This window comes from Siphateles boraxobius, unplaced genomic scaffold (genome assembly GCF_051911475.1).
Source record: "Siphateles boraxobius isolate OS27281-9 unplaced genomic scaffold, OSU_SipBor_1 6, whole genome shotgun sequence".
NCBI classification, from domain to species: Eukaryota; Metazoa; Chordata; class Actinopteri; order Cypriniformes; family Leuciscidae; genus Siphateles; species Siphateles boraxobius.
Genome location: NW_027509186.1, coordinates 7,616,867 through 7,736,336, shown reverse-complemented (window position 1 = coordinate 7,736,336; position 119,470 = coordinate 7,616,867). Strand labels below are relative to the sequence as shown.

Below are 119,470 nucleotides of genomic sequence, written 5' to 3'. Positions count from 1 at the left end.
TTGCGGGTATGTATTTGCTGCCTTTAAGGCTAAGAGGTGCTACAATCACAGACTTTAAAAAGTGTCAGTTTATTCTCTCTATTGATTAATCTGACGCCGCGCCGTGGCTCATTCAGAGCGATTGCTTTCAATATAAAAACCAAAGAAAATGTAAAAGAACACTTTGAAACCGCATAGCACATTTCAAGGTTTAAATAAAGTGTCAAGACAGTTTATTTATTTAAAACAGGGTTGCATCCAGTTCAGAGTTTATTTCCTTTGCGATGCAAAATAAGAAACACAGAATCTTATTCTTGCGACATTTTAAATTTGTATTGCAAAAGAAATTGCAGCTAAATTAAACAATTAAAACAGTACAAAACGAAAATAGTCCAAAGCAACATAAATTAAGAACATGCGTTTTTCTTTGCCTCTCTTTCGGATTTATTTTTAGCAAGTTTATTTTGTCTCGTCACTGCGCGTGACGGATCTCACTCGAAATTAAACATTTCAGAGTAAAAACACAGCTGATAGTACTGTATATGTCGCTGCGTGTCATCCATACAAATCACGGGAAAAAACTGTAACAAATTATTTAGCCTTTGTTGCTTCAAAGACATGACTTGTTGAATTAATTACAATAAAACGAGGTTAATCGAATTTAAAAGAGCTCTGTATATACTGCTCAATGCATTCGTTTCTTGGTATGAACCGTTTAGTCACCTGTTCATGTTTAGATAATGCCAGATTGTTGACAATCATACACACTGCTCAAACATTCTAAAACTCTACAAAACCAGTTGAAACAACTGGATTGAAAACTCCAACTGAAATATTATGTGAAAAAACTTTAAATACAATAAATAAACTACAATATTTATAATTTAATAAGATATAGGGCCTACGTTTGGACACATCGAGAGATTTATCCTTTTATCATTTTGCCTTTGCATGCTCATCAGGCTGGCTATCTGACACTCTCCATATGAAAGACGGAACATTAACACCTATTGTCCTGCACACACGATAAAGCCAATGAACTGTCCCTCCAAACCCCCAAGCAAACCATACAATCTTCAAACGCATGTTCATTTGTTGTCATGAACAAAATATTCAACTCAATATTAAATTCCACAGGGATCTTTGGATCCTTACAACCAGGGTGCATGCAATTTGTGAATTAAGTTTTATTTTATTTTTTTATTCAAATAAATCTCGAACGACAGTGCTTCGTGGTGCTGCTGTTAAACTAAATAACATTTATAGATTAATTATGAACTTAAATGAAACCATATCGCAACATTTCGACAAATAAATTATTTGATCTGTTTTTACATTTTAATTTACATTTAATTAGAGCGAGATTTTCCCCCTTGCCTTGTCCTTTCCTCATTGGGAAGCGCTCACATGATAGCTAAACATTTTTGAGTAGATCCTCTGTACCTCTCGGTTTCAGATGGATTACATAATCAGATGACATTTGTTAAATATTTAGACATTTAAAGGCTTTAGACATGGCCGATTTCTTATCATGACTGAGCTGAGGCAAACTTGTGCTTTCGGTACATTTTTGTGACTCGCAGTTCTCGGAGACAGAGACGACAGATAAACTTTTGTCGTTAGCCAAATATGAATACAAGTTTACAGTTTTGAAAAATGTAGGCTACTCTACTTTTATCTCTATGACCAAAAAATTACGGAGTAGCCTATTAAGTTATTTTAGCTGTTACGAGAAAAATAAATCCAAATGAACGCACCGCCGCTTGTATGTTTGTCGAACACTAATGCTGCGTTCCAGGCAGGTTTTTGAGCACGTAAATCACGAATTCAAACCACGACTCACGACTTTGTAGCATTCCAGGCCAGTCACGCCAAACTACCTGAGCGCAATATATACTTATTTTTTCAGAGACACATAACATTGTAATACATAATCGTGTGTGTATTATTATCATTATTAAATTATTATTAATTTGACTGAAACGTTATATTGTCCTAAAGTGTATTCTCACCGCGTAGCGCCTGCAGAAACACTGCATCCGTAGGGGCTGCCATTGTTGTTTTGTAAGGCTTCGCGGGCTATGTGACGTCAGAACTCGTAACTGGGAGTACATCGAGTACGAGTTCAAGGGTGGGAAGTCACGGGTTTGCCTGCCGTTCCAGTGCACTTTCACGGGTATAAGGTTAGAAAAACACGGGTTACAGGTTGCCTGGAACGTGGCATAAATCAACATGCCAGAATAAAACCCGACTTTAGAACAATGCATAGCGCCACTCGGCATAGTGTGCCAAAACACTTAATTATAAACTTCAATATTCAATTCAAAATAATCTCAAAACGCTTTGTGACATTTTGAAAAGCTGTTTTTTAACGGTTTTAATTTTAAAATGACTTGGTAGCAGAAGGCCCCATAATGAAGCTCCGCCCCCACTGCACTGAGAGTCTAGCTCCGCCCCTGATGTTTATGTATAAATAGATCATTATAAATATATGTAAAATTCAATTGTTTTTAAAGAATTTGCTGTAGGACTGGAGCTGTAACTCCATTACTCCACCCAATACTTGACCCTAATTTATACAGTTTATGAAGATTTCTAAACTACTTTAAAGTTTTTGTAACTACACACACACACACACACACACACACAAAAAATGCTGAAACAAAATGTGTTAGAGCACTCCATAGTCTCCCCATTATCTTCTGGACAGGATAACCAATAGATTTCCATTACACGAGAGTAGATGGTAAAACTTCATGCTGATTTGTACTCGGCTTTCGCCAAGATAAGCACCAACTAAGACGTAGCTTTACAGAAACCTATGCTTCTCCATCCATTTACGCTTCTTTCCAAATGGTGATGTGAATCTCCTTCTGTCTGGTGTTAATAGCTGCAACCACAGGGCGGTCCCCTCATGACAACCGTCCGTAGCATGGCGGCCTGTACACAGCAAGCCAGACTCTCTCCGTCTCAACCACAGCCAGTTGCTGCTCCTCTCTGCTGCTTCAGATAAGTAATAGATAAAGACAAGATATGTTTTTTGTTGTTGTTATGAGTGAGTTGGTTGGATTTATGGAGTGAAAATGGATTTTATTGCACTGTAAACCTAACCATAATATGTACTAAATAAAATTTAGTTCACTGCACTCAAATATTACCAAAACTTGAATGACTGAAACAGAACTCAAACTGAATGAGCTATAGACCATTTCTAGATCCCAGAATGATAATTGAATAATAATTGTGTAATTAAGTGATTAAAGCTATCAAGATCTCAACAGAGGAGTATCAAACAGCTCCACAAACAGCATTACCAGCTTCACTTATTACTAACCAGTTTGACTTTATTACAGCCATTCGTCTACAGAAGTTCTAATTAGAATTAAAAGACGTTTAGAAGTTGATGATTTGAGTTTCGTTTAAGGTCACCATGAGATCAGTGTTTGCTTAAGTTGGGCTCTTGTCCCTTGACATTTGCACATACGTTTTTCTTTGGCTGCTGAAACTTAGTGTTTATAAAACACATTTGATATGGCACTAAAGTCAAGGAAAAGTATGATTGGGTGTTGATGGTTAAGGATTCATGATGACAATCATCATTTAGTGACTTGGTTCATCTTTCTCTCATTCAGTGTCTAATCTCTAATTAAAAAAGCAAAGTGTTATTAGTTTTATTCAAAACTGTGATTCTACAGAATAGGCCAGCAGTGTTGTGACCATCAGATGATTATGATGGCTTTTACAAACAGTTTGTGCACAAAAAATTATTTGCATTACTAAGACTCAGACATCAAGAATCAGCATATGAATCTCAACAATGTTGACCATTAAAAAAATGATTGATGCTGCAATGCAAGCTGGGTACTGGCATAATACAAAATCCATGGGACCCAGCATGCATTGCGGCATGGATCATTTTTTAATGGTCACCATTGTTGAGATTTATATGCTGATTATTGATGTCTGTGTAAGCATGATAACTTTGAGGTTATTAAAGTCTGATTATCACAACAATGGACCTTACAGTAGAAACACAGTTCTATTATAATGAATAATACATCACCTGTTTAATCAGAGAATCAAGTCATTAAAGATTATTTTCATCATCAAAACACAACCTCATGCTCATATTCTCTTTTTGCACCATAACAGATGTGTTTTATAAACACTCAGTTGCAGCAGCAAGAGGAAAAACTGGTGTTATAAAGTCAAGGGTCAAGAGCCCAACTAAAGCAAACACTGACCACTATCATGGTGTCATTAAATGAAACTCTATAAATTATCATCATTTAAAACTCAGTTAATTCTCAATAACAACTTCTGTAGACACATGACAAAAGTCAAACCGGTAATGCTGTTTGTGGAGTTGTTTAATCCTCATCTGCTGAGATCTTTAGAGATTTAAACATAATTTATCTTCAGTTGATTTCATCTAAGGCTGTGGCTGGAAGTCAGTTGTAGTTCTTGTGTTTCTCTTTCCTTCAGTGATTCTGCTTGTTAACAACAGGTGACCATCACTAATGCTAAATCAGCACTTAATTAATCACTTAATTATACAATTATTATCCAATTATCATGCTGGGAACTAAACATTTTCTATAACTCATTCAGTTTGAGTTCTGTTTCAATCATTGTGTCCACATAACTTTCTGTAATTCTCCAAGTAGGGCTTAGCCTGGCAAGCCAGACCTACATCAAGATGTTAGGTCTGGGAGCTCACAATTGGCATACCTCAAACCGAGGGGCGGGATAAACGGTTGTCTTTCAAAATCCCTCTGCACGCAATAGGACAGCGCTACAACCAACCAGAGCAACGAACGGCTCTGGCTGAGTGAGTCCCATGCGTTTTTCCAGCAGCGGAGCTAGTTGATATATTAAACTTTTGCTGTATCCGGTCGTCAAAACTTTGAACACATCTTCCTTTTTTAAGAATGACTTAAGTGACGTTTTCTTAACTCCAAGTCCCCCAGAGTCGCGGCCAAAGCCGATTCGAAAGACCGCTGTTCGCCAGCAGCATCTTGGTTTTCAAGTAGCAGGGAAATCACCTGGAAATCACGCGGAACCGTCACAACTTTGCCGTCATTATGTTAAGCCCGCCCACCAACTCTATACATGATGTGATTGGCCTGACCAGAGTTTGGTTTTTCCAGCTCGAATGCCAACGGAGAGTTGCTAGACCACACTTTGCTGCAAAATAATTTTGGCTGCCGCTAGAGTGCGTCTAGATTTGTAGGCCAAGTAGGGCTCGCTGCATCCTGCGGTGGACATCCAACCCCGCCCACATCCAAGGGATGTCAGAAGCCACTCCTATGTCCAATAGGTAGGGTAGGTTTTAGGTGGGTTTCAGTATGTACAGTAGGTTCTAGATTAAAAGGGTTTTTTAGGCGTTTGGTTACAGTGATGGGTAGGTTTAGGGATCAGTGTTTGGTGTAGGCAATCAGTACTGTGGGCCGGGTTGGATGTCCACCGCAGGCTGCAGCGAGTGCAATTACCTTTTATTAAGTACATAGTTAGGTTTTACAGTGTACAGGAATACACTGTAAATTTACAGCGGTCAAAGTCGACACTCAGAGGCTGTGTTCCAAATTACCCCCTATACCCTCATTCACTATTCCCTACATTAGTTCACTAATATAGTCCACTTGTGAGAGTGAATGAAAAGAAGTGAGTGAATTCAGACACTGATGAACACCTGGCAAGCAGAATCAGAGGTCTCAGAGGTCCTACACTACCATAAGGACCTCTTTCCCGAAGCCTTCTTCGCCGTGAAGGACGGCCCTCAGGTCACCCTTCTGGCTGGAGGACTTCGGTTGAGAGTGCTTCCTCTGTTGCCAAGCTCCAGCAGGAGGGGTTCTAGAGGCAACGCTCTCTTTTTGCTCTTGCCGATGGGAGGAGCTTTGATTTAGAGTGGCGAGGGAAACCTGTCAACGACTGTAGTGACAGCGTTGGAAAACAGGCCTTAAGGAGATAGCGGAGCGGCCAACAGGAATATTTGCCTCATTTAGATCTTTAAGAAGATCGGCCTGGTACGCCTGCAAAATCGTCATAGAGTGCAGGCACGCTCCAGCCTGATCAGCCACCATATAAGCCCGGCCAACCAGTCAGATGTGTCTCTGCACGGTTTGTTGGGCAGCGCCGGGGCTTAAAGCGAATATGCCGCAACAGGAGAACGATAACTCGCTAAAGCTTCCACAATCTGCGGCATCTTGCCATAACCCGCCTCTCTCGCACCCACCACATTCGAATAAACATATAATGAATGTGGTGAGATATGAAAAGAGTGGGGTTTTTCCCTGGATCTACATATATATTTTTTATAAAGATCTGGGAAAAACAGTAAGCCCCGGCTCTGAGGTTGTGAACGGTGCTGCAGGAATCTCTCGTCTAGTTCATTTTGACGGGGACCATCCTGCTTATTTTGTGGCCAGCTGAGATATATATATATATATATATATATATATATATATATATATATTTTTTTTTTTATTATTTTATTTATTTATTTATTTAGTCTGGCCACAGAACGCATCACAACCAAGGTTATTATAGTTTTGCTTTTTTAAATTAGTTTTTATTTTAATATCGTTTTCAATTTTGCTTTAAATTTCAGTTTAGTTTTAGTTAGTTTCATAAATGGTTTTGTTAGTTTTAGTTTAGTTTTTATTTTGCAAAGACATTTCTATTTAGTTTTTATTTTATTAAGTTTCAGTTTTAGTTTTAGTAATTATAGTTTAGCAGAACAAACAAAACACTTCCAGTGTAGACCAAAGCGATACGCTTAATTTCAGCAAAGTTTAATGTTTGCCCAGATTACAGTTAACTCTTGTAAATTTTGACATCTTAATAATAAAAATAAAATAATGGTTTGAGATAGAACAAAGCACCAAATAAATGGAACTTAAAAGTATACAAGAAAAAACTGTGAAAAAAATCAGACAAACTAATTCATATTAAAGATGAAATCTTGTTAAACATGCCTAGTTTACTTTTTTCAGCTGTAAATGTAGCAGAGTGACCACTGGTACAAAAACCCCAGCTCAATTCATCTGACTTCAGCCAACACAACCTGCTGTAAAGCCAGTGTGATTATATAATGAAGTATCTATGCAGTGTTTGTGTGTGTGTGTGTGTGTGTGCATGTTTTTCTATCCTGGTGGGGACTTAAACCTGAATGCACACAGACTCATGGGGACTCGTGTCACTGTGAGGACCTAAATTGAGGTACACAAGCTTATAAATCATACAAAAAAGTTTTTTTGAAAATGTAAAAATGCAGAAAGTTGTGTGATGGGTAGGTCTAGGGGTTGGGTTAGTGTACTGTAAGGAGACAGAATATACAGTTTGTTTGAGGCTACAGTATAAAAACATTACGTCTATGGAGAGTCCCCACAAAGATAGTGGATCAGTGTGTGTGTGTGTGTGTGTGTGTGTGTGTGTGTGTGTGTGTGTGTGTGTGTGTGTGTGTGTGTGTGTGTGTGTGTGTGTGTGTGTGTGTGTGTGTGTGTGTGTGTCTATGCGCGCACTTGTGTGTGTGTGTGTGTGTGTGTGTGTTTGTATGCGCGCACTTGTGTGTGTGTGTCGTGTTCTGGTATTCCATACATTGCGCGGAAATGTCTCAATGTGGATAATAATATTAAATGCACCTTTCACCCTGTCAACCTTCATGAAAACATGACATCTGAAACATACAGTAGCCTACTTTAGCCTAGTAGTCTAAATTAAAGTTTTTTTTTGTGCTTGACGGACTTGTTTTGCTGTTGCACCCGCGTCTCGCAAATGAAACGGCATTCTAAAAATGCTGCGCTCAAGTTAAAAGAAGTCCAACTTGCGTCTTATTAACTTGTGTTATTTCCCATTCCAATGCAACAGACGCATTCTTTAGAATTAACTAGCTTAGAACTAGCCATGTGTTCTACGTTACGGTCCTTCATTGAGCGCGTCACAGAAGGACAGCGGTTAATCGCCTCAGCAACTTCTTCACGTATGAAGCCAAGCGCCATATCAGGCATTTCCTTAAACAGCCACAGGTCAGATTTTCCGACAAAGTAAAGAGCTTATTAATTACGAAAACGAATATTTATTTTTGCTAATTATTATTTTATTTCAGTTAGTTTTTCAGTAACTGTTGTTAGTTTCGTTTAGTTTTAGTCTTTCATTTATTATGAATTTTTAATTTTATTTCAGTTTACGAAAATGTTTTTTGACCAATAGTTTTAGTCTTAGTTTCAGTTTTCGTTTACGAAAATAACCTTGATCACAACCTCCACGAGCTCTACATAAGCAAAAACATAAACCTGCGAGTGTGGTGAGATATGTAAAGAGTGGGTTTTCTCCCAGGATCTACATATATATATATATATATATATTTTATAAGGATCTGGGAAAAACAGTAAGCCCCGGCTCTGAGGTTGTGAACGGTGCTGCAGGAATCTCCCGTCTAGTTCATTTTGACGGGGATCATCCTGCTAATTTTGTGGCCAGCTGATATATTTTATATATATTTATTTATTTATTTAGTCTGGCCACAGCACGCATCCCAAACTCCACGAGCTCTACATAAGCAGAAACATAAGCCGGCGAGTGTGACTCATGTTGCTCGTTCCCGATGCTGAGCACATCTACTTCCTTATAAACAGACAGCTCGAGCACTGGGCACTCGTCACGGGCAGAAGAAGCCCTATTGCGGGCTTCTGCGTCGTGAATGAGTGTCATAGAATCTGCGGATGATGAGAGAAAAGGTGCCTCAGCAGTCTCGTTCTCATCCGCGAGATCCTTCTGCGATCTCCACGATCTCCAGCCTGGCCATCATCAGGAAATAATATAGCCAAGCGGGAGCGCAGCACTCTAATAGGAAGTGCTTCACAGTGTGTACAGGCAGCCCTCTCGAGAGCTGACAGTGCGTGCTGCGCCCCTAAACAATACACACACACACAGCTGATGCGTGTCCCCATCCGTGGCATATATATAATCTTGGGCAGGGGTGCACACACTTAGTGTATTGTTCACTCGCCATAATATAGAGCTTTGCACAGACAAACAACACCAAATAAGACAGACAGTTTCACAGAGAGCGCTTGCTGAAGAGCGAAAAGCTGATGTGTGTGTGTGTCAGCGTCACTTTTATGCTTCCGGTTATGCCGTCACATGTTACGTCACGACGCAACACCAATCAGGATTAGTTTCATTCTTACTTCAGAGGCGCACGCTAAGGGAGCGTCCCCAAAGTGTCGATTCTCGACGCAGTGTTGAGTTCCCTCGAAAGGGAACTGCTGTGTATTTTGGCCATGATCAATGCATTGTCACTTTAATTCAGCGTAAGCGAGCGCGGCAAAATAGACTGGGCGCGAAACTATCGCGGCACTGCTGCTCCTGCTATGCACTGCCGTGCCACCTCTGTATGCGGTGTGAATACTCTAATCTGTTAACATGGGCGCCGAAAAAAATATGCGCTGCTTACGCTCTGCTAACGCGTGCAGTGTGAAACCGGCATGAGGGAGAGACATACACAGCACATAACAAAAACAACAATATTTAACAAAGTAAAATACATATCAAAAATACTTTTTACATAATACGTCCCCAGGACGTAACATATAGTATAGCCTTCTCTGTCAGCGTTGAGGACTACACATGTGATAAATGCAGGGAGATAGTCAGACTGACGGAGAAGATTTCAGAACTAGAGACACGCATCAAAACTTTAATCGAGGATAGTAAGAATGCAAGGGCTTTAGATACTGCTTTGGATGCGACTAGCTTAGTGAACTCTGTACATTGTTCGGTTCCGGCTGTAGAGCCCGAGCAGCAGGGCAACTGGGTGACTGTGAGATGCTGTAGTCGCGGGACAAAAACCGCTCTACCGTTCCGATTACCACAAAAAATAGATTCTCCCAACTCAGTGAAACACCCACTGTGAAGACACCAGCCACCATAGTCACATGTTTGCCGGGAGCCAGAGCGCCTGATATCAAAGCAAATTGTTTGTTAATGCTAATCGTAACTTCTCTAAGATTATTATTCACGTCGGCACCAATGATGTTCGACTTCTCCAGTCAAAGATCACTAAAATTAATGTTAAAGAGGTGTGTGAACTCGCAAGTACGATGTCAGGCACTGTAATTTGCTCTGGCCCTCTTCCTGTTCGCCGGAGTGATGAGATACTTGGTAGACTGTCCTCACTCAATGGCTGGCTGTCTAAGTTGTGTCCGCAGAATAATATAAGGTCATTAGACAATTGGAAAAGTTTTTGGGGCAGACCTGACTTGTTGAAAATTGATGGTATTCATCCCACCTAGGCTCTTCTCTCTAGTAATATGGATGAATTGGGGCTCAAGTCAGGAAGCAGACAGACTGGCTAAACCGACCATCTGCTAGCTGTCTCACATCACTGATGGCAGATAAATCCCATCACATAGAGACTCTTTTACCTAGATATCATCAGGGTTCTCAAGTTTTATCAAAAGCTTGGAGTGAGATCACATGCGGTTAGGGGAGGAGCCCTAATGGAGCCCCGCCCCCGCCCATCCCCGCCCCCCCAATTTTACCCATTGTTTTGACAGGAAATAAAATATTACTCTGAGCACTCTGCTTTAATACATGTAGCCTTAATGTAACTAGAAAGACTTTTAATACAGTATAATATATAATTTAAAATAAAATGAAGAAATACATCTTCATTCCTTCCCATACCCACTAACATTTCCCTTAGTTTCAGGTAACGTAAGCTAGCCAAACTGAGCCAAAGCTTCTGGCCTGGTTGCAAAGTAGTTGTAGAGTTTTTGACTGCATAAATAATAATGTATACGATGGGCTATATATTAAATGTTCTAGCCTAAAAATGTTAGACAAGCTTTCTTCCAACTTACCTTCTCCATCACGACGTGTGTTCGCATGATGTTGTTGGTTACCTAGTAACGAACGTACGGTGGCCGAGAATGTTCCGTCAACTTCCGTGTGTTCGGCGCATCTATGTTCCCTAGTAACGAACGCAATCTGGCTGAGATACGTGCTGGCGGCAGGAAACTTCACTCTGTGTGCCTGTGCCTCGTATACAACGTTATATATAAAGCTTGCAGGACAACTTGGTTGGCATTGCCTTTTCAGCGTGAGAAATACACGGTGTGGCGTGTGAGCGTGTGAAGTGGTTGAATTGCGTGTGTCTCACGGCCAATGCGTGAGACTTGAGAACCCTGTGTCATCATATAGAGACTGTGTCTGTTCAAAATACAAAAAACTCCCAAACCCATTTAAAGGTAAAAATTTGATGTTCAACAAATAAAAAATAGATATAATACAGATGAACAAATGAAAAAGCTTGGGCTGCTGAATATTCAATCCCTTACTTCAAAGGCACTTACTGTTAATTATATGATTACAGATTATAACCTAGACATGTTGTGCCTGACAGAAACCTGGCTAAAACCAGACAATTACATTACTTTAAATGAGTCCAACCCCCAAGATTACTGTTATAAAAACGAGCCACGTCTGAAAGGAAAAGGGAGTGGTGTTGCTGTAATCTATAGTAATATCTTCAGAATTACTGAGAAGTCTAGTTTCAAATATAATTATTTTAAAGAGTTGGTGCTTAATGTAACACTATCTAGTGTAAGTGATAAATCGCACTTGACATTTGTGCAAACTACTGTATACAGGCCACCAGGACACCATACAGACTTTATCAAAGAATTTGCTGATTTTCTATCAGAGTTAGTACTGGCTGCAGATAAAGTCCTAATTGTTGGTGATTTTAATTTCAAGTGGTCCTTAGGACCTTAATTGGATGCTTCACGTGTGATTGATTAGTGTTGGAGATGAACTGTGCAGGACAGTCGATCAGCAGGATCAGGATTGGACACCCCTGGTCTATAATAATGGAGTTTGCAAATTTGACTCATTGAGAGTTTTTGGTGAACTGACAGCTACCTCTTGATTTTGAGTTTAACTGCGACACATCTGGTTGCCATTTTGGAGTATGGCCCAAAGGCTTTGATTAGGTAATTTAGTTGTTTGATTAGCGATCACACAAGGTAGCATGACCGAGCGTTCTAAGGTGCTGGATTAAGGATCCAGTCTCTTTGGGGGTGTGGGTTTGGATCCCACCGCTGCCAAGTCTGCATTTTAGAAGGCACTTGTAGCTGCTATGCCTAAGCGAAAAGACTGGAGAAGTGACACTGCTTGTTCCCGGTCTCTTCCAAACTCAGCCGCTTCTGCTTTCCTTGGCCGAACTCGGCGGGCTTCAGAGCCTGACGATGAAGGTCCGCACCCAACGATTTCTCAATTTCTGAAATATAATGGCCAGAAAATGGCCCACGAAAGGAGCTTTTTGCTTTCCTTGGCCGAACGCGGCAGGCCAAGCCGGGGTAGCGTCGCCGAGGGGTCTAAGGCGCTGGATTTAGGCTCCAGCCTCTTGGGGGCATGGATTTCGAATCTCACTGCTGCCAGTAGAGATTTTTAAAGAGGGTCAGACACCTAAAGTGTCTTCCGAAAAGGCGCAAAAGCAGCTGAAACCCCTTGTTTATAATAATGGAGTCTGCAAATTTGACTCATTGAGAGTTTTTGGTGAACTGACAGCTACCTCTTGATTTTGAGTTTAACTGAGTTTAACTTGATTTTGAGTTTAACCTGACGATGAAGGTCCGCACCCAACGATTTCTCTATTTCTGAAATATAGAAAGGCCGAGGGGTCTAAGGGGCTGGATTTAGGCTCCAGTCTCTTCGGGGGCGTGTGTTCAAATCTCACTGCTGCCAGCAGAGATTTTAAAGAAGGCCAGACACCTAAAGTGTTCTCCGAAAAGGCCCCAAAGCAGCTGAAAATATGCACCCTCTTGAATCAGGGACAACAATAACTTACAATTTTTATAATGACACTTCAAAAATGAATTTAAATATAATAATAATGTATTGTCTATAACAGGGGTGCCCAATCCTGCTCCTGCCGATCAACTGTCCTGCAAAGTTCATCTCCAAACCTAATCAAACACACCTGCCTTTAATTTCAAGTGATCCTTAGGACCTTAATTGGTTGATTCAGGTGTGTTTGATTAGGGTTGGAGATGAACTCTGCTGGACAGTCTACTCGGCAGGAGCAGGATTGGGCACCCCTGGTCTATAATAATGGAGTTTGCAAATTTGACTCATTGAGAGTTTTTGGTGAACTGACAGCTACCTCTTGATTTTGAGTTTAACTGCGACATATCTGGCTTTTTTTTTTTTAGTTTAACTGCGACACATCTGGCTGCCATTTTGGAGTATGGCCCAAAGGCTTTGATTAGGTAATTCAGTTGTTTGATTAGAGATCACACAAGGTAGCATGGCCGAGCGTTCTAAGGCGCTGGATTAAGGATCCAGTCTCTTCGGGGGTGTGGGTTTGGATCCCACCGCTGCCAAGTCTGCATTTTAGAAGGCACTGGTAGCTGCTATGCCTAAGCAAAAAGACTGGAGAAGTGACACTGCTTGCTCCAGGTCTCTTCCAAACTCAGCTGCTTTTGCTTTCCTTGGCCGAACTCGGTGGGCTTCAGAGACTGACGATGAAGGTCCGCACCCAACGATTTCTCTATTTCTGAAATATAATGGCCAGAAACTGCGACACATCTGGCTGCCATTTTGGAGTATGGCCCAAAGGCTTTGATTAGGTAATTCAGTTGTGTTTGATTAGAGATGGAATTGCAATCTGCAGGGAAGGGGGCCTCCAGGAGTGTAACTGCGTCCCCCCTGTACTTAGTAAGCCTTTCCACCTGTCGAGGAGCTCCTTCAAGGCACGAAGAATTCTTACGGAAGGTATTCTGACAAGGTAACGTTGCCGAGCGGTTTAAGGCATGGGATTAAGGCTTGAGTCTCTTCGGGAGTCTTTTCGGGGTCGTGGGTTCGAATCCCACCGCTGCCAGCAGAGATTTTAAAGAGGGACAGACACCTAAAGTGTGCTCCAAAAAGGCGCAAAAGCAACTGAAAATATGCACCCTCTTGAATCAGGGACAACAATAACTTACAATTATTATAATGACACTTCAAAAATGAATTTAAATGTAATAATAATGTATTGTCTATAACAGTGGTTCTCAAACCTGTCCTAGGGACCCCTCACCACTGTACATTTTGTATGTCTCCCTCATCAGACACACCTAATTCAAGTCTTGCAGTCTGTACTAATGAGCTGATAAGTTGAATCAGGTGTGTTAGGTGAGGGAGACATGCAAAATGTGCATTGGCGAGGGGTCCCTAGGACAGGTTTGAGAACCACTGGTCTATAACAGGGGTGCCCAATCCTGCTCCTGCCGATCGACTGTCCTGCACAGTTCATCTCCAACCCTAATCAAACACACCTGCCGTTAATTTCAAGTGATCTTTAGGACCTTAATTGGTTGATTCAGGTGTGTTTGATTAGGGTTGGAGATAAACTGTGCAGGACAGTTGATCGGCAGGAGCAGGATTGGGCACCCCTGGTCTATAATAATGGAGTTTGCAAATTTGACTCATTGAGAGTTTTTGGTGAACTGACGGCTACCTCTTGATTTTGAGTATAACTGCGACACATCTGGCGGCCATTTTGGAGTATGGCCCAAAAATGTCCAGGATCTCCTTCGAGGCACAAAGAATTTCAACTGATTTAACTATGGAGAAGTGAGACACTAAAAGAAAAAACTGGCGAAAAATGGCCCACGGAAGGTATTCTTACAAGGTAGCGTGGCCGAGCGGTCTAAAATTCCATTCATTCGTTGCAATAGGAGAGGAAGAATTGTCTAAACTCGTTAAATCATCTAAATCAACAACATGTATGTTAGACCCTATACCGACTAAGCTACTGAAAGAAATGCTTCCAGAGGTCATAGATCCTCTTCTTAATATCATTAATTTATCACTAAGATAAATGGGTGCAATTTGCAGTTTTACCTGCGGCAGTAGTGATGAAGATAATTTTACTGACTTGATTTGATGACTTTGAATTTTGTTCAGCAAAATGAAATAATAATTAAGTCGTTCATTTGAGCAGAGTTAAAATGTAATTTCTCAATAGCTAATTTCTCCGATCACATTTACATAATCAATCTTTGATCATACTCCAAATTAGGAAGCAATTATAATATAGCCAAAGATAAATTATGACCAATGCAGTGAGCAACCAGTTCATAAGCGAACCATCACTATCACAGAGACAGTAGCCGCGTTTCCATTAACCTTCACATTGCGCAAAGTGAAATTGCGAATTGAAAATACGCCCAATGGAAACACGTCAAATTCGCAAAAACTCCCATTTATCGCAAAAAAGTTTTTAGGCTCGCATGAAATGGTTTTTCAGGCAATTCGAAAAATAAATATTTCGCAAAACTGCAATGGAAACAGTTTTTGCGCATTTACAAGTCACCTGACGTAGATGTTACAGGTCACCTGATGTAGATGTTACAGGAATACTGGATTCTAAACCTCAAAGAAATGCCACAATCAAGACCTTGAAGCAGATATGAGGAAGAAACACCCAGAAACACCTCATTTGTGCCGCTCTCAAGTATAAGGGTCTTTCCTTGCCATTAATGCTTGGATAACACACATACGTCTCCTTTGATTAATAATAATGGCGTGCAGTGGCGGGGATATACATAAATCTACCAACGTCCGTTGCCATGATTTTTGGAATGACATATCGCGAGAGGAAAAAATGAAGTTTTAGTCGCATAACATCGGTTCATGGAAACGCCGTCATTTCGCAATAGTTTTTTGTCGACATTTAGAAAAAATCGGTAAGAGTTTCACATCTTCAGCATACCACAGAGATACCCAAGAAAAGATACAGGTAAAAGAAAATACTTAATTTCAATTATGTTTACATATTGTGAGAAATGATAGGTTAATCTATCCAATTGTCCAGTGTTGCTTAATACTTATACACACAGCAAAAAATCCAGTCTTAAATGAACTCTCCTGGGAGTTTATATGGCTTCAGACTCAAGAGTGTTAAAGTTAATGAGCTAATTAAGTGATTCATTGAATGATGATTGACCATTATTGAAGACACCTGATGTTAACAAGCAGAATCATCAAAGGAGAAAATCTAATTTTAAGCCACGATTATGGTGATTAGTGTTTTTTGTAGTTGGGCTCGTGACCCTTCAACTGTTAACATTAGATTTTGTTTGGCCGTTGTATCTGAATTATAACTGCCAAATGATCAAAGAGAAATGGTAATCTGAAGGTGTTGGTCATGTTTTGACATAATCATCACTTGACCTGCATCACAAAATCCTCAAAAAATATGTTACTGGTCTTATTAATAGGTGCACAAACAAGTTCAACCTTACATTTGTTAAAAATTCTTTTCCCCTCGGAAATGTGTCTCATTACAGAAGTACAGGTTCTCTTCCGCAGTCTCACTGATGGTAAAATAGTGTGGCGTGGTTGTTAAATGTCATGTAAATCTTTCAGGATGCTAATAAAAGAGCCCCAGTGGGCCGATAAAGCCGGCACGTTGTGTTCTCAAACAAGCTTCACTCAACAGTTGCATTGGAGTCAACAGCTTCAGGGGAGTTAACACACACAGTGAATTTTTCTCAAGGTCTAAGCCTTTGTTCCTTTACTGACATGTGTAGTGGTTATGCTCAATGTTTCTGTTTGTATAACAAACATGAGGTCTGTCATCTGAAACGCAGGTGTTTTATGTAACGAGTTTCTTATAAAAAAAATAAATTAAAAAATTAAGATCTACTCCGCATTTACACGACGATCTACTGCGCATGTGTGGAAGTTTACACAACGATCTACAGCGCATGTGTGGAGGTTTACACGCTGACCTACTGCGCATGTGTGGAAGTTTACACGCCAATCTACTGCGCATGTGTGGAATTTTACACGCCAATCTACTGCGCATGTGTGGAAGTTTACACGGCAATCTACAGCGCATGTGTGGAAGTTTACACGCCAATCTACTGCGCATGTGTGGAAGTTTACACTCCGATCTACTGCGCATGTGTGGAAGTTTACCCGCCGTTCTACTGCGCATGTGTGGAAGTTTACACCCCGATCTACTGCGCATGTGTGGAAGTTTACACTCCGATCTACTGCGCATGTGTGGAAGTTTACACGCCGATCTCCTGCGCATGTGTGGAAGTTTACACGCCGATCTACTGCACGTGTGTGGAAATTTACACGCTGATCTACTGCGCATGTGTGGAAGTTTACACTCCAATCTACAGCTTATGTGTGGAAGTTTACACGCCGATCTACTGCTCATGTGTGTAAGTTTACACGCCGATCTACTGCGCATGTGTGGAAGTTTACACGCCGATCTACAGCGCATGTGTGGAAAACGTCTGCCGGGCAGACCCCAGCATACACTTTAAGTAGTTTAAATACAAGTAGTCTGCGTTTGTGCTCTCCGCAGCTGTACGCGTCCGAACTGGAGTATAATCGAGGCTTTAGTCTAATATGGGCATCGAACTGAAAACGTGCGAGCTCACACAGTAGTGTGAATCTGGCGATAGATTGCGCGTCCAATGATTCACGCAGGAAAAAAAAAACTTCAAACAGAACATTCGTTCTGATGAAAGGGTAGCTATAGGCCATGGCTAAAAAAGACGTTTGAGTATGCATCGCTTGTCATACCGGAGAAAAAAATATTTGCGAGGTGCCCCCCTGGACGTGGTGCCCCTGGGCACTTGCCCAATTGCCCATATGGTTAATCCACCTATGTGTAGAAGTATTCACTGTGAAGCTTACACTGGCGACGTACCTGAGACAAAACGGATATCACGGTTAGAAAAAAAGTGTTTTAAAGCGCTTTTTTCTCCTGCTTTGCAGAACATCACAGTTGTAGTAATAGTAAGGCCTGTAGTTAGGGAGTAATAGAATTATATTTTTAGTTTCAAACAGTCTGTGGGGTAAAATGTCCCCAGGAGGCATCGCTACCCACTTACGATGGTCATTGTTTTTCTACCAAATGTAATCGAACTAGGTGGTTGAATAAAAATATTTGGACTTTATATTTAAAAATGACCTCAAGTTAGCATCAGCTAGCTAGTTAGCTAGCCAGTAAGTATCAGCTAACAATATTTTTCAAATAGGCTGATTTTCTTCATATAGTTCATTAATAAATATTCATATCTATCTACTGTTATTTTGACTTGTCTTTTAAATTTTAAGCTAAAACTGCTTGCACTCTGATTTTGCTGTAAATATATAAAGCAAATTGCTTTTTTTCAAGAATGGGGGCATTTTACCTCCACCATGGTAATACACATGACACTAAAATAACACAATAAACATAAATAATGCAAGATGTAACATAAAACCATAATAACAAAAATCTCTGAGACTTCTGGCCAGAAATTGCTGTCATATATGGACTGCTGCTAGACATATCTCGGCTATGCCATGCTGATAAGTGTTATATCATCCTTTGTAAAAACAAGCCATGTATTCTATATGGCTTTTAAAACTAAGTGTTCTGCAAGCAACTTAATAATACTCATTTTATTATGTTAGTTTTATTTTCCCAGTTAAAGCTCACAACAGTCAATATAGTGAAAGGTTTCGTACTTTGCATGTTCTTTCTTTCATTCACATTTATTTATTTATTTAGCTTCACAGTAATAAACAGGAAGTCCAGTCAAGTCAAGTCACCTTCATTTATATAGCACTTTTAACAATATGGACTGTTTCAAAGCTTTACAGTGATAATAGGAGATTAAAGTAACAGAGATTGTTTTGGCTTTACAGCAGCTCTAGAATAAAGTTATTGTCCAATTAAAGTTAGTTTTGATTGATTCCCTCCGTTGCAACGATCATTAGTTATTAACTTAGGGGCCACTAAAACGACACCGTTCTAACAGAAAACCCTTAATGCGATCCGGCCAGCTCATTCGCACAACAACAGTGCCTGGTGGCTCGAGAACGCAAACCTTGAAAATAGTGTTGATGTTGGAAAAATCATCAATTATAAAACAAACTCAGAGTCAATCTCAGAAGAGAGAGGGAGGCCGATCTTTGTTTAAGCCCCTTTATTCTCATCAGATTGCATAATTATTGGAAAACAAATATAAATTATTATTTTATCCAAATAAATATGAAGTGAATGTCTGAATACATCAATATTTCACCATGGGTGGACACTTTTGGACTAAAAGCCATAATGGACGTTGTTTAGTGAAGCCCTGAATCCTGGATTTGCTTTAATTGACTAAACTAATTCCTACTGCTTTTGTACATACAACCTATACAACCTAAATCTGTTTTTTTTTTGTTCATAATAGGTCAATCAAGTCCATCAAGCACTATTTTAAAGCTATTTGTATTGAGTAATGTGCTCTTGTTAATACACTACATGAACAGCAATCTGTTTTAAGGGTTTGCATCAAAACAAACAGTTAAAAATAATTAAGTTCCCATGTGTTCTTAAATCCACCCTTCTGTTGGACAAACCATGTGCCGGTAAAGACTAAAAACTAACCTAAAAGACAAATTCATGTTTTACAGCTAAATACATTTGCACTATATTTTGGTTTTACAAGAAAACACAAAGTGAGCATATGTTTGTCATGCTAAAAATAAGTGATTGTTAGTTTTTCTTGGTTTTAAGTCTTAAAAAACAGTACCCACAATTCCATCATTCCAGATCACAGACCACAGAGAAAAATTAAAAGCACATTGGTGAGGACACTTCACTGGAACAGCAAGGGAGTAGGCCATTTCAAAAACCCACCATATGAAAACTGATATACTGGAACAACATTGCTGCATTGCACAAACACATAGATTTCTAGGAAAACACAGTTCTGTTGGGGAAATGTTTTACATGTATATACACAATAATGGACAGCAGATAAACAGGATGGCAACCCCTTTCCACTCAATGGTGTGGAAAAGTTTTACTTCAATGTGATCTGGATTTTGTTGACAACATAAACAGAAGATGCATTTTGCCTTTTGATACCATTATCAACACCATTATACACTGACCTCAATTACAGTAAATGCTTCTCCATCATTCTTATCTTAAGTGTAAACCATAGACTGTAATAAAAAGAAAGAAAGAAAGAAAGAAAAGATGGACAACGTGTCTCCACTTCCTTTCACTATAGAAAAATTAAGCCAAATTATATTTTTTAAAATTAAGCCGATTATGTCATTTGGAGCCTAAGTCTACGCAATAAATATCCTGAGGTGGAGCATCAAATATAATAATATTTATTGTATCAAAAAACTAATTAAAACCAAGCGTCCAACCATCTTTTGAAAAAAAATATTTCTGGATTTTTTTAGTTTGGCTTGCCCAATTCGATTACATGGAGAGGGTGGGGTTTATGACCTATACTGCAGCCAGCCACCAGGGGGTGATCGAAATATTTTGGCTTCACTTTTCAGGACTTGTGTGGCTCACTTGGTGCGAACGATTGTAAATTCCTTAGTCTGTATATGATCAGTATATGAGTGACTAATCCAGAGAAACAACAACGATTGACTAATCCAGAGAAACAACAATTTATTTTTCCATAAAATAACATAACTCCAACTTAGTCTCTATGCGTAAAAGGGTTAATCCGGTACTACCTGTGAGACCCACAGCATTCTGGTGCCCAGTTCTGGTGTCAGCAATGGTTCACTCCCAAGAAAGACGTGCAGCCATCATTGCCTTGCATTTAAATGGCTTCACATGCAAGGAAATTGCAGCAAAGAATATTGCACCTGAAAGAACAATTTACCAGTTCATCAAAGACTTCAAGGAGAGAGGTATAACTGCAGTGAAGAAGGTTTCAAGACGTCCCAGAGTGTCCAGCAAGCGCCAGGACCGTATCCTCCTGAGGAGTTGCTACAGAATCGTGTCACCACCATTGAGAGCTGGTGCTGGAAGCAGGTGGTGGTGGTGGAACTCATACTGGAAGCAAGTGGTGTTAGGACAAGACTTCAGGACAACGGCCTGCAAAGAAGTCACTTCTCTCAAGAAAAACACCAAGGAGAGACTGAAATTACAAGGGTTGGACAGCAGAAGACTGGTATAAAGTTACTTTCTCTTATGAAGCCCTCTTCCGAGTATTTGGGACTTCTGGAAAATTGATTGTCTGGAGAAGAAAATGTGAACACTACCACGTGGTGTCGTTCAAACAGTGAAGCATCCAGAGACCATCCGTGTGTGGGGTTACTTTTCCTCCAAGGTAGTGACGTTCTCTGCCACGAATAAAGAATGGCGTCAAAACAACCTGCAAGAGCAACTTCTCCCAATGACCCAGGAGCAGTTTGGTGATGATATGTGCATTTTCCAGCATGGTGGAGCACCATGTCACAAGGCAAGAGTGATAATGCAGTGGCTCGGAGATCATTACATTCAAATTTTGGACCCATGGAAAGGAAATCTTTATCCAATAGAGAACCTGTGGTCAATCCTCAAAAGGTAGAAGTTTACAAATTGTCATCACTAATGTGTAAATTGTGAGCACTAATAAGGCAAGAATGGATCGCCATAGTATTTCTTTTAGTCATGACTGTTAATATTGCCGTTCTCTTTTTTTCTTCTTCTTTCCTCTATATGTATCAAATCAACTAGATTGGAATTCTATAAAAAGAACAATAAGACCGTACTTTCAATATGTGTGCATTTCACACAGTTCTTATTTTTTGTTTGTTTGTTTGTTTATTGGTTTCCTCTATTATCATGTATCTTTTTTTGTAAGTTAGCTTGTTTGTCTATTATTTGAATTATCAAGTCCTGTATTTACTTTTGTGAATGTTTGTTTTGTTTTGCCTTGTAAAAAAAATGAGAGAGAGAGAGAGAGAGAGAGAGAGAGAGAGAGAGAGAGAGAGAGAGAGAGAGAGAGAGAGAGAGAGAGAGAGAGAGAGAGAGAATGGATGGATGGCCATCAGTCATGATTTGGCCCAGAAGCTGATATGATATCCAGCATGCCAGAGTGAATCACAGAGGTTTCGAAGAAGGCAGCTCAACACTATAAATATGAACTCTTTGCATATATTGAATGTTGTTGTTTTTTTCAATAAAAGCCTTAATGAAATTCTTATCATTGTTTTCCAGTATACCATAGCAACATAATTATCTGCAACAAAAAAGTATCTGTAAATATTTAAGTAGCAAACTTTGCAAAACAAATGTATTTCACTGCCAATACTTTTGGCCACGGCTACTACATTTCTACATTTGTATGAGACAAACATTTCAACATTAGTGCCAAATAAAACTGAATAACAATAAACAAAAGACATATCTAACATGTACAAAACATCATATAATTAGACCTGCAAACGTGCTTCCCCCCCCCCGGAGGGATTTCCTTCCTTTTTCTCTTTCTTTTCACACCTGGAAGATAACTATCACAAACCTATTCAGTAGAGCACAGCATGTCTTTTTCATAACCCTTATTTGTCTTGTGCCTGTCTTTTTCTCTTTTAAATCAAAGTGCCACTTTGAAGATGAAGACTAACCCTTTGTCACCTTAACATAACTCAGTATGATAGGGGAAGAAAAAGGAAAAGGAATGAGAAGGCAATAAAACCAAAAAAAAACAAAAAAACAAGACCACACACTTGTTCACTGGATGACAAGTTATTTTTATTTTATTTATGACATTATTGTCTATTACAGAATTAGTCTGTCTCATTCACATATCTAGGCTGTGTTGAAAGTAGAAACTCTTGGGCATTTATATATGAAGGTTCAAAGCGATGTATCTTTTGATCTTTGAGAGAGGAAACCACAGTTTTCACATCAAAGGAGCAGATCATAGGGAGGGATGTTTTTGAATGTAATATGTACTTAAAATCTGGTATTGATGAGAACATTTAAGACTGGAGGTGATATCCGTATTATGAGTCAGTGTATGTGTGTCTGGCTTATGTTTGAAAGCATGGTCAAGGCTGACTCATCTACAGGAATTCAAGGAGGGATTTTCTAAAAGAAGAATTTATTTGGAAAGCTCTCAATCGTCCTTGCTACCCACCCTTCCTACACGGACTCTTGCTGTCTCTTGTTCCCACTTATCTTTCATGCTGCCAGAAACTTTACTCCTATGTTTAATATTGACCAGTATTGGGGAAGCAACGTTGAAAAGTGGCTGTAAACCAATTATTTAAAGGGACAATATGGTTTTTAAATAATATGATTTTGTTACAGATCTGCCAGGTTCCTGCACTCCATTTCCCATCACTCTCCTCTGTTGCCACCTGCACGTCATTCCAATTCACACACACCTGCACCTCATCATCATCACCATCGTCACCACCTCTATAAAGACTCAGTCTTCATTTCTGTTCAGGGTCCGGTCTCGCTTATTTATATGAAAAGGACTACGTACTTACCTTCCAATGCAATGACCTACCTAACTTCTCCAGTGATCTCTCTCCACTCCAGTGTAATTCTCCAGCGTCCAGTCTCCTCCGTGTGATTCTCCCAGTGTCTCCACATTCCTCCGTGTCTCCAGCGATCCTGTATTCCATCTTTCCAAGCCTTCATCGATCCATCAACATTCCTGTAAGTAGATACCACTCCTTTGTTGTCCAGTTTGCTTAATCTCTGTCTTATAAGTCTGATTCCGTAACAGAAGACCGGACCGATTACTGACAGACAACAATATGGGCATCCTCCTCAGTCCCCTAGACCTGGCCGATCTGCTTCTGCTTCGATCGAAACTTACATTTGAGGAATTCCTCCACCTCGTTCAACAGGTGTCCTGGAAAGAGGCAACCCTCAAATTCCTCTTTTGGATGGGTCTGGACGATCCAATCTTCATGTGATTTCAATCCTCTGCCCCCACGTGTTTCTTGAGGGAATACATCGACAACCTCCTGTGGGTGAGTGGATCGTTCTTCACCATAGTAGAAGCAGATTTGGATTCCCTTTTCCATCCCCGCCGCACCTTCCAGAGTCTTGTCCCGCCGAAACCACCCTTCCAGAGTCTTGTCTCAAGAAGGGTGCCGCTATTTTAGAGCGTTGTCCCAAGATGGCCGCCACCGTGCCTGAGCCCTCGTCCAGGATGGCCGCCGCGCCTGAGCACTCCTGCAAGATGACCGCGCCTGAATGTCCAATCTCCGTCTTCCTCCAGAGTCCAGTGGGAGCTTCAGTCTCAGAGTCTGTCCCAGCGACACTTGGAACTCCCCAAGAAATGTTTTTTGGGGGGCCATATACCCTCAATGCTGATACCACCACCCCATCGTCTCCACCCTCCCCCCCGGTCCCCTGAGTTGCTGTCTCCACCCTGGATGCCTGAAGGAAGGGATGGATGTGAATAAACATCCAGTTTGCTTAATCTGTCTAATTCTGTAAAAGTTATCAGATCATTTCATTTATTTGTCACAATCTGAGCAGTATTTAAAATGCAACAAATGTCCAATTACCATAATGCATCTAGACAAACATATTGGCATTTTTAGATTGCTAGATTAATTTACCTGAAGGATTATAACACGTATATCACTTTCACAAAGCATACTGTTGTTAATCATACGTAACCCACAGTATTAAAAATCAAAGTTGCTCGATCAAAGGCACAATTGTTACGGTTTAATCTTCACAACCCCTCACCCACACATACTCTGTGATGTCTGGTTGCTCCACTGAGAAGTATCACCCTTTTGCTCCTCTCATAAACTTCAAAGACACTTGGGAGATTGATTGTTCTCAATGAGAGAAAAGTATAGGTTACAAGAAGCAGTCACATAGAATAGAAGCAGTCCCATTTGAAAAATCTATCTAATGAATGAACATGCATTTCCCCAGTACATTTTGGTGGATATGCTGGGTGTCCCCTACTTTCAATTATTCATTCATTAGAAACACAATGTTCCATAGAGTCTCACTCCATCTGGGTCTCAAACTCACCGGTTTTGTCAGAGGGTGCAAGTGTTAACTATTACTTTCAAGCCAGCCGCTACATGCTTGCTCTTACAAAAAGTGTAGTTTTCTTGGTCATACCTGACCGCAGAGAGACACACAGCAGTGTGTGAGTTCTGGGTGCAGGGGTTTTGTGGTTACAGAATCCCAATGACTTTTGACTCTTTCCCTTAAATACCCAGACCAGAACAAAAGAACGGTTAATATTTACTATCCAAACATTTATGGAATTTGGTTGGACCTGTCCATGTGCCCCAAAGGGTAGCACCTGGATTTGGGTGTCAGGACCAATAGTTATCATACACCACCCACAACAGAAAATAAATTTTAAGTATTCGTCATAATATATATTCAACTACTGTGAAATTGAGACTGAAATTGAAATTGAGAATTGAGTGTTTTACTAATAGCACTGAGACATTTAAAATGATACCAAACATGAAAGGGAAAAAAACCCAATAGTTTTACAAGGTTCTCAAGTCAGGGGGAAAGGAGAGAGAGTAGAAGAGGGGGACTCAGCAAGGAAAGAATTTTGTGCAGGGGTGGTGTCCTATGCTTTTTCTTTAGGGGCTTTAATTGTTATTTAGTACCACTCCTTGGACATTCTCTTTAAAGGTGCCACAAAAACATGCAAGAGGCAACATAATATTATTTTGCAGAAATGTCAGGATTTTTTATTTTATTTTTGATACTGTGACAGCACTAAATATAAAGTATATTGATGCAATATGATGTGATTTATTTATCAAAATTGTATTGCAACGGTCAAATGGAGAAGTAAGTTAGCATTTCTAATTTACTTAGTTACTTCCTGTTCCCTTTCAGTCGCTCACGTTCGACGTGACGTCGACGTGCCGATGTAATGGGATCACTTCGGGGAGCTCCATCAACTTCGAGTGTCTACAGAACGAGCCAATGAACGTTGACGTGCGTGAAAAGCGGCACGCGCCCCGCCCCAGAGCGCGGGTATAAACAGGAAGCGGGCGCACGCACTCATTGTCTTTCGCTTCGGAGCTGAGCTTTCATTTAGACTCTGAGTTCCCGCAGACTGCTGCAACGTTGAAGACTGGTTTAAAGGAGAGAAAATACTCTGTTCCAGTGCTAGTATGACAGCGCGGTCAGCGGTGGCCGCGAGCATTACAGCTCACAACTGCTGTTTTCACAGCATACTTTGTGTGTGTCTGTGTATGTCTCGGTGGGTGTTCCTCTTTGAGTGTGTACCTCGATTACACCGCGGCTATCCCTGGGTGCTTCAGCACTGAGAGAGTTATTTTCTCTTTTTTATATTTTTTGTTTTCAACTAAAAGAGCAACACAAGCGTGACCCTGCGTCCTTTTCAGGATGTCATTCAGCTTGTGCTTTTCTGGGTTCGGTCGTTCCCTGGCGCCAGCAGACGGCCACAATTGTTGCCTCTCGTGTTTGGGCGTTCAGCACGCTGAGGAAGCTTTTGTGAATAGCTCATGTTCTCATTGCGGGAATATGACTATGGCAGCTGCGTTACCCCCTTCTGGGAGTGTGGCGTTGTCCGAGTCAGATCCAGAATGGGCGGCTATGCTTTCCCGGGCCGCCGAGAAGGTCGGGCTTGCGTGGAACCCTCCACCATGTCCCGAACCTTCTCTTGGACGATTGGTATCTCAGAGTGGGCCGTGCTGGTTCTCCGCGCGCCGCCCCGGTACCATTCTTTCCGGAAGTGCATGAGGAGCTTACTAGGACATGGACGGCGCCGTATAGTGCCAGAAGCCGTCCTAGTGGCTCCTCCCTTCTTACCACCCTCGACGGCGGAGTGGCTAAGGGGTATGTCTTCCTCCTGGCGGGGCAATCCGCGCCTCCCGTCCAGGGCATGTAAGTTTTCGTCCGGTCTCACGGTGAAGGCTTACAGAGCCTGTGGACAGGCTGCTTCTGCCCTCCATGCCATGGCGCTTCTGCAGGTCCACCAGGCCCAGGCGCTCATGGACATGAACGAGGGTGGTTCTGACCCAGAGCTCCTCCGAGCAACGAAGGAAACCGCACGTTCGGCCGGTCAGGCGATGTCCACCTTGGTGGTCCAGGAGCGCCACCTCTGGCTCAAGCTGGCGGACATGAGAGACACCGATAAATATCGGTTCCTGGATGCCCCTCTTTCCCAGGTAGGGTTATTCGGCGACGCGGTTGAGAGCTTCGCCCAACAGTTCGCCCAGAAGCAGACGGAGGCCATCCGACACATCCTGCCCCGGCGGACTGCTGCTGCTCCCACCCGTCCGCTGCCCGCAGACCCTCCGTCCGATCGTCACCGAGGTCGATCTCCTGCGGCGTCCTCCGCTCCCGCTAAGCCTCAGCAGCAGCAGCAGCCACCATCCAGCCCTCAGCGTGGAGCAGGCCGCAGGAAGACGACCACGCCCGTCCAGGCCGCTGCCAAACCAGGAGGCAAGCGCAGGTGCAAACGACCCTGATATGGGCGACCCAGAGGTGGATCAAGTTGCTCTTCAGGAGGTGGTAAAGGCACCGCTCCTTCCCCAGGTGGAGGGCCGGGCGGAGAATCCTTTGTTTTCTTTTCTTTTTGTTCCGCCACTGACCCACGGGCCAGTGGTACCCCCCCTCCCTGGCCCATTCCTTTGAGAGAGGAGCTGAAGGTAAGTCATTGGGAAAGCACGACCTGATCGTCAGGTTCCTGAGGGGGCCAGGAGACTAAATACTCCTCTCCCACTCTCTATACCCTCTTGGGATTTGTCTCTGGTCCTTTTGGCACTTCAGAGACCACCCTTTGAGCCTTTGCAGTCAGCAGAGTTAAAAATTCTGTCCTGTAAAACAGTTCTCCTGGTTGCATTGGCCTCTATCAATTCGGCACGGCTAACTCTCACGTAATCCTGAGACCCCGGCCCGGATACGTGCCCAAGGTTCCCACCACTCCCTTCCGGGACCAGGTGGTGAACCTGCAAGCCCTGCCTTCGGAAGAGGAAGACCCAGCCCTGGCTTTTCTCTGTCCCTCTGCGCCTGTACGTGGACAGAACGCAAAGCCTCAGGACCTCAGATCAGCTCTTCGTCTGTTACGGAGGCCAGCAGAAGGGAAAGGCTGTCTCCAAGCAGAGGATGGCCCACTGGATAGTGCATGCCATCGCCTTGGCTTACGAAGCCCAAGGCGTGCCTTGCCCGCCCGGGTTGAGAGCCCACTCAACTAGGGCTGTCGCTTCTTCTTGGGCGCTGGCACACGGCGCCTCGCTGACAGACATCTGTAGAGCTGCGGGCTGGGCGACACCTAACATGTTTGCTATGTTTTATAGCTTACGGGTTGAGCCGGTTTCTTCTTGTGTGCTTGCTTCATCCAGCCGGTAACGCCGAAGTTCCCGCTCTAGTGTCGGCTTGCTGCGCCACTCCACTCCAAATGGAGCGGATACACGCGCTTCTTTGCTCCAGTCGAGTTCCCCACTCAGGCGAACCCTGTAGAGTTCCTCCGCACCCCTTCGGCAGTCTGACGTTGCGGAGCGTCTGATGCCAGGCCTAGTGCTCCTATGCTTGTGTAACTTGTGCTAGGCTGGGTTCCATATGTGGTGATCCCTGCGGCGATTCCATATGCGTTTTCTTCCACGATCAGCTCCCTGCGGTGAGCCTGTGTCTTTCCCTTGGCGGAGTCCGCTCTGCCGTCACTGCCTGGTGCTGCCTCCCCCTTCTCAGGCTGGAGCCAACCCAGTGACATTCCATATGTTGCACTGCCCTCCGGCCAGTCCATATGTGTATTCTCCACATGTTACCTCCCTTCGGGCAGGATGTGGCTTCCGCAGCGTCCCTCTCAACATATGCAATCTTTATCTGAAACTTTAAGATTGTTTACATGTAATAGTCTTAGATGATATGGTGATGAACAAGAAGTGGCTAATACCAAGTTAACATGGATACCGGATTGTTGTTATGTTAGTGTTAACCCATTTATGAAGTTTTCCTGGGGTGTTAAGAATCATTCCAGAGCAGTGTGCTGGCCCAACGGAGTGCAGTGGACCACAGTTTCAGGACAGCTGAGGAAATGACTAACAGTCTTAAATAAAAGCTGTGTTTTCACGTCTGGCTCCACTTTGCAGTCTAATTGTCTGTCCGTGAGTCAGCATGTGTGTGTGTGTTTGTATATCATTTGTACTATGTATGTTTTGCACTGGAATAGATCTCTGTGTCTACTGGTATCCAATAGTATCTGAGGAAGTATTGTAAGTTTCTTGACCAACAATAAATAAACATTTCTCAACTTGTGTCCACATCCTGTTACAAGTGAAATATGTGTTTTGCTCTGAGTCTTTTTGTTTGTCTGACCCTGTGCGTCCTCGTTCATATTCACATAACTATGTGTTTTTGCACCCTTGTCGAAGGAAGTGGACACCTCGAGTGTCTCAGCTTTTCTCTTGCTATTACAGCCCTTACACTCATGCGCTCTGTGAACCCTACACATATCGAAAGCAGCCTTCACTGCCCTTTAGTAACATGGCTGGCTTGAGTCTCATAAGAGATGCATCACTGTAGCAATTTAAGTCTTCAGATTGTATTACAGTGTTTTATTATGCTTATAAATATATTAGTTTAGTCCCATTATGCTATCATATCAATATTTTATATATTGTTACTGTAAATTATATATATATTTACAGTAACAATATATATATTTTTTTACATTATTATATAGATATTTCTGAGCAGGTAACCATTTCTTAACAATATAAAAGATGTGACAGGCAGATTAACTAGCCTCTTTTTGCATCACAGTAATGAGAACGGGGAAAGGAAAATGAATTTAATTGTCATGAAAATGTTACAATGCAATAAATGACTGTAACAATAAATGAATGAATCCACAAAAAGATCATTCCAGAACACGTTCCAAGACACCCACTCATAAGTCCACTTACGCATACATACGACACTAAATGTTTGTGCGGACAGTTCAAAGGACAGCCTGGGAATAGAAAGGAATGTGTCGTTCAGTCAGGGGGGGGATTCCGAGTAGCCCAAGAAAGGAGAAAGGGATAGGAAATGGATGGAAAAATAATGAGCTTAGAAAATAAAGAAAAGCTGTCACAGCAGTTTAAAGACAAACTGAAACGTATCAGTGCAGTTTTTTAGACACAGCAAGGCTAATAGAAACAGAAGCCATAATCATCAAAATTATAATAATTAAAGGCTTGAAATATCTCACTTTGCATGTAATGAGTCTATATAATATATTAGTTTCACCTTTTAAGTTGAATTACTAAAATAAATAAACTTTTGCACGATATTCTAATTTTTCGAGTTTCACCTGTACCTACATTAAAAAGGTACAAAAAAGGTAAAAACAATTTTTTCTTTTTTCTTTTTTGTAAAACAGCTTTATGGTTTTGTAAAGAGTTTTCAGGTACAGCCACTTAAAGTAAAACTCATGGTGTATGTACTGAATTCAGCTCTTCCCAGGTATAACTGTTGATTTAACTGTTTTTTACTATTATAAAAAGAATAAAGCAATTTTGTGTCCACAGTACATTGTTTGCAAAGGCTTGAACTTTCATGTTCATATTCATGTTATTTCACAGTTATGCCACCATTAATAGCACATTGTTCATCAGTGTTTCAAAGGACCAAGTCACCACTTTAGTTGAGGGTACACACATGATGAAGTCATTAAAAGATAATGCTTAGTTAATGATGACTACTGTATTTGAATGTCAACAGAATTCGTGTGCTATGTGCTGTGATTGTGATTGGCCAATTTTGGGGTCTGTCCATTTACCTGCAGGCTATGAAGAAGACATGAACATGCTTGGAAACTCAGATCATAATTCAGAAAACAGTTCTCACATTAATTGATATACTGTTCTAGCCTGTATGCATGCAGGTAATGTGGATTTTAGTATATTCCTTTAATAATTCGAAGAGTAGTCTTGCATGCATGAATTAATGTTTTTTTATGCATGAGTTCATGATGATTCATGTACCATAACTGTAGCTTTATCCACAATGGATAGTAAAGATACATTTTTTCATGTTTTCAAAGAAAACATCATGATCATGCGTAATAAAACATACATGATGATGTACTCATCTTAGTTAATGTTTTAATTAGGGTGTTGTGCATCCATGAAGTCATTAATGAAAACATTGAATTTATGTTAGTTCCTGATGATTCATTAATGCCTAATTCAAGCATGAATTCATACATGAATTCATGACAATTCATGTACCCTTACTGTAAATTGTTACCGTATCACGGCAATTTATTGGCTTATGGCGCTAGCACCACCCACCGAACAGCTCAAAAACATGTCCTTGCGGCATCACAACAATTCGACTTTTCTACAAAGAACGTAGTGAAAATGGAGTTAAGCTACACTGTGTCTCGTTCCCTACTCAACCCACATAGCAATGTTTTTCTGGCCCTGCTCCTGTCCACACAGACCTTCTCCCACAGCCCACATGCTGCAAAGAACGACGGCCCTGGAGTGGCACAGATCTGGATTAAAGTCAAGGGCCACACATGGGCCATAACTGTCCCAAGTCTTAGCCAATTACTAATCCATAACTGTCCTTGCAGGCTTGAATAGGTTTTAGTGTTTGTACCGATTCTCAGCCTTAAGTAACCCATAAACCCCAAAACTGAGCTACACCCTAGCCTTATCTACTTTGTAAAAAATAAAGGCAAATGATTACAGATGCCAAACAAAGCCCATCAAATTATCCCAATCTAAATAAACTTCAAAAACCTTTTACAGAAAAACAATGATATTTACAGGTACTTCCCGATTTATTACTAACTAACACTGTAAAACACAAATCTCTTGCAGTTAAATACATGTAAGAATGAATGTAACTATATGTCACTGCATTAACTATTACAGTTACTGACTCTTAAATAAAGCAACATGCAGCAAAACATCAGTGTTTCTCTGCTCATCCTGGACTGAAACACAGGCTCTACTCTCCCGATCAATGCTGACACACAAAACAGCCCATTCAACACTTTAACAGAACATTAAACACTAACAGATCTCTCAAGATCTCAGCATATTCTCTTATTATAATCCAGACTTTTTTTGCTATCATACTAATTCTTATTGAGAATTAACAGAGGTTTAGATGTTAATGTTTTATTGAAAATAATAAAGTTTGATGTCACCACTGTGGTGATCAGTGTTTGCTTTAATTTTCTTAACCCTTGACTTTTTAAATGTTGTGTTTTATGTGGTTGTTGTAGCTGTGTGCTTCTGATACTTATTTATAATGGCAAAACATGTAAGAAAATCTCTGATCAGATAATGTTGGTTGTTTTTTTGGTGATGGTATAGTCATCATTCAATGATCTGATTCACTGATATCATAGTCTAGTCTTTGATTAGACATTAAGAACCAGTGTATGAATTTCACCAGTGATGACAACCAATAAAATATTTTGAACGTCACAAAACAAGCTAAAAAAGCTTTGTTGATTGTCACCTTTGATTCATATGTTGATTCTTAATGATTATCTCTGAGCACAAGAAAAATCAAAGCTCAAAACATTTTCTGTATAATGACTTAAAAATCTGAATGCCGTGTTGTCAAAATACTGATGCCACAATATCACAAGTCTACTGTAAATCATGTGAAATTAACTGCTAAAATACTCAGAGATTAGACTTTAAGTGATATCAGGGAATCAGGCCATTACATGATGATAATATCATCAACTATACATGACAAACATCGCCTGATGAGATTTTCTCTTGCATTTGTTTTGCCATAACAAATGGGTATCGCTTATGGAATGAAATTATATTTCCATATATTTATGATAAATATATTATATGGTGTAAATATCCTGATAAATATATGAAGGAAAATAATAATATAATAATACTACAATGAGTTAAATATTACAATATATTTACAATGTAAAATGTAATTAGTTGAGTGTACTTAGGAAACATTATGACAAAGATTGCCTTAAATTTCTCAAGGATTTTTTAATCAAAGTTGTAAGTTGCTAATATAAAAACATACAAAAGAGTGTATGGGGCAATGATACACTGTGCATTTATTTGTATTAATTAAACTGAAACTTAATAATAAAAAAACCTATCAACTTAACAAAGAAGTTAACAGTCATTACTGCAAGTGATTACTGAATTTTGGACTTCAGTTTTTCTCTGGCTGCTGTAACTGTGTGTTTATACGACACAGTCATGGTTGTCAGTCAAGAGAAACTCTGTGGATAATCTGTTGGATATTTATTGATGACATCATAAGAGATTTCATCCCAAGATTTATCACTGGTCAAAAGTGTGTTAGATCATTAAATGGATTTTAAATATTGTATTATAAACACTGTGAAACTATAACAAGAGATCAAACATTGCTGTAATCAGATACTTTTTTATACACATTGTTCAAAAAACATTTTGAACTACTGCTGTAATTAGACACACACAGACATCAAGAATCAGCGTATGAATCTCAACAATGTTGACTTGCTTTTTCCTGCAATGCATTCTGGGAGATACCATAGCATAAAACTCATTCATGATTCCTAGCATGAAGCATGTCACCATTGTTTAGATCCATGCTTATTCTTGATGTCTGTGTGTCTACACATTACAGTAGTTAAAATTTTTTTGTGTACAATGTGTTTTTAAAAAATAATATGTAATATTATTATTTATCCTGAGGTTTACAGCCGGATCCAGATCTGATGAAGGACCATCGCATGGACACGCCGACATAATCATACACTGTTTGTTCATTGGCCAGAGGAGAACTGCCCCCCGACTGAGCCTGGGTTCTCTCAAGGTTTATGAAAAGTGGCTTGCCACTGTCTCCTTTATTCGCCTTTGTCGCCATTGGCTTTTGGCTTGCTTAGTTGGGGACATTTCATTTTATATTTAACAATATTATTACAACATTATTTTCCTGTTATCTCTGTAAAGCTGCTATGAAACAATCTGTATTGTAAAAAGCACTACATAAATAAAGGTGACTTGACTTGACTACAATGTGTGATCTCCTGTTATATTTTCAGAGTGTTTAAATACAATATTTAAATGCATTGAATTACGTAATTCTTAATAAGAACTTCTGTAGACGTTCGACAGAAATAAAGTCAATCTGGTTAGTAATAAGTGAAGCTGGTAGTGCTGTTTTTGTTGTTTAATTATCCTCTGCTGAGATCTTGAGAGATCTGTTAGTGTTTAATGCTCTGTTGGGATTTAAAGTGTTTCTGTTGTCTGAGTTTTGTGGGTCACCTGTGCTTCAGTCTAGAAGAAGACCAAGAAACACTGATGGAATATTACCTGTTACTTTTTTTCTAAAAGGCATGTAACTGCATTGCAGTGATTTTTTAAATGTATTTATTCAGGTAAGTTTCAGACATGCACAATTTATTTGCAGTTTAATAAATACAATTGAATGCATAGTCTAGCGTTGTCCAACCCTCTTGTATCTCTATATTAGCAATTTACTACTTTTGAGTAAAACACCAATGAGAAATTTAAGGAAATTGTTTTCCACATTTTTTCTATTTACACTCAACTAATTACATTTAACAGTGTAAATATATTGTAGGTATATTTTTCAATGTATGAAAAGTGGCAATTCCTTAAGTATTATTCAATATATTGTAATATATTATATAACACAATATATTATTTCATATATTTTTCAGTATATTTACACCATATAATATATTGATCATAAATATATAGAAATACATTTTCGTTCCATAAGGGATCAGAGACACACATAGTAGCAAAAGAAAAAATAATGTTAAAAAGTCATCAAACTTTATTATTTCCAATAAGACATCTTACACCTACACTCTCAATGAGAATTTTGTATGAAAGAAATAAAGTCAAACTGGATTGTAATAAGTGAAGATGCTGAGATCTTGAGAGATCTGTTATTGTTTAATGTTCTGTAGCTGCCAGTCATTTTAAATAATTCAGGAAATACGGGGATTGGGGCCTGGGCCCGGGCTACTTTTAAGGTCTGGTACAAATATGACATACAAAAATACATTGGCTATAGGCCTTATTTCTAAATGACAATGAATCTGCTATGTCTGTAAAACTTTTGAAATTACGATCACACCAGAATATTTATGCTCATGTAAGCTCATTTTTATGTTTGAAACAGCTTCACAAACAGTCTTTTCTCAGTAGAATATATATTTGTCACAAACATTAAATAATAACGAAAGTATTGGGATAAAAGTTTATAGTCCAGATATACGTAGATGTAGGACTATGTGTTACATTATGCCAGTAGGTGGCCAACAGTGACTGTTAAAGTATATTTGATGTATCACTGAATCATTAATTGAAGAGATTCATTAAAAATTCTGGACATAATGGACTAGACATTTACATAATGAATTCAATTAAATTCATATTTTAATAGACTAATTTATAACATTTTAGTCATTTAGAAAAATCATCCAGTGCAGGGGTAGGCAAGTTCGGTTCTAGAGAGCCGCTGTCCTGCAGAATTTAGTTCCAACCCTAATCAAACACACCTGAACAAGCTAATCAATGTCTTCAGGATTACTAAGGCTATAGGCAGGTGAGGTTTATTTCAGTGTTGGAGCCAAACTCTGCAGGACAGCGGCTCTCTAGGACCGAACTTGCCTACCCCTGATCCAGTGAGTGAAGTTCTGCAAACCACGCCCCTCGATTCACAGTCTAAATGTTATTGTCAATCAATAGGGATGTGTGTGAGGTCCATGAGGTGGCGAGGTAGTATAGGGTAAGAATCTCACCTAAAAGGTAAGGATTTTTTATTGATTGTTTTATTGAGGAGGAGGGTTTAGAGAATTTATTTGATCGATGTCCTTACAATGAGTTTTTATTTCAGGTGCGGCCTCATAACACTATGCTGTTTCAGGTGGCTGTTTCATGCAGCTGTTTCTTACGGCTGTTTTATATGGCTACTTTGTACGGTTGTTTCACGATGATTTTTAGTTTTAGTTTTATTTGTAGTACCCCTAGCCAAAAGGTTACAATCTTGTCATTGTCGGCAGGGTTACATTTGGTGTGTAAAGCAGAGACGTGACTCCCTTTATTTTGATTGATTTTGAAACAGCAGCTAGCACATTAGAGTATATTGTTTTGTACTTTCCTCTCCTTGTTCCTTTTTTCTTTTTTTGCTTGTTCCATTTAGGATGATAAGTTGCAGTATTGCGGGACTTGGTGGCCCAACTTAAGGCTTATAATGAATGCCTCAAAGTAAATGTAGTTCTTAAAGTTTGTCATCAAGGGTTAATCCATCCCCCTCACGCCAGTAGTGCCGAGGTCCCAGACCTCTGTTACTTTCCAGGAAAACTAGTACCTTCTGTGTTCTTGAGCTATACAGTTTAGAAGAGTATGTGTTTGGCTCAGACGCTGTTTTTCCTGATGTAGAGAAGTTGGGCCCTTTATTATCTCCATGCCACCTCGTGACTGTTAGTGTTGGTGGGGTTTTAGTTCCCTGTTTTTTATACACTGGTACTGGTACATAATGGTGTCAACCGTGACTGAAAGCTTTTTTTTTAGCCATGGGGCTTGGAAAAACTATTATTGGTTATTGGTTTGGTTATTGGTTGCAGCTTTAGGCTGCCAATGGCCTGAATATTCCACATATTGGCTATTTAGAGCTGGATGTGGAAGTCTTTGGGAAACTAATTCCTAAACTTGGCATACTCATAGTTAAAGATCCCCCAGGTACTACTACCCAGGTCTCCGGTGTTCTGGGCATGAATGTTATTTGAGATTGTTACAACACATTGTTTGGACAATATGGGCCGGCTCTTTTTGAAGCAGCTCTAGTGCAGCATGCCCCCAATCCTTGGCAACAAGCCCTACAGAAATGCCATCAAGTTCAAGTATATGCCCCTTTAGATTCTTCAGCCTGAGTTTGGGTTTGAAGAGGTAGATATATTCGTGTACCAAGCAACACCATTAAGTTTATTTCTGCTACTTTTTCTCAGCAACATACTGGATTGACTGTAGTGTCTGAGGCCTCTAGTAGTTGGTTGGTAGCTGGTCTTCTGGCTTCTCTTGCCATTGTTTGAAAGGTTCATGTTCCAGTCATTAATGTAAGGTTAGTTAATGTTAAACTCTATGCACTAACCTTTTTTGCTACCAGTAACTGTTGTGAGTTTACCTCGAGGTGTTGAGAATGTCCTATTGAGTGTGCAGGCCTCAGTTTCTTCCCAGACGACCACAAGTTCCATACAGGGCAAGATAGATTCTGTCTACAACAAGAAGGCTTAAAGGCCAAACTGGAAAAGTGTCCATTCTTCCGGCCTGAGGTGAGCTACCTGGGGCACTTGATTTCTGACCAGGGGATGGCTACTGAGCCTAAGAAAATTGAGACGGTTGCTAATTGGCAGTCTCTGCAGCAGGTCTCAGAACTTCGGTCATTTCTGGGCTTTGGAAGTCATTACAGACAATTCGTGGAGGGTTTTTCCAAGCTGGCCACCCCACTTCATTGCCTAGTAGCGGACCTGACGTGGGCCAAGAGGAAGATTACAGCCTGGTCTTGCAAGGAGGCTTGAACAGAGGAACAGAGGAGTGTCAGCAGAGTTCTGATACCCTGAAGCAGCAGTTGGTGAGTGCTCCCCTGTTGGCTTATGCTGACTTCTCACAGCCATTCATCTTAGAAATTGATGCAAGTTATCTGGGAGCAGATAACTTGGGAGCACTTGTGATTGGGAGCAGTCCTGTCGCAGGAACAGGCGGGCAGAGTTTAACCAGTAGCCTATGCTAGTCCTGGTTTAAGACCTTCAGAGAGGAACATGTCCAATTATAATTCAATGAAACAGGAATTCCTGGTCCTTAAATGGGCAATGACTGGACACAAGTGTGTGAGTTACCTCAATACCGCTAAACTGGGTGCTTTAGAACAGAGTTGGGTCGCTCAACTTGCAGCTTTCAACTTCAGCATAAATGATCTCTGGATGTAGTAATTGGAATGCTGATGCACTCTCATGACAGCACCCTGCTGGACCTGAGATGTAAGGTATGATTCCAGGAAGTTCCCTGCCAGAGCCTCTCCAAAGCTGCATTTCCACCGCAGGATCTTTCCCCAAGGAACTAGGAACTTTGGGGTGGTACTCGGTGTGTTTCGACCACAGGGACCAGGGTCTAAATTAAGTTAAAGATGTCCCCCTCAGAAAGTCCATGCTTGAAAGGTAGTACTTTAAAAAAGTTCAGGAACTTTTGGGGGTGGAACTTGGGCGCTGAACATGCTGATTGGTTGAGTTCATGCCGCATTTTGATTGATTGACTCCACACAGCATTTCATTTCAACCACCATTTTTAAAAACCTGTTGTGGTGCGTGCAGTCCTACGTCAACTTGCCTAATCTTCACGATACTTTAGACCGTGGTGGAAACACAGAAAGCAACAGGTCTGGGGGAAAAAAGTTCCTGGTAAAAAGTTCCTGTGAACTTACGATTTCTCTCAACATGGGGACAGGAGAGCAGCCAGTCAATAAATGGAAAAATAAAGTAACTTGCATTACTTATTTGAAAAAGTATCTCAGATATTTTGTTGTAAATTTAAAAGTAATGTGTTACTTTACTGGTATTGTTAGATTCAAATGACATCAGGCATTCATGATGATTATAAAATTATCAACAATTCACCAAAATTACCTGATGTCATTTCACTTTAGCTTTTTTGTTACTGCAATGTGTTTAACAAACACAGTGTCACAGCAGCCAAACCTGACAAAATGTTAAATAATAAGAGGTAAGAGCCCAACTAATGGAAACACTAATCACTGTTATGGTGACTTCAAATGAAACATTAGAGTTAAGCCCCTGTTAATTCTCAATAACAACTTCTGTAGATGCCTGACAGAAATAAAGTCAGTCTGGTTAGTAATGAGTGAAGCTGGTAATGCTGTTTGTGGAGTTGTTTAATCCTTCTCTGCTGAGATCTTGAGAGATTTAATGTCTTCTTTTATCTTCAGTTGATTTCATCTAAAGCTGTGTCTGGAAGTCAGTTGTAGTTCTTGTGTTTCTGCTCGTCTCTTTTTCTGTTCTCTTCTTTCCTTCAGTGATTCTGCTTGTTAACAGGCTTATTAAGGCTGAGATGACTCCATATCTAATATACTTAGATTTTCTGGCTCAGATAAGGTCCATTTCTTTGCTCTTGGCTGACATATGGCATAGTTATGGCCTGCTTGTGGCCCAGATCTGGCAAACAGGAGTGAGATACCCAAGGCCGTCATTCTACGCTGCATGTGGGCCATATCATCTTTCCACATGTGCCAGATGTTGGCCGGATCTGGGACGTCACAATGTTGCTATGTGGGTTCAAGTTTGAGACTCGCTATGTAGGTGGCAAGTCTCAGTTGCTTTATAATATCATGTGTACTGTTGTTGTCATCCTTCCTGTACTCTGGTTCATGTCTTTTTAGGCAGTAAAGTGATTTGGTCTATCACTTCCATTCTTCCCTGGTGAATTGTCTATTTTCTTTCCTTTCCCACAATCGCGATTCACAGTATAAATATGTGTTTGTCGAATCAAAAGGGATGTGTGTGAGGTGGTGAGGTAGTAGTGAAGTCAAGTCAAGTCACCTTCATTTATATAATGTAGTGCTTTTAACAATATGGACTGTTTCAAAGCAGCTTTACAGTGATAATAGGAAATTAAAGTAACAGATATTGTTTCGGCTTTACAGCAGCTCTAGAATAAAATTATTGTCCAGCTAAAGTTAGTTTTGATTGATTCAGTTCCGTCGCAACGATCATTAGTTATTACCTTAGTTAACTTAGTTATTCAGCTAAATGAATAAATGTAAATGTAAATGTAAATGTATTCCTAGTTATTATGCCGCTAACACGACACCATTCTAACAGAAAATTCTTTAATGCGATCCGGCCGCTCATTTGCATAAAACAGTGCCTGGTGGCTCTGAGAATTTTTTTATCGCTTAGTGTAGGGTAAGAATCTCACCTAGAAGGTAAGGCATTTTTTTATTGGGTAAGGCATTTTATACAGGATTGTTTTATTGAGGAGGAGGGTTTACAGAATTTATTTGATCAGTGTTCTTACAATGAGTTTTTATTTCAGGTGTGGTCCCATAATGCTAGCTGCTGTTTCAGGTGCCTGATTGATATAATTGTAAAGCTTATGTGTACGCTAATTAATTCTGATAGAATTCTGCTTACTGATATTCTAGTCTATAACTCCTCCCTGAACTTCCAGCTGCCCTGTATCTTGGTCTCTCATTGGCTGAAGGTCATTGCCGACGTAATTTTCAGTCAGAACACATTTCACACAGCAGGATTTTGAGACAGACAGGTCCAGATATTTAGCATGCCAAATATCTCACGGGCATCGGAGACACATCGTTGATTTTCTCAGATTGCATTTTTGATAATGTGTATACAGTGTGATTCTCACTCCTGTGAACGAGCAACGTTTTGCCTCCGATTTCGGGCATTTGTCAGTGATTTCACAAAATCTGTCTGCGAGTGAAATTTGGGGCTAAAATAGTGCACTGTGAACTTTGCATTAATCACCAAGTGTTAAGCGTATACGTGACAATAAGTTAATCTTGCTTTCTGGAATATAATATATGGTAGCGAATGATTACCATATTCATATAAAATAGTATATTAGAAGAAATCCCATAGTATTACCATGGTGTATGCAATAAAATGACCATTATCATGTGTTTGTTGACATCGTACTGTTGTAACTAGCATATCAATACTTATAAACAGAGATATGGATACTCTAGCATGCACTCATCTGTCAGTGTAAGTTATAGTAATGTGTTTAAATCTCTCTGGACATGAAGGCCTAGAGTTTTAGGGGATTTCAGTACATCTCCTCTGGGTAAACAGTCATTTCTTTGTCTTAAACAGTTCCATAGACAATGTAAACATGCTCTAGACTAGAGAATATAAACTCTAGTTTATAAATATATATATTCTCTCTCTCTCTCTCTCTCTCTCTCTCTCTCTCTCTCTCTCTCTCTCTCTCTCTCTCTCTCTCTCTCTCTCTCTCTCTCTCTCTCTCTCTCTCTCTCTCTCTCTCTCTCTCTCTCTCTCTCTCTCTCTCTCTCTCTCTCTCTCTCTCTCTCTCTATTTTAATTCCGCTGTTAAGACACATTTGAACACGCAACCCAATCCCACCTCTAAACCTTCCCATTTTATGTTTTACATGATATAAAACACAGGACATAACAGGCTACATACACAGCAAAAACTCCTGGGAGTGTATTTGACTCCACACTCAGTTTTAAATTAACACTAAAGCAGTTCTAAAGTAATGAGATAATTAAGTGATTAATTGAGTGAAGATTGACCATTATTGAAGACACCTGATGTTAACAAACAAAAATTCTGAATGAATTTTTTTTAATTTTAAGTCACCATTATGTTGCATTTATAACTTTAGATATTTTTTGGCTGTTGTAGTTGAGTTATGATGTCAGATGATCAAAAAGAAAAGATTATTAGGTGGTGTTGGTTATGTTTTGACATAATCAGTATTTGCCCTGAATGAAAGAACTAACTTAGAGCCTAATGTCTGAGTTAGATTTACTATACTGATTACAGCAGCACTGTCCCCATGTGATAACGAGCTGATGAGTTGAATCAGGTGTGTTTGATTAGGGAGACAAAGAAAACATGCAGTGTTAGGGGTCCTTTAGAAGTAGGATTGAGAAACACTGATTTAGACTCACTGACATCAATAATCAGCCTGTGAATCTCAACAATGGTGTTGCAGTGCATTCTGGGTGCCACAAATCAAAACTCATTAATCATTCCCATCATGCATTGTGGTATGTATAAAAGTAGCCTATAAATATTTATAAAATCATGTCTACTTTTACAAATGCAAAGAATGATGCATCTTGATCTGATGCATAAGGCAAACAACTGAAAGCAATGGAGTAGCCTGTGCATTGAAAAATGACACTAAAGGGGTACCCTGTGCCGAGAAAAAGGTGACACCGAGGGGTCCTGACCAAGTGTAAATATGTGACAAGTTGGGTGTGAGAACTTGTTGGATCAGCATCTAATGAAGTGTCATTTCAGTGTCCTTGTCTCTCACAATACGTCAATATGTATAAACGCAGCGCCTGAAAATAGGCTACCTTCCGTCAATTGCGCTGCGTCATATCATTACGCCTGCTGCATTCATGGTACGGTAGTAAAGTTTTTTGATTATTATGCAGGAATGAGAGTATAGTTCCTAGACATATCAGCCTAGAAAAAATCGCAACTTTACATTTTCCGTCGGTCTTAGTGCACGGTGTAACTACATGTAACCTCCTGGGGCCCTTATCACAACCAAACGCTCGCGGCTAAGTGAGAATTTTAAATATTTACCAGCAGGCTATCCCAATAAAGGGAAATAAAAGGAAAGAGAGAGACTGGAGTATTATAAAAAATAGAAAATGTATTTTGTTCTCTCAATAGACACACAGAAAACAGACATTCAGGCCTCTGGGTAGCAGAGTCAGGGACAACAAAGTCCAGAATCAAGGTGTTGGGATAAATAACTAAAAAAATTGCAACAGACTCAAACACAGAATAAATAGGGCACGTCACAAAAATCATATGCACAGATATAACCCAAAAAAACCAAGTCACACTCAGTAAACCAGTGGCCACACAAGTAAATTGTTACCCTCTAACCCCCGCTCCCTCCCCAGGATATTACACCAACCCAATGGCCTAAGATACAAACATTACATATATCAACATGAAACATACAACACACGAGGGAGAGACTGATAGAGTTAGACCTTTCTCCCACACACAAACACACGCACAGCTGAATCCTAAAAAACAAAAGCACAGGAAAAACAGTGGCCAGGATAGCATATGCCGCTCCTCCTGCAAAGAACAATTATAATGTTAAACAAATAATTATACAGGTCGGCATCAGAACTGTGGCTAATTTGTAACCTGTACATCAATGGGCTGGGAATTACTTAAGCTGTAAAAGGATCTTCAATTTAAACAAGAAATCGGAGCAGGGCAAGAGGCTAAAGTAGCCTATATTACTAACCTGTATGAACAAACCACAGCGTCAAGCCAAAAGTTTGGTTATTTATAATACTGTAGCGATCGCTTTACTCCGTCTGATTTTTACTTGTACATTCCTAGACCAACTATATATACACAAAACATAGCAAATCAACAGAACTACATACATATACACAAACGTTCCATAACAAAGATGTACAAACGTGAGGGAGAAAGGGAGCCAATAAACGTCTTGGTTACGTATGTAACCCTCGTTCCCTGAGTAGGGAACGGAGACGTTACGTCGGATGACGACGAATGGGGTTTCGCTTAGAACGCCTATCGACTTCGAGTATTACAAAACGAGCCAATGGCAAAGAAATGCCATGGGTCTGCGGAATTTGCATAGCGTATCTCCGCCTTACCTCGTGGGTATAAAAGGAGGACGCCGGCAACAGGCAGATATGTTTCTTCGCTGAGGAGCCAAGACTGAGCTCAGGCGATCCCCGCGGTACAGCGGAAAGTGGCAGGAAGACGTAACGTCTCCGTTCCCTACTCAGGGAACGAGGGTTACATACGTAACCGAGACGTTCCCTTTCGTTGTCACTCCGAGTTACGTCGGATGACGACGAATGGGGTTACCAGTCTAATCACGCCCCCTTCTCAGCTGTCTTCCAGTGCCCTGCGTAAATCTGAGATCCCTGTCGTGAGACTGGCACGGACGAAGGACTCCTATTTAGCACAGGAATACCAAGGTACACTGGGGAGCATATCCCAAAGTTTAGGGGAAATATGCAATTACTGCCAACCCAGAGGGGGGGACTTAGACAATACACATATGACCCGAAGGAGACATAAGGAGAACACTGGGGTGTCCAGCCGCAGGTGGAATATTTAAACCCCAGGGGTGGCAAGGTGGCTTGCCAAGGGAAAGACACATGCTCAAAGAGGCTTACAGTGGAAATACACATGTGGGGGTCGCTCAGAGGAGGGACCATGCACACGGGAGGCACCTAGCCGACACGCAGGCAATAGACACTGGCGCCGACGTCAGGAGTGCTGGAGGAGCTCAGGGCTTTCGGGGAAGCTCACCTGAGGAGAATATCGCACGTATCCAGTCCGTGGAGTGGAATGGCGAGCAAGCGAAGACACCTGAGCGGGTCCGGTACTAGCTGGTTGAAGCGAGTACAAGAGAGGACACTGGCTCCACTCGGAGATTATAGAATCTGGCGAATGTGTTAGGTGTCGCCCAGCCTGCAGCTCTGCAGATGTCTGTTAGTGAGGCGCCATGCGCTAGAGCCCAAGAGGATGCCACACTCCGGGTGGAGTGGGCAGTCACACCAAGGGGGCACGGTCGACCTTGCTGCTGGTATGCCAAAGCAATGCACTCCCACTATCCAGTGAGACAACCTTTGCTTTGAGAGAGCCTTTCCCTTCAGCTTCCCACCATAACAGACAAAGAGCTGGTCTGAGGTCCTGAAACACTGCGTCCTGTCTACATAGCCGCGGAGAGCGCGTACTGGACAGAGCAGTGCAAAGCTGGGTCTGACTCCTCCAGGGGCAGCGCTTGCAGGTTCACCACCTGGTCCCGGAAGGGAGTGGTAGGAACCTTGGGCACGTATCCAGGCCGGGGTCTCAGGATCACGTGAGAGTAAGCCGGCCCGAACTCCAGGCACGCTTCGTCAACGGAGAATGCGTGCAGGTCCCCTACCCTCTTGATGGAGGCCAGTGCAACCAGGAGCGCTGTCTTCATAGACAGGAATTTAAGCTCGACTGATTGCAGGGGCTCAAATGGAGCACTCTTCAGGGCAGTTAGAATCAATGAGAGGTCCGAAGAGGGAACGAGAGGAGGGCGAGGCGGATTTAGTCTCCTCGCTCCTCTCAGGAACCTGATAACCAGGTCGTGCTTCCCCACCGACTTACCTTCGATGAGGTCATGGTGTGCGGCAATAGCGGCAACGTAGACCTTCAGGGTGGAGGGAGACAGCCTTCGCTCCAGCCCCTGTTGAAGGAAGGAAAGCACAACGCTGATCGAGCATCTCCGGGGTTCTTCTCGGTGAGAAGAGCACCAGCTGACGAAGAGGTTCCACTTCAACGCATAGACGTGTCACGTGGACGACGCCCTAGCGGAAGTGATGGTAGCCACCACCGCTGGTGGTAGGGTACTCAAACCTGCCTCGTCCCATCGAGGAGCCACACGTGGAGGTTCCAGAGATCGGGACGAGGGTGCCATAGGTGGCCCTGTCCCTGAGGAATAAAACTGGGCGCAATGGTACGAGTCGTGGGAGGCAAACAGATCTATCTGTGCGTCCCCGAACTGGTCCCAAATCAGCTGGACCGACTGGGGATGGAGTCGCCATTCTCCAGGGAGTGGCTGAAGCCGTGAGACCTCGTAGGCTGCACAGTTCAGGGCTCCGGGGATATAAATGGCATGAAGCGACCTCAGATGCTTCTGACTCCATATGGGGAGGTGGGGAGCGAGTTGCGACATACGGCGGGAGCGTAGACCACCTTGATGGTTGATGTACGCTACAGTGGCGGTATTGTCTGAGCGGACTAGTACGTGTTGGTTCTTGAGCACGGCCCGGAAGCGGCGCAAAGCAAGACGTACGGCCAGCAACTCGAGGCAATTGACATGCCAGAGGCGACGGGCTCCTGTCCAGCACGTCCATTGCACATGGCACCCCAGCCCGTGGAGGAGGCATCTGTCGTTACAACAACATGCCGCGAAGCTCGTTCCAGGGGCACTCCGGCCCTTAGAAAACTAAGGTTCGACCACGGGGTGAAGGTCTGATGGCAGGTCGGAGTAACTGTTACTCGGAGGGTGCCGTGTTGCCATGCCCACCTCGGGACTCAGTCGCGAAGCCAAAGCTGAAGCGGTCTCATATGAAGCAATCCGAGCGGCGTTGCCGCGGCTGCAGAAGCCATATGCCCCAGGAGCCTCTGAAAAAGTTTCAGTGGAACCGCACTCTTGCCCTCGGACTGTCTCAGGCAAGTCAGCAGTGACTGCGCGCGCGCTAGCTCGTAAGCTGCGCGAACATGGCGACCGAGTCGATATCCATACCGAGAAAAGAGATCCTCTGCACGGGGCAAAGTTTGCTCTTCTCCCAGTTGACCCGAAGGCCCAGACGAGCTAGGTGGCGAAGCACCAGGTCCCTGTGTTCGCAACCTGAACTCGAGAGTGAGCTATGATCAGCCAGTCGTCGATATAACTCAGGATGCGAACCCCGTGTTCCCGAAGGGGAACAAGGGCAGCCTCGACGACCTTCGTGAAGATGCGAGGAGACAGGGCTAGCCCGAAAGGGAAAACCGCGTACTGGATGCCTGCCCCTCGAAAGAAAACCGAAGGAACGGTCTGTGTCAAGGGGAATAGAGACATGAAGTAGGCGTCCTTTGAGCATCTTGAACGGCATCCTGTGAAGGGAGCGGTTCAGCATGCGCAAGTCCAGGATTGGCCGTAACCCACCGGTTTTCTTGGGGACAATGAAGTAGGGGCTGTAGCAGCCGGACCTCATCTCGGCTGGAGGGACAGTCTCGATTGCACCCTTCGCCAGCAGGGTGGCAATCTCTGCTCTCCTGATGGGGGCATAGCCACCGACAAAAGTGGAGCGGACTCCCCAAGCGGGGAGGAGACCGTGCGAACTGAATCGCATAGCCGAGCCTGATGGTCAGCGGGACAGACGGGGAAGCTCAAACCAGGCTCCCAGGAACTGAACCAGCGGGATCACGCGAACCACAGGCGTCCCCCCCGGAGGGGCAGCGAAGCGGAGTAACTGGCCCGAACGTGGACGGCATAGCGGCCCGATGTGGGGGCACAGTTAGCAACCGCGCCCTGGCAGAGGGGGCCAGGGGAGGACCAGGCTGGTCGTCCCGCGGGGGCCTGCTCTGCCAGGGGGCTGGCGACAGAGGGGGACAAGGGGCGAAGCGGTCCGTGGACGGCACGCCGTGTCAACCACCTCTGGGACAGAGGGGGACGAGGAGAGCACGGCTTGTGGGCGGCACTCTGTGACGTCCGAGAACTCTGTGCTCAGAGACGGGAGAGTCAGCTCTTTGGAGAATAAGGATTCTTCCCCAACCCTCCCCCAGGGAAAGGAGTGGTCCTGCTACCAACTCCTGGAAAGAACTGAGTCCCATCTCTGAGGAGCCCATCTCAAGAGCACCGCTTAACCAGGTGTGTAGCGGGGTGCGGGGCTGGAGAGGACTATGGCGTCCGACCGCGGCCTCCAGAGCCGACCCGGGTGAACGGGCGGGGTGGGAGCCGCGGGGGGGGCGCCCTCGGCGGTGGGCAGACCGAGGGATCTGAGCGGACGGCGGGGCCGTCGGGACAGAATCAACCTCAGTCTGCTCATGGGCGGCTGAGAGCTGTTGGGCAAGCTATCAACCGCACCACCGAAGAGGCCGACCTGGGATATGGGAATGTCGGACAGACGGGTCCGCGCGACATCCAGCACATCAGACAGGTTCAGCCACAGAATGGTGAGCATCACCTGACCCAGGGAGCGTACGGCCACTTTCGTCGCTCAGAGAGCAAGGTCAGTGGCGGCGCGCAGCTCAGTGAAGAGCCCTGGGTCAGTCCCGCCCTCGTGCAGGTCCATGAGCATCTGGGTCAGGTGGACCAGCAGAATGACCATGGCCTGCAGTGAGGCGGCTGCCAGTCCCGTGGCGCTATAGTATCTCGCCACAAGCGTAGACGAAAAACTACAGGCCACGGGCGGGTGCTTAGGATCGCGCCGAGAAGAAGCACTCTGAGGACACATAGCATCGCAACAGAGCGTTCAGCCGGGGGGACCCCAGTGTACCCATGGGCAGCGGCCCCATCGAGGGGAGGAAAGGCGGATGAGATCAGCGAGCGGTCCCGAGAAGACAAGGGGGTCTTCTTGGACTTCGAGATCTCATCATGCACGTCCGGGAAGAGAGGTATTGGGGTTTGCCGTGGACGAGGGTCGGCGGCCTTACCCAAAACCCATCGTCCCAGGAAAGCATGGTCGTCATCTCCGGATCAGACTCAGGCACAGCCGTATGCACACCGGAAGGTGGCAGCTGTGACGAGCCCTCACTTCCAGAAGACTCAAACCCACCTAGTGATGCTGCAACAGACATGGCATCTTCCTCTGTAGCTTCAACTGAAACACGCGGGCCACCAGAGGGTAGACTCGCGGGAATCAGCAGTTCACTAGCGGGCACCGTCATTGAAGAGGGGGGCTGGGGTCGCGGACACATAGTCGGCGCCTTGATCCAGACCGTAACCCTCAGGTCACCCTGGCCACCAGCCGAAGATCGGGGGGTGGATGAGGGGACATCTCACTCTTGCGAGTTCACCTAGTCTCGACCTATATATGACGCGATGATCACGTTCCCAGCGAGAACATGAGTCACCCACGAGTGCTGTTCAAGCATGATCAAAGCCCAAACACACTAGACAGCGCTCGTGCCCATCAGAGTCCGATACCAGTCCGCTGCAACCAGAAATGCACGGGCGAGCCGTCTTTAAAAAGACGTGCCGCGTGCGAGCTCTTTTATGAGAGGAGAAAAAAAATCCGCGATGTTGAAGCACACAGGGAGACACACACACACACTGGCAGATCACTGCACAGATCAGCAGGCACTGTGAGCTCGCTGCAGATCGCCGTCACACCAACACCGGAGAGAGAAGCTCGTCTCGTAGAGCGAAGTCAGAGATGACTGTGGAGTGAAGAAATACTCTTGGCTCCGAAGCGAAAACATATCTGCCTGTTGCCGGCGTCCTCCTTTTATACCCACGAGGTAAGGCGGAGATACGCTATGCAAATTCCGCAGACCCATGGCATTTCTTTGCCATTGGCTCGTTTTGTAATACTCGAAGTCGATAGGCGTTCTAAGCGAAACCCCATTCGTCGTCATTCGACGTAACTCGGAGTGACAACGAAAGGGAACTTACGTTCTCAGCACAACAAACGCTCTCGGCAAACTTGTAGTGATCACTCTAAAACCGGAACTAATAAACAAAACATTAATCAATAAAAGTTCATTACAGCCAGTACCTAACAAGCAGAAAGAACAAATACTGCTCATCACTAAAAACAGGAGACTTACGTCCTCGTTGAAACACGCCAACACAATTCGGAGCCGATGCGGGGTGGCAAAGAAAGGGAACTAGCAGCAGCCACAGCACTGCGTAACCGCACAAACACCAGATGCAGCTGTGAAACAAGGTAATAGCTTGAGATGCAGCTATGAAACAAGGTAATAGCTTGAATCAAATCAGATATTCCAACAAGGTTTTAAATACCAAAGAGCCCACCATACATTTCAGCATGAACTCACGTCAACTTGTACACCCAGCCAAGAGCCCAAGTAAGCAACAGTCGTAACAGCCAAACAGTCCCCACCTGATTTCAATGAAGGTGCAATTCTCACTAACTACGCCCCACCTGCTACATACAGAAGAGTCAAGTTTTAAATAGGAAAAATATCGAAACGCTTTGGTCATTTTTTTTTGAGAAATGCTAATGGTCTTGTCCACTTCAATGATGTATGCTTAGCTAGGCTAAAAGTGGTACCGCCAGAACCGGAGATCGGCTGAATGGATTCAAAAATGGTAAAACTCAACAGTTTAACTCTGGGGGAGTTGTAAAATGAGCCTATTTCCCAAAAAAGTGGAGTATCCCTTTAAGGGTGTGCTCATTGTACCATAGCGCTGGACTATTTTCTTTAATCTTCTATAAGCGCAAAGGAACAACTGTGTCTAAAGTGCTGGAAAAGAGAGAGTTAGAAGAACTCGATATTGCGACAGAAACGTTTAAGCTATCTGGGATGATGAAACTGATCAGAAAGCCTCTATGCGACAACATTTTTAGTGGCGGAAGTGATAGGTCTGACATATTTGTAACACGGAGTCGGCTTTGCAGTCTTGGCTAATTTAAGTTTACACAAGATTAGATAGTGATCTGAGATGTCATCGCTCTGCTGATCTTGTTGGATGTCCATGTCCTAACTGCTGGGATAATCACACAACGTGCATGACACGTGCATTTTCGTGAACTAATGACTCATTTGAACCGATTAATTTAATGAATGGTTAAAACGACTGATCTTTCCAACACTGAACTCACCAGACATCTGAATCGGTGTATAACTAATTGGTAACACTTTACAATAAGGTTCCATTTATTACATAAAAAGTAGCCTACAGTTTGCTTACTCCAGGGTAAGCTTTAAAACAAATAAAAACACTTTTTTTTTTTTTGCTGAAAAAGCATATGACTATTTTCCACACAGTGCTATCAGGAATCGATAAGAGAATCGTTAAAGAATCGGATCGATAAGCAGAATCGTCAGTGGCATTGATATTGATAAAATCGTATCAATACCCATCCCAAGTCGTGTGTCATATTTAATGTTGTCTGTCATTACAAAGCACAATATATTTATATATATTACAATGGCGAGTCAGCAGTACAAGCTGTGTGTAGATCCCTGCCCTCGTTATATCACGGGTGGGGACACACACCAATTGTGTGTGCACTGTTTGGAAGCGCAGCACGCTCACGCAGCTCTCGAGGGAGATGCTTGTGAGGATTGTGAAAATGTATCAATCCGAGTGCTGCACTCCGCTTGGACTTCTTTGATGAGGATGGCCAGGCTCGCGCTCCCTGGGCTCGCAAATGGATCTGACAGGGGATCCTGAGACTGGTGAGGCACTTTCTCAGGAATCCTCTGTCAGTTCCGATGTTCTCCTGCCCCCTGTGGAAGCCCGGCCAGGGGCTTCTTCCTCACGAGCGGAGAACCCGATGTTTGAGCTGTCTGCTTCCGAGTAAGTGGATGTGCTCAACATCGAGGGTGGGGATTTTGTAGATGACTCGCCACTCCATGTCCCTGCATATGAAGAGCTGGTTGAGGTTGTTTCTCGTGCCGTGGACAGATTAAATATCAGCTGGCCACGTGAAATGCAGGAAGCGCAAGTGAAAATCAAACCAGCTCTTCCGAGCGGTGCCCGAAATGGTATCTTGAACGGTTGGTTCCCTTGGTAAAATATTTCAATGCATTGAAAAATCTAAAAAATATTTCTCCTTGGGTCCTGCGCACCATTCAAAAGGGGTACATACTGCAGTTCGGTTTCTCCCCACCAAAATGCAGCTGGGTGGTTTGGACTGCAATCGACCCAGAGCAGGGTCGGATATTGGAACAGGAAGTAAACTCCCTGCTGGTAAAGGAGGCCATAGAACGTGTTCCTCCGCCGGAAAGGGAGTCCGGGTTTTACAGCCGTTACTTCATAGTTCCCAAGAAGGATGGGGGGTTGCATCCAATTATAGATCTCAGGCACTTGAATCAGTCTCTGAGGAGGTTCAGTATCAAGATGCTCACTATTCCCATCATCGTGAACTAAAATCAATCCGAGGATTGGTTTGTCACGTTAGATCTGAAGGAGGCATACTTCCACATATCGATCCTTCCATCTCACAGGAAGTTCCTGAGGTTTGCTTTCGGGGGATAAGCGTTCCAATATCAGGTTCTTCCATTCGACCTAGCTCTCTCCCCTTTTGTGGTGGGTATTTTAGCAAATGCATGGATTCAGCTTAGGCTCCACTTAGGCTTCAGGGTATCAGGGTGCTAAATTAAATCCACGACTGGCTTATTATGTCCCAGTCACAAGAGCTGGCAGTTTGGCATCGAGATGTCGTCCTCACCCACATCCAGAGCCTGGGATTGAGACTTAACACAAAGAAAAGCGTGTTGGCACCAGCCCAGAGAACCACTTCCTGGGAGTGGTGTGGGATTTGGTCACGATGCGGGCACAATTGTCTCCTGAAGAAATCAAGTCCATCCTGGCCACAGTGACCAGGATAAAGCTAGGCCAAGCCATTACTTTAAAGCATTTTCAGAGAGTGTTAGGGCTTATGGCAGCAGCGTCCAACGTGATTCCATCCGGCCCTGCTGCACATGAGGGCCCTGCAGTGATGGTTGAAAACCAATGGGTTTTCCCAGAGGGGGAACCCGTTCTGCATGATCAGGGTTACGCAGGTGCCTTCGTTCCCTATCAATGTGGAAAAAACCTTGGTTTCTGGCCTAAGGTTTTGTGCTGGGAGTGTCATGTTGCTGGAAAGCCGTTTCAACAGACGCCTCCTTCACAGGCTGGGGCGCGGTCATGGATGGCCGCTTCATGAGAGGTCTATGGCAGGACCATCATTCCTCCTGGCACATAAATTGCCTGGAAATGCTGGTGGTGTTCCGAGCTCTGAGGAGTTTCCTGCCAGACCTCAAAGGTCACCACGTCCTTGTGAGGTCAGACAACATGTCGGTGGTGGCCTGTATAAATCATCAGGGGGGTCTGAGATCCCGCTCTCCATGCAGACTGGCGCATCAGATCCTTCTGTGGTCCCAGGGGAGACTGTTGTCTCTCAGAGCAACAAACATCCCAGGGGATCACAGTCAGGGAGCAGACATCTTGTCGAGGCAGGGGCTGAGGCCGGGGAATGGAGACTCCACCGTCTGACACACTGTCCACTGTGGTTCTCCCTCATGCATCCAGCCCTACTGGGGTTGGATACCATGGTGCAGACGTGGCAGAGGCTGCGTCTGTACGCATTACCCCCGATCGCTCTGCTCTCGGGAGTTCTAGAGAGGGTTCGTCGCGACGGGGTCAGTCTACTGCTAGCACGTTGTGGCTAGCCCGGGTATGGTACATAAGGAGTGAGACATAATATCACTCCTGGATGGCCCTCCATGGGAGATTCCCATCAGGAGGGACCTGCTGACGCAGGCAGAGGGCTCAATAATTCACCCTTGGCCAGAAGGCTATGGAAACTGTGGGTCTGGCCCATGAGGGGGCACATTGCAGAGAGGCTGGCTAGTCAGTAGGAGTAGTCGAGACCATAGTCAGCTCTAGAGCTCCCACCACAAGGAAATTGTGTGGCCTAAAATGGAATGTTTTCACCGTTTGATGTAGAGAGCGTGAGGTGGACCCTGTTAACTGCCCGGTGTCTTCAGTGCTGGAATTCCTCCAAGTTCGCTTCTCGGCTGGTCTTACCCCGTCCACACTCGAGGTGTACGTGGCTGCCATTGCGGCTTTCCATGCTCCTCTGTGTGATGGGCCTCTGGGGAGACAGTAGCTGGTCGTGCGTTTCCTCCATGGTGCTTGGAGGATGAGACCTGCGGATCGTACCAGAGTTCCCACATGGGACCTGGCAGTGATTCTCAAAGGGTTGGTCGAACCTCTGGAGTCGGCTGAAGCCGAGAACCTTTCCCTCAAGGTAGCTATTTTATTATAGTTCTCTGAGGAGATTATGAGATCTTCAGGTGCTCTCTATATCTCATGGGTGGCTGCAGTTTACTCCAGGCGATTTTAAGGCTATCTTGCATCCCAGGTCGGGCTATGTGCCTAAAATGCCATCTAATGTGGCACGGCCTATGGTTCTGCAGGCTTTCCATCCTCCACCTCACGTGACAGCGGATGAAGAAAGACTTAATTTGCTCTGCCCTGTCAGAGCTCTCAAAATTTATGTCCAGAGGTCTTCTTCATGGCGGAAGTCAGATCAGGAAGGGATCTACATGTTTTTTTGTTTTTTTTATAAAAAATAAATAGATATACAGAAAAGTATAGTAAATGGGTTAAATGTTGACGAAAAAATGCGTCTTTAGCAGTTTCTTTACTACCTCTTTCTTTACAGTACAGTAAAAAAAGTTGTGTCCCCATAAAATAGCTGTCCCATAGCTGTACCCATAAACAGCTGCCTATATCAAACAAAAATGTATATATTTATCTTTAACAGTTTTTAACACAGTATATTAATTACAATGAAACAATAAGCAGAGACTGTCAAAGTAGTTTCTAAATATGCCATCCCGTATTGCATATATATTTGTTTGTTTTTATTTATTTGTTGTGGGTCAGATGAGGAGCTATAAGCCCCTAAAGGGACAGAGTTGGGCTCAACGTTCAACTTCCAATGTTTTTTTGTTTTTTTTGTCCAAAAAAAGTTCCCCCTCAAATCTCATCTTTTTTCCATCACCATGTCCCTTTAGGGGCTCCGAAGGGGTCTGACTGTGTAAAGGAATTTGAAAGTGAAATGGAATGTTTGCATCGTTTTATAGTGCTGTTTTCTTTCCCTTCAAATAAAAATAGCCTACTTAAAGTGACGCCACATTGATTATGCTGTATCGAAAACATATACATAGACAAAGAGGATTCAGAAGATTATTGCAGGATCCTCACTAGTTGTCATTTTAAACCCTTAATGATGCATGTTAGGACTCTCTTACTTTCAACCCATTCACAAAAACTGATGAGGGCAGAAATACCTGTGAAACGAGTTAGTTACTGAAACACAAAATCTGTTATATATGACATGCACTTTTCTTTAAACTTTGGCTTATCTTTGTGTTTCAAGTGTGCTCAAACTACAACCACTCCCTCTAGAAACATGTGGTTGTAATAAATGCCCCTGACAGACCTCCTGCAGATTAAACTCCCTCAGCCCATAATTAATTCCAGACAGAGGAACAGTGATAGAGAAAGAAAGGAATTTATTAAAAGAGATTTATTGATTCCTGAGTTTCACAATATAGAAATACTAGATTTTCTATGTTCTAAAGAATATGTGAGTGGTGTTGTCCTGTTTAAAACTCTCCTCCAAAATGCTAGGGTGTTGTGGGTAATTTCCAGGGTGGCACTATGCAGTTGGTAAGGTGTCTTTTGTGTATTTTAATTTATTGAGGTTGCTAGGGAATTGATACAGGTAAAGTGAAAACTCCCTCCTCTGGTTTCTGTAATACTCTTTTCCCAAGATACTGTATCTGTGCCCCCCTTTTCCGTTTTCTTTATTGCTCTGAGATCTTTCATTTCAGTCACAGCTTGTTCAATGCAGAGATTTGTCCTAGAGTTAAGCAATAATGTATTCAGTTATCATTAGGAATTGATGGAATTAGGAACCCTAATTCCTTTTGAAACCCTGACTTTTTTCTTATAAGGAAGACAAAAGGGGAAATTTTAAAAATGTTGACAGTGCTTTTGCACACAATATAAAAGCATATATAGGGATGATTTTTTATAGGGAGTATATAGGCATATATTTATAGGCATATAGGGAGTAACTGCTTTTTATCTGTAAATAACTGCGGTTGGCTAAACTACTTTTATGGTGGGGTTCTCCCCCCAGCCCCTGGCTATACAGGAATCTAACGCAATTTGAAAAAAAACAAAAACAAATGCTAAACATTTTTGTGTTCCACAGAAGAAGACAAATACATATACATGTAGATTTGAAATGATGACACAAATTATTTATTTATTTTTGTTGGTGAACTATTCTTCTAAGAACACTTTCATTCTATTTGTGCTACATTAATGCTGGTGTGTGCTTTCTAATTTCACCCCACTGCTGTTGTTTATGTTCCAGAATGTCTGGCATTCGTTTTTCCATTTCTCTCTCTCTCTCCTTCTCTCGGTAGTCATGGATTTACAATTCCCTACATGAGTTTGTTTAAACTTTCTCAGGACTTTAAAATCCCCATAGTCATCAGTCCACCCATGAGGTTGTTTCAGTGGACACTGGACATCCCACAGCCGTTTTATTCCCCTGTCTGTCCACCCACTGAATTTCTCCCACTTTTTGTTTTTACCTCAGTCGGGTTAAAAAGTTATTAATATTTAATAATAGTCTATACTACCTTGTGTAAGCTAACTGTCTGCACTTCACCGATCAATGTCTTTTCATCCATCCTTATTCTGCAAAGAAAAAAGTTATAATTAAAAAGTGTCTGAATGTGACTAGTATATGTCTAAAGTAAATACTTTTTTCTAGATATATTTGCTTAAATTACTACTCAAAATTTTTAAGGTTCTGCATAACAGAATCCTCTCCACAGAGAGTGAAAGGTGAGATTCAAGATTATCACACAGATTCATTCCCTAAACATGAGGAGTGAAAGTTCACACACACTTGTACCTTCACTCTTCCTGGAGCTGTTTCACAGGGCTGCTGATTCATCCTGGTGCCTGTTTCTTCACGGTGGGGTGTCCTTTGTGAGTCAGACGACCAGATGGGTTGGGAAAACATTCTCGTAATCAACTTCCTATGTCGGCACGAATGGCCATCTCAAAGATATGTTCGTGAGTTTCACACATAACTGACCAAGACATTTGACACTGAATCATGATATTATTCAAGTCCATGAATTATGTGTTGTCTGGGTCTCAAAGAGACTATGATTATTATCAGAAAAAGAGACTCACTCATAAGAGTCAGCCACTATGAATCAGTCTGTGAAAGAGTGTGGGGTCTATGCATCCTGTGATGTCTTTTATATTACAGAATAACCCCCATAGACGTCTGTCCATCCGGCCTCATAAATGGCTGCAGGAGTTGCTGTACTCATAGATAAGCAAACATTCAGAGATGATAATGTGTGTGTCAGATTTGCTATGTTGTTCAATAATTTCCGTCTTGCATGTGAACTTTCCAACTCATTACCCTGGTCACACACTTGATCCTATATTTGCACCTCTTTTTTGACTCATCATATTTAGCTTGGACTTTCCTTTTCCTGGATCTGTTTCCTCAAATCTGCTGTTGCTTCCCACAATGTCAGAGCTGTTGTCTGACTCCATTGATGTATTCTGTCTGTCCACATACTCATATTTTTCCTTTTGCAGTCCTCTCTATTTATAACCCCAGTGTTTCTGAAGCCTCAGATTATAGGCAGCTACCCTTCATCTCATGCGTCTCCTGACTCCAATAAACCAAATTGGTAGCCCTTACATGTAAAGAAAATGTATTTCCTTGAATGATCAATATATTAAATTATTTAATGGTATATTGAAAATATACACAATAATATATTGAATAATACAAGTAATTGCCCGGAATTTACATCTGTTTAAAAATATGTGACAATATATTTGCTAATATATCATAATAAATGTAATTTTATAGTCAGTATATGTTTGTACATACATACATTCACATTAATATGGGAACAATGCTATTTTGTCTTTTTTAAAATGTATCAATATCCACATGGTGAATGCATATATTAAAGTATATTGAGAAATATAAGCACTAGTTTCCCATATATGGATATGTATTACGTATAGCGTTATATTTTGCAGTATATTCCCATATATTTTGTTACATACGGCTTCTGAAGCCAAAAAACATCACCGGGCTTTTTGTAATCATCAGCTGAAAAACAAGACTGCTCTCAATGCCTCTCATAATTCTTGTTACTTCAATAATTAGAAGTCTAGAACTGCTAGATGTAGACACAAAACATTATTTCCCACAGTCAGTAAACTTGCTTACCATTCAGCACATCATATTTCCTTCCACCCACTTACTTTTTTTTTTGTGGCTCGTCTTCTTCATATCCTCTAGTCTAAACCATGTTCTACGTCAAACTTTATTCTCACCAGCCCATTTTCTGTTAGTGATCTACAGTAATGACAAAATCTCTAAAAGTTTGTAAAATGCATGTGATCTTATTGTGAATGATTCACCCATGTCTGTCTATTTAAAAGAAAAGAAAACTCAATATTTAGTTAGTAAAAATCATTATGTTTTGTTACAAACTTAATTACATTTGAATGCTCATGCATTTGCCCGAGACACTATAGCACTGATATATCAGCTATACAAAATATATACAATACAGGTAGATCTAAATTCAGGTAGATAAGTTTGATATCAATTTTTGTTTTATGTGATGAAAGTCCTTTTCCAACTTGATCAAAATACACTATAAAATAATTAATTACCCTTATTTAAATGTAGTTACTGAACATTAAACATTAACATAAACTATACCAACATCTTTCCCTTTACTGAAAAACAATTTTGTACATGGTAACACTATACAATAAGGTTCATTAGTTAACATTAGTTAACTACATGAATTAATAACGAACTGCACTTATACAGCATTTATTAATCTTTGTTAATATTATTTTCAACATTTAATAATACTTTATTAAAATCTTGTTAAGATTAGTTAATGCACTGTGAACTAACATGAACAAACAATTTACATTAACAAAGATTAACAAATACAGTAACAAATGTATTGCTCATGGTTAGTTCATGTTAGTTAATACACTAACTAATGTTAATAATGAACCTTATTGTAAAGTGTTACCGTTGTGCTGAAGAGTAGTGCTGTCAATTACAATTTTCACTTTGATGCAACTTAATGTGTTAGATAGGATATAGTTGTCACGGTCACCTCAGCACTACACTTCCCACAACCCTCATGTTTCCCACCTGCACACTATCGGCCACCACCTGATCACCTGCACGTCATCAATCACCATTGATACTAATGTTCTTCACAGCTGTCTGTCATTGTCTCTCATCATCTGTGTGTGTAAGTTCCTGCTTGTGTTCAGTTTGGTGTTCGGTATTGTTGGTGTTAAGTGCACACGGTTTGTGTGGTGCACGCTGTTGGTTGTGTTCTGAGTGACTCCTTAAACAAACTTGTTACTCTTTAATGTTCTCCATCTTTCTTGGATCTAATCGTGACAGAATACTGGACCTAAAAACGTAATATGGGTGTTCTCCTCACCTCTTCAGATCTCGTCACTCGACTGGTGACCTGCTTCCAGGAGGGCCGCCAGGTCCAGGGATTTGTTGCTGTGTTCCTGGAGTTTTTTTCCATTTCACCAGCGGGGGCGATCTCAGTGAATCCGCTTGATTCATGGGTTCACACAGATCGCCCTCAGTGGTGAACCATTGAAATCCCCAAAAGTTTTGATACAGTTATGACCTACAAAGTCTCGTTTACTGAAGCCATGCGACTTTGGTGGTTTGAAACCCGCTTCGAAAAACTGATTCCAAACAGCAGATTCATAATGGTTTCAGCTTTATGAAGCAGCGCTTATGCGCATGTGTATGTGTCCATCCTGAGCTTTAATGGAACTTGTATGTTGGTTCATTGTAACGCATTGAAGTTAAAACACCATTCCCTTGTATTATGTTATATAAAACTGATTGAAGTAGGTTTCAACAACAAAATTAGAATTTGTAGGTAGAATCAGGTTTTGATATTTATTTTGGCCTTGCTCCAGAGTCTGTTATGATGCTCTGTTTAGTTAGTTAGTAAGTAAATAAATTACTTTATGTCATAAAAGAGTTTGCATGCTTGAAGTTTGGGAAGTGAAAGTGGGAAATCTAATTTTGTTGTTCCCTGCCTTTTGTTGCAGGTCTGTTATTAACCTTGACAGAAAGGTTGAAAAGTTTTAAAAATCAAATGTAAAAGTGATGCAAGATCTTTTTAAATCACTGGTCTGTCTTGTCATTCAGTTGAATGGATCATATATTGTTTGTATTTAGAGAGAAATAGTATGTGAAACATTTTACAATAAAACTAAAAATGATACAAATACATCATGAAATATCATAAAACACACAAAAACAATAGCCGGACATTAATAATACCATAGCAAACAATATACAGAGCCATCCAATACAATAAAGACCCTATAAAAAATTATATGATTCTGAAGAAGGTATGATTTTTTTTTTATAAAAGTGGTGGAAGCAGTAGGCTACACAACTCATGTACAGATACCCTATTTAAATATTACTCCAGTAAAAGTACAAGTTCTCATTTTCAGTTTTACCCGATTAAAGGTACCAAAGTACCTTTACTCAGAAAATGCTACAAAAATGCTTTTTTCCCTGGGTGAAAAATAGGTTAAATTTAACACAAAGTGAAATGTTTATAAATTATTTTAAATAAAATAAAAAAGTAAATAATATGAAACACGAGACATGACCCACTCAATATACAAGAAAGCTGTTGTGCCCCCTACAGGCATGGTGAAAACATTACACATTGTCTACTATTGGCACAGGCACCACATGGCTAACCAATTTACCTTTATATTCTTCGCTGAGATCAAACGAAAGTTTTTATTTCGAGGTGTATTATCCTTTTACTTAATGATTTATGAATTAGAAAAGAAGATGTCGTTAAATGCATTATGTATTTTGAGCCCTGTAGAAAGTAATTCACAAAATTTTGCAATAAACACACACACACACACACACACACACACACACACACACACACACACACACACACACACACACACACACACACACACACACACACACACACATATATATAGTTCATATCAAGCTCATGTTGTTGCTCTGGAGACTGTTCTAGAGGGTAGGAGAACAGCGCTTTACGACCCTTTTGCAAGTTTTTGCGACAACTCTTCGCGTACTCATGGCAGCATGACGGAATACGGCAGTGAGAAGATGGCGGAAGAAGAGCAGAATTCCAGTGCAGAGAAACTCAAGGAGAAGGCGAATAACTATTTTAAAGGTAAAAGCTTATCAGGTACCCACTGTAAATAAGAGACCGGATTTATATTGACTGGATAGGGCTGTGTTGGAGGAGTTTGCGGTTTTATAAGGGCTGATGAGATTAATAGTAGTGAAATGTGTGAGATGAGCATGAGCAACACATGATGAATCAGGCAGACACATGACACACTCACTCATCAGACTTTCCCGTTATTTAATCATGCTTATGATTTATTTACTCAACATATATCGATGACGAGGTTGAGTCCTGCTATGAACTGTCAGGCTAGATGTTGATGGTGTAATAATGCTTGACTGTCACTACACTGTACAATGAAAATGCTCTGATAACAGCAAATAAATATTATAATGATGTGAAATCTTTGCATCTGTATGACACCCTCGTTAGCCAATAGAGTCATCTGTCACTCAATCATTGATGTCATTGATTTGTCATTGATTTGCCTGCACTCGTCATATAATTTAATCCGAAAAAATCAGCATCATTTTGTTCAATAGATTTTTTAAATAAGACAATAAACTTTAGTTCAATTGTGTTTGTTTCTAGCATTTGAAAATCTAATAAAATTAAAACCGTGGAATAAATGTTTCATTTTAACATAATTTATTTCCAATTATTTTGATTAATTTATTAATTCATAATTTGTAACACTACTTTGTATATTTTAATTTCTTATTTATTCAATCCTTTATTTTAATTTCATGCTTGTATCCCCATACACATTTCTCAGGATTGCTTTTTGACACTATAGTTGAAATTATAGATTGCAGTTCCAAATGTATTTTACATTAATCTTACATTCAGGTGTTGGTCCCTGTAGTTTTTAATATTCAGTACTTCACTGTTCACAGTCTTTTTTTAATATGTTTTAGCAATACATTTCTAACATTTATAATGCGTTTAGAATTTTTTTTTTTTTTAGAATTGCAGGGACTTTACAGGGACTTTAACCATTCTTAATTTTCTGACTTTGCTGTTTTTATATTTGGAGTCACCCCAATAAATATATGTGTAATATAGGTATATTTTTAATTTAACCTTTTTTTCCATTAAAATATTCGAATATGTTGATCTTATCTCGGAAATCTAAACAAATTTACCATATTATATTCAAATGGAGATTGTATGTTAAGCTGTACAGTCTTTATTAACTGCAGAAGGTTTATATTTAGGGGTTTAGAACAAACCCTAACCACAATGTTAAGGAAAGTAATGTTGTAGTGCTTTATAAACATTGTAACTAGGCCATGTCTTAAGTTATGTTGCTTGTTCTGATGTTAGGAAAAGTTTGACACTGCTGCAGAATGTTTTCTTCTTTTCTCAGTTGATCTCTCTCTCATTCTCATATTTATATATAAATATATAATTATTATTTTTATATTTTAAGAGAATTTAATATTAATGGTAATTGGTAAATAATATTTATGCAATAATTATGATTTTTTTCCCACAGAAAAGAAAGATTATTTTCAATTAAAGTATTATTCCGTGTTAAAATAGAGAGGGCCTTTAAAATCAATTTTTTTGCGAGCAGATTAGTGTCATGTGGGAGTAAAAAAACAAACACATGGTGCCATGCTGTAAGCACTAGATGCCGGTATAGCTCTAAATAAAGAGGCTTGTGAATTCTCTAGTTGTGTTTTGACCTAATTACTTACTTTTATTAGATTGTAGGTTTGGATATATATATATTTAGACATTCTCAAAGACTACTTTTTGTCAAGGTTTAGAATAGGGCTGTCACTAACGATTAGTTTGGTAATCGAGTAATCGGTCATTTATTTTGACGATTAATCGTGTAATTGACTTTTTTGTGTGTTAAAAAACAGACCTAAGCAAACAATAGCCTTTAAAATGATTTAAAATACATGTGTAATAACAATAAGCCAATCATTTTTTGTTCAAATAAAGTATCAAAAGCAAGTAATCATATGGTTTTATAGAATAATACTGTTAAAATACATAATATAAACAAGCATCTTATGTACGTTATGTATTATAACAAATGCCTGCAGAGGGCGCCAACGTCCTGGTGATTGTTGTTGTTACAAATCCTTTAATATTAGCCAAGCAACATTTAATTAAAATTTTAACTTAATCTTTAATATTTGGCCACTTCTTTATGATAGAAATTCTACAGGCACTGTCATTTCTTGAACAAGAATATGTGGAAATTAAAGCATGCAAACTCAGAGAGAGGGTTTAAACCTTTATTTTGAAGAAGCGATGAACAGTTCACATATTTAGAAACATGTTTATGTAGTTGGCGTAGGTTTATCAATTATTTACCTTACAAATCTGATTTAATGGCACACACTGCGCTCCTAGATGAACATTGTAAGCAACCCAAACTGACAGCATAGAGATGGTGTTTGAGATGCGCTTCACGCATGTAAATAATAACAGCTCATGTAGAGCAGTATGCAATTAAAGCGCATATATATTTTAAACGTGCAGGGCATATATTTGTTTAATTGAATCGCTGCCTTTGTCAATTCACAATAGCACAATGCTATAGTATGGTTTATAAATGGTTTTAGTACATCATACAGCCTTAGAAAATTATCTAATAATGTGGTTTATGGATTCTCTTCCGGTACTTTGTTGGTTCATTGACAATTTAATCGAGGTAGTTTGACAGGCCTAATATGCTGTGTTTAATAGAGCTGCATGATTAATCGTTAAAAGATTGTGACCTCGATTCAAACACCTATGTGATTCACCTATGAAACGTGTCTATTCAACATTTAACAAAATCACAGCAGAATATTTCAATCTGCATTGGTGCTGATGCGGATACAGAGAGACTATTTTCAACCACACAGTATCATTATTTCTGTGTTAAAAATATTCATATTATCACAGAAATACTGGGATAAAAGTTAAGTTTTGATATAAACACTAAAGTCTACAGTACCGATTTAAAATAGAGTAGGCTAAATCACTTTTTGAATGTAACATGGCGCTACAAATAACGATTGTATCAATTACATTATTATGCCATCAGGTGGTGACAAGCATTTTTCATTGACTCTTTCATTCAAGAGATTCAGTCAAAAAATGCTCATTCATCCAGTGATGAAATGAGTGGAGTCATTGAATTATTCATTCATTCAGATTAATTAAACATTAAGTAGCAGCATTTAACATTCTGTTTGAACCTATAAATTACATGGTATTATGTTTAGTTGTCTGTTCAGAATCGTGATTTCTGTTTGAAACCAAAAAATCATGATTCTCAATTTATCCAGAATCGTGCAGCTCTTCTGTATAAAGACATTAGTAGATCTGGTAGACATTGTAAACAGACTGTTTGGTCAGAATTATGAATATGGGATTACGGATGTAAACTTTTTGTTAGATTATAAAGCTGTATCTCGCAGTGTCAGAATGCCAGTCGGTCAGTCAAGTCTGAAGCAAGACGCAGCCCATAGCAACACGCCATGGTAACAAGTTAACAACTTCTCAGACAGTCTGATGGCAGATAAAAATAAACAGTAAATAAAGTGATTAATTAAAAACGTTGGCATCATAATGTTAAACGTGGAAGCTTGAAAGTGTGTGATGCAATCATGCAGCAACACATACACACATTTGAGCTTCTTCTTTTTTAATGGCGGTTGGCTAACTCACTTGAAGGTGAATTTTCTGTCACTTACAACACGACATCGCATGTTAGCAGACGTAAAATAAAGGTTCGGGCAAATAGTTAAAACATTGGTGATCCATACAGAGTGCGAATTACCCCACCATAATTGGGGGTACTGCCCCTTCACTTCTTCTATGACCATCACGGTCCACTACCATATCAATCCCCACCGTGATCGCCAAGTGCAACTTGTGTTGTGTAACACACATACAAGGTCTAAACATGCGACAAACTGATAATCAGTTGGCTACCGAATATCTCATTGTTATTATATATCCAAAAGAGAACTGTTTTAATCAACTCCCAAAAGTTAGAAGTTAAGTGCACTGAAATACCATTCTAATTACTAGTAAAAGTAATACCTTTTCAAGAAGCCTATTGCCTATTTTATGAAATATTGATTTGGTTTATTTTTAGATTTCATAAGACCTGGAGGTAAGACCCAACCCTCTCATATACTGTATAAACAGAAACCAATTTTACATTATAGTCTATGGTAGTCAGTGTCAAATCAACACAATCTTTAATGTGATTAAGGAGCATACTATGAAAAACCATACTACCACCTGGGGTGGCATGAGGTTTCAGGAAGGGGGCCATGGACATTATTCATAATTTAAAATGCTACGGTTTTCATTGAATGTGTTTTGTTCTCTACACTACATTACACGGAGTGGGAGTCAAATCAGAGATGTAGCTGGGTTTTTGGATGGTGTGGGTCTTAATTTGTGAATTGTGGACCCTTTCTCTGTGTAGTCACTATCAACAGTCTGTGTAGTCTATACTTAAATTGTACTTTGTGAAAAAGCAATTCTTGGGGGGGTTGCTCCGCAGGAGATAAAAAAAAAAAAGACCCCTCAAATGATGTCTTCTAGTGAGTTTTAAGGAAATATGAACAGATTTAGTCATACGACACACACACACAGTTCGATCGCGCCCACGCCTATAATACACAAACAATGTTGTTTGTAGATCCGCCCCTGATTTTACCTCACCACAATGTAAAGCTTGATTTAAATAGAGAATTATCTTGCTACCTAACCTTGCTAACTAACCTTGGTAACTAAGGTCCACTTAACTAGCCTCAGTGGGTAAGTAGCAGGTGAGTAGCCGGTAATTCAACGTATGAAGACGTGACATGAGCTATGAAAGAACAAAACACGTTAATAAATGAAGGTTGTAAAATCAACAAGCTAGACTTCAGCTAGCAACTTACATTTATCCATGCAGGTCAGCAGCAAACCGTTCTCTATCTCGGAGTTGACTTGTAGCCTATTGTAACTCTAGTTATATTTTTTCACAATATCAGAAAAAATATCTGACCCCCCCAAAACTGATATTTCTGTCCCTTTGGGAGGTACTGGATCTTCATTGGGGGGTATAGTACCCCCCAGTACCCCCTGTAATTCGAACTATGGGTCCATATGATGTTTATTTCAAGACATGATTGCTTTATATTAGGGCAGTCATTAGGGCAGTCATGGCCTAATGGTAGCAGAGTTGGACTGGTGACCCAAAGGTTGCTGGTTCAATTCCAGTACCGGCAGGAATATGACTGAGGTGTCCTTGAGCAAGGCACCTAACCCCCAATTGCTCCCCGGGCGCCACTCAAGGCTGCCCGCTGCTCCGGGTGTGTGTATCCACGTTTGCAGTGTGTGTGTGTACACTACTCACTACTCTGCTCCTAATGTGTGTGCACTTACTTGGATGGGTTAAATGCAGAGGTCAAATTCCAAGTATGGGTTACCATACTTGGCCATCACGTGTCACTTTCACTTTTCACTTTATATGATGAACAGTTTAAATTTAGGCTTTTATTCACGCTTAGATAATTGATCGATGCATAGATATAGAGCACATCAAATATGATCAACTGAAAAGCTTAAACATGCTTTTCAGTTCACACACAAAGGAACTCATATAGAAACATACTGTGGAAAAATGTTTTATGTTTGTATAACATATGATATATATACTTAAAGCAACTTCACATGACCAAGAGGGCATTTTTTTTTAATATCAGCACGATTGCAAATGTGACATTGATTTTATATAACAGTTCAATGAACAAGTCGTTAATATAAATTTTTACACACCTCTGTGGAATACTTGATTCTGATTGGTCAAATCGCGCCATCCAATGATATGTTATTCCCCGATAACAACCACTGATCTATATAGAATGTCATTATATAGATCAGTGATAACAACCAGTAAACTAATAACACAGGCTCATCTGGGTATTTGTCACTGTCACAGGAATGGTTTTTCCTCTTGAAAGTGTTGCGTTTGGTGAGCTAATAAAAGATTAAAACTCAGTCAAATCAATATGTTGAGTAAAGTTATTTAATTAGGCCTATGTCATCAGGTTATCCGGACTCACTGTCTCTTGTTTCATAAACGCATCTGCTGCCATTTTGCGACTATTGTTTTGTACACTTTAATGGATTATAGGATAATAAACAGGTAATATTTTAAAACGGTTTCATTTCAAATCAATATCTCTTATCCCTATTATTATTTATGTGGCGAAATACCTTGTAATAGGTGGAATGACTGTATACCGTATCCCTTAAATGTCCGTCTAGTTTGAACTTGCCGTTGGCTAGCAACTGCTTTCTCCGTAGTAGCTTTGCATTTAAAGAACTAATAAATATTTCAACTCAGATCAATAATTCTTGTCTAATTATTTACGTATGTGGCAAGTAGCTGTGTACAAAGGGCCTACTGATGTTTTTGTTATTGTATTTTCATTATTATAGGCTATTATTTGTGCATAAACATATCTGGTTATAGTAAACATGCCGTTTGTTTGAAAACAACATATTTTGTCATCCTTGCTGCAAGCTTACAAGAGCGATAATAACATTAAATGTGAAGGGGGGCCCTAAAATATTTTATTGGGAAAAAGGGGGTCTCAGACAAAAAAAGGTTGGGAACCACTGCCTTACGTAACTTACATTTAGACACAATATTGACTTTTTCAACAAGGAAAATCGTTTCAAACAAAGTCACAGCAGAGCGGTGTCCATTTATGAGCAACACACAGCGGTGTCTTAGAATCTTACATGAAAGATGACATTTAATTAGGTTAGGAAAAAATCTGTAAAAAAATTAAACTCCATAGAAAATCAGCCTAAAATTGTCTTGTTCAGGAAGCAGTTTCACTCGTTATTCGTCACAATAGGGAAGAAAAGACTATCCCACCTTCTGTTTAATGACAACTTTAAAGTGATAGGTCACCCAAAAATCATTTGCTCACCCTCATGCCATCCCCAATGTACAGTATATGACTTTATTTATTTGGATAAACACACAATTTGTAGAGAAAGAATCACTGTGAGTGCATAATTCAAGTGAATAGGTGTTTTGATGAGATGTACTATCAATTAGGGCTGCACAATTTGGGGAAAATGTCATATTGTGATTATTGAGGTCAAAATTGCAATTGCGATATAATAAACAAATGGTTTCATGAGTCAACTTGCTTGGTTCTCAAGGAAAATGCACACACAGATAAGTGATAATTCTGAAATGTGTATTTTTTCAACTCAAACTAGAAACAACAACTAGATGATTGATAACACCTATAATGATCAATAAGCCATTGATATCTGGATAAAAATGCCCCCCCCCCCCCATTTTATACATTAATTATAGCCATCCAACATTACAGTGATTGCATCATTACAATTGAAAGCTATCAATTTTTTAAACCATTTATTAGGCTATAAAAATATAACGGCTTTTAATTTAAGTGAACTTCAAACAATCTTTTCATAAACCCATAATAAATGTCATATTTACCTGTGCCCTTCCTGTCTAACAGTTAGGCCATATATACAGAAATTGAATTAAGTTATCAAACAGTCTGCGCTGCATAAATTATATATAGACCAATCCTTATTAAAGCTACAAAAGTTCTTTAGTCAAGAGCAGTGAGTAATTTTCTCTGTTCCCTTTGTTCCTTGATTAACTTTACTGACAGAAAGCTTTATTCAAAGTCAGCGCACTCTCTTTTGGCTTGTCCGCATGAATGGTTTAAAGGCATTTGCACGAATAAGAGCGGGATCATGTAACACTAGCCAAATGATGACAAAAAAATAATAGATGCTGCGTTCATTGCGTTAACAGCCCAGTTTGTTTATTTCATATAAAATCGCAGCATTTTGCGTTACATAATCGCATAGGCTTGACATCACGATTTCGATATGATTAATCGTGCAGTAGCACTACCATCAATGAGGGACAGTAATCTCTCAGGTTTCATTAAAAATATTTTCATTTCAGTTTTGAAGATAAATAAAAGTTTTGTGTGTTTGGAACTACATGAGGGTGAGTAAATTATGACAAAAGATTTTCATATTTGAGTGATACTTGCCTTAGTTAACATCTTACGTAATCCACGAGTGCTTTGATTATCTCACATATTTTAGAGGGATCCATTCTGTGTCATGGCGGCATTAATGGTCTAATGCTCTTATTTCAGATAAGGACTATGAGAACGCCATCAAATATTACACAGAAGCAGTGGAGCTAAACCCGACCAATGCAGTCTACTACAGTAACAGGAGTCTGGCGTACCTGCGCACAGAGTGTTATGGCTATGCGCTGGCGGATGCCACCCGAGCCCTGGAGCTGGACAAGAACTACATCAAGGGCTATTATCGGCGAGCCACCTCCAACATGGCCCTGGGCAAGTTTAAAGCAGCGCTCAAAGACTACGAAACGGTGAGACTCTTTATATTCTCGTTACTTTCTGTTTTGAACCATCTATATATTTTTAAGTGCTATATACAAAGGTGACTCGACTTATGTAAAATACAATTTCTTATTTTACTTTAGATTTTTGGTTGGATGTGATAGCTCAATGATTATGTGCTAGGTTAATGTTGGGAGGAAAACATCTCTTTTCTGAATGAATGTCTCATTGACCTGTTGTTTCATATGCGAAATTAAGTATAAACTCACCGGCCACTTTATTAGGTACACCTCGCTAGTACCGGGTTGGTCCCCACCCCACAAATTCTACAAACAATACCCCATAATGACAACATGAAAGAAGTTTGTTTGAAATCTTTGCAAATTTATATTAAAAAAAAAAAATGAACAAAATCACATACATGCGTGTTCACAGGCTTTTCTCAATACTTTGTTGAAGCACCAATTACAGCCTCAAGTCTTTGAGTATGATGCTACAAGCTTGGCACACCTATTTTTGGGCAGTTTCTCCCATTCTTCTTTGCAGAACCTCTCAAGCTCCATCAGGTTGGATGGGGAGTGTCGGTGCACAGCCATTTTCAGATATCTCCAGAGATGTTCAATCGGGTTCAAGTCTGGCCTCTGGCTGGGCCACTCAAGGACATTCACAGAGTTGTCCCTTAGCCACTCCTTTGTTATCTTGGCTGTGTGCTTAGGGTCATTGAACCATCGCCCCAGTCCGAGATCCATAGCGCTCTGGAGCAGGTTTACATCAAGGATGCCCTTGTACATTACTGCATTCATCTTTCACTCGATCCTGACTAGTCTCCCAGTTCCTGCCGCTGAAAAACATCCCATAACATGATGCTGCTGTGAGGATGATATTGGGCAGGTGATGAGCGGTGCCTGGTTTCCTCAAGACATGACGCTCGCCATTCAGGTCAAAGAGTTCAATCTTTGTTTCATCAGACCAGAGAATTTTGTTTCTCATAGTCTGAGAGTCCTTCAGGAGCCTTTTGGCAAACTCCAGGCGGGTTGTCATGTGCCTTTCACTGAGGAGTGGTTCCTGTCTGGCCACTCTGCCGTACAGGCCTGATTGCTGGAGCGCTGCAGAAACGGTCGTTCTTCGAAGGATCTCCTCTCTCCACAGAGAAACGCTGGAGCTCTGTCAGAGTGACCACCGGGTTCTTGTCTCCTCCCTGATTAAGGTCCTTCTCCCCCGATCGCTCAGATCTAGGAAGAGTCCTGGTGGTTCCAGACTTCTTCCATATACGGATGATGGAGGCCACTGTGCTCATTGGGACCTTCAATGCTGCAGACATGTTTCTGTTCCCTTCCCCAGATCTGTGCCTCGATACAATCATGTCTCGGAGGTCTACAGACAGCTCCTGGTTCTTCATAGCTTGTTTTGTGCTCTGACATGCACTGTTAACTGTGGGACCTTATATAACCAGGTGTGTGCCTTTCCAAATCATGTCCAATCAACTGAATTTACCACAGGTGGACTCTAATCAAGTTGTAGAAACATTTCAAAGATGATCAGTAGAAACAGGACGCACCTGAGCTCAATTTTGAGTGTCATGGCATAGCCTGTGAATACTTATGTACATGTGTTTTTTTTTTTTTTTTTTTTTTAATAAATTTGCAAAGATTTCAAAAAAACTTCTTTCACGTTATCATTATGGGGTATTTTTTGTGGAATTTGTGAAAAACTGAAGCTCTGTGAATACTTTCCGGATGCACTGTATTACATAATATTACATTATACCTTTGAGTAGTGCCTTGCTGAAAAATTCCCTAACTGAACTTTGAAATATAAGACATTCAGCTCAGCACACAAAGTTCAATAACTTTATTTTTTTTGTAACAATTTTTCATGCCATTGTAATTTTCAGGTAGTTAGAGTTCGTCCCAATGACAAAGATGCCAAGATGAAGTACCAGGAATGCAATAAGATTGTCAAACAGAAGGCCTTTGAACGGGCCATCGCCAGCGACGAGCTCAAACGATCAGTAGTCGACTCCTTAGACATCGAGAACATGAGTAAGTGTTTGGAGTTACGGATTTATTACATGTTTTGGTATCACTTTATTTTACATAGTACATGTAATGTGTAACAAGGACAAACTATAGTAATAACAGTAAATTATTCATAATTATAAAGAACCAACCTCAACCCTATAGTAAGTAATTTTTGTTAATTCTTATTCAGGGTTCCCGCGGATCCTTAAAAAGTCTTAAATTAGAATTTTAAAATATAAGACCATTAAAAGTCTTATAAAGTCTTATTTTTACTTATGAAAGGTCTTACATTTTAGATGACACTTCGACTTAGACATATCTAAATGTTTTCCAAATTAAAACTATCTAATACGCGTAGTATTATTTTTTATTATTCTTTCTTGTGTATTTGCTTGTTCACGTGACAATTCGCATCACATTCGCGGCAGAATAACGTCTGTCTCCTGCACGCGAGAGAGGAGAGAAGAAAGTTGGCAAATGTTAGTTCAGTCGTAAGTTCATTCTTTATGTGCGTAGTGGTGTGCGATGTTGTCTACTATGATATTGTAATCATTGTTTTAATGATGTACGAGGCACTGTGAGCTGACATGGCATTTGTCTCTCGTGCTTTCACTGCGTGATGTGTGCAGTTATAGGTAGGCCTATCTCCCCAAATTAGTTTTTTGTCTTATATTTATATCATATTATGTTCTTATATTAGAATATCACATCAGTAAGAGTGCCGTTTTCCCGTGCACAAGTGTGATATATTTATGTTATACAATAATTAAATTAAAAATAAATTAACATTGTGAGTTACATTTTAGACACCATATTGTCAATATTGTTTGTTTTCCCCTTATTTCGCCGACTAGAATTTCAAAATGAAACCGTAGCAGAGTCTCAATGCAATAGACAGCGATGATTTCTTGACTGTAATCCGCGTTTTGAGTCATTTTAACGATTCAATGAACAATCACTTGTTTGTTTCCCGAATGAATCAGCCGTTTGAACAAATCGGTTGAATGAATGACTCCCTCAACTCGCTTACGGTATTGAGACAGTGAATTGCCGCCGCCTACTGGCGGTTTTAGTTTCATATTTAAAGTACCCTTTAATTAAAACGTTAAAATTAGAAATCATTTCATATTTAAATATTAAATATTGAGAATATCTAATAGCTTTATTTATGCAATTGTAAATGGAGTGTAAATATTAATGCCACTTCTGATGCCGCTTCTGTGTCCCCTCTGCACTGCAAAGATGGATTTTGATTGAATGATTTAATTTGACTGGTAACAGTGATACTGTATAATTATTGTGTAATTAAGTATTATTGTATAAATAAGTATAATTACTTTATAATTTAATTTGAATGTTAGTATTTGACATAAAAGGTGGGGCATAACTCTAAATAAGTTTAGAAAAAAATTCCATATATAGGTGAAAATGCCCCTGGAAATCAATTTAAGGTGACAAATATTGCACATTAATTAATCATTTCTGTCACTACTGTGAACTGACAACTGCATAGAATATGAAAAATATGAATATCTTCGTGAGTCTGCTGTCAACAACAGGCCTATACCGGCCATTGCACCAGCACAAAAACACAATCAGTAAAATATCATCTAATTATAATCAACAAAACATTTAAAATATCGAGATATATTTTTGTCAATATTGCACACCCCTAATGTACGATATTAATTTTGATTTCTTCAGGTCTTAAAAAGGTCTTAAAAAGCCTTAAATTTGACTTTAAAAAGTGTGCAGGAACCCTGTTATTACTCTGTGCTTAATTGTGTCACAAAAGTGAATGTCAGTCATACAAATATATCTTCTGAGGGGAATATATATCTTTTGTTATTCTCATGGAAAAACTGATTTCATTGAGGTACATTATTTTAAATTAGGTGACTTAACAAAAATTCTAATAATAGAGTCAGCTATTATAAATCTTCTAAATCTTTATTGACAATGTTCTGTTTTGACAAGGCAGCAAAAAGTGCTGTTATTATTGAGTAATTAGTTGATGGACACTCTTTGTTGACATTGACCTGTTGCAGAAATTAATAATTAACTGTAATTTTTTTGCAGACTAAAAAGGAATATAATTTCTTATTGACTTTAAAAATTTAGAAATCATCTGATGCAAACTTTTTTTATACTCTCCCACCAGCAATCGAGGATGACTATACTGGACCTAAACTTGATGATGGGAAAGTTACACTGAATTTCATGAAAGAGTTAATGGACTGGTTCAAAGACCAGAAGAAACTGCACAGAAAGTTTGCTTACCAGGTAAATGCTCTTCAAGTACACACATATACATATACATAGATATTGAAACATCTATTCATCTATTATTTATTTTGGGTAAAATTCAACAATTTGAACAGTCACATTGGGCATCCCCATATCTCTGGGTTTGAACCATGTAGGGCCTTTAAAATGAAGAGTCCAAAAGAAGTTTATTAAAAACCAGATTCTAAAAGGATATTAATCTTTCAACATAATTTGTTCTTCAGATATTCCTCTTTAAAAGAAAAAGATATCAGCTGTATGCTGACCCACATATGATTTGAGCACTTAAAATGTGTAGAATTTACTCATGGTGTGACATTGAAATCCATATATCTCTGGAAATGAACAATATAGGGCTTTAAAAATTAAGATACCAGAAGAAAAGTGTAAAGGTGCTGCATGTAATTGTTTTTGACTGTTTCTGACTAAAGCATATAAATACCTTATTATGTTTGCAGGTATTTAGGGAAAATGCTTAATTCACATATTTGTTTCTCAGAAAAACAATGCTACAGTTATTCTACTTCGAAATCTGCATTCCGTGTTGGAATGTAAAAAAAAAAAGTTTTTTTTGTTCTCTGTGATCCCGCCCACAGGCAATTTACCCAATAGTAATTAGAGACCGCGGGTCGCCAGTTGGCGGAAAACAGCATAAACAGCCATGAAAGCCAGCAAGCGATCATGGTCAGAGATCGCAGATTCTACCTGACTAAAAATCCTTGGCATCCATCTAAAAATCTCTATGACCAAAGGCATATTAAAATGCAAATAAATCAACACATCAACACATGAACTCATTGCCTTCCATTGTCCATTGCGCACTCGTTCCTATTGCGAGTCCTAAATCTTGGCAACCCATGTGAGCGTCGAGTCTGAGAAGGAAAGGGAAACAACTCTCTCCAATGTTTTGTATTTGGACTTACCCATTTCAACCGCTAGCTGTCAATATTACATACGGCACCTTTAAGAACCAAAATCTAAAAGGATATTAAGATATCTTTAAAACTTCTTGAGTTACAGGCATGCAAAGCTTTTTGCTGTTTTTGAACTGTCACCGTTAGCATATAATGCAACAAAGATTGCTAAAGTCAACAGATTTTACTAACAGACCTACCAATCTCTACGAAAGTCACTTTACCCCCTGTAATTTGGCTCCAAATCTCAGGTGAAAATTGTCATTATGACCCAACTCTACAATATACTCTATATTGAATTACTCTGTAAATATTAAAGAAGGTATTACAATAGTCAAGCCTACTAGTTATAAAGGCATGCATTAATCTCTCCGTGTTACTCCGAGAGAGAAAATGTCTCATTCTAGCAAGCTTCTTTAGATGATAAAATGCTGTTTTAGTAATACTGCTCATCTGAGCTTTGAAGTTTTTCGACTCTAGGCAATAACTAGTTGTTCAGTCCTAATATATTTAGTTTGGGAATTCATTTCTCTCTCTGTGCTTTTGATCCAATAATCAAAACTTCTGCTTTATCTTGGTTGAGCTGTAAAACATTGTGACATCCAGTTATTTATGTCTTGGATGCATGCTGTCTGAGGAGTAGTTTAGGGCTTTTCACACTACACTTAACCTTGGGTTATCATCGTTCTAAACCATGCTTTTAACCTTGGGAAAAGGCTTGTGATTTAGAAGTGGGGTTACCGCTTTTTACCCAGGGTTCTGCAATCCTGCTCCAGAGCAGGGTTAGCACTAGGGTTGGGTATCGTTAAGGTTTTAACGGTATTACTACTCTTACCGATACTGCTTATCGATCCGGTACTTTAACGGTATTCTTATCGGTTCTTGTTGGTGTGTTTTTTTTTTTTTAAACATTTGGGTAATAATTATTATTTGCTCTATATTTTGAAATGTAAAATATCTATAGCAAAAGAAAAAGCAATGCTTTAACAAAACAAATAAAATATCTATTTGTTATGCAGCAGTGTGCAGGCTTTTTTGTTTTATATACATGAGATAGGATACGATAAGAAAAATTTAGTAAATTTTTAAATTTTAAAATCCAAAACTCGTACTACTTGCATTTCAGTACTCGCCGATACCGTGTACTTAATAAAAAAAACATGATTTAAATTTACAGGTAACAGCTTTAGTCATATAATTTAACAAAAAAACAAGGAACTAGTTTGGAATTAGGAACATTTATTTAAAATGAAAAGCATGTTGTATGTAACATATTAGAGAATAAATAATTATATAAAAAATTTTAAACAGTGACTGCAACTCAAGTATTTTTTTCAGTTTGTTGTAAACTCTGCCGCTTTGGACAACACAAGGGGCATTAATAAACATCTTTGCTATTTAGTGCACAATATTTGAATAAACTAACAACATCCACCAACATAGAACTGTGGCAGTCAGTGCAACTGAGGTAGGTATTAACATCAAGTCTAAGATGACTCACTTAATGGAGCCTATTTAGAAAATGTGAGTGGCAGGTTTTTTTTTAAAGAAAAGTAGCTTTTCTGCATTATCAGCAGTCAGCCTGTTTCTGTTTTCATCTATAATGTGTGACACTGAGCTAAAAAGCCTTTCACTTTCCACACTGCTACATGGGGCTGAGAGGTATTTATGGGCCATTTTAGCCAAAGTGGGGAACCTGATTTTGTTGACACCCCAGTACTTCAGAGGACTGTCTTCACGAGGGCTTGGGGCCTCCACGAGGTTTGTGTCGAGCTCAATGGAAGCACCTGCTGCCAGCGGCTGTGCTGCCTGGGGTTGCTCCTTAGCGATTTCTTCAAATACAGTGTCCAGACAGCTGCTATTGCTGGCCTGGGCCTTGAGGAACAGTTTAGCAGGAGGTTCTAGAGCTTCTGCCCGACTCTCCTCTGCCTCAGCTCTGGACATCATCTCCAGCTCCTACTTCAGGTGCAGCTTGGCCTCCGGAGCAGTGTTGTTGGAGAAGAAGCGATCTTTATACCTGAACAAAATTCATGAATGTATTAATATGTGGAAAAATAGGACAGATTTTAGTTTCCCCTAAACCACTGCCAGCCATTTGGCTTTCTGGTAGTAATAAGGGAAATATATTTCATATTATATATATATTGCATACATTTTTATATTTGTGTATTTTAGTTACAAAACTATATTATAATATAATATTTCAGATGGAATTAATTAATCTTACATTTAGTACTGTAGTTTATCATTGAATACCTATAGCACACAGACTTTACCTTGGGTCAAGTTTGGTGGAGATGAAGTACAGTGGGTTGATCTCGACGTCACTGAAGCGCTACTTGACAGCTGGCAGTAAGGTTGCTTTCATTGTCTTGACGCCGTGGTCCTCGTCTGTTTCTCTGTTTAGAAGTCTCACTAGCACAATCACAGCTGGGATGACATCAGAGGCTAGTGCGTCATAGCTGCTCACTTTTTTAGTTAGTTCCTCAAAGGGGGCGAGGATGCCAACAGTCTTCTCCATAAGAGCCCATTGGTGAGAGGTGAGATAGTCAGGGAGTTCATGCTCGGACACATACACCCCCAGCACTCGCTTTTCCTCAATGAGGGACTGGAGCATGTAATACGTGCTGTTCCAGCGCGTCTGTACGTCCTGCTGCAGTCTCTTTATTGGCTGGTTGAGCTGTCCCTGAATGTCCTCGAGGCGGGAGTAGGCTAAGGCGGAATGTTTAAAATGCCCAACTATTTTCCGCCCCACTGCTATAGCATCAGCTATGCTCCTCTGTGCTAATAAGCCCTCGTGAACAGCCAGTTGGAGCGTGTGCGCGACACACGGCAGATTTGGGAGCCCTGCGTCATTCATGGCTTTAATCATGTTTTTGGGCATTGTCACGAAGCACAACATGTACTGATGTTTTAGGTATACCCAATGTCTGGAGCATTTCCTCAAACACATGCGCAATAGCCTGGCCGGTGTGCGAGCCGCGGAATTGTTTCGCATGTAATGCCATGCCAGTGGATAGACGAGAGTTTCACGCCGCAACGAGCCATTCGTTGCGGCGTGAAACTCTCGTCTATCCACTGGCAGGTTAGGCTAATTAGCGACACAGGGGTAACATTGCTTGTCCAAATATCCATGGTGAAACTAAACACAGAGGAGGCTTGCAGTAGGCTGTGGATATGTTTTTGCACGGAGTCGTGTAGTTTAGGCAGCTCCGTGTCAGTCATGTAGCGGCGGCTTGGGACATCATATCTGGGCTCCAGAACATGGAGGAGACGCAGGAATCCCACATTTTCTACCTCCGAGAGTGGCTGGTCACTCAATGCAATGTACTCGATAATTGCCTGTTATTTTCACAGCACGTGGATTGTCTCTGGACATTTTATCTCGTCTTGCAAGAGTTTGCTGCAGCGTGGGTTGTGTTGGTTTAGAAGCGTGGGTAAACTCTTTGTACTCGTTGTCATGTTGGGATTTTAGGTGCTTGATTAAATTACTTGTGTTAAATGCGCTACCTTTTGAGCCTCCTCTGGACAATTTCGCTGAGCCCAATTTGCAGTCCGCCTTTGTTTTGTCGTCTTCATTCACTTTGAAATAGTTCCACACGGATGACATGTCTCGTCTCACCTCGCCTTCTCCCCATTCTGAGCTGCAGGTGGGGCCTGGGGGCGGGCACTCGGAGCCTGTGATTAACTCCTTACACGCCGCTCAAACATAGACATATCTCAGACCGTGGTATGGGTCCCCGGTATTGGGGGACTTTTAACGAGTATGAGTACTTTAGAAACTGTGGTATCGAGGCCGATACCAGATACCGGTATCGGTATCGGTGCATCCCTATAATTTATCATAGATAGATTAGTGCTTATTAAAGTTTAAGTTATTCATTCAAGAGCTGTGAGTGATTTTCTCTGCCTTTTGTTGTTTGATTCGCATTAATGGCTCAATCGTCAGCAGGTTTATTAGACGCTGCCCCTTTAAGACCGAGTGCAGATCTAATAGATCATCATTTTCTCCCAACTATTTACGTCCACCTAAGACATAAACTGTGTTTCAGTGAATCTAAAAGCTGGTCATTTTATATATTTTATGTATATTTGATACTTTAGATCCGCACATGAAGCCCAAAGTTAAGTAGGCTTTACTTTTCTTGTCTCGTTGCAGTCCATTTCGGAGCATGCGTCGCCTTGTGAACAGCGTCTCTTGTGCAGATTTTTGTGCTTTTAATAGCTCTTTTAATGATTAAACGCGTCCGCAATTTAGCAACAGTAAAGACTGCATTTTACAACAATCACCGATCGTGCTGATTCTGACAGTACGTTTGGGTTTTAGGAAGAAATAACAGCGCATCGCTGAAGGAAAGGAAGTTGCGCTAGACAGAATGCGTCTAGTTTGTGGTTTCATCTCAAATATCTTCTTTTTATAATCTTTGAAAGCCGAAATCAAAAATAAAAGTAGAATAATATCCCAGATCTAAAGTGTAACCAGGTTTGAATTTTTAGTTCTGTCCACATTGTCACTCATAGCAGGGCTGTTGTGTTGTGGGCGCTGTGGATCCGCGTGACAGATCTCTCTCTCTCTCTCTCTCTCTCTCTTCTGGACTGTGAATAGCAAAATTGCGTGACAGACAAATGGTTTAATATTATTATATATATAGAAAGATAACGTCTTTATACCAATAATAAATAGTAGGCCTATTCTTAATTTCTCCAGTACCGACAGCAGAACCGATAACGTCCGAGCTTATCGATACAGCGGTCTTTCAAAATTCAGCCCCGGGGACCATTTAATACCGGGTTTCGGTAACATTTATTGTGTGTCGACACTCAGTTAATATCCAAATAAGGATGTTAGCCCAGGGTTTAGGAATGTACAGTGTGAAACGTCAGTTTATAAATACCCAGGATTAATTGATAACCCCAGGTAAATTATAAGCAGTGAAGCAAGATAACTCAGGATTGCGCCTACCCGGGGTTTACAATGACCCAGGGTTAACTTTTTTGAGGCTCATGGCCAAAGCATGTGCAAATAAAGCTGCCGAACTACTGAATTGAGTTCATAACAGGAACTTGCCCTTAAAATGTTAAAATGACTGTCATGGCGAGTATTCACATAAACACAATCGGCTATGTCTTGAATGTAAACATTTGGGAGAAAATTGGATGTGATTAAATACAGTGCCTTGCGAAAGTATTCGTACCCCTTCGATCTTTCCGGGCTCAGGCCCAAGGAGAATACTTTGAAAGGCTTTTGCGTGAGACTGAGCAGAACGCTGAAAATGAAGTACACCTGGGCCTTAAGACAATGCAAGAGGGTTTTTTATGAAGAACTCTGTGAATGTCTTTGAGTGGCTTAGTGAGAGCCCAGGACCCAATCAAACATCTCTGGAGAAACCTGAAAATGGCTGTATGCCGATGGTCCCTATCGAACCTGACAGAGCTTAAAGGAGTAGTTCACTTCAAAATTTCCTGATAATTTACTCTCTCCCACGCCATCTAAGATGTTTGTCTTTCTTTCTTCAGTCGAAAAGAAATTAAGGTTTTTGAGGAAAACATTCCAGGATTTTTCCTCCATATAGTGACTTCAATGGGGTCCAACGGTTTGAAGGTCCAAATTGCAGTTTCAGTGCAGCTTCAAAGATCTCTACACGATTAACAAGGGTCTTATCTAGACAAACCATCGGCCATTTTCTAAAATTCTTTTTAACCACAAATGCTCATCTTGCATTAGCTCTGTGATGTAAGATTTTTAATGTTTTTAAAAGAAGTCACTTAAGCTCACAAAGGCTGCATTTATTTGATGAAAAATACAAAACAAACCCAGTAATATTGTGAAGCATTTTTTCAATGTAAAACAGCTGTTTTCTATGTGAATATATAGTAAAGTGTAATTTATTCCTGTGATCAAAGCTGAATTTTCAGCATCATTACTCCAGTCTTCAGTGTCACATGATCCTTCAGAAATCAGTCTAATATGATGATTTGATGCTCAAGAAACATTTATGATTATTATCAATGTTGAAAACAGTTGTGCATTTATTTGAAATAGAATATTTTGTAACATTATAAAAATTTCTTTACTGTCACTTTTGATCAATTTAATTCCTCCTCGATGAATAAAAGTATTGATTTATTTTATTTATTTCCCCCCAAAAAATACAATAAAAATTCTTACTGACCCCAAACTTTTGAACGGTAGTGTTTATTTCAGATAAACTAAAAAAAATCTTTTTTTTTATAGAATTGTTTTTTTTTTTTTTAGAGAATGTGTTAATTTATATCATACAGTAAACATAATAAATCAGGAAACTAAATGAGGTAAAATCTCTATCAATTTGTGCTTCTAGTCCAATAATTCTGATGAAATGTAAAGAAATTTCTCAAATGACAAACATGATTATCAGTGGAACCAATATCAGGCATTCCATATTCATGGAAGATGTGCGTTAAAGTTATTGCCTTTATGAATTGCATTTGTAATGTATTTTTGAACACATCAATAGATCCTACAAAACAATCACGTCATTGACCCATGATCATAATGAAACTGTCTGCGTTTCAGATGCTGATTCAAGTGAAAGAGCTTTTATCCAAACTTCCAAGTCTTGTTGAAGTTTCGTTAAAAGAGGTAAGTGCATTCTGCTGAACAACAAGCTGGGATTGAGTTCATGGCCTTTTTACGTTTGTGTCCTTATAGTAATTCCCTTTGATATTGAAATGATTTTCCTGTTCTCACTGTTCATTTGTCTTGTTGTTTAGACAGAGAAATTGACTATTTGTGGGGACACGCATGGCCAGTACTATGATCTTCTAAATATCTTTGAGTTGAACAGCTTACCATCTCCAACTAATCCTTATGTATCCTTTCCTTTTGGGTTTGTAATCTTAATTGTGTGAGAGCTGTTCTCGTGAAAATGAATATTATATTAATTTGATTTAAATGAGTAAGCTACACAGTACAAGCTTATCCTTTGCATTGTTTTATGATTTTATGATATATGGTTTTACCCAGTGTTAAGGACAGTAACACAAGTGACTTGATTTTTTTATAAAACCCTGGCAGCAGCAAGATGATGAAAGGCAAAATTGCTCCATAGTTTGTTGTTATTATTATTATTAATAATAACATAAACATTTATTCCTCCAAGTAATGTAGTTTAGCCAAACAGTTTGCAATGTAACTGTTTAGCAGCATTGCACAGTAATGTTGAATTGAGCTGATGTGCTTCACACGTTTCCCCCCACCGAGATCCAGTAAACTAGCCTTGACTTTAGGATCTCAGCTGTTCAATGGTGACTTTGTTGACCGTGGCTCTTTCTCTGTAGAAGTCATTCTCACACTTTTTGGCTTCAAACTGCTCTATCCAGAACACTTCCACCTGCTTCGGGGTGAGGACACACCACAGATTCCTTGTATTGTACCAGCAGAATTCCCAAATGTGTGAGAGATAAATGTTATCATTTGAAATGTATTTTTCTTTTTGGTTTTGTGAAGGTAACCATGAGACGGACAACATGAATCAGATGTATGGGTTCGAGGGTGAGGTGAAAGCGAAGTACACTGGCCAGATGTTCCAGCTTTTCAGTGAAGTTTTCCAGTGGCTTCCTCTCGCCCAGTGCATCAATAACAAAGTGCTGGTAAGAAACAAGTCGGACGTCAGATTCAGTATATATTCTGCAGTCGGATTCATACCACTTCGATTTGAGTGCAAGTGGAATTGTCTTTCAGGTGATGCATGGCGGACTGTTTAGTGAGGATGGTGTGACCTTAGATGACATTAGAAAGATAGACAGGAACAGACAGCCTCCAGACTCTGGTAAGACGTGAGACCACCATCAAACAAGCCAAATGTGGGACAATTATAAGTTTGTGTGGGAATATGTGGGACATGTTACCAACACTAAAACAAAAACTGTTATATAATGTTTATTTAACTTAATAAAAACACTTGTATTCTGCCTTTCAGCTGATAAAAATGATTTTTTCTTTAATGAACAAATAAAATATAAACCAACATGAATTTAGATCATTGACAGTCTTAAGAATATATTCAACCAAAAACGTTCATTTTTTTTTTTTAGAAAGGATGTGAATTAAAACAACCACTGCAGGCAAAAAGTTGATAAATTCTGTTAAATTTAAAATTTAATTAACCGAATTATCCATTTGTTTTCTGACAGAAACGCATGGAACGAATCACCGCTCAACATTTTGATTGACAGCCGTCACAACCTACTATAGTGACCGTGTTTACTCCTTTGCTTTCAACTATTGGATAGGATTTTAAAAACGGCCGTTGTATTTTGTAGGCTACTTCTGACGGAGCGCTGTTAAATATAGGTGAAAAACTACGCCGCAAAAAGAATAAATAAAATGCTTTCTTAAAAGGCAAAAGAACGCATGCACGTTTTCTTAATATGATAATTAAAAACCAACAGACTGATGAAAATGCGGGACATTTTCTCAATATGCGACGTGCGGGACAAGGGGTGAAAATGCTGTGCGGGACAGCGCAAAGCGGGACGCGTGCTCACCCTAACTAAGACCACTCAGTAGGCCTGGCCAATCACACACAACACTCTTGCAAAGTGCTATCAAGTGTTGCACGGCCAAGCATGTTTTTATTGGAAAATGTAACACTCAAGTTGTAATTTGTACCTCTCTGTTGCACAGGTCCGATGTGTGATCTCCTGTGGTCAGATCCTCAGCCGCAGGTTAGTTCCTTTTCCTCCTTCAGCTAACCGAAGGCTTCAGGTCACAGCGTTCACCTGTGTGAGACTGATGTGTGTTCTCCTCCAGAGCGGGCGCTCCGTCAGCAAGCGGGGTGTGAGCTGTCAGTTTGGGCCTGATGTTACAGAGCGCTTCCTGGAGCAGAACAAACTGCAGTACATAGTGCGCAGTCATGAGGTGAAAGCCGAGGGTTACGAAGTCACTCACTCAGGGAAGTGCATAACCGTGTTCTCAGCGCCAAACTACTGGTATGATCATCTCTCTGTCCTTATTGTGTATTTGTGCCCTTATTAGTGCATTGTGATTTCCAGAGGGGATATTAAAGGCACAATATGTACGATTTTTGGATTAAGATACAGTGGTAAATATTTTATGGACTTGTGTACATGTATTGTCCCAAATGTTTCCAACAATGTTTAAATTTAGAGAAAACACCGATTTTAACCAGACTCGTAATTGCATTGCCTGTCATTGACATCATATCCGCATTACCCTCGATTTCAGGTTTGACTTTTGTAGAAACCATGGAAACACCAAAAATGCTTTAATATATGTTTTATTAGACAGGTGAGCAACTGTTTGGATCCCTTTATCAACAGAAAAATAACTATTGTTATATAGTTCAACACGGTTAGTCTTATTGTTTGAACCTCTTGTTTTCTTGATTTACCGCGAGTATCATAGTTGTACCATTTCTCAGAGACACTATTCTATTTTGTCAAATGGCTAACATAGCATAATCAGAGAGAGCTTTATTTGTAGTTACAGTTATATAGCCTTTTTCTACACCATACAATGTTTTAAAATTAATTGCATGTAATTTTGCAACACAAGTCATCCAGCTTTGATTAATGTGATATTCTAATATCGATCTAGTTTACTGCGATGTTCAACAAGTGTCTCACAGCAGCTGTCGAGTGAACACAGAATAACATTATAACACAACTTTTAACACACTCAAATGTATTTTTAATATGATTGTTTTTTGACCTAGTAAAACAGCGCTGCATACTGCGTTACACCACAATTTTAATTGGTCAAATAAAGTGACATGAGTAGTAATTCAGCACTTGCGGCTGTTTCATTAGAATGAAATAAAATAATGTGAATTAGAGCTGAACCATTTTGGAAAATAATCGAATTCCATTTTTTTTTTTCAATATTGCGATTATTTTTTAAGCTCTTTATCTCTGTATTATTCAACAAAGATAAGCAATAAAGCATTGTATAATATGACCAACACACTATTAGATAAATTAAACATACACTGTGCTTTCCCGTATGCCAGGCCTATATATTATGATGAATTATTAGGTGATGAAATTGATCTGAATGACATTTTTATTAAACTACTTCAATCACAGTAGTATATTGACTGATTTGTTGAACTTCTAGCCTTGTAAACATGTAATAATTATCATGACAACATAAAGTACTGACAAATAAGCCTGTAGTAAACATTAATATGAAAGTCAGTAACAAATCACACAAACTAAAGTGCAGATTGCAGACTTAACCACACTCAGTATTTAGATAATTCAAAGTCACTGTAATAAACATATGTAAACATGTGGATTGCACTTAAACAGTCTGTGAACTTTACTAGACAGTCTTTAAACACATAAATAAAAATATAAAATGTATATTATCTTACTGATCTCCAGTCAGTAATATAACACACAAAGTGCAGAAAGATAAAGGAGAACAAATATCTGCATGTACCTCTTTGAAAATATTTAGGTAAATCAAAGTTAAACATAATATAAACATGTAAATTGTACTTTTTTAAATTAAATCTTAAAAGAAAAAGAAACTGTCTGAACTAGGGCTGCCCCTTAATATTAGACTAAACGACTAAAATCGCAGAATCAGCACTCGTGAGAGAATATAGTGCTTATCACTTTCTCTGAGGATGACTGTGTTTCCAATTTTAGTTTCAGTCCTTTTTTGCGCTACGTTTGTGCGCACACTTGGTAAAAACACATAATCATCTCCGGTAGCTGGGGCTCCCAAATGTCTGTATGCTATTTTTAAATAGTAAAATGTCCATATGTGTCTAGAACCACCTCCTGATGCGACTCTTTATTAAAAGTTCATAAATACCCCTTTTCCACCAAAGCATTTTGAGAGCCGGTTCGGAGCCGGTGCCTACTCGCGAACCAGTTCTTTGTGTTTCGACAGCCAAAGAACCGGTTCTCGGCCAGGAAAACTGGTTCCAAAGCGGCACCAACTCTTTGCTGGACTAGAACCGATATTTTACCACGTCATGCTTACATCGGGGGCTGGGGGCGGGTTTAGATGTGTTCTAAACATCTTTTCTGACCATAATATAGGATTGCAAAGCCAGGAGAAACATTTGCAGAAACACAATGTAGTCCGCCATTGTAATTGTTATGTTTGAAGTTGGCTCAAGCGTTTCTATTTAAAAAATAAAAAAAAAATTATTGAAAAAATTATGTAAGCAAAGAAGAAAACAGTCACAATATAGAACAAATAAACGGAAAGAAAAAAAAGACACAAGACAGGGGAAACATAACTAATCAGAAAAGATTACACATCAAAGGAAAAGATTAAAAGACTTACATATTTCAATTGTTTTTAAAGCCTTCTTGGTACACGAGTTAGAGATAATCCCAAACTAATGTTGTACTTGCAAGCGTTTCTAGCTAAGACGTATGGCGACGTACACGGTGACGTAACGACGTCGTTCGCTGGGCGCTCTAGTCATTGGAAAAACACACAGGTTCTGAGAAGGTTCGCAAGTTGAACCAACTCCGAACCAACTTTGAACCAGCACCAGTTCCGAACCAGTTCTTTTTTTGTGGAAAAGGGGTAAAAGTGGCCAAATGTAAATAACCCCTGACTACATCCAAATGTTTTTGGAGTGATCGGATCATAAAATAAGTTTACGCCTGTATTTAGTGCTGTCTACTTGTACAAGGATCAGCTGAGTTGGATGTTAATATTAGTTACATGTGCAGCATGTACAGTGCAGCTCTTAAAGTGACAGCAGCCTAATATTCCTCCTGTTGTCTGGATTTTTAATGGTAATCAAAAAACAATTACTAATGGCTCTTGACTGAATAACTTTTATAACTTATAAATAAAGATAAATAAGTGTTTAATGGAAGGTAAAATATATTTATATAATATTAAGTCACGGTAAATGTGATTAAGTCACTGGCCATTGGCAGGTGTGGAAAAAAGAGACTTTTATGCCCTGTTTGAACCCCGTACTACAGATTCATTTTCCATCAGTTACAAATTGTGTGTATATCTTCATGAGTTTTTCTTTTGTGTGTGCTTCTTTTTTTGCTCTTAGTGACCAGATGGGAAATAAAGGAGCTTACATTCATCTCAGGGGATCAGACCTCACTCCAGAGTTTCACCAGTTTATTGCTGTGGTCAGTGGAATTATTTTTTTATACATATTTACATTCATTCATTTTGAAGACGCTTTTATACAAAGCGAATTACAAATAAGTGACATCTCAAGATTATTGGTAGGGATGCAACAAGATGAGGAAAATGTTTATCCAAAAATGTCATGTATGCCATTTATTGCAATCACTGCAAAATTATTGTAATATTAATAGAATTCATAGAATTGTTTCAGAAAAGTGTAATTTAAAAATATCTTTTTTTTCCAATAGTGTGTCCGAAATATCTAGGGCCAGATTTAATAATAGCTTGCGGCAGCACAAACCCTCTTTTGGTTTTAAAAAACTACTGTCAGAATTTACTAAAGACGCACAGTGAAAAATTAGCTCTGAAAAGGCACGGACAGGGTTACTTTTACGGCTGACCTTATTGCATATGCATTTGTAGGAGTTTTCCTTTCAGACCCAACATTTATATGAGGAGAGTATTTAAATGAATCACGCAAGGTGATTTACTAAGGTTTGCGCTCTTCAATTTACTGGTATTTGCGGCATTATTTACCACCTCAAAAAAATGTTACTAATTTGCGCTGCTTTTGGTAGATTGCATTGGTCATAACGGAAATGATCTGTTCTTTAATTTGCGTGATGTCAGTAGATCACGTGCAGAACTTTCCACATTCCCATCGGTGTGTTTTGGTTTTGCACTCTCTCACGCTTATTTTCCTTGTTTCGTAAATCTGGCCCTTACTTTTTCCTATTGGTTAGAATGTTCCTATTGATGCATGTCATATTGATCCCTGTCATTTTTTACATTTATTATTATTCTTATGTGGCTTAGCAAACTAGTATAATTAGAAAAAAAACGATGTGTTGCCGTTATAAATGTAGTCTATGACTATGAACATTATTTTTTCCTTTTCCTCAGCCTCATCCAAACGTCAAGCCGATGGCATATGCTAACTCTCTGATGCAGCTGGGTATGATGTAGAGATTTTCCATTTATCACACAGCAGCTGCTGTGGTCTGAAGTCCACACCAATCCCTCTGAATCCACTCTCACATTCTTCTCATCTCTGTTTCAAACAAACAGCTTCTTCCTTGCGGGCACACACACTTTTACAGTACTCATACCTGTAGTTACATAGGGGAGAAATCACTTTCAAATGAAATAGGAATGGAATGGAATTTGCTCATTAATGGATGTCATTCTTGAGATGATGCTCCCCAAAAGACCCCACACCCCCCCAATGCCCCCAAACCCATGTCATTAACGTATCAGTTCATGTAGAGCCGCATAGTTTGAATTGGATGTTGCTCTATGATAATGGAGCTGAATTTTACCAAAGAATGGGCAAATGTATACAATGCATCCCAAAGTAAGAGTGCTGATGCAGTATTTCTGCTCCTGTGACCATATTATTATGAGAACCAGAGGCATAAAACCTGATCAGCACTTTTTCCCAAAGGTGTGTTTCTACATAGGGCCTTTATTTAGAAATTTTGCCCCCATGAATACTTAATAACCCCCCATTTTATTTCATGTTAGTGAAGTTCTGTTGGGAGGGAGAACAGCGTGTCATTTCATTTGTGTAGCAGTTAATATGTTGTATGTGTTATCTATCAAAAACCATTAAAAAGCATAATGAAAAAAAAAACTTTTTATAACAAGCTCCATCAGGAAACCTGACCCAGAGCATCTGTTTAATCTGTCAAATAAACATTACAAAACAAGTTTAAGTACTGTGTAACTGTAGTTTTCTTCACACTATCGTTCAGAATGGGGAAAAGTGCAGTATTGTGAGGCTAAGTAACTGTTTGGTGTTCTCCACTATGTAGGCAGCTCCCACATGTTCTTTCTCCCAACATGTTTGACTGAAATGCACTGGAGATCTTCTATTACCCTGTCTGTCTAGCAGATCCTGAACCCTTTGTGTGGACTCAAATTAATACAGCAGAAACCTACCTTCCCTCTTTAAGCGCACAGCAGCCATGTCCCATGTCCTTGACTTTTTAGAGAATATCGTTATATACACCAACATGTGTATATATATATATACTGTATCATTGAGATTTCTGTGTATGTCTGGAAAAAAGAAGCTATTGAATAAAAAACGCCAGTCCAATAATATAGAATGTGGTCATACCTTTTTTTTTGTGAACGATATTTGTGTTTTAGTTTAGACATGAGTTGCACCAGTAGTGACACAGGTTGGCATTATCAGCATTGGCTGCGGCTGATAAGAAAAGGAACGTTTCATCAATTCAACGGGGACTGAATGGGAAAATGTGTCATTTTATGTTTCAATATTGCACAATAGGCAACAAGTCTGGCAGTATGTTTTGAATAAAAATTGAAAAACGGACAAAAAACGAGTTGTGTGACTTTTGTGACTCCTGGAGGTTTAGCTGGTCCAATCGACCCAGAGCAGTATTTATTTGAAAGCGACTGAGAAGTTCATCATATAGGACCTTATAGGACCATAGAGTGTGTTAGGTCAGTGAGATTACAGTACAGAATTCATAGCAGAGGAGTTTCTATCACTGCTAAACATGAACTGCATTATGCTCGAGACTTAAGAACCAGTTACACCTATCAAAGTTACGCTTCTGGGAAACCCTGTTTGAAATGCCAAGATGGCTCTCAGAGAGCAAAGGTTGTGGACGGTGGCTGTAATGATAACAGATGCTATAGTTGAGCTATAGATGCTATAGTCATAGTTGAATATGTCAAGCAAAGTTGTTTGAAATAGTAATTCTGAGTAGTCTATACTTAGTCAGGAGTACATCTAAAGTAAAATATCAAAGTAGCCTATATTGTCGAGTTGTCAATATTGTCAATATCAAATACCAAAGTAAATTGTCAAGGACACCGCACACGTTTTTTTTTAGTAACTTAAACTCAAGAGTAAGTTTACTATACTAAACAAGGATTTGTTAATACAACGCGCAATACCTTTTCCACTGTACTTAGTTTATTAAGTGCAATCGGTTTGCATGCTTTTTTTTAAGTAAAGTTAATTAATTGGATTTATAGTGCATAGTATGCACTTGCGAGGATAAACCCTAACTTTTCCAAACTAAGGGTACTTGTTTCCATATGTTACACATAACAAACATTACGAAAATAAATGGAATGGATGTGAAAAATAATGAATTTCACATTGAATAATGTGAAAAAGGAATTTTTCAAAAACAGACCTACTTGCTTAGTATATTACTCAGAGAAAAAAAAACTTAAGCACAACCTGTTGTTCAACTTGTCAGAAAGTGTGTCGCTGAACACTAGACAGACACAGATATGTATTCTCCCGGACACAGATATGTATTCTCCCAGCCAAAAGGGGATCATGGAGACTTTTGAACATCAAACTGAGACTGAGCATGTGGGTAGTTCTCAGAGAGAGGGAGATGAATGGATTTTAACCAATCTTACAGAATGTGTGACGTACCACAAACTTTCACAGAAGCTATGAGTTTAAATAAATCCCAGATGTGGGCTTAGGCCATGAAAGAGGTAACGGACACATTTACTTTAACCACACTACCTGCATTGTGGGGTAGATGGGTCTAAGACATACAAGGTTATAGCCAAGTGATGGGAGTAGAATACAAAGAGACTTTCTCACCAACAGCAAATCTAACTTTAATATGAGCTTTGATACAAATGGCAGCACAATATGATCCCGACCACCAGATGGATGTAAAAACAGCCTACTTGCATGCTTTAACTGACTGTGATATTTACCAGGAAAAGCCAGAAGGATTTGAGGTGAAATCAGATGGGAAAACTAGTTAAGTGGTTTAACACAGTTATGTAGCAACTGGAACAAAATGGAGAGTTATCCTGATAATCTGGGGTGATGATCTGATTATTGCTGTCAGTAATGATTTGTGATGAGTGATGAGAAAATAATGCTGACCTCAAGATTCAAAATAAAAGATCTGGGGAAACTTCAGAAATCAGAAAAGGTTCTACAGTAAGTTGGCGTTTGTGCCAAGATTAATTCTTTATATGTCTTCCTGTAATTGGAAGCTAATCTTATAATAAAGTCCTACAATGAGAAATGAAGTTGGTCACCTTAAGCAGTCACCCACATTTAATAGCATTTACATCTAAAAATCTGATTGGAATAACTGACACCCTTCAAACCTCATCACATGATTAACTGTAGATATTGCTTCACAATATATTTAAGGATCAGCAGGATCACCACCATTGGTGTAATCTAGCTTCTGCTCACATTGTGTTGATCTGGGTTTACAATCTGACATATTAAATCTCATTTAATTTGAAATATTCACAAATGCCAAAAAAAAATGTCCCAAAACCCTCACTATCTAAGACCACCTCGCTATTTTAGAAATATGTGCAATAAAAAAAGTGAAATATACCTCATTTTACATCATTTCATTCAAGGATTATGATAAAAATCCTAAAAAAAAACCTTTCTCATTCAAGGTTATTATTGTTGCAGTAGCATTAATGAATGTAAATAGATTAGTAAAAATCAATTTCAAAAAACATAAAAAATTGTTTTGGTCCAGTGCCTCAGTTACACCAGTAAGATGATTAGTGGCCATGTACAGGAACATTCGAACTAAAAACCATATCTTCTTGAGATGTTTAAGGTACTTATTCTTGTATTTTATGAAGACATTGTAACATATTGTAAAGTAATATTAGAATGTGAGAAAAAGTTGTGTTAAACATCAGTAGACTACTGATTATCCATTTATTATCTTGTTTTAAATAGTTAGTCCACAAATTTGATTGACCAAGCAGTGCTGTATATCCTATAGATATAATTAGCCTGCAGGCCTAATCATTCACAGTAATGTGAATATATAGTGTATAATATAAATATAGTGTAGGCTACTAACCTTGTGTTGTGTAGAAAGAAAAAAGAAAAAACCCTTATCCTGTATCATACTGTAAGGACACGCCGTAAAATTGCAGAAAAAAACAAACAAGCAAACATGGATCCCTTTCGTATTAAATTCCAGACTACTGTAGTCGGCTGTTGCACTGATAATCATGTCATTGACTAGAATAGTGGGTGGAGTGAGTTCACCTATTCCCACTTCTCGCACAGCCAGCACAACAGAATAAACTTCGATGGCAGTCCCGTGCCCTGGAGTTCCCTACCCCTTTAGTTCAAGAGTTGAAAACCATTTGTAAAACATTTTTATTTGCAATAAACATCGTAAAGCTCATTGTGTGTTTTCTAAGCTTATGATTCGTATGCAAATCCGTTTAATTTTTGTGAAAGGTATTACATGTATTTGTTCATCTGATTTTAGATATTTGTGAATAACCTTCTGTTTGTGAATATGTGCAATGCATGCATCTACGTGTAAAAATAATAACCCCATGCTAATCTCGGTTTTTTTTCGCGTAAAAGGAAATACCCTGCCACCTAAACTAAGGTCTAATTGCATGTTGTAGGCCTGCGATGTTCACAAAAAGTAGGCTACTTAGCTACTATAATAGGCTATTTAGTAGCCTACATGCAATAGTATAGTATTTAATACATTTGTTAAAAAAAAAAAAAGAATAGGTGACGAGTCACCTGAAACTAACCCACAAGCCCAACCCACACACGACTCGATGACACCAGTTCCTTTCCATCATCCGCCTTCAAGAAAACCATGAGCATACTGGGACTCTCACATACAGAAGTAGCCTACACACGCATGGAGCGTTTCCACTCATAATACACACGCCATGAGTCGGGGACAAGAGCTGTAAAACAAAGACTTAAGATGGAAGTGGGGGAAGACTTCTACTCCTATGAATTCAGCAATGATGACGGCCTGCCGGTGTATAAGGACAGCGAGGAGCTGTTCGAGGCCCTTCGGCAGAAGGAGGATGAAGTTCTTCTGGCTGCTCAGGTGGGGAATGCTCTGCTCATGGAGAACAGACAACTGAAAGAAGACAGAGACACACTTCAGGACAAATACATGCAGCAGCTGGAGGTGAGACTCGACACAAGTTTCCATTTCTCTGCAGCTTAATAACCGCACGGTGCATTTATAGAGTCGTCATAATTTCCGTCTTTTTGTTTGTCAAGTCAAGCCACCTTTATTTATATAGTGCTTTTTTAAAATTCAGATTGTTTCAGAGCAGATTTACAGTGATAACAGGAAAATAATGCAACAAAGTTTTTAAAAAAACATTTAAAAGCAAGTGTAATATGATGATGTTAGAGCTGAACGAGCCTTTAAGCAACTGTGGTGTCATGATCATTTCCAGGGACTGTATGAAGTAAGTTTCCCTCAGGTTCAGACTTAAATATTGACTTCAGACTCTCTATCTTTCTTTAAACAGTTTTCTGTTCTGTTTTCTTTTAACAGTGTAGCTACTTACTTTAAGGAAAATTACACTTGCTTTGATAGTTTGTTATCTAATACAATCAGACATTTTTTAGTTTTCAAATACTTTTGCAGGCCAGTTTATGTATATATAAAGATGTTTTTTAGGCAGATATTAAAAATTTCATGCAACAGTAACGGTAACTATTTACAATAAGGTTTCATTAACTGCTTTTGTTAACATGAACTAAGAATGAACTACTTCTACAGCATTTATTTATTCTAGTTAGTGTTAGTTTCAACATTTACTAATTCATTATTAAAATCAAATGTTGTATTTGTTAACATTAGTTAATGCACGTGAACTAACATGAACAATCAACCAACAGCTGGATTTTTATTAACAAATATTAATAAATACTGTAACAAATGTATTGCTCATTGTAAGTTCCTGTTAGTTAATACATTAACTAATGTTATCAAATGAGACCTTATTGTAAAGTGTTACCAATGTTTTTCATTAAGTTTTTCATAATTTTATAATTTATTTAGAAATGAGATCTGAAATAAGAAGTGAGAACATGTTCTCATCAGATTTCACGTGTCATGTCTCATTTAATGACTGCAAATCAGATTCAGTTAAAGTTGTATGAAAATAAAATATGTAACCTTAAAAGGATTGTTCACCCTGAAATTAAAATGCTCTTATCTTGTTCCAAACTCATATGACTTTTTCAGCGGTAGAAATCAAAACAAGATGTTTAAAAATATATAATTTGATCCCATTTGCTTTCATTGTATGGATAAAAAGCAGATATTTCAAAATATATTTTGTGTTACACAGAAGAAAGTCATACAGGTTTGAAACGACATGAGAAATAAAAATGTGGAAAACTGTCATTGTAAGTTTACTACTACTAAAAATAAAGATTACACAACAAATGCCCTGGGCATAGTTGTGTTTCGCTGTAGGGTCCACTATTGTTATAAAGTTAAGCGTGTTGTTTTTATAACTTTAGTGTGATATCTCAGCTTAAAATGCAGTGATCTGTTGTGGTTTGTCCTCAGGAGCACCAGCAGGGCAGGTACGAGCTGCGAGTGAAGCTGGACATCTGTCAGGCTCAGTGGGAGAGTCAGGTGTCCGAGCTGGAGCGAGATGTGCAGGAGCTGCAGGCGCATGTGGACACACTGAACCAGACTCTGAATGAGGCTGAAAGTGAGAAGACCAGACTGAAGCATGAGCACAGCGAGCAGAGCCAGAGACTCAGAGAACAGCTGCAGACGGTCAGTGACTCTCACATCACACAGCGTTTACCCATCTTTTCAAGCATCACTTTCACCAGAGCTCATATTTTGGTTAGTGATCTGAGCAAACATCAACCCTAAGTATTAATCCTTGGTATATCATTGGAACTACTGACATGAAATGACACATCATGTAGTGCAGCGTTTAATAAATAATTATACAATGTCAAATCAAACTCAATGTAACCTTCTTCCTCATATATGTAGTGATCACTGACAAGCCAGTTTTCATGATATGATCATTAAAGGGTGGTGCATTTGTTGCTTTGCTTGTGAAAAAGAGAGAATGTGCTCTTTTTTCACCATACTTCAAAACCTGACCACACACATAATATACACATAAAAAAGACGATAACGATTAGAAGGGCAATAGTGCAACAGATACTGTCTCTCGCTCAGAAAAAGATGACTTAACACTGTTCCTTGCACAGTGTAGCTGATACACAATGGTAAAATGAGCCATTCGCACAATTTAAGTGCTAAGCCTGCAATATTTGCTTTAAGTAAATCTATGGGTAACACTTACAATAAGGTTTTATTTGTTAACTACTCAAGTAAACATGAACAAACAATGAACAGCGTTTGTTAATCTTAGTTCATGTTAATTTCAACATATAATAATACATTTTAAATTCAAAAATTGTATCTAATAACATTAATGCTCTGTGTATTGTATTTTGTATTAACTAACATTCATAAAAGATTCATAAATGCTGTAAAAATATATTTTGCATTGTTAGTTCATGTTGAATAAAGCATTTACTAATGTTAACAAATGGGACATTTCTGTAAAGTGTTACAAATCTATAAAAAACAACAACAAAGTGGTTTGATCTTGTGCCTAGAGGAAAGGGTGAATGATCACAGTATTTGTCTCTGTGATTGTGGAAGTGCTGTTTTGTTGCATTCCTGTTTTCTTTCATCATCCTATCCATGTGAGCTAAAGCACAGCAACATCTGACTCATATTACAAAGATAATTATATAAAACTCATAAAAACACATTTCAGCCCAAAATCAAAAGAGAAAAACAAGACACATATTTCATAAATTTAGAAATTTCGTTCAATAAATCACATTATTCATAGTGGTTATTCTCATTACCATAATACAGTCATGTTTTACATAATTACAGTAAAATAAATATTTTTTTGGACTTGGAAGGAAGAATTTGTCTAAAAAAACAACAACACAAACCAATTTACCTTATAGATATAATCTAAATTTAGATCCACCATCTCCTGTTGACTCATTCACACATGTAGCTCTCACATTGGGCTGATATCTAATCGCACAGGTTTGTTATGCTCAAGGTCAAGGTTTACAATTTTTTTTATGTGTTTGTGCACTTGCCAGGATTCCCAGTTCTCATGAGCTCATTTAAAAAGCTGTTTAATCACAGTTTTGTATTACAGACATGCCAAAACACCAGGGCTGTATTTTGTTATGTGTGTAGTCATGTGGTGTTGTCAGTTTGGACTAGAGTAATGGCTAACTCATGCTGTTCCACTGGGTGGTCACTGGTCCCACACCCACTCATTCTCCACATGACAGTCGACTGAAGTAGACGTCTTTGACAGCTTTTTTCCAAGAAGTCAGAGTTAAGGAAACACTGATGTTTACTGTATGCGTCCTGTGCTGCTCTGAAGGAAGGGGAAGTGTCTCTCACTCATTCCACTACTGCTCCCACCGTCTATAAGCTCGTTTTTTAACAGTGTCTAGAGTGGAGTTATAGATAAGCGACTTTTATGGTTCGGTTGGAGATATGCTTTTGTCAGTTATGGTAAACAGACCTTGAATGGTGAGTATTTCAACTATACTTTATGAGACAAAAGAAAACTTGTGTGTCTGTCTGTGTGGGCCAGTGTGCCCACAAAGACAGTGCAATATTAATGTAATATACTTAATGAACATACTCAATAATGTCTACATAAAAATGCAGAAAGTTTTTTGTGTGAGGGTTTAGATTAGGTTGGGTTAAATGTGTGTATTTGTAAGTATTCCTTATACCTTCTGGTGTTACTGTTTATTACATACTCTTTGGGTGGACTGTACAGTACAGAGGCATACAGAAGCGCTATCAGGAGAATACAGGGTAATTTAGAGGAAATCGGCCGATTGTTTACAGAGAAGGCTCAAAACAAGCATTCGTTTTTCCAGGAAAGCTGAGCCTTCCTGTTCGAGAGATTAAACCTCTCAGGATGCTTCAAACACACATCATTCGGGAGTATCAGTTTGATTGTGTTGTTGTTTCTTATATGGGACATTACACAAGGGTATTTGTAAGAACATAAACCTGTTTTCTCTGCACACTTTGAATTCACCTTTAAATAGGTGTACTGGAAGTGGAGAGTTGTTGAGGTCTGTTGCATAAAAGTTTTGTTGGTAAATCTAATATATTATTCACAAATAATATATTTTGATCTGGAATAAGAGTAGTGAAATCTTTATGATGCTGTTATCTAGAGATCACCTGATAAATTTTTATGGCTTTCTTTGCAACAAATTATGTTTTTGCTAAACACTGTTACAAAGACCACAAACTCACATAAAATGGCAAGAGTCAAACTGACCAACTCAAGGAAAAGCTCATCACCAAAATGGTGACCAAACATTTTCAATAAAAAAGCTACATCTGAACCTGTTTATTCTTAATAAGAACTTATGTTTCCAATAGAATTTTTTTTTTAATTGGTTCAACTACAAAATATTTGTTACAGAACAGTTGCATCTCTCCAGAAAACAAATAATGTCAAGTTGACTCAACTAAACGTTTTTTTTTTTGTTATTTACATAAGATGAGTCAACAAAATTAGTCGGAAATTAGTACTAAGAATTTTTTTGTTGTACGAGATTTTTACAGTGTGGATTTTTGCTGAACCAACACAACAAAATCAGTCATTTCAACTTTTTTCAAGTTTTGTTTTTTACAGTGCATCTGTAACATCTGACTCATATTCCAAAGATAATAGTATACAACTCATAAAAACACATTTCAGCCCAAAACCAAAAGAGAAAAACAAGAAAACATATTTTGCATAAAGAAAATGAAACATATTTTAGATAGTATAGAAATTTTGTTACATGACTGATTCAGCAAATCAGTCAGTATAATTGCATGATTTGTAAATCATTCACACTTGTGCTGTTCTGCAGTCACCTGACCACGGTGGACCAGTCTTACGTAATGCCACACTTACCCTCAACAAACTGCATGATTTGAGCTATGCTTCAAGTTTAACAGCAATAGTGATGCATCCCACCATGAATTATATGCAATGTTCTGACTTTAGAAAATAAAGTCTCTAATAAATAAGTCTTGAGTAGGGAGCCTCCAAATTCATGCACCAAATTTAACAATGTACACAAAGTTGCTTTCAGAGTTGTGCGCAACATTAACCCTTTGATGCACAAGCTATGCAAACCCCTTCTAATGCACAACATGGGTCTAAGAAGACCCGTATTCATTTCCTATGTTATTTCAGTCATGGCTGAATGTTTCTTTGCTGAATCTTTAAAATATATGCATTTTATAATTTGTTATTCCAGGTATGGAAGACAAATTAATTGAAGAATACCTGGAATACTGAATGATTAAATTAATTTCTTGCAAAGATATAGAAAATAAAAACTCAGTCGGGTCACTTTAGACCCATGTTGTGCATCAAAGGGTTAAGTTGTTCCCTGATTTTTCTTGTTGTTTTTCTTCAGATCTTGTTTTCTTTGAGCAATTTCACACTTTTGACCACATTTGTAAAAAAAGAAAAAGAAAAAAAAAGAATATTATTTTAGCTCTTTAGTGTTGATTTTCGACTGCTAGTAGTCCCTTGAGAAAAGCCTTTGATACAATCTGATTAAGAATAAGTTGAGATGTATTGGTTTAACGCCACAGGAGGTAGATACGCCCTGAACGCGGTCTGGCTTGGGGCATCAGCTGGCACCAGTGTTATTGAATGCATCAGGAGCTAGACTCGTGCTGGTTAACATAATGACACGTTGGCTTTATCTTCAGTCCTGAATAGCCTTTCCCTCAAGGGACCGCTAACCTTGTGCTGGTTGGTAGTCGAGTCTCATTGAACCAGGACCTCTTGTCATCCCTCCATATGCTGTTGGGCGTGGGGTCATTCCCCACCCCAGTCCCATACACACTCACAGTGACTATCTAGGATGATGATGATGCCACCGCCAAGGCTAAGATGCCAAGCTGCATCTGTCAGTGTCTCTTTGATCTGTTCTGAGCGTGTGTGATGAACGCCAGTGATCTGCTGATTCAGGTTGGTCTCCACAGGCCTCCCAGTCCCCCAGTGCAGGCTTTTGTTCAGCTCTTATCAAGCGAACGTAACTCCTTTTCATTATGAAAATGGGACACATTCCTTAGTGGAAAAACACGTCTCTTTGTTACTGTTGCTTTCTATTCTTAATTGCGACTCTCCCGAATATGAACCCATTTGATTTGTGAACACACTGCATGTATTTGAGAGTTTTGTGGTTGATAAGTGAGCTGTGTTGTGTATGTTTAGGGTATGGAAGTGGAGCGGACCATGACCAGCGAGCTTCAAAGACTAAAACAGGAAATGAGAGAAAGGGGGCAATCCAGACCCCAGGATGAAGAAATCATCAATGCTCTTAGAGAACAGGTGAGAAACGGTTTTAATACTTGCACACTCAGATATCTGTATGATAAAACTATACTCCAAAAATAGTCCAGCACTGATTCTGCAGTTTTTAATGCATGCTTGTTTATTCTAGACTAGACCATGTGTGCAATTCTTTGGAGGGGATTCATTCAAGGATTATAATAACATGCAAACTCCTGAACCACATGATAAAGTGACAGCATCTTTAGCGTGAACGATTGTTGTATTTGCTGACTTTAAAGTTTAGAAAGTTGTGATGAATGTTTATGTGTGTGTGTATGTACAGGTAGCGCGGCTCACGCAACGGGAGCAAACACTTGAACAGCGCTTGAAGATGACTTGTCACGAGAATGAGGAACTTAAAGACAGTGTGTCCTCACTGCACAAACGCCTGGATTTACAGGAACAGCAGACACACACACACATACAACAGGTTTGGTCACTCACACAACACACACTCACAGACAGACAATACACAATTGGGCAGAATGCTTAAGGCCATTGCACACTGAGTCCGAAATTCGCAACTGAAATTTTCGCACGTTAAAAAAAAAATTCGACCTCATGTTATCAATCACGCTTGCACAATGTCTACGAAACTTTCGTCCGTCATAAAAAAAAGAATTGGATCGGGTTCGATTTTTTTTTGCGTTTTTCGCATCTGTAGCAAGCAGTTTGAATGGTGTTTTTACAATTCAGAGCCACTGAATCACGAATACGAAAAAACGCATACGAAAATTTTGGACTCAGTGTGTAATGGCCTTTAATGGTAAATAAAAAGGCGGGAAACTGTTGCCTGTGCAAAATTGACAAAGTTCAATACAGTTCTTATAATAGATAAGTGTTTTTTTTACATGATCCAGAGATGACAAGAATTCTCAAATGCTGATGTTCTGCTATTTTGTTAGTACAAGATGTCTGTGTGTGCATCAGAGGGAGAAATCAACCAGGGATTAGAGCAAAAAACACACCAAAAGTGGCAAAATGTTTGTTTTATACAGTTAGGAAAAAAATATGCCCTTGTAAATTAAAAAAAAAATTGCTAATTTCTGGGTCAAATGTTGGCTCTTTCTTGAAGATAGCGTGCACACATTTGCACATAGCCTACATGAGTAATGATATATGTTTTCCCTGTGTCTCAGCTGGCAGAGGCCTGGCGAGACATGGATGGGGCTCGTTCCCGGGCACATGAGCTGCAGTCTCAGCTGGAGGAGCTGCAGGAGGAAGTGGCCCTCCAGGATACAAGTCACAATGACTCTTCTTTACTGTCTGAGCTGGAAAACAATCTGGACACCGCAGACTGGAGCCTGGACAAAGAACAGGTGATACACTGAACTGTTCTTACTGTAACCTGATAATGCCAGATTGTACCACACTCTACTTTCAAATAAATGTGTTACAGGAAACTTTTCGTGGGCCTGGTTAAAATTAATACACGTACAAGGGACAGTGTAACAGCTCACCATTAGAGATGCACCGGAATTGGCTGATTTTCACGTGATCGCCCATGATCGGCAGCTTGACGGTCAGTCTGACATATGCCGATTTTATGCCGGTCAAATGCACTCGGCCTCCGCATGATTAACATCGCGCAACATCAGCATCACACGTGCAAACGGAACTCACATGTAGGAAACCTCGTGAATTATGGCTGTTTCACACCGCAAGCGTGAGCAGCGCATATTTTTTTCAGCGTGCATTTTTTCAGGCATGCTTGTTAATCAATGAGTGCATTCACACCGGGAGAAGGAGCAGCGCGTGAGTGTCGAGCAGGACCATCGCGTGATCAGCGGTGAAGCGTGGGTTTTGGCACAGAGTCTAGTTTTGCTGCGCTGCTCACGCTCAATTAAAGTGAAAGCACGCTTTTGATGGATGAAATAAATATGATTTGACACAAAAAGTGCCCAAAATGTACAGAATTTGCATGTCTGGTGTGTTTAACAAGAACTGGAGTAGGCTATGTCAGAAAAGATAATGAATTTTCTTTTTGAAATTAACACATTTTTTTAGTTGGATATTGGATGTGAAAAGAAGGAAATGGTTTCTCCATAACACTACACTTTAGATGTGTGTGAATTTCCCACACCAGGAGTCATTTATATAGTTCTATTTTATAGCGATTACTGTTCAAAAAATGTTCTATGCAAAATGTAAAATGTTCTACTAAAGAAAAGAGAGAAAATAAATATTTGTGTGTTCTGTAAAGTGGTTTGAAAAAATGAAATTGGTATAAGCAGGTCAAACTCAATGAAAAATCGGAAATCGGCCTAGAAAATTGTAATCGGTGCATCTCTAGTTACCATTTCTACGGTCATCTTTTGACCACATTTAATCAGATTTGAATTAGTCCAACAGGGTAACAACTATTCCACGTAGTCTATATATTGTCTGCCTCTAAAGCCGCTCACACACCGGAAAAGAAGCGGTTCAGCACATTCAGATGTGGTGTGGGATGGATTATGACAACATTTAATGAAAAATAATAATACTAATTTACTACATTGGTTGGGTGGTAGGGTGACCAGAGTTTTTCCCGAGACAGTCCCATATTTCAGCTCTATTTTTAGTGTCCCGACTTATTATGAAAAAATAATGTTCGGTATTTCTTCTTTCCTAAATTTTCTTTGCTAGGTGATCATAAAAGCGGGTAGTAGTCTTCTGTCACGCGAGAATAGCCTAATCAAAGGTCACCGATCTCGTCTATCTACAGGTCTCTCTGGAGGTGCACTACATCCTGGAACTGCTCCAGCCTGTGGCCTACAGAACAGAGGCTGAGCAGAACTCAGATGACAGCCTGCAGGGCATGCTGGGACAATTGAAACATGCAGCACAATGGATAGCACAGAGCGAGACACTACAGGTAAAGTTGTTTTGGAGCACACAGTGACGGAAACTGACATATGATGTGCTGCATATAACATATCTTCCCTGGAGTATTTTGACATCTTGTACAGTCTCACATTTCAACAACAATAATTCACATTCACAAGCATATAGTAGTGGCAAAAAAGTGATGTCCGGAGGTGATATTTGTTTTTAACGACCTTACAAGTTCGAGTAAACCATCAAAATATTTTATATATTTTAAATATGAGGGAAGAACAAAACGCTAAACTTGGTTGAAAGGTATTTAAGTAAGCAATAAGGGCACGAGAGGCTGTGCTGTATCGTGAATAGGTCACGGCTGAATGGCGTTGTTAGGCTCGATGCCAAGCGGAGTGCCTGCAACCCCTTCAGCCGTGACTTATTCGTGATACAGCACTAGCCATGAGTACCTTATTGCTTTTATAAAACGGTTACCACACAACACTAATATTAAAACCGAAAAATATGTATTCAAGCTACTTTCATTTAGTAAAATCACTAAAAGCCGTCCTTCCGCTGGAAAAAATAGTCCCTGACCGTAAACAGCAACAGAAGTTACATACATTATTTTGCCATTAGATGGCGGCAAAACTGTCAGTCAGTAGTGAAGACTTTACATTCAAATGACTCAAACTTGTGAACATGGAAAAGCAAAACACAACTGAAAAATGACTAGGGCATGGGAAAACCTCTTAACTTTTAAAAGTCGTCATGAAACGGAAGTTGAGATTGTCCTTTTTTCCTTATCGTGACGTATATCCGAGTGAAACAGCTTCTGAAATTAGAACAACATGTAGGCCAATGCTTGATTTTGTCCTTCGGGAATTGATTGGATCGTTGGAGATTGGGCGTTGCTAACAAAATGGAGGCAGATTTGAAAGCCAGTTTACAGTCAGTTGTGGAGGATTTCTAGTAGGTGTAGATAGTCACGCCCTCTAGTAATATAGATTTTGACCGGAAGAGAAATCGTTTCGAGGGGGGAGGGAAGGGTAACGTATTTGATTAAAGATTATAAGGGTACATGAATTTTAAAAAAATTTAAAAGGACAATTCAAACAGATTTTATTTATTATGAATATAGGATTGACCTGAAGGAAAATGCTATGTCTACTGTAAATGCTGGTACACTCGCTTACTCGATCTCTCACAATACTCTACTCTATAAGTTTCAATGAACAACATCAACTGTTTACAACTGTTTATGTGCTAATGTTGCTGAGGTGTTTTTTCCTGTTCCCAGACTGTTCTCCTTACAGGAGCATAGTCTGGGGGCCGCCTTTTTTTCTCCTCACCTCTCCTCATGTCATGCTGTTTTTTTTTTCTCAAGTTGGCGCTGATATAGCAGCCTCGGTAACACCTTATTACCAAAGCAAATTCCTTGTATGTGCACAACACTACTTGGCAATAAAATTGATTCTGATTCTGATCAATGAGAATATAATATAGCCTATGTTTACGTTGCTAAGATGGTTGCTAGGGGTGTTGTGCAGTGATACAGATAACCGTTGGGTGAAGTGGTCATAGCCGTGTTTAATCGTGAATAAAACAACTATTGACCAATCAGAAATAAGGATTGGAACTAACCGTTTTATAACCGACAATTGTTTTAAAGGGTTAAGATGTCAAATTTCCTAGGCCTGAAAATCACTTTTGGCCACTAATCTCTATATCTTCAAGTATAGCTTCATTCAGACCATATCAGTTATCTTTATATTTGTCCTCATGGCTTATAAAAAGCTTTGTCATTGGGTGAATCTTATGTAACCTGTCAAGAAACTTCCCGGATCACATTCCCTTCATATTATAATGGGGGAAAATAGCAAATAATAATTTGTTTAAAGAAAGTGAAGCAATTTGGACCCTGGTGTTTTTAGATTGGGATATTCTTTCCAATGCAAAACAAAATAAATATATATTTTTTCTTTTTCTAATTTTAACTGTAATGTGACAAAATTCAGCATCAGTTTGAAGAGAATTACTAAAAATCTAACTCAAATATTTGACAGAAAATGAACTAGTTTATGAAAATAATGCAAAAAATAGGATGGTAATATAAAACATGCAACACATTTATTTATTTATTTATTTAGTTTTTTCTTTGATTTTTAATTATTTGGAGGTAAAATGTCACCTGGACCTGTTTTTGTGAGATTATGAATGGAGAGGGGATCAGAATTTATATGTCAATTTGCATCAGTAATTGCTGAAGTGTGCAATGTTATTAAGGGACATTTGGATATTATCAAACTTTCCTCTATGCTATTGATGCATTATATTGCTAGTTTCTCAGAGTTTGACATTGGTTGAGTGTTGGTGTAAGCCTTGTAGTGTGAATCGTGTCAGAGTTTTTTGCTCAGGTTGGGGTGTGTTCAGTAAGGATCAGCGAAGCCACAGATGTAGCCAGAGGTAGAGACTGAGAGAGAGAGGGAACAGAGGGCCGTTTATGTCTGTTACATGATCCTGATGCTGAAGAGAGATACACCCTGCCATCAAGGCCTAACAAAGGCAGCGCTTCACAGATTCTCCCAGGCTAACCCCCATGCAGTGCTTAACGCTCCTGTATCATCTGTATCTGCAGGAGATGAGGAAGTCCATTGTGGGACCGGTGAGCGATCCTTGTGAGAATGTCATCCGGATACAGGAGCTACAGGATCAGGTAACATTTATCCATGCATTCAAGCTTTCAGCCACAACCAATAACAGCCCAACACCACTGTCACTGACCTGGGGTCAGTTTCTTAAAAATGGCTCCATTCTTTGGAGGGCCTGGCATAGCCTGAGGAAGGTTTTTTTTACAAAGATTCACTGCTTTTCCTGCTGGGATTCTCAACTGAATTAAGACATTTAACAAATGTAGTCAATCAATTGGTGAATGTGTTGCTAGACTCCGATAGATATGCTTTTAGGAAGAGAAGAATATTACATGGCATGACATGTAAAACTGGTCCTCCCGCACTGACTCTTATTTGGGCCTTTCACACTTTAATTGGCTAAAGGTGAAATGTGTAATTTTTTGGCAAAAATTATCAATTGCCTAATTAATAGTTGTCAAACACTTGCACCCCATCTAAATTACATTACATGCTTCACCTTTAAACTCACCATTTACATAATCCTGGCTTATCTTGTTCTATGTTTTTACACTGTTCATACTTTGCCCTAGGGTTAACGTCTGTCCTGGGTCAGCAGTTTTCAAGATTTTGGTTAGCATTTTTTATTTGCATATTTACAGTGGGGAAAATTATTATTTGAACCCCTGATGATTTTGTAAGTTTGCCCACTTACAAAGAAATGAAGGGGCTATAATTTCTATGGTATTTTTCTATGGTATAACGCAGAGGTCTTCAATCCTGCTCCTGGAGGATACTTATTTCACTCGATCAAATGCTAATCAATTTATAACCTTTATATAAAGTTTTATTCTGGATTTTTTTATTTGATATTCTGTCTCTATCCGTTATACCCGAGGTCATCAATCCTGCTCCTGAAAGGCCACTGTACTGCAGAGTTTAGTTCCAACCCTAATCAAACACACCTGAATCAGCTCATCAAGCTCTTCAGGATCGCTTGAATATACAAAGGCAGGTGTGCTGAAGCAGGTTGGAACTAAACTCTGCAGGATAGTGGCCCTCCAGAAGCAGGATTGAAGACCTCTGGTATAACGGATAGAGACAGAATATCAAATAAAAAATCCAGAATAAATAAATTATATAAAGGTTATAAATTGATTAGCATTTGATCGAGTGAAATAAGTATTTGATCCCCTACAAACCAGCAAGAATGCTGCCTCCCACAGATTGGTTATGTGCCCATGTGGAACACAGATTAGCCCTGTCACTTTAAGAAAGTACTCCTAATGTCTTCATGTCAGTGGAAACCAGTCCACAGAATCTGTATCTTCCATTCCAACCTCTCCACTACCATGAGCAAGACCAAAGAGCTGTCAGACGTCAGGGACCAGATTGTAGACCTACACAAACTGGAATGGACTACCAGATCATCAGCAAGAAGCTTAGTGAGAAGGAGACAACTGTTGGTTTGTTTATTCGGAAATGGAAGAAATAGAAAATAAACATCAATCGCCCTCGGTCTGGAGCTCTATGTGAGATCTGGCCTCCCCAGATCTAAACGGGAGGAGCTTGTTAATGATCTCAAGGCAGTTGGGACCACAGTCAGCAAGCAAACCATTAGTAACGCACTACACCGCAATGGACTGAAATCCTGCAGAGCGCGATAGGTCCTCCTGCTCAAGAAGACACATGTTCTCTTACGAGAGGTTCTCTCGTATTGCGTAAGTTAGCTTACGCTACGGGAAAGATTCATCTTCTCGAGATATTGAAGCCAAAAAATTATCCTTAATTTTTGTATCCATTTCCCCCTGTGGCTCAGTGGCTAAACCCACAGCTATCACGCCAGAGACCCGTGTTCGTTCCCGGCTCTCGCAGAGGATACAAATTTTATGCAGTTCTGACATCGCGGCCAGCTTTCTTACGTAACAGAAAGCGAACGCGCCCTCCCGCGCGCCCCGTGCGCATGCGTCACCGGCGAAATGAGGAAAGAGTGTGTTTTAGTCCCGCCGAGGCCGGACTATCCCCCATTTCTCAAACATTTCTCAGCTCCTCTTAATTTGAGCGACTGGTAATGTCAATATTGCAGCATGAGCCTGTTATATAACATGCACGCCTGCAAACAAATGCCGACACACAGAAACTGTGATGATGCTCTCTTTATATGCTCGCGCTAACTGAAGCTGATGTCATTCCCCCCTGTGGCTCAGTGGCGAAATCCACAGCTTTCGTGTCAGAGACCCGTGTTCGATCCCGGCTCCCGCAGCAGATAAAAATTATGCGGCTCTCCTCAGCGAGCTGCCGTGTTCAGATCCGGCTCTCGCCGATGGTGTTTTAGTGTAGAAAAGGTGCCTGAACATCAGTGTTCACCCCTACACACAAGCACAACACTTCCCGTGTCACTCAAAGAGCCCACTCTCATAAAGCGGTAAATAGCCGCTCGAGTGTTAAACGTAGGAAATGTGTCCACGAGTCCTTGTCCACGCCTACTTTCTGCCGGCTCTTTCACACGGCCATTAAAACTCATATCAGTCAGAATATAAACGTAAGTCCTGTGACCGCCCACTAGCGTTCACGCTTACTAACACACATCTCTCCCCAAGCGCTGCCCGCGCATTCCAGAGTTGTCACAAAACGCCACCCATCACGGCATCACATATAACTGTAAGTCTCATGCCTGCTCACGCTTACTTATGAACACTCTGCTCAAAGCGCAGCGCGCGTCACAGAGTTATCATAAAATGATCCCCATCCAAGCGATCGGGACGTAAAATATGTATGTAAGTTTCGTGCCCGCTCACAAGCGTTCACGCTTACTAATAAACATTTTGCCCAAAGCGCCTTGCTCGCGTCTCAGGGCTATCATAAAACGCTCCCCATCCAAAGTGATCGGGACGTCAAAGTTTTGTGTAAGTCTTGTGCCCGCACAAAAACGCTCACGCTTACTAATAAACACTAAGGGGTAGTGATAAAGGGCGCTTCCCATTCACGGAAATCGGGACGCCTCTTATGTATCAGCCTGTCACGCAGTAAACGAGCTGCCGCTCTCGCCCCCTTAAGAAATCAGGGTTGCAAATTATGAACTATCTGGACGACTGACTGATTTGACACAGTCAGAGACAGAACTGTTATCTCACAGAACTCTGCTCCTCAGTCACTTGGAGAGCTTGGGTCTCACAGTCAACTGGACCAAGAGCTCATTACTGCTCAGTCAGTCAATTTCCTTTCTAGGAATATAACTGGACTCTCTGGCCATGACGGCTCGTTTATCGACACAGCGCGCGCCGTGTTCGACACCTAGCCGTGTCTTTCCAGAAGGGCAGCATCAATCCTCTGAAGACATTCCAGAGGATGCTGGGCTGTATGGCCTCAGCTGCAGCAGTGCTTCAGAGTGACTCAGACATGTATTACAGCTCTGCAGCCCTGGTTAACAGCCGGCTGGTATCAGCGGGGTGTGATGATGGGAGCGGTCTCGTACTGAAAGCTCATCTTGACAGATGCGTCCAACTCGGGTTGGGGTGCACTCTTCGAGGGCAGACCACTTTGGCCTGTGGTCAGACCAGGTGAAGCTCCTTCACATAAACTGTCTGGAAAAGATTAGCGGTCCAGAACGCGCTGAAGCGCTTCCTCCCGCTCATACAGGACCACCATGTTCTAGTCTGATCAGACAACCTGTCAGTGGTTTCCTACGTGAACCGTCAGGGCGGTGTCAGATCCAGGAACCTCTGCGATCTGACAGAGCGCTTCCTCACGTCGGTTCTTATGTGGGATCTTTCATTGGTCCTCGAGGCCCTGAAAGCTTTCCCCTTTGAACCACTAGACTCCGTGGAGTTAAAGTACCTATCACTCAAAACCGTTTTCCTGACAGCACTGTCATCAGTGAAACGTGTGGGGGACTTACACGCACTGTCTGTCAGCGCCGCGTGTCTCGAGTTCGGGCCAAATGACTCAAAAGTCATCCTCAAACCTAGACACGGTTATGTTCCTAAAGTGATTTGCACTCCATTCAGAGCGCAGGTCATTTCTCTATCGGCTCTGCCTTCATCAGATAATGAGAGCGACGTTAATCTCCTCTGCCCATTCAGGGCACTGAGGATTTACACTGCTTGCTCCGCTCTTTTCAGGCGCTCGGAGCAGCTTTTCGTTTCGTTTCTGGGCGCACCAATGGTCTCGCCGCCTCAAAACAAAGCCTATCCAGATGGATTGTGGACGCTATAGCAGCCGCTTACGCGTCGACAGGTCTGCAATGCCCCCTGGGCATCAGGGCTCATTCCACCAGAGGCATGGCCTCTTCGTGGGCATTGTCCAGCGGAATTTCTATTCACGACATATGTGTGGCGGCGGGCTGGGCCTCCCCGTCCACCTTTGTCAGGTTTTATAACCTAGAAGTTCCCGCTCTGCAGGCAAAACTTCTGTCAGTTTAAGTGAGATGTACATTCTGTCCACAAATGTTTGTGCACAGGCTACTCTCACGTATACTAGCTCTTCTGGTTGAGCTGCACTATTGGGTATGTGCTATATGCTTATACAGACCGGCGACGCCGCTCTGTATTCCCTATGAGTGCTTATGTACAAGTGCTGGCCCGCGTTGCTGGCAACCTTATTTCCCACTTATTTGGGTTCCCCGGAAAGCCCATTGTGGATGCTTGGCACGCTCGGCGTTGACAAAGGGTTCCCGTAGCGTAAGCTAACTTACGCAATACGAGAGAACCTCTCATAAGAGAACGTATCGGTTACCTAACGTAACCTCGGTTCTCTCTAGAAGAGGGAACGATTATTGCGTAACCTGCCGTGCTTGCGCCACGAGCGTTTTTCGCTTCAGTCGATGAAAACCAGAGAATACAGCCTACGAGCCCTGCTTATATACGCTAAGCCACGCCCATTCTGGCGGGCTTTGACACTGTGAAGGCGCTAGCGCCCTTCATTGGAAGTGACGTCAAGTCGGGCTCAGTGGTAGGCTGCTGCAGTTCCCGCAGGGCAGCCTATGAGCACGCTAGACAGCCTGCTCTAGGTCTGCTAGCTGCTGCACTGCGTTGACAATGGATTCAAAAATTAAGGATAATTTTTTGGCTTCAATATCTCGAGAAGATGAATCTTTCCCGTAGCGTAAGCTAACTTACGCAATACTCGTTCCCTCTTCTAGAGAGAACCGAGGTTACGTTAGGTAACCGATACGTTTCTCAAGCCCATCTGAAGTTTGCCAATGAACATATAATGATTCAGAGAAGGTTTGGGAGAAAGTGCTGTGGTCAGATGAGACCAAAATCGAGCTCTTTGGCATCAACTCAACACGTCGTGTTTGGAGGAAGAGAAATGCTGACTCATACCCCAGTCAAGCACAGAGGAGGAAACATCATGCTCTGGGGCTGTTTCTCTGCTAAGGGTACAGGACGACTTTACTGCATCGAGGGGCCGATGGACAGGGCCATGTACCGTAAAATCCTGGACTAGAACCTCCTTCCCTCAGCCAGAACACTGAAGATGGGTTGTGGATGGGTCTTCCAGCAATGGTCTTCCAAAACAATGACCCCCCCAACCCCCGCCCCCCCCCCCAAAAAAGGGAATATACTGCAAAATATAATGCGATATATTACACAATACATTTTCATATATGGGAAACTAGTGCTTATATTTTTCAATATACTGCAATATATTCATTGACCATGTATGGCTATATAATAATGAATATAAATTATTTATAAATGAAGACAAAATTACATTACATGTAATATTCAAAAGTTTTATTCTTTATTGTGTACATATATTGCAGATGCATGTTCCCATATAAATGTAAATGTATGTTCACACATATACACACACGTTCACGGAAGAACTACAACAGATTTCTAGATCTGAGATTTCTTCAGATTTCTAGACTACAACAGATTTCTAGATCCCAGCATGCTTTGCTTCTGACTGACTTCTGAAAGGAGAGAAAATTTTAAAACTAAGTGTTATTTAATGTGTTTTGCTCAATATTGATATAGGGGGAGATCTGTTAGTATTTAATGCTCTATTATTTCTGAATTTAAAAGGTTTTATGGTATGTGTGAGTTTTTGGGGTCACGATTGTGCTGAAGAGTAGAGCCTGTGCTTTGCTTTAAGACCATTAAAACTATAATTACTATAAGTATTGACTGTGCACAGTGATATTCTTTTGGTTAAATACTTTAATACATGCAGGTGTGCTTGATCTTTTGATAACTAGCTTGAAAATATAAATCATTTATAAATCATTGTAAATAATTAAAAAATATATATGAAATATATTACATTATATATTTCTCTATATACATGTGTTTATTTTGCATGAGTAAATATATCTGCAATATATTACACATGTAGTATCATATCTGATCACATATGCATCTATATACTGTATTATAAGCGTATTATTGAATATAAAATTACATACATTATGATATATAAGTAAATATATTTTTCAATATATGAAAAGCTGCAATTGTATTATTCAATATATTGTATTAAATTAACACAATATATATTTTTGTATGTTTTCAAATGTATGGATCATTCATATATCATATATGATATATGGGAAATATATTTTCGTTCCGTAAGAGCATACCGGCAAGACAACAAAGGAGTGGCTCAAGAAGAAGCACATTAAGGTCTTGGAGTGTCCTAGCCAGTCTCCAGACATGAATCCTACTGAAAACCTGTGGAGCGAGCTGAAACTTTGAGTTGCAAAGCGACCGTCAAGAAACCGTAAGGATTTAGAGAGAATCAGTAAAGAGGAATGGACCAAAATCCCTCCTGAGATGTGTGCAAATCTGGTGACCAACTACAAGAAACGTCATGCCTCTGTGCTTGCCAACAAAGGTTTCTCCATGATGTTTTGATTGGGGATCGAATACTTATTTCACTCACTGAAATGCAAATCAATTTATGACCTATGTGTTTTTTTCTGGATTTTTTGGTTGATATTCTGTCTCTATCAGTTAAAACAAAACTACCATAAAAAATATTGACCCTTCATTTCTTTGTAAGTGACCAAACTTACAACATCAGCAGGGGACCAAATAATTATTTTCCCCACTGTACAAGGTTATCAACATTGATTGGACATGTTGCTGAACAGAGCACTTATCTGTTTCTGAACGCTGTCAAAAAAAAATTTCCCATCTGTACCCTGCCAGGACAAATATTACTCATTACTTTAAAAACATGTTGATCATTGAGCTTAAGCTTAAATGCTTTTACAAAAAATATTATTTTGCATATTATTTTTTTACGGTTATAAGAATGAGCTGTTGTGGTAATGGAATGTGCTGTGGTTGTAATCTTCTAATTTAACCATAATTTGTTGGCACCCTCTCCAGAATGAGCGTCTGATAGCAGAAAACACGTTGCTCAAGCTGCGACTCATGGACGAGGAAGTAGTTCAGCAGGCCATAAAGGACAGAGACGATGCCATCGCAAAGTAAATATTAAACACTTACTTGCTACTATTGTTCCTTTAATGAGAAGGAAAATACACATAATATAATTATAATTTATTATAGAAAGGTGTCATTTTTAAGAAAGTGTTGGTTTCCTCTCATGCAGGAAGACAGCGATGGAAGCAGAGCTGCTGAGGACTAAGCATGATATGATGTGTTTAAACAACCAACTCCTGGAAGCCATTCAGCGTAAACTCGAGCTGTCACAGGAACTGGAGGCCTGGCAGGTAGAAGACTGTAGTTTGATTACGACAGGTTTCAGTTGTTAGATTATGTTTCTGATGCTGTTCAGTGGCCGTGCCTCTGTCGCCCCCTGCTGTTCACAGTGGCAGCATGCAGCTGTTTAATGTGCCATCATGGAACTGCATTTGAGATTCAATTAATTGCTATCAACTAGCACATAGACACAAATTAAAATAATTATGTGCAAAAGAATAAAAACAATAATGATATTTTTTTTTTTTTTTGATTGATTGATGTGTACCCCTCAGGACGATATCCAGATTATCATCAATCAGCAGCTGAGGAGCCAACAGCAGACAGAACAGCAGCAAGTGCCCCAGAAGAGATCGACGGGGCGTCTTTCTTTCCTGCGTAAGTCCAGACGGCCCTCCTCTCCCCCCTCGGCTGTGTCAGAGATCAGCCCGGAGCAGAACCTGTCCCACTGGAGAGACTGGCTCAGACTGAGCAAATGAACCGGCTCTGCCTCAGACACTTATGACCAATGCCAAAAACACATTCTAACCATGTTAGAAAACAATGGAAAAAAACAACTACATTTTCTTGGAGAAAATACCTGCTTTCACTTGTGCAAAAACACATGGTCACATGTGGAACACACACTTTGCACATGTGAAATCCATCTGATGGTATACTCATGCGGTTTTCAGTAAGGGTTGGCTGAATCTCACAAAAATGCATTTCTCTCCAAACTCAAAAAATAAAAAGAAGTAATATTTTGTATGAAGATAATGCATCTTTTTAGAACCACTGTTATTTATTTTATTTTATTTTTTTCATGACACATTTTGACAATCAAGCACATTTCTCTCTCAAAATTCTCATGAATGTAATGCATCCAGATGTTTTACCTATTATTTCATTATTTTAATTCCCAGTTTTGCCATGATTTTACTCTGCAGTAAAAATTAATGAAATATAAATATTTGTAATATTTTTTTATTTAAGAATAAATTAAACATAAATACTGTTGTATATACGATGGTATATGCATATTTTACGGTTTCCTTGTATTCTTGCATTACGGTAATAAGAATGAGATATTTTGTTGTGGTAATGAAATGTGCTGTGGTTGTAATCTTATTGTTCCTAAAAAATGTTTTTTTTTTCAATCCGTATGGAAAATAGGATTTCTTTTTTCTTTCTATTGACTTTGGAGTGAAATGTGCTTTTAAAGGTTTTTGTGAGATTTAATTGTATATTATGAGTATTTATACTTACTTTACAGTCATATGATTTTGTAGAAAATGTGTTTATTTAAATGGTACTATTAATTTACATGATAATTGTTTGCTGCTGTCAAATCCTAAATATAAGAGATGAAAGAATCAATACAGCGACATCATGCTGGTCATGATCTTGTTGATTTGAATGGCATTTCACATAATACTATTATGATATAATAACATTACACAGAAAGAAACATTTACCTGAACTGCAAGTATGTGGGCATGAAAGTATGTTTAAGTAGAAACACTCAAAATGGTGCTTAAGATTTCAAAAACTGACTTTATTCAATGCAGTAATGCTTTACTTTATCATATGAAGAAGCTGTAGCGCTCAAACTTGTGCCATTGTAATGATTTAAAGCCGGTTCACACCAAGAACGATAACCATAAATAGAATAGAATAGAATAAAGATAACTCGATTAGCATTCACACCAGCACACCAGGTTGTTCTGTTTATTTTATGCAGTTTTGTCGTCTGTCCCTTTAAATGCTCAAGCTCTTTAAGACAGAATGGCTATTTTTACTGTTCATTAGCTGGAAATCGTTCTGAAAGGGATTCCAACGAAATAATTTCTCCCTGTAATTTCTCGACTTTGAGAACCATATCCTTATTGTCATAGTTATCGTCCTTGGTATGATCGGCCCTTAAAAGGATTCGATGGTCTTTGTGCTCTGGCACAGGTCTTCTGCTAGAAGTGTGTTTAATGCAGTTTTTAAAGGTAGTTTTGTATGTAATATATTTTTCAATGTGACAGATTTGTACAATTAAATGTTTTTATAATGAACGGTCTTCAGAATATTTTTTGAGAAATGCTTTTGTACTCCAGGCATTTGTGTTTTCCATTGTAAAAATCATTAGTTATTAACGGGGCCCGTTACATGACACGACAACTGAAAACAGAAAACTTTTAATGCTCTCTGGCCGTTCATTTACTGAGAACACAAACTTTGAAATAGGTTTTTTGTGTGCCCGCTTCGTCACTGGTATACAGTGCAATACATTATCATAATATTTTTTTTAAGGAATAAAGCTATGCATTGAACAAACTTTTATTCACGGAACAATGAAACAACCCCAGATAATGAATGTTCCCTAATACAACATCACATTGCAGGTACAAAAGCACATTAACACAGTCATGTCATCACATTTCTTCAGGGATTGAGCAAAGCATATCAGAAAAAAACAAAACAAAAGAGATAGAAAAATCACAACAAATTAGACATTCAGTAAGACAGATTGCACTGCGCTCAAAGCAATGTGCACAACGGGACATCTTGTTTTCCCAGGTAAAGGAGGATACAGTGATTGATTGAAAGGGTTTTAATCGTGGCGGTCAAAAAAAGACGAGTAAAAAAATAGTGAGGATTGAGACAAACAGAGAAAGTACTCCCATCTTCACAAATGTATTCTTACAGCCAAAGTCAAAAGAAATCCACCTCTTCAAATAAAGATGAATTATTATAAGGAAACTATTCACTTTTTTATTTATTTATTTTATATCCTGAAAAACTTTCAAACTAACCTGATAATAATACAATCTCATAATACAATCTGGGACCACTAATGTAAAGCAAAATGTCTTCTGCATATAGAAACATGCAATGTTCAATACACCCTCACTCTTGCTTGTAACAGTTTGACTGGTTTTATTGCAAAAAAAAGGGGGGTGAAGCAATGGGTATCCTTGATGAGTGCTATGAGAAATTATTCATATCTGTCGAATCTAAAAGGAATTTTGAACTATATGGTGAGGATTAAAACATTTGCAAATACTATTAATTTGTTTTAGGTTGCTTGTTTAGAGTCTTTTATCTTTAAGCACATACTTTTCACCTGGTGAACCAAAAGCTATGTGATCTATATAAGAGATTAAGCATCTCCAAAGATCTACATGTGTACAATTTAAGATATTTGAAGGCCGAAAAAAAGGAAAAAAATAAAAAAAGAAGTGAATAATAGGTTTAAAACCATGTCTGTGGGCATAAATTATTTGTAAAGCAGATTACAGATTCTTAAAGATGAGAATCTGGTTAAATGTTACATTAAATGATCGACACTGGAAATACAGAAGAGTTGTCTAATTTCTTTCCTCCCAAAGTGTATTAAAAAGAGTTCAGTAAAATGTATATACTTTATTTCATCTTTGTGCTTGAGTTTATCATTTTGGATTTAAATTATAGAAATCTGTCTCAATCAGATCATAAACATAAGCAAAATGTGTTTTATATGAGCAATTTGTTTGAACATAAAAGCTCAAATAGTGTTAGTAACTTTCTTTCCTGAATGAACCATGTTTTTAACTAATTGAATGGTTCACTTGCAGTCACAGTCACTTGTAGCCTCCTACTGGCTGAAGGATGAATGAAGTCAGTCCGTCCGCAATGTTCCCAGTGCTGATAGTAGTGAATTTACTGGATGTATGTGTACATTCTTTATTAATTATATGCTACATATGCTGAAAACAGCTCCCTTAATGTCTCGTCACATTGACAATTATTAATTAGATAGTCATTATTCACCTAAATTATACACCTTTCAATTAAAAGGTCCGAAAATAAGCAAAAGTATATTAGTTTGCAATGATGATTAAGTGTTTGGAGTGTTTCCGGTATGGTTTGTATCAACCAAAAGAGGTACAAGAAAGGACAACCTGTGAACCGGCATCAGGCATCAGTGTATTATTTACCGCTGTAATTGTTTTGAAGTCACCATAATAGTGATCAGTGTTACATCCGCTTGGGATCTCGGACCTTCTGTATTCATATTTAAATTTCTCATCTAGTCAAGTCAGAAATCTGCCAATAAAAAAAAAAAAACATTTGTTAAAATTGTTGACTAGAATATGAAATTGTTTAGTCAAACTATTCTTAGCATGAATGTGAAGATTGTATTTTTGTCAGGGATTGGGTGTGATGAAAGTAGTGAGAACTCAAGTTCAGGACAACAGGTTTTTAATGATAATAAAATAAAACAAAATACAAACAAAAACTACCCCAATGGGGAAAACAAGACTACTTGACTAGACTTGAAAGAAGCACACAGCAAGAAAACACAGTGTACATTCGATGACGAACCAGCACAGGACTGAAAACACAAGGAGAATAAATAGGGAAGCAAACAAAAGAGGGTAACGAGGGAGGACAGGAGGGGCAAATTAATCAGGTAACAAGAAGGGTGGGGTTATGGACAGGAGAGCACATGGCACAAGGAAACATACATGACAAGCCACATGTGCTCACACCAAACATGACTAGAACACAAGCACATGGCCAGTAAAATAAATCACAAGCCATCTGCTAAGTCAAGTCAAGTCACCTTAATTTATATAGCGCTTTTTACAATACAAATTGTTTCAAAGCAGCTTTACAGAGATAACAGGAAAATAGTGTTGCTAACACAATAGCTAATAGCTAACACAAAACGAGATATGAACACGCAGCTAATGAAACACTCATAAGCCACGTGTTCACACGAAACATGAAAACGTGAAAGCACACAGCTAGTGTTAAACACGCACACACACACACACACACACACACACACACACACACACACACACACACACACACACACACACACACACACACACACACACACACACACACACACACACACACACACACACACACACACACCAGGTTACTGGTGGAGAGAAGATAGTGATGAAGCCAATCAGTATATGAGGATGATGAGGAGGCCATGATGGACAGAGGCCAAGGGGCAAATTTGGCCAGGATGCCAGGGTTACACTCCTACTCTTTTTTCAAAGGACATCCTGGGATTTTTAATGACCACAGAGAGTCAGGACCTCGGTTTAACGTCTCATCCGAAGGACGGATTTAAATGTTTTTGATTATACATAATAATCAAGACAGGAAACAGGAAGATGAGTGACAGGAAACAGTGGACAAGAATGAACAAGACGGAATTTCAAAATAAAAGACATGAACTAAGAACATGAGACATAAAAAACATGAGAAACAGAAGTGACATGATCACTAGCAATCAGTTTTATTGTTATTATGCCTCAAATAAATGGAACATTTTACTTCTTTCAGTAATTTTTTTTTACACAGGCCATTGTCTAAAACTGCATACACTCTGTGATATAATAATCACTGTCACACAGACAAAAAACAAATATGTAAAATATAACCATTAAATGTGGTCTTTTTGCCAATATCAGCTGAATATGAAACTGAACGTTTCCTCCCGTAAAACACAAGGTTTCTGTGTTTTGAGAAAGAAGCACAGATCCTTCTTTCAATGACTCTGGCGGTTCCTCACCTTCTCCAGTATCGGTCACGTGACCTCAGTTTCAGAGGATCACTGTTGTGAGTCGGTTGAGTTTCCCCGGTTGGACAAAGAGAACTCTGTCAAGTAGATTGAGATCAATCATACAGACAACACTTGGGCTTAAAGGGATAGTTCACCTAAAAATGAAAATTCTGTCAGTATTTACTCACCCTCATGTTGTTCCAACCCAGTAAGACCTTTGTTCATCTTCAGAACACAAATTAAGATATTTTTGATGAAATCTGAGAGCTGGACCACTCCTCCATAGGCTTATAAGGGATTGAAACTTGTCAGCCCCGAAAAGTTATTAAAGACATCGTTAAAATAGTCCAAGTGACTTCAGTGGCTCAATCTTAAGTCTATCAAGTGACGAGAATACTTTTTGTGCGCAAAAACAAACAAAAATAACGACTTTATTTCAACTATTCATTTCCTTCTCTGTGGGTCTCTAGTCAGTTAACGTAGTGTGATTGCGTAGAGCTACGTCACACGTAGGCTCACTATTGGCCGACGCTGGTCATGTGTGTGATGCGTGTGACGTACAACAACAGAAGCGTACGCTGTTAAACTAGTGAACTGACTCGAGGCCCACAGAGAAGGAAATGAATAATTACTAGTGAGTAATTACTGACAGAAGTTTCATATATGGGTGAACTATCCCTAAATAATGTAGTTATTCATTAGGAAACTGGAAATATGAAAACCTGAAAATATTTAACAGTTTTACAAAAGGGAATTATGTTGACAAATTACAGTGTCATTATTTTTTTTTATTATATGACAAATTCCTTATAATGTACATACTTTGAAAGTACCTTCGGAAAAAGTCTGTTAAATTAATCAATGTAAATGTAAAATGTAATTGTTAAAAGTGTTGTGATCAGTATGCTGCTTTTTGTCATTTGTGGGCTCTGTAATGTCTGTAATGGGCTATACTTAAAACCTTTGTGAAAAAGAAGTACACTTTAGCAACAAATGTTGAAAAAGATAGATAAAAATTATTATTTATACATACTGATGTGTAAATTGCATGCCATTTGCAATTAAATAAAAATGGATTAAAGTTTAAAGGCAGTTAGTTGAACTTAAGATCTTTTTTGATCTACTTAAGTACTTGTAAGATGTAATTAATCATTCTTTCTATTGTCTTTGAAATGTGGTTAACTTTACTGCCAAAGCATTTATGTGCTGCTGTACTGAGAAGCATTTATGGTAAACTAAAATCTACTTTTTTCTTTGGAATTGTATTTTGTGCCAGTGTAGAGTGAATGCAGGGAATAGAGATCAGGATGTGGACACGAGTGAACAACTGGAAATGTGTGTCGTGGGCAATGCACTACCATCTGAGCCAACAGTCCAATGGTTTAATGCCATCTCTATTGAAACTTGGGTCCCTTTATATTATATTGGGTCCCTTGGGAAACTTTATATTAAGTGGCTATAGGTACTATGTACTTACATTGAAATTAATAATTTGATACAATGGACTTATTGTGTACATACATGTTTTACATTGTACTTATATTTTTAAAATACCTACATGTAATTACAGCTGTAGTTAATGTATGTAATTACATTTGTAATTACACTGTTGACCCTTCCCTTACACCTTAACCCACCCTTAAACTGACCCATACCACCACACCTGACCCTAACCTTACCCGTATCACACCTCAATAGCAGCAAAAGTGTTTTACAATACAACATCAACACAATAAGTACTTTGTACTTATTTTTTGATGTAAGTACATAGTACTTAAAGCCACTTAATATAAAGTGGGACCGAAACTTGTATGTCATGTATTGAAATACATTTGTAATTACACATTTGTAATGATGAAGTTAAAATGAAGTACATTTAAAATATATTAACTCTAAATGTAATATCAAATAACACAGTCAAGTACTTTATATGTGCAGTAGTATGTTAGTCAACACACAAAAGATTATTAAAACAATGATTTAAAATGTATTTAAAAGTAAAACTTTTAATTTGGCATTATTACAAAGTGCACTTTAAAAAAAGGCTATTGATACAATCAATACAATTATTAAAGTGTAGTCTGAGATAAACTAAACTAAACTAAAGTTGACTTGGTAATAAAGTATTTGATAAAAAATAAGTATTTGGTTTAAAAATTTCTGCTGTGAAGTTTAACGTTTGTTATGTTTGTGTTATTTTGATAGTATTTTGATAATTACTTGATAAAACGTTTTACTATAACTGTTGCCCTTATTTTCCTATACAGCATATTAAATTAATGACCATGTTTACACGCAAGTTCATATTATGGTTAAAGGGATAGTTTACCCAAAAAATGAAAATTAGCCCATGACTATGGGCTATATGACTTACTTCTTTCAGACGAATATACAATCAGAGTTATATTAAAAAATGTCCTGGCTCTTCCAAGCCTAATAATGGCAGTGAATGGCTGCATGTCTTTGGAAGTCCATCAAAGCACATCTATTCATGATTAAAGTGCTCCACGCGGCTCCGGGGGTTAATAAAGGCCTTATGAAGTGAAGCGATGTGTTAGTGTAAGAAAAATATCCATATTTAAAACTCTATCGACTAAAATAACTAGTTTCCAGGAGATGGCGGTACGTATCGATTTACGTGGAAAGATAAAGACTGAACTAGACGCACGACGCAATGACGGCAATTGACGCCTCTCGCGGTTCAAACAAACAGGGCTGGGCAAACGCGTTCATCATCACACTGTGCATCAAGTTCAAGGGTTTCTCTTTTGGCGTAAATCGATACGTGACGTACGTGTGTGTGTGTGTGTGTGTGTGTGTGTGTGTGTGTGTGTGTGTGTGTGTGTGTG

The 119,470-nt window shown here is 39.7% G+C and overlaps 2 protein-coding genes and 1 long non-coding RNA gene across 3 annotated transcripts; 2 read left to right on the top strand and 1 right to left on the bottom strand.

Annotated features, from left to right (window-relative positions):
• Positions 1-42,521: 42,521 nt before the first annotated feature.
• On the bottom strand, positions 42,522-49,080 carry LOC143715541 (uncharacterized). Its single transcript, XR_013195808.1, has 5 exons — positions 49,038-49,080; positions 48,807-48,913; positions 48,652-48,708; positions 42,778-42,880; positions 42,522-42,602 (listed from the first exon to the last, which is right to left on the bottom strand). It is a non-coding gene; the product is annotated as an uncharacterized LOC143715541 (long non-coding RNA).
• A 10,691-nt stretch (positions 49,081-59,771) lies between these two features.
• Positions 59,772-88,091, top strand: ppp5c (protein phosphatase 5, catalytic subunit). The gene is made up of 13 exons (XM_077207568.1): positions 59,772-60,038; positions 68,180-68,421; positions 70,287-70,434; positions 72,575-72,696; positions 80,170-80,235; positions 80,367-80,465; positions 80,891-80,996; positions 81,103-81,245; positions 81,337-81,424; positions 82,282-82,322; positions 82,408-82,586; positions 85,661-85,742; positions 86,647-88,091. Exons 1-13 carry the CDS (start codon positions 59,948-59,950, stop codon positions 86,707-86,709), a joined length of 1,470 nt encoding a protein of 489 aa, XP_077063683.1. The 5' UTR covers positions 59,772-59,947; the 3' UTR covers positions 86,710-88,091.
• Positions 88,092-91,328: 3,237 nt separating this feature from the next.
• On the top strand, positions 91,329-113,124 carry LOC143715790 (BICD family-like cargo adapter 1). The gene is made up of 10 exons (XM_077207557.1): positions 91,329-91,697; positions 93,102-93,317; positions 97,858-97,974; positions 98,261-98,407; positions 99,117-99,296; positions 100,685-100,834; positions 103,418-103,495; positions 110,750-110,850; positions 110,976-111,096; positions 111,361-113,124. Exons 1-10 carry the CDS (start codon positions 91,485-91,487, stop codon positions 111,562-111,564), a joined length of 1,527 nt encoding a protein of 508 aa, XP_077063672.1. The 5' UTR covers positions 91,329-91,484; the 3' UTR covers positions 111,565-113,124.
• The last annotated feature ends 6,346 nt before the right edge of the window (positions 113,125-119,470 follow it).

Excerpts from the sequence above, each read along its gene's own strand:
- ppp5c (XM_077207568.1), top strand. The coding sequence starts at position 59,948 with ATGACGGAATACGGCAGTGAGAAGATGGCGGAAGAAGAGCAGAATTCC. Across the intron at positions 68,422-70,286 it reads CGCTCAAAGACTACGAAACG|GTAGTTAGAGTTCGTCCCAA; the intron begins GTGAGACTCTTT and ends TGTAATTTTCAG. Across the intron at positions 81,425-82,281 it reads CAGACAGCCTCCAGACTCTG|GTCCGATGTGTGATCTCCTG; the intron begins GTAAGACGTGAG and ends TCTGTTGCACAG.
- LOC143715790 (XM_077207557.1), top strand. The coding sequence starts at position 91,485 with ATGGAAGTGGGGGAAGACTTCTACTCCTATGAATTCAGCAATGATGAC. Across the intron at positions 91,698-93,101 it reads AATACATGCAGCAGCTGGAG|GAGCACCAGCAGGGCAGGTA; the intron begins GTGAGACTCGAC and ends GTTTGTCCTCAG. Across the intron at positions 100,835-103,417 it reads CACAGAGCGAGACACTACAG|GAGATGAGGAAGTCCATTGT; the intron begins GTAAAGTTGTTT and ends CTGTATCTGCAG.